This window comes from Erythranthe guttata, chromosome 9 (genome assembly GCF_056151865.1).
Source record: "Erythranthe guttata isolate IM_541 chromosome 9, IM_541, whole genome shotgun sequence".
Lineage (NCBI taxonomy): Eukaryota > Viridiplantae > Streptophyta > Magnoliopsida > Lamiales > Phrymaceae > Erythranthe > Erythranthe guttata.
The window spans coordinates 7,447,445-7,591,623 of NC_142541.1; the positions used below are offsets into that span (position 1 = coordinate 7,447,445).

A 144,179-nucleotide genomic window follows, 5' to 3' on the forward strand; every position below is an offset into this window, starting at 1 on the left:
TTCTTGTAAAGTCTCTCTTATATGTTATGTTCTGTTGATTCTCATCATACTCATGGATCATATGTTTTTCACTAAGTCATTCGGACTTATTCGTTTCTCCTTTCTGATATTAATGCGCAGGTAAAAGAAAGACTTAGACCTAAATTTTCATACCAAGTGTTAAAGCTCGTGTATGCCTCTGACTAGTCTTGTCGAGGGGTACCTCTAATGATGTTCCGTATAGGAATCTTTTGAGCTAGAATTTGTAATAGAGTAAGTAGTGTCGAAGTCGACTTGTAATAGAACCTCCTTTTGTAAACACGGTGGTATATATATTGGGGTATTAATGTTTTGATCATCGAAATTTTGAGGAGCATATTTGGGGTCATTGAATGTACTGCATGTTGAGTGGTGTTCCGCCACGAGGTGCCTACTACTCGGGGCGGGGCGCTACAAAATTAATCATTTTCATTGGATGATTGTTTTCAACTTTTAATTTTAATTGCACACATGGACAATTCGTGCATTTTAATTGGTTGATTACATATTTATATTTAATTTATTACATCTTATTCGCATATCTAATATTATGTTTTCTCAATAAATATTTTAATTTTTAATCTATTTTTAATAGTTATTTTGCATATCGTTATTTTATGGAAAATATTTACCAACCTATTAACTATATATTAATATAGATAAATTAAAATAGTATTTAATAATTTGTACATGGTAATGAAATCATCTATTATGATAACCGTAAGATCAATTTGGAAATGATTGATTTGATTGAATATAAGTATGATAGGTAATTGTAAATATGGAGGTAAATATGCAATTATAAGGGTAATTAGAAATTTCATAAAATTTGAACGATCACTTAATGTCTCTCTTTCCAGGTGAGGAGAAGGTGTACCTGAGCTCAGATAGTATGTATCGGGACGAGCAAACAACGGAGGATAATGCAAAAATCTATTCGACTGAATTTCTCAACACAAAAATATGCTCGGGGGTTCCTTCTCATGTATTGAAAAACCAAGGTCGGTGCACCCGTTATGCTAATAAGAAACATCGATCAAGCAGAGGATTGTGCAACAAGACCAGACTTCAAATTATTATAATCAGCATTCACGTTCTGCATTGTAAACTTATTTCCGATAAAAATATCGGTGACATTTTGTTCATTCCTCGGATGACTTTAATACCATCTAACTCCGGACTGTCAATTAGAAGACAGTTTCCGTTGATTGTTTCTTTTGCAATGACGATCAATAAAAGCGAAGGCCAAACTCTTTCTCATGTTGGTAATTGTATCTTCCTCGGCTTGTCTTCAACCATGGTCAACTATATGTTGCACTGTCCAGAGTTAAAAGCAGAGGTGGCATTAAGATATTACTCAAGTGGGATTCGGGCGAACTCACCGATGTTACTAGAAATGTCGTCTACAAGGAAGTATTTCATCGAATTTCAAGGTTGAAAATATTTTCATATTTATGAGTTCTTCATGTAACATGTCTTGGTTTTATTTTTTTTAACACCTTACTCTTAAGCAGGTCTATCTTTTCAATATGTTTTCCCAAGTGCGATTTTATTTTCAGTCATATCCCTAGGATGCTCAGTGCAAATCTTATTATCCTTAAGATTTATATTTGTCAATTACTAACATTTAATATTATTCTTATATTGTAACTATGAAGAACATGATACTTATAACATATTTTTAATATTGTTGGTCGATGACGTTTTTTACTTAAATTAATGAGCGTAATAATTGATATTTGCGTAAATTTGTTTTACAAACATGTATTTCCAGTTGAAAATATGTCGCCCCGTGCATCGCACGGGTGAATACTAGTTAGGGTAAATTTGGTATATATAAAAGGGTTTTCCTTATCTGCAAATAAGTTTGAATGAGCTGTAATTATTTAAAGGGGCTATTTGACAAACACCCTCATTCAATTTTGAATTCATAATAAATCCATTTTATTAATTGATATTTGACATAAGTCCATTTAATTCAAATTACCTGAAATGCCCATATCACTCTCTCTCTACAAAATAACTCCTCACAAATCTAACGTTATTTCAGTTTTTTTTTTCTTCTTTTTTTTTTCCTTAGAAAATATATTTTTAATTTCAATTTTAAAATAAATATTACTTTTATTTTATTTCAGTTTTATTATTTATTTTTTTGCTTTTATTTTAGTTCAGTTTTATTATTTAGTTTTTTTATTTCTTCCACCAAGTTTAAAAAATATGGCTTTTAATGCCAATTTTTTCTTTTTCTTTTTTTCAATTTCTTATAATTTTTTCCACCAGGGTTACGAAAATTAAAATCCACTATATACTCATCGGAAGCTACTACAAAGTTATCGAAAATCACTGTAAAATTAACGTAATCCACTTTAATATAAACATAATCCACAACAAGCTTATCGAAATCCACTAAAACATATGTAACCCACTACTAGCACAACTCAAAATATAACAAACAAAAAAAAAGTAAATTCAATATTCGAAAACCCACTATTTGAAACGTAAACCACTACTATGTTCAGGAAAAAATGCAAGACAAGTACACCACCACCAACAAGGCCGACGAGGGTCACTAAATCAATCTGAACAAGAAAAAAATTAATTAGAAAATAAAAACCAATTTCCAAAAGCAAACCTTGGGGTCACACCATCGTTGGTGGGAACAAAATCAGGGAAATCTTTCATAAACAAATTCTTTCTAACCTACTAATATTGCATAAATCTGTTGAAACGAAAAATGGATGAGGGAACAACAGTGAAAACCACTGTATAAACAACTATAGAAATATGAAAACCACTATGTATAAACTGTTGTATAAACATGAAAACTACTCTGTGTAAACAGCATAAACATGAAAACCACTCTATATAAACAACTGTATAAACACGAAAACCACTCTGTATACTTATCGAAAGTTAGTATAAATTATTGAAAAATACCACTATATATACCAGTGTTCTAAAAATCGGCCGAGGCGGCCGATTAATCGGTCGCCGAGGCGGAGGCGGTCCAAAACCTTTACGATTTTAGTGTAAAGGTTTGAAAAATCGGTTTTTTGCCTGTGAGGCGGTTTGAGGCGGTCAAACCTTTAAGGCGGGTCAAACTTCGGTGGCAAAAATCGGTCAAAAATCGTTTTTTTTTTTTTTTTTTTTTTTTTTTTTTTTTTTTTTTATAAATCAAAATAAAAGTTGGGATTTTAATAAAAAAAATGAGTTTATGCTTTATTTTGTTTATGTTAATTATTATTGTTAAAGAACTAATGATGTATGCCAAGAATGTATGTAAATTCAAAAAAAATTACCTTTTTATTTATATTTTATAAGGATATTTATGTATTATGATCTTATTATTATTAAACTTTTATTATGTTATTAGAATATATACATGATCGAGATATAACTGTGTTTAAATATTTTTTATCTATGTTTTGAGTATTTATAAATAATATCTACAAATATATTATATTAAATTTTAAAAACCGATTTATTTCCGATTTATCACCGATTAATCACCGCCGCACCGATTAATCGTGAGTCGGTGCCTGACCGACTCGGACCCGATTACCGATTTTTACAACCTTGATATATACTTATCGAAATCCACTATAAATTTATCAAAATCCACTATGAAATTAACGAAGTCCACTATACAACACAACAGAAGAACAATAACAAACATTTAAGATTTATGTTTTACTTTTTCAAAACTAATCTCAAGTCCAACGAAAAGTTGTCGATGTATCCACAGTACACAAGTAGCCTGGGCCTTTTGAAGAAAAATAATATATTTAAAAATTGAAAGACATAATTTTAAGTTTGCTATGAATATTTCCAATTAACAAATACATGCAATATACCGTAATATATTAAACCCACCAGTAGTTTATATTTATTATTTTATTTTATTTAGAAAATTAAGAACTTTGACCGGAATATAAAAATACGACAATGGAAAATAGGAACAGACAATTAACATAAGCTATGAAAGTCACGAAATTGCCGTTTCTTTGATTTGTAGGAACAAAGACAAATCGATTAAATTATATAACAAGATATACATATAACAATTAATTTTAAGCTCTAAGATGAATCAACTTCAAAATTATGCTCTGATACCAATTGAAAGATACTCGAAGAAAACAAATTATTCAATTAAAAGTTAAAAGGCTAAAAAAAACAATTAAAAGAAATGAATAAGAAATAATCAAAATTCTCCCTTTTTTCATATTACCCTTGCACCGCGTCGATCCACTGCAAAAATCGCCGCTTCTTCCTCCGCCGACAGGGAAGATGGAGATCACCGCCGGAGAGGATAAAAGGAGCCACAGGGCCGACGTGGTGGATGACGAGGAGGCAGACGAAGGGGGTCCATCAGAGCCGTGAAGATGGGGGGAGGCGGTGGAGTGGGAGGTCTCATCCTCGGCAAAGAAATCGAGAATTGGGGAAAGAGATCGACGATGTAGAGGAAGAAAGGGCAGGGCGGCTACCTGTTGAAAGATGAGAGAGGGGAGAAAGGCGGAGAAAAAAAGATTGACGTGAGTTGTATAGGGTTAGGTGAAGGGTATAATAGTGAATTAAATTATTTAGGGTAATTAAAATATATCTTGGATTTATCTTGAAAACGAAAAAAAAAATTGGACCTCTCTTAATTGGACAGTGCATATGAGGGGCTTTTATGAAATAATCCCTTATTTAAAAGACAAAAAAATTGAATGCCCATTATTTAGTGAAGTGCCCTTGTCATGGATTTTTGGTCTTTTAACACTTGTTTTAGTAGTTACTGAATAGGTAAATGTTAAAGTCTAGAATAATAAATATTACTAGCATTTAAATAGAAACAAATATATACTACTTAGATAATGCATAATAATATAAACTAATTATAATAATAATATAAAAAGAACATTATCTTTTAAAAAAAAAATATATAACTAAAGTTCATTTTTTATTTTATTATTTTTTCAATATACTAAATACAATTTTTGATAAACAAATTAATAATTAGAAAAAAAACAAACCAAAATGAGCTCGAGCTCAAGCCTTCCAAAAAAGTTGAATTTGGCTCAAGCTCAACTCATTTACACCCCTAATTATCTGTTTAAGAACAATTCCTAACTATGATATTGGAGGCCTAAGGTGAACTTCTATATGTTAGGTTGAAACGGGGTTTCTAGCACGGGCGGTACGAGAACAACTAGTAAAAAAATTATATTTATAATATCAATATTGTATTTTAAATGTGAATAAAATATAAAAAATCATATTAAGGCTATTTCGACTCGATTTTTTTAATTTTTGAACAAGTTTGTTTGTTCCGACTTCCAAAGTTGGAATTACCATTTTTCTAAAATTTTTGTGGAATGCAATTGAAATTAATATTTTTTTTCACTTTCAAAAGAGTAAAGTTTTACAAAAATTCTACTTTTAAACCGAATTAGGGATCTAAGAATAAAATATAGAAAATGGGATTATTTTGCACTCCCATCATTTCTAAATTATATAGAACTAACTACCAAGTGGATTACACTCTAGGGGAAAACCCCCTCATTTCGAAAATATTTGACATACCCCCTCGGCCACCCTGAAGTCGCTATAATAATACCCTTTTAAAATCAGTTTTAAAACATAGCCACTCACAATCGTCTCTCTCTTCCTCTCCTAGATTCAAATTCCGCTTCCATATATCTCCAATCGGCGAAATTGCTTCTTGGAGTCATAACTCTCTCTCCGGTGGTCGGAATTTCGATTGTTTAACTACCGTTGGATTCCTCTCGTCGAGCTCTTTCTTTTGGTGGTGATTTCATTCACTTTCGAGCGTTGGATCTGTTTCTGCAATTTTTTTTTTGATTCGACGACGGTGGTCTTGTCGGAGGTCTATTTTGTGTTCCACCAGTCGAAATTTGACGGGCTACCCACCGTTGGATTCCTCTCGTCGAGATCTATAATATGATGGTACTTTCGTTTATTTTTATGTTTTCAGATTTATTTCTATATTTTTTTTGCATTTGTGGGCGCGCGGAACCGTGGGTGGTTATTAGTGGCGGCTAGAGTTTTGGTAAGAGACGAGGGGGGGTGAGGAGTCACTGTCTGTTAGATTTAAAATCTGTAGCATTTCCCAACAATAACCTCTCTCTCTATATCTCGATATCTTTGTGTTTGTTGATTTTTAAGTGTTTTGATGCTTCTTCAAATTTTGTTGATTTGCACTAAAGTAATTTTTTTTTATTTGCAATTGCAGCTTAATGAAAGTCATTGATCCTCTCCTTGAAGGTGTCAAAAATTTCGGTTGAAGTTACATATGCTTCAAGTTACAGTATTCAACAGACTGTATATATACATTACTATACATATAGTAACATGTAGTTAGTTTTTTTTTTTTTTTTTTTTTTTTTTTTTTTTTTTTTTTTTTTTTTTGAGTAATTCAAGTCATTAGAAGGGGAAGTAGGGGAGGGGAGACTCGAACCCTAGACCTTATACTCTATTGGTAAGGCTAGGTACCAACTCTCCTAATGAGGGTTGGTACATGTAGTTAGTTATATATGCATATATTTGTGTATTTTGGATTTGTATTTTATTTGTTATGTGGTGGATTATAATAAAAATATTGAAATTTGTAAATTTTTGTTGGGGTTTATGAATTTCTTTTGTATAAGCCAGTATTCGTGTTTGTATACAATTGATCGACTAAAAATATGGGGTAAAAAAACGAACATAACTACGAATTACTATAGGTACTACAGTTACATGTAGTTATTTTTAGTATACTAAACATATTGATTTGAAAAAAAAAAATTATTTTTTGAAATATATCATTTTGGCACTTTGCACCCCCAAAATAAATTAATAGCACTTTACACCCTCAAAATACAATAAATGATGCATAATGCATCCCAAATGAATTTTTAAAGCCAAAAAATGTAAATTTAATATTTTTAATGATATTTTTTAGGATGTCAAAAAATGTCAAATATTTTTTTATTCATCAATCATTTTGAAACTATAAAGATCAAAAATAAAAATACATTTCATCAACATATTTAAAAATTATATTTTTTATCAGAACAAAATATTTTACGAAAAAAAAAATCATTCAGCAATTTCATTATCAAGTTATTTGAAAATCATATTTTCTTCCATATATTCACCTAATATTTTCAAACAGTTAATAAAAGATCCATCAATCGAATAATTTAGTGATAAAAGCTTTTTTTTTTTGGTAAGCAAATGTAGGTTTTTAAAATAATCCAGTGTAATTTTTATTTTTGCGCACTTTGTCCGCTCGAAATTAGGTTGGAGGTTCAAGAAAATAATAATTTATTTTTTTTATTTTGCACCCCGAAAAGAAAAAACACCAATGAAAAATGAAATTGCCTTTATTATCCAATTCAGGGTGCATTGTGAGTGATTTATTGTGTTTTGAGGGTGCAAAGTGCTATTATTATTTTTCGAGGGTGCAAACTACCAAAATAATATATTTCAAGGGTGCAAAGTGGAATTAAGCTAAAAGTACATATAAGAGTATAGTATTTTTGATTCTCCAAGAATATGTCAAATAATGATTTGATTTTGGGTTTATCCCTAATTTATTTGGCGGCTAGGGATATGTAAAATAAACCCTATAGAAAATATTTGTTATATATATATATATATATAATCTCTTTGCAGGCTGGCTCTTGGATCTATTTCTGTAGAGAACAACCAACACTTACATACGTTTCGAACTTAGGGTTTATCTCGGCGGCCTGAGCAAATCGATTTCGGCGTGCCACCTTCCTCCCTCCGGGGCATCTTCAATTTCGTGATCGCATTAAGTAGCAATGGAAGGCTCAGAATCGGCTTCGGGAATTGAAAAGGGGTCGTACATGTTTGTGCTGGAGAATTACTCCTCCCTATGCGATGGAATTGATGTAGACGAAGATATTTACAGTGAAGAATTCGCCGCCGGCGGCTATTTATGGTTGGTGCTCTTGTTCCCCGCCGGAAGGACCGTTGCCGCCAACGAAGCCGGATTTGCATCTATGTATATATATCTGAGTAGCGAGACCGATGACCTTGTGCAATGTTTATTTTCGATCTACTTACTTGACCAGACTCATAATGGCGAAAATTACGGAACCTCGATTTTCGATCGAAATCCTCCTCAAATCTCACTCCTTAGAACCGGCCACGTGGCTGGATGTCCCTACTTCATTCCCCGAGCAACCCTTGAATCTCCTGACTATCTCAAAGACGATTGCTTGAAATTTCGTGTCACTATTGGAGTTTTGACCAAAGAAAGTGCCGATGTTTTCTTCAATGTGAATAACCAGAGATTCTCCGCGCATCACTGGGTATTAGCATCCCGTTGTCCGAAACTTCTATCGGAGATCGATATTAGTGATATGGACCCTAATATATTCAAGGCAATAATAATAATAATAATAATAAATTATTCTATTATGCTTATATATTTTATATATTTGTGTTTGTTGTTTCTTTCTCTCTTTTTAGTTATATTTCCTGATTTATTTGTTGTTTGTGTTGAAATTCGTTTCGTGCTTTAGGCCGTGCTGTGGTATGTGTATTCAGGAGGAATTCCTCAGGAAGAAGAAGAGAATAGTGATCTTGGTTCGTTCGTGCTCGAGTCGTTCATGGGGAAGATGCTCGCTGCAGCTGATCGATTTGAGTTGAAAGAACTTAAAAAGATTTGTGAATCTCACATTTCGGAAAGAATATCTGCAGAATCAATTGCATATATTTTACATTTAGCTGAACTCTGTCATGCCAAAGAATTGAAAGCAGCATGTCTCGGGTTCGGAGCTCAAAACAATGCTGCTGCTGCTGCTGCTGGTGGTATATTAGGTACATTGAGTCTCGTATTTCATATGCTTCCATATTTTTTTTTCCAGTGTTGACAATTACTCGTTGTGAAATTGTTTCAGATATCTTGGGTTCTGATGGATGTAAATACGTCAAAAAACATTGTCCGTCATTGTTTCTAGAGTTGGCCTATAATGGAAGTTACTCTAGGAATGTACATGAGGTAAGGCATAGAGACTTTAATTTTTGTTTCTCGACAAACTTGCTTGATTAATAATACGGTTCGCATGTTGTTTGCGTGCCATGCAGGAATGTGACTTTTACAAGAAAGTTTTGTCTGCTGTGAACGAGACTTTTGCTGGTATTTTAGGAGGGCCTCGGTGTGCAACTTACGAGCATAAGATAAAGGAGTTCTAAAATGAATTGCTTTTAATCTCCTCAAAGTTGGGCTGTGTGGATAATTATTATGTAGACTGTAAAATATTTTATGGAAGTTCCCTAGCTAGTTAAATTATGATGTATATAATCACCATCGCCAGCCACATTGATATTTGTTAATGTCAAGACTAATTTAGTTGGTAATTGTTGACATAAATATAAGCAGGAGAGATCTGCAACTGAAGATTCGATAATTCCTTACATTAACAAATATCAATAACATGCAATTTTGATGTGTATAAGTAAAATCATCATCCCGTCAAATCCTAACCAACCTTAGAACTCCTTTATCTTAAGCTTATCGGCCCTAAAATACCAACAAACATCTTCCACATGAACGAACAAGGCATGAATGCACCAAGATCACAGTCACCGAGCTCTTCTTCCTGAAGAATTCCCGTGTAACGTACCAGAGCATGACCTACAAAATGAAATCGAAGAGCAATTAAACTAGTTTGTGATATGTTTTATTATTTAAGTTAATTAGAATTAGTCAAATTAGATGTTAGTGGGTAGTTTTTTTATTAGTGGGCATGAATTAAATTAGTGGAATAGTGTAGTTAAGGGGTTAGTGGGATGGTAGTTAAATATTATTTATGAGTATTATAAATAGGGTAATTAGAATGTTACGTCATAAAAAGTATTATGAAGTTTATGAATCCATTATCTCCCTTTTATCTTCTCTAATTCTTCTCGTAATTCTAATTCTTGAATTCACATCTCTCGATTTCTTCTTAATTCTCGAACTATGTTTTCTCGCTCAAATTACCACGTAACAGTTTGATGAGATCAGATCCCAGTGTGACTACTGAACCTAGAAGAACTACACGGCAAAACTAGACATAAATCTGTTAGGCTGTAGAGGGTATTTGACTAACTCCAAGGTTTATTTATAAGGTTCGTCATATATTAAATAAATCAATAGACAAAAAAAACTAAAAGGTGATATCTTGAAAAACCATTTCTGATTGATCCTCAGCAGCAACGCATAGAGGTTAACTATGGACTAGCTAAATTCTGAAGAGTACACAGACTAAAACAACGAAAAACTAACGAAACAACAGAAACAAATATCGAACTAAGCAAAGGCAACACATAATTGAAAACCTTGGAGGCTCTAATTGTAATTAAATCTTCAGAGTTCATCCTAAAACCTTGGGAGGATCTAATTGTAATTTAAAAACTATATTTATCAACCCAAAAAGGATTGTATCACCCCAAACCCCAAATCGACCTCCATCCTAAAACCTGCACCGTCGGGATTTATTTATTTTTTTCTCTACCGTCGTGTATTTTGGTATATTCACTCATCTCTGTATTCTCGATTTTTGTTTTTTTTTAATGAATGTTTTTGTGCGAATTTTCAGACACAATTGAACTGTTTTTATATGAAATAAGAGACAATTGAATTGTTGATCGACGCCTGGATTTTGATGTGAACATACTGTAATTCCTGTTTTTGTAACCTAGCTGCTTTATGATGTTGTTTTTTTTTTCCTCGCAAAGATCAAAACTTTTAAGTTATTTCTATAAGTTGAATGAGTTCATATCAACATGGCTCCCTAATTTCATTTTTAAAGCTCTTACTTAAGTTTGCTTAAGCAGCTTTTGGGAAAATAAAGAAAATGATAAGGTTGGATTTTCTAAACAATAATCCAGCCTTATAACCATTTTTTTGTGTTCTTTGGCTGCCGTTTTCATATATCCATGATGGAAAAATCTTCAAAATCATATACTTGATCTTTTCACTACAACATTTTAGGACTTTTGCGACGCTTTGTATTTCCTACGGTTTCAAAACCGTTGTATAAAGTGTGTTTCTTGACTTGACGCTTTTGAAACTAATCTTGACACAAACACAGTAAAGTAAAAGTAATTCTCGACTCTTATAAAAAATGTCTCAGACGCCTATAAAAATGGTCCAAAAATAAATTATATAATATATAAATTATTAATCTCTAACGTTACTAACATCACTTTTTTCTCTCAATTTTTCATTTATAATCAGACCGATACAATCTCCCTCGAACCTTCGATTAGGGCTTTTCTCTGAAGAATAATGAACTTCTCTTCGACGCCGTACCTCCGCCGCCGCGTCCGCCATTGCCGCTAATGCCGAGCCGACATCTCCGTTGCTATTTCTTCCCTCATGATCGAACTAATCATTGTGAAGACAAATTGAAAAAGGCGAAAATCCTTCAACATTGCAGTTGTTTTGAATCACCCGTGGATTGCGTGACAGGTTAGTCTCCTCTGTTATTATTTTTCATTTATTTTAATTGATCTCATTCCATCCGCGTGGAATTCAGTATAGGAAGCTGAGAAGTGATTTTAGGTTAATTTGATTGCTTGAATTTAAGGGGTCAAGTTAGGATTTGAAACAAGAGTTTGCAGATTGTGAGAATCTATGACTAATTTGCTTAATTGCAGTTTGCTAATTTTCCATAGGTTTGAATTTTTTATTCTTCCAACTTTTTTGTTTACTAGTGTTGTTAATTTCACAGTTTGTGCACAATTACAATTTATTTTACTTACTTTTCTTATGATACCAATGATTGTGTTTTGAAGGATGCTTTGGAAGAATTTGGTTACCGAAATACTTGTGCAATTTCCCGCGAGACCAAAATGGTGAAACAAACCTATCTAGAACTCTTCAAGTTTGAGATTTGTTTAGAAAATCTATGTATCAAGCATGTAATATGATATAAAATCCCATTGATAATGTGCAAATTAATTTGGAGTTATGGCTAAAAAATGGGATAGTATATACACCATGTTGAGGACTATTTGTCTTCTGATTTAGCTTCGTTTCTCCATTTCAGGTGAGCAAAGGAAAAGTATCAGCCACTGTAAGTTCACCTGTTTACTTTACGTACTAACGTCTTTTTTGTCACTTCTCTTTTTGACGAAAAGTGTACATTATTTGCAGACACTAAACAGATTCTCGTGTATAGCATTAGCTGGTGGCAACAGAGTTTCTCTATGGTACTGCAGAAGGAGGCCTTTCGGATATCAACACGGTTTCGTTTCTCTCCCAAGAACAATAATTTTTTATTTCTGGTTATGGCTAAATATATATTTCAAGAAAGTTAACATCATGAGAAATATTTGAATGTAAAACGTAAGCACAAGCCTGTAACATAACCTTTTGACTTATTTGACATTATTTTTGGATGATAATGATTCATATTATTAGCAGTTAAGGTAATATGTGACCATTAAGTGGAAAATCAAGAGGATACAAATTTGTGCATTACTCTTCTGAGATGATGGGTTGCCAGGTATGCTTGATTATTCAGATTTTAGATTCATTTTTTCTTCATCAACTTCATTAGATTTCTCTATCTGTGTTGTTTGTTTTTTGTAGTTGCTGGATGGCAAAAATTAGGCGTTTTTTATGGCCACGAAGAGCGAAAGCAATTAAGTCAGGTCTAACACTAGCTTTTGATGTTATTATGTTCATTATATAAACTCTATTTCCTACTTGTCATTGTTACTCATTTGCACGGTTTATAAAAAATAAATTTGAATTGCTTCGCAATTTTGTTCCATTTTCCACGTGTATCTGGATGTTTTACATACAATGGTCTAATTATAGCACATAGTATATATAGTATGGTGACTTCTCCTTTTTAAGAATCCCTTTTCTGTCTCCTTTTTTGTCTTTAATTTTAATTGTAAATAATCAGTTTTCAGACATTTTGCTGAATGGCCTACTATAGTTGCTGCAAATTATAAATGGTTGGGTTGATTATACCCTTAAAAATGGTTAAACTCATTCTACATACCTTTATTATGTGCAGGGAGGACTTGCCCTTGTTCAGTTCTTGGAATGAGTTAATTTTATTCAGCCTTGCTACCTAACTTCAAAGTTTTAATGCCGACTGCTACTTTATCACTGACAACTATATCATGAACTTTACAGATTAGGGGATTAAGATCAAAGATTGGCAGCAATAAAGGGCCTGCTCTATTGTATCGAAATGTTCTGTTTCACATAGTAAAGTTATTGGATTGCTAGTGACATATATGCTTATATCCAGGTATCCGTTCTTGCTTAACTCATTCATGGTAAAAATAGCATATATTATTTCGTTGGTGTTTTTATCCATAGTACAAGCTGTAGCTTTTACGATATAATGCAAGCGCAAGTTCTTGAATTGCAGCTCACCGGTTTCTCTTATTTTGTAGGTTAGGTTAGCATCGTAATTGTGGATTAGCATTGTAATTGTGGGTTGCAACATTCTTCGCCGATATATCAGAAAAACTACAGCGCGTAAAGTGCCGGAAGCCTGACAAGTACCTAAGCCATGGAATAGATGATTGGAAAAGTGTAAATTAACTTTATGTTGTAGATATATATAATTTTAAACCAGTGGATAAATAACAAGTTTGATTATTTAGTAATATAAAGAATTTCAAACTTGATGTAATTACTGATAGGTTTTGTGAATGAAATTGGGATTATGTGTTCTTAATATATAGAATTCGTGTTTGGAATAATTACAATTCAATTTTTATATTGGATATTCTTGACAGGTTTCAGTACTAGTGAATTGGTATAAAAGCAAAATATGAAAATAAATAAATATACAAGTATACCTGACGGTTTTCAAACCGTTGAGAAAAACATTGCCGACGGTTTTTTCACATGTAAAAGTATATACGACACCTTTTTTCTTGACGGTTTCCTGACGGTCTCAAACCGTCGGGAAAACTATTCTCGACGGTTTTTTGGTCTTTCTTGACGGTTTATATCCGTCGCGTAAAGCGATAAATGTTGTAGTAAGTGAAGGAGTACCTATATATCTCGAGATGAGACTACTCGATCAGAGTGGAAACGGGTTTCATCAGATCTCACATAACAATGTTCCATGCGTTATTAACAAATAACGCCAATGAGGACAAAAGGATTCTCGAGAAATCTTCCTTTTATCGATAAAGGTCTTTGGTGGATGGATATGCTTTTGGGCCGACATCTGTATCGAACACAATCGGAGCCAAATTGCTTGCAGCAGCAGCAGATAAATATGATGTGAAGCATCTCAAAGTTATATGCGAGTCTCACTTATGTATCGAAGGAGCATTTCTCTTAGCCGATTTGCAGAGATTCTCTCACTAGCGGTGAAATATAATGCACCGGAACCAGTGGCGGATCCAGGATTTTTGCCAAGGGGGTTCCAAATTGTAGAATAAAAAAATAAAATATCACTTTATAAAAATAGTGGACCAAAAATTTATAATTTACAAATTTTAGGTGAATTTTGGAAATATTTAAAGACCAAAAAGTTGAAAAATGTTAAGATTTCAAAAAAATTCCATTATTGTGAGAGGTCGGTTTCGAACCCATGACCTATTAATAAAAAAAGACATATCTTTACCACTTCAACCAACTACCTTTTCTGTTATTTTATGTATAATATTAAAATTTAGTGAAAATAAAAGGTGTGCAACTGCACACCCTAGACCATGGCTACATCCGCCACTGACCGGAACTGAAGCATCTTTGCTTTGAGTATGCTGTTGATAACTATGATGTCGTAACCGTAAACGAGGACGGTGTCTCGCCAGTGCTGGTTTAGGATGGAGAGTCGATTTGCGATGAACGAAATTTTCCAGGGACTTGTTGGGAATGATACAAAATTTCTTTTTGGTTGGAAAATATTATTATTTATAAATTATACTGGAGGTTATATTTAATTACAACTAGGTCCTCTAACTTTGAAAAACAAACTCATTCTCTAATGATTTATTGAGCTATTAAGATACTTTTTATATAGTCCAATTTTTTAAAATCAAATTTAGACCCATCATCTTAGCCGAATTGAAAAGGCCCAGTTAGGCGAGACCCTTTAATTTTTGAACTAATTTTCAGATTATCGCCCTATATATAATTATATAACTAAATTAATACAGATTAACGGAATAATTTTTAACATGTTGTCCTTGAGTAGAGACCGAGAAAATATATTATTTATACTATGTTATTAATTTATCGGATACTAGTTTATCGAGATTATATTTTAGTGCATTCTCAATATTCCAAATTATTACAAAAGAACATTAAGTAATACATACAACACATAAAAGAGTTATTTAATATAAAATAAAGATGCATTCGAGTAGCTTAATAACCCATCATCATCATCATCATCACCGTAATACGAACAAAGGATGAATTACGTCACCGCTTAGGTAAGGTCAAATTACGAAAAAATTCTTCATGTTTGGGTAATTACAATCACCCCCTCAACTATGAATCTTCTTACATGTCCATCCTTACGGTGTTAAATTTAGTGGAATCTTCTAGATTATGCGGAATATTATCCAGTTTGTACCCGTTTTATCCCGTGGAACTCCACATTTTGAAACAAGATGGTCATAAAATGTGTTTTTTGGCTTGTAAACATCAGATTGTGATGCATCAGAAACTGCATTTTTGTACAAAACGAGTACAAACTAGAGAACATTCCACGGAATCTAAAAAAATATATTGAATTTGACACCATAAGAATGAATGTGTAAGAATATTAATAGTTGAGGGGGTGATTGTAATTACCCAAACATGAGAGGAATTTTCCCAATATAACGCGTTATATATTTTCTAAAACACCCTTAAAACAATTTATAATCATACATACTAGAAACACTTAATAAACATCCTAGGAAAGTCAAAGATAAATTCAACTGGCACAAATAAAATAAAAATTAACCAATAATCCTATATCACATGGGTGACAACATTTTGCATGCATGGGTGACCAAAACTAGTGAAGCTAGGAATACATCCATACCATCAATATATAAAACATTCTAAAATACTTTTATATCATTTTACTTTAGAAAATAGTGATGTAAGAAACAAGTATCCGAAATGCCCATCAATGTACTATAAAACAATCGCATCATCTCCATATATTGCCCACAAAATCTAAGAGCAAATTAAATAAATTATTTAATTACCATTAATATTGTTATATATATACACACATATTTGGAAAAACAACCGAATGGTTGATCAACCCCAAGAACTTAGTTGGTTTCAAAAAATGGTGAGTTTAAAAAAAATCGGCCTAAAACAATTTACCAGTTTCAGAAACTGCAGCCTCGTTATTTGTTGTTGGGTTCTGATTGGTTCAATTACTGCAGCATCTATAGCTACGAATGCCACTACTAGGTTTATAATATTTATCGTGATGGTTAATGCATACATCGCCGCGTATTTTCTAAGGCAAGCTTCCTTCGTGCGTAAGAGGCTAGGGCGATGCACTACAAACTTATGCATCTTGTTTGTCGCCTCTATAGGCGCTATTTTGGCGTCACATTTCGGCCTTACTAAATTAAATATCTACACACAAATGAAAATCGGGACACCCGTTTTTGTATTCGTTGAGATACTCAGGCCGGTATGTGATTTCGGGGTGGTGCCGTTGTTTCTGGTTTTGCCGCTCGATAAGGCCTACGAACAATATTACAAGAACGATGATGTACTATTTAAAGTTATAGCTATAGCATACATTATGTTTTTTACACTATGGCAACAACAATGGTACGTTGTCGTTGTAGAGGACGAGCATGAGGAGAATAATCGTGATCAAGTGACGGGTGTCGAATTAACAAGGCCAAGAGTATAAATGACAAATTAATTAATGTGTCTAAACTATATATTAAAACTATATTGACTACTATATATAGTTGTATAGTTTTCTAGGTTTGATTGGAATATATGTACTATATAGGTTTATGAAGTACTTCTACTAATTAAATATGTTGTATCATTTCATGTATATAAAAATTTCAATATGCTTAATTTTCATCTCTTTTAACAGTACCACTAATTCTTTATTAACTAACTAGTACTTCACCCGTGCGTTGCACGGAGTATTTATTGTAAAAATAAATATTTAATTTTAAAAAAAGTCATTAAAATAATAAGATCAATGATATGCAATATAAAGTAGTAGAAAAGTAAAAGAAAGTAACAAAATATATTCCGTATTGTGTAAGTAATGAATACCAGTACCAAAACCAATATCAATACAAATATCAATACCATTACCATTACCATAACCATCATCAATACCAATACCATTTGCATTACCATAACCATGACCATTACTATTGCAGTTATCGTAACCAATATTATTAGCATTGCCATTATCATTATCAATATCAATACCAATACATATAGCAATACCAATCATTATCATTACCATTACCATTACTAATGTTAATACTAATACTAATATGATAATAATACTATTACTATTAGTGTTAGTAATCCCAATGGTATTGCTAATTCTAATCCTGGTATTAACTCTAATCTTAATTCTAATACTAATCTCAATCATAGTTCTAATCCAAATTGTAATCCTAATGATAATGTTAGTCTTAATCTTAATACTAATTCTAATCATAATCTTAATCCTACTAATAATACGAATCATAATTCTAATCCTTATGAAAATGAAAATATGCTAATTCTAACGGTAATCTTAATACCAATTTTTATATGCTAATGCTAATTGTGACACCCCTCTCTCGATTACTCTTATTATATGTAATCTCAGCGGAAGAATTTTTAAAAAATGATTATTGTGGATAAAAGTTTACGTAATTTTTTTTTATTTTTAAATCAGAGGGAAAGAGGTAACACCATACTAAGCCCTTATCAATCAATTAACACAAATACATACTACATGAAAGACTAGGAAATAACTAGGTATGATGGACTTAATGCAAATTCGTACAGATTCGGTGCAGAAACTTTAAAAATTAATTCCTCTTAAAATAATCATGAAAATGACCTCATAATAATACCATACCATATACCATGGGAGAAATAAAACAGTTTTGAAAGATGCTTGACCATTTGGGAGAAATAAATAAAATGACACAGTCACTCAATTTAAAATCCAGAACAGGGGAGGGGGTTTTAAAAATTCGTAATAAATTCCTCACTGACCCAAAAACTAACAAATTTCACCCCAAGGCAGAAAAATAAGTTTAAAACATCTTCCAAGTAGAAGAAATGCATTTGAGTGAGTAAAACTCGAGTTGTAACAGAAAATACTAGAATGACCCTGTTTCAGTACAGTAGTGAGAAATAAATCATAACTAATTAAATACTTACCCAATTCATGCAAAAGACCCATGAGAACAGAGAGATGCAGATAATCCTAAAATTTCATGATTTTCTAAGCAGAGCGCCTATATGAAAATAATTTTCAAACATCGAGACAAAACACGAAGAGGTTACTAGCCGAAAACCGTGGATACATATAGTTAGAAAAATTCGCTTTCGTTTACAAAATACTACGGATTACCGATTTAAATATACAAAAGGGGGTAATCCTAATTACTATTACACATATTGTCTTTTAATAATTTCCACCGATCGGAGGACGCGAACGGTAGAAAATACCTAAAACCGTATCAAAAGTTTTTACAAGCATATTATACAAATAAAACCACATAACTAAGTTAAGAGCCAACACAATCCACAACCCCTCCATACGATCTCCTTCCGATTCTTAAGCTCGATTCCCAACTTCACTCCTCGGGCTCCAAATCGGGTATACCTACAAACATACAACACCGATATGAGCCTTTGAGGACTCAATGAGAATCTTAAAGTATTATCGAATACACATAACACATAGAGCATATATTTATATACATATATATATTATACATATACATGTTGGGGATCGTGCATGTATACGCAGCGGAATTTAAAATTTTTAGATCGAAATAGTTTCGATTACATGCATAAACTAATCACATAGTCAACGTACCTTAACGCTTCCGCCATACACATGGTAATTATCGATTTTATTAAAACATGTAAAACCGAAAAGAATTATAAAACATGCTTGTTCATCATATAGCAAAATCGAAACACCTAATCACATATTACTCATGCTTGTAAATTAAAATTCACACAAACCATGTTCGAATCAAATTTACGAAAGTTCCGATTTAATTACCTCTTGTAGAGTGAGATTTCAACGAATCGAAACCTAGAACCGAACACGTACAAGCTGCGAATTACCAATACTCGGGGCAGCAACTCACGGCTGGAGCAAGCTGGTCCAGCAGGTGGCGGACGGCGGCGCGTGCGCAGACACGGTGGCGGCGCGTGCGGCTTCGACGGCGGGGCAGCGACGTTCCCATCCTCCAATCAGGTTTCACCTCGTATATTTTGACCCACTCGAACTACAGCACTAGATGTAAACGAGTTAGATAAACAACAAAGAATAAACGAAGCAGCAGAGAAGGGAAAACCGGTGACAAGCGGCGGTGATCGGCGGTGGCGCGGCGGGGCAGCAGCGGCCGAGAGAGCCGAGCGGCTAGGGCTGGACGGCTAGGGTTTTGGTGTGTAAAAAATTGATCTCAAACTCTTGTTTGAGGTCTATTTATACTAGGGTTTTCAACCCTTGTGGGTTTAAGTCATTGGGCTTGACCCACTGATGTATTAAGCCCATTCCCTCGTCGGCCTCGTTTCTAACAAACGATCGTTCACAAAATTATAACAAAATTATATTTGTGACGAGCTCAAAGTCCTCGTCGATACGAGTGCCTCTTCGAAATTTCCAATTTCCAAAATTGGAAACTTCCACTTTAGTGGACCTGCTAAATCGGGAAACTTCCCAATTTAGAAAGTTCACTAAATTCCGCATGTCTCTCTTTCTCTACGTTTATTCTGATTCGCAATCCACAATTACGAATCTTGGATTCAATCATATCGACATCCAATCGTTCAAAGATTAACATATTAATCTATGCTTGTTGTTATCAAGGATCTATATTACACGAGAAGTGTGACCCTCAATGGTTCAGGTGTATGCTAGTCGTGGCCTCACAACTCTTTGTGATTCGAACAACACATTGTTCTTATACGAACTCCTCCCAAGAGTCCCGATTAGAGTAAAACTCATTTTACCTAATCCCCGATCAAATCGGTGCCCAACGAATCAAGATTGGCGTCTAGCAACTACGCATCATGATTCCCTAGATACAAGTGAAGTGCCTGCAAGAACCTTATGATATAGTTAGCGTACAGTACGATCCCTTCGCAGCACATGTCCCGATTGAACTAGAGGCATTGGTCCACCGAGACCTCTTATAAAGTTCAATGACCGTGCGAACGTTCTAGGTATTATAAATCCGTTCGTGTGTGACTTAGGGAAACACATTTCCCTAATCACCCCACTATCAACTCTGGCCAGAGATTCCTTGGATTATAAACCGTTAGAACACACAGGACATCCATGACTACTCAAGCGCTCGAATCCCCTACTACAATGCACAGACTTCACACTAGATTTCGGATTGCACGAACGTTGGCCCTTGGAGTGCTCCGCTGTGGGACTCAGGGACAGGTCACGATACAATCGTTCCTCTAGTGAAGTCACGGTGATGTCTGGGTCTTAAGGACTAATAGTGTACAACTATATCTTAGAAACCTATTACTCGATAAATGAGAACCACTTATAGATTTCTAGGGCGAGGGAGTTCAGTGAACTCATCTAGTATGAGCACCCACTCAAGTATGCCGATGTCACAACACCGATGTACACATACACTAAGTGCTAGTCTCAAAAGGGAAAGGCCGGTATCCTCATTATTGGCGTAACCCATCGACTAGGAACAAGGTTTAACAGTTACATTACATTGCTGAGTTATCTCGTGATTCTACTAGATCAACTCACAATAATAGAGTAACTCGTTAGGACTATATCTATGCTACTTGCATGGGATAAGAGATATAGAATGCCAAATGAAATGTTTTATTATTACGAACGAAAACGATTGTTTTATTACAACAAAAAGAGAAAGACCATAGCCACAAGTTGGCTTGTTGGTCACCTACTCTAACAATACATGCAACATAATTCAAAGCAATCATATACTTTCCGTTTTCGTCGGAGTTCTTCATCACATAATTGTCACACGCATAGAGTGCGATAAATTCCCACTTTTATAACCCTATGATCCCAAGACCATAGAGTGAGAATATCCCACCTTTATAACCCTATGCCATGACACGTATTGAAGATTATAGGATGAGAATCTCCCACCTTTATAACCCTATGATCCCAAGACCATAGAGTGAGATTTTGCCATCTATATCCTCAACACCATAATGCTGCATGACATTTAAAATCATCGGGAATCCCTTTGGAAGAATCAATCTAAGTTCCCGGTAAATAACCTCCTATTTTATGAATCCGTCTATCTACGTGGAATCAAACCACCCCTAGGCCCTCGGTACCGACTCGTCGTACCCCGGATATTTACCGTAATCTCGAAAGACTTTCCAACATATTTTTACCTTTTAAAAATCATGACACTAATGTACCCACACATGCACCCTTCTACTTACCCTTCTCTCATCCTCACACCCAATGATCAACACATAAACAAGCAAGAGCACATAGCAAAACACAATTAACGTTTCACAAAGTCATTTAGGCATCAAAACATAATCCATAAACAAATACAAGAAATAATCGAAATCTTAACATGCAAGGACAATCGAAAGATCGGGTTAATAATTAGAACTGTGGTAGAAGAGCCTTTGTAGTATTAACACGGGAATATAGTTAATCTCTTAGGTAGTCATTATTGAGATTTGGGCTTAATGTTGTGTTCTAGAATTAATTGCGTAGGAATACAATAATTGAATCTAGAGTATTAGGATTTTACCTATATAAGTCCAAAATAAGGGGTGTCTAACACATTTCCCCTATTTAAAATTATGATTGGGACTGAATTGGTTTTTACCCAACAATCAATCCATTTAATGGGTCGGTTAATGATTTTTAATATTATCAAAATTTGTTTGACCGATAATTATCGGTCAACCAACTATATTAATATTTCTTTTCAAAAAAATATAAAATAATTTGTGTAATTTTTTTAAGTGGCTATGGAATTTAAAAAAATATATCGAGAAGAATAAAAAAAATCATAAATCTTCAGAAAATAAGTATTTTCATGTTTGGAATTAGTTTGAATTTCATAATTATATTTTTTGTCGAATTGCTATTAACTATTTTGAACTGATAAGTAATAACAGCAAGTGGCACTAGGCAGAATGTGCATAGTTTTACACTTTTAAAAACAAATAACTAGGTGCCGAGATATATCCATCAACTAACTAATTTCGGAACCAAATATTCAGTTGTAAACCATCAACCGACCTACAAAGGTTGGGTCGGCAATGATTTTCAAATTTGAGAAAAAATGGTTTTAATCGAATCGGTTGGTTTTTTGGCCGGTATTCAACCGACCCAACCCTATTTAAATTATTTTTGAAAATCCAAAGCATGAACACGGTGCAATGTGAATGATTATTATCTTATGAGGGTGCAAAATACTATTACATTTTTCCAAGAGTGCAAAGAGCTATTAATAATATTTTTCAAGTGTGTGCCAGGTGGAGCTTACTTCACCAACTTAATTCCCGCCAAAATGCAATATTCTATGGAACTGAGTAGACACGGCTACGGGGCGGGTTGGGTCCGGGTCCGGGTCCGACTTTTAGGGGACCCGAAACCGACCCGTGGGGAGGCGGGTTCGGGTTCGGGGCGGGTCCAACCGGGTCCATTCGGATCCGGGCCAGGTCTGGGTTGGGTCCGGGTCCAAACCGGTTTTTCAATTCTTTTTTCCTTTTTTTTACAAGAAAGAAAAAAAAAATTGAATTGAAACTTGAAAAAAATTGAGATTAACTTTAAATTCAAAATTAAAAAAAAACAAAGAAGAAGAAGAATTTAAACACTAAACAATTTTAGAAAAAAAAATAAACGATTAAAACCTTGAGACATTAACTATAAACAAAATCAAAGTTGTGAAGATTGGATTATGGGTATTTATAAATGAAATAATAATTGAGCAATTTTTCAAAATTTAAAAAAAAAATCAAAATTCAATCTATCATTTAAATTAAATCGTAATTTTTTATATTTTTCAAAATTAAATATACATATGCATTTGTTATTAGTCGAGATTTTTGATATTAATAATTTATAAAATATTAGTTATACAATTATTATTATCATTTTACAATATTATTTATATTTATATATTTTTAGTTAGGATTAATATAACAAGGAATATATATAACATAAACAAAAGGTGTAAAATAATTATAATAAATAATATTAAATAGATTATTAAGTATCATATTCATTATTATTAAATAATTTAAGTTAAATATTTAACAAATATAATATAATAAAAAAATTAAAAAATAAATAAATTGAAAGGACTTGAGCTTAATCCATTTAAATCTTACGATTCGATATTAATATATGAATAAAATGTAAATTTAAAAAAAATATTAAATCATATGATCTACTATTTAATTCTTCCGATGTTTAAAAATTAAACAAATTATTAAAAAAGAAATCACATCATAATATTTTGATTATACTCGTCATATATAGTTTTATTTTTAAAGTAACAAATTAATTAGAATGAGATATAATCTATTTTTGTTAAAATAAACATCATCTATATTTTTAAATAATTATCTTATGATAAAATAATCAATAATTTTAATAAGTTCTTGTTGGGTGCTAAATACCAACACGCAAGTGCACGTATCGCAAACAAGTAGTAAAAGTGGACTCGTGAGAGTCGGATGTCGATCCCACAGGGAATACTCAAATTATATAATCCTAAGTACCAAATTCTAACAACTATGATTTTTATCCAGCCTACGCAAGTTTGTCAAATTAAATCAAATAAACAACTAAACTAATTAAGAAAGCAAATAACACGAGAAAATATCAATTAAAACGGACCTATGATTTTATCTTCCCCCTATGCAAGAATTGCTCACCCAAAACCCCTCAATTATGAAATATATGATTCATGATTATTAACCCGAGACACTAATTTACTCATAACCCGCTGTCGCGTGTATTATGAGTCTATTATTCATAAACGGTTCACTATATGTCTATGCAAACAAATTATGAATAAAGCATTAACTAACAAGTCTCGTAAATGGCTACCTAAGGTGATATCTGTATGTCTACGACACCACATGCAATTGACACACTCATCCGGTGAAAACTACTCGAAGACTCTTCTACTTACCGTCTAATTATCAAAATAGCTCTGTCGAGTCAATCCCAATAATCACAGATAAAGCACATAAATTGATCAAGTTCATGCACTAACAATCATATCAAGTAGAAGAAATAATCATAAAATCATAATTGCATAATCTCAAGAAAACGGGTTCACCATCCCCACATAGGGTTCCAACAAAATCCTAGATTAAAAACTTAGCTACTCATGTTCGTAACAAAAAACATAATAAAAATATAAAAAGACAAAGATTAAGAAAATATAGATAAAGGAAGAATTGTGATGAAGATTTGTCAATTCTCCGTCTTCGATTCTTCGTTCTCTCGCTTCTCTCGCTCCAAGGTTGTGTCCAAAAAAATCTCCGATTCGTGCTTGGTTTGGTCTTAAATAGATGCCCCAACTTGGTAGATGATTTTAGGTTTCCTTGTGTGATTAAAAGTCCAAAATTGTGTCCAGCGTGTGTTGGCGCGGCCGCGCGAAAATCAGTGCAATTCTCGCACGACCGCGCGAGAATCGTCGAACCTTCTGCCCAAATTCAGCATTTGGCACGGCCGTGCCAAAAATAGGCTAATTTTGGCACGGCCGTGCGGGCCTATTTTCAGCCAATTTCAGCATATTTTTTATTATTTCACTTTTGGCCCATTTTTTCTCCAAATTTGCAGTTGTGACCCCAAACTTTTCCAATTCTTCAATTTATACCTAAAATACAATAAATCATCTTTTTAAGCACCAATTATCGTTAATTCACACAAAAAAAGCTCAAATAAACAGATACGATAAAGTGTAAAAATATACACTTAACAGTTCTTGTCAACAATTGAGATTAATCGATTTCAATTAATTGAAATGAGTTATAATCTATTTTTTTAAATAAACATCTTATTTTATTTTTCATTCGAATTTTTCACACTATCGATTTTAATAACATAAGTGAGTTTGTATTAAGTCAACGCGTTTGTTTATATATTGAATTGATTCAATACTTTATATTTTTCAATATTTGAGATTATATTGATATGGTAATTAATAATAGATGTTTTGAAGTATTGAACTGTGATTCTATATATATTTTTTATAAGTTTCTTATATTGGTTTTATTAACAATTTAATAAAAATTATTGAATAATAATAATATGAAAATTAATAATTAATTTAATATATTTATTATTTGACACCTCGTTTTATATTATAATATTTATTTATTCTCTATGTTAATCAAATATGTTGGTTGGCCCAGTGGTAAGAATCGCCAATTCTTTCGGTTTCTCGAGTTCAAACCCCCCCCCCCCCCCCCACCCCACACCACACATGTGCAAGTTTTGGACAAAAAAAAGGGAAAATTCGGGTTGACCCGACGGGTCCTCGGGTCCCCTCGCCGGGTAGACCCGTCGGGTCTCGGGTCCAAATAATCGGGACACGAAACCGACCCATACTTGGTCGGGTCATGGTCAACAGGGCGGTATCCGGGTCGGGTCCGGGTCAAACCCGGCCCGTGGCCGTGTCTAGAACTGAGCCTCCGAATTTTGTATACAAGTTTTGAATTTCAATTTAGAAATGGGTTTTTTGCAAGAACCACCCTTGTGTAGGGGTGTAAATGAGACGAGCCGGCTCGCGAGCTTCCGAAACTTGCTCGAAAAAAGCTCGTACTCGAACTCGAAAAATCGAGCTCGAGCTCGAGCTCACGAGCCCGAGCTTTTCGACGAGTCGAGCTTGAGCTTCATTTCAGTTGTTCGACAGCTCGCGAGCAGGCTCGCGAGCTTTACCTTTTCTCTATATTTTTTATACATAGAATAATATATAATAATGAATATTATTAATAATAAATTAAAAGAATAATATTACTTTTTTAATGGAAAAAATAAATTTGATGGATGGATTTTTGGTTGTGCCGAGCTCGAGCTCGGGCTCGTTTCGTATATGAGCTCGAGCTCGAGCTCTTAGAAACACAAGGAGCTCAAGCTCGAGCTAAAACTTATAGGCTCCTCTAGCTCGAGCTCGAGCTCACGAAATAAGGCGAGCTCGGCTCGAGCTCGGCTCGTTTACACCCCTACCCTTGTGTAATCTCTAATTGTTAAAACAGTCCCCATGTTATAAATATTAGCGAGAACCCCCCTATGAAATTTAGTGAAAGCTGATAAAGTCCCTAACAGCTTATCGTGCATCCCACGCGCGGATTGTGAGACTGGGTTGTACTTTTTCACCGGCAAAGATTTAAATACCCTTTTAGAAATATAAAAAAATATAGATCCACCCCCAACATTTCTATAAGCCCAAAATAAATTTTTCCAAATTATCACTTCAGTCCCTCATATTTTATGAAAAGCCCTCTTCTTCACTACACCTGAAACCACCACCATAATATCAAACCCCAGCTCTCCTATGACCCATCACCTCCGCTACGCCGCCCCCTTACCACTTCTCCTGCCGTCTAGGACTGCCCCTTCCACTGTATCTCCGTTCACCTCACCATAACTCTCACCAGCACCCTATCATCACCCGCAAATGCCACCACAAGAAAATCAACATCCCTCTGGTGCTTCCTTCACAACACTTGAGGATCCAAATTACCCATAGATAGACACAAATCCAAACAAATCGAAGCAAAACTCGCCTCAATAATCCTCCGGCAAAGGGATTTGGAGATATTTAAATTGGTCTTTTTAATTTTTATTTTTTGCCGACTTTTCCATCAAGAGAAATCGAAATCGACCCCGTCACGACGTGATACCATTAGTGTAGTCATGCCAACGCATTGCTGAATGGAGGAAGAATTGGGGTAGGTTGGATTGGGGGATGGATGTGGTGGTGGTGCGACGGCAGATGTCAGGTAAAGAATTTGTTGGGAGGGGGGCGTGGGATTGCTTATAATTTCTTTTTAATTTATATTACTTACAATTTTTTATGTTTGTTAAATGAAATATTATTAGAGAATTACTAGGGGCAGTTTCGTCATTTCATTGAAGTCAACATCAAAATTTGATGAAAGTGGCTTTGTGCTACATCAAATATATTATAGAGGATATTTGCTAATTATTTTAACACAGTGTGTTTTATGACAATTCAAAATTACAAAGAGGGATCCATGCTATTAACTCATTTAAAAATACTATAACAATTCGAAATTACAAAGAGGGATCTATGCTATTAACTCTTTAAAAATACTTGATGAAGAAAAAGAAAATTCAAATTAAAATTAAAATATTGAAATGAAATAGACTCATTCTCTGATTTCAACCCATGCACATCTGGTTTCACACTTGGGATACATTTTCTTCATCTTTGATTTTTCTTCATAATATTTGGTAGCAGACAGAAAAAATGGTGGTTAGCGAAATATATTTCCACAGAGATGAAATCTGGTTCGAAAATGGCGCATTTCTTCTTCTTCTTCACTCAATTCCTCTCTCTACTGCTTCTTCTTTCAATCACGCCATGGAGATTCGGTGTTGGAATAGATACACTTTTTCCAGATCAAACGATTGCAGTCGGAGGATTCTTCATCGGTGGCATCAACTCCGCCGGTGTTACAGCTCTTAGACACTGGAAATTTGGTAATTATCGACATGGCAAGTGGAATTTGGATATGGCAGAGCTTCAATTACCCGACTGACACGTGGCTGCCAGGTATGAAGATGGTGAATGACGTGTTAGCTGGTTTGGACAAGTACTTGACATCATGGAGAAATCGGGATGATCCTTCCCCTGGAGATTTTGCTTTCAGGATCGAAAACGAGGGATTGTGCGACATGGTTTTGCTTCACAGGGGCACGAAGAAAAAGTTCCGAACGGGAAAATGGAACGGGATCAACTTCGATGGCCTTCTGCCGTTTCCGAATAGCTCGGGTGATAAATTTTGGCAAAGAAAATTATCTCCTTCTCCATTCTCTTTCACGTGCTAATATACAGACATTAGCCATAAGTAAAATAGGAAACATAATTTACAAGGTAGGAAACAAATAAAAGATATCAGAAAAGATATCAACAAAATATTCTTCCATATCCACCAAATCTTCTCTTCACGTCAATTCCGCCAACACTCCCCCTCAAGTTGGTGCATGAAGATCACGAATGGCCAACTTGTCGAGAAAAACCTCAAACTGCTTCTTGCTGATTGCTTTGGTGAATATTGTTAGCCGAGAAGATTTCTATAGATCCCGAGATTGTAGGGAATTTTATTTACTTTCCTTGTACAGTTGATTCTCCTTCTTAGAGTAGGAGTCTTGATTCTTTTTTTTCTTATATATGTACCTCTATTAAGGGTTAATAATATACGTACAAGAAATTCTTCTCTTTGCCGTGTTCAACATGGTACCAGAGCATGGTTGATCCAATTTTTTTTTTTCTTCTACGAATCAATTTCTTTTGTCACCATTATTGATTCTTTATACCCTTCTCGAATAACTTCGAATCTTCACACGAAATTACAATGACTGAAAAAGAAAAAACTTCAATTGCTCCAGCCCCGATTATTATCCAACAAGAAAACTCCGGCTTTCCTGTTAGTATTGTGTTAAACGAAACTAATTATCCATTATGGTCGCAGTTGATGGAGATGCGAATTGGAGCTCGCAACAAAGTTGGGTATCTAACAGGAGCAACGAAAAAACCCGCACTTGAAGATCCGAATTATGATACATGGATTACCGAAAACCACAAAGTGAAGAGTTGGCTCATCGATTCAATGAGCCCTCACCTGATGCAACGATTTATTCGTCTTGGAACAGCAAAGGAAATATGGGAGGCAGTGTCAAAGACTTTCTACGATGGATCTGACGAAACACGATTATTCGAATTAAATCAAAAATCTTTTTCGACAACTCAGAATGGGAGGCCTGTATCTACATATTACAATGAATTGGTTGCAATCTTCCAAGAAATTGATCACCGAAACACCGCCCAAGAAGAATCGGTTGAAGGGCTCTTACAAGTTCACTCGACAATGATGCGTTTGCGAGTTCATATTTTTCTAAGCGGCCTCGATTCTGAATATGATCAGATTCGAGGAGAAATTCTTCGAAAGGACCCGAAGTTGGACCTGGAAGGTGCCTACGCATGCGTGAGAAGAGAGTCACAACAACGACAAGTCATGGGAACGTCTAAACTGATCTCCGAAAATACAGCTATGATAGCTAATCGAAATCGGCGAGGGGAAAGTTTCAATTATGGCAAAGGAAAAAATGGTCAAGGTTCGGGAAAATTGAGTAACTACGCTTGCACTCATTGTGGTGAGCCCGGTCATTCAAAACAACGTTGTTATGAGCTCATTGGATACCCCGAATGGTGGGATTTTTCAAAAAAGCCGAGGAAGAATGTTACCGGCAAAGCTGCAGTGGCTATAACAGAAGAAGATCTTCAACCTCGGGAACAACTTTCATTACCTAGTGCCAATGTAACTCAACCAGGTAGTGTTGCTAAAGCTCGAATTTTTTCTGCCATTACTAAGAATAATACTTGGATTATTGATACTGGTGCATCCGAACATATGACTAGAGACCCTAGTATATTGAAAAAAATTCGCCCTTCATCCCAACAGGTCATATCTACTGCCAATGGTGGTACTTCTCCTATTACAGGAGAAGGGTCAATTGTCCTATCCAATGCCATAACACTCGATACCGTTTTAATTGTTCCTAATCTCGAATATAATTTGTTATCTGTTAGCCAAATTACCTCAGCACTAAATTGTATCGTTACTTTTTGGCCAACATTTTGTGTCTTTCAGGATATTCTGACCCGGAAGACTCTTGGTTGTGGTGTTAAACGTGGCAATCTCTACTACTTAGAATTAACGAAACTCGGCGAGCAGTGTAGCAAGGCTTCCTTGACGACGAGTGATCAAGTACAAACTGATGCGTGGTTGTGGCATAGGAGACTTGGACACCTTTCATTTGGTTATCTTAGAAAATTGAGACCTAATTTGTTTACTGGATTGAATCTTTCGAATTTTCAGTGTGATATTTGTGAAATTGCAAAAAGCCATCAAAAACCGTATTTCCCTTCTTTTAATAAAAGTTCTGAACCGTTTATGGTTATTCATTCTGATATTTGGGGGCCTGCAAAAATTCCGTCTATTTCTAAAGCTCGTTATTTTATTACATTCATTGATGAATGCACTCGAATGACTTGGATACATTTACTTCGTCAGAAAAGTGATGCTGGTGTTGCTTTTCAAGAATTTCACACCATGGTGAAAACCCAATTTCAAAGACAAATTCGAGTATGGCAATCAGATAATGCAATGGAATTCCTTGACCGTTCATTTGGTGATTTTCTTCGAAAACAAGGAATTAGACATCACACTTCTTGCACTTATACGCCTCAACAAAATGGTCTTGCAGAGCGAAAAAATAGACAAATTATGGAAGTCGTACGTGCATCTATCTTTGGAATGAACGTGCCTCGATTTTATTGGGGAGAAGCCGTTAAGTCTGCTGTTTATTTGATTAATAGGGTGCCTTCTCGAGTTATTGGTTTTCAAACTCCACACAAAAAATTACAGACCTTTTTTGACGTACCCCATCAACCGAACCTCGAACCCAGAATCTTTGGTTGCACAGTGTATGTTCATATACCCAAAGTTTTGCGCGGTAAACTTGATCCATGTGCTGCACGTTGTATATTTGTTGGTTATTCTGATTTTCAAAAGGGGTATAGGTGTTACGACCCTAAAACTCGGAAATTGCATGTCTCTCTTAATGTCTCTTTCCATGAAAATGAACCTTATTATTCTGCTGCAAATTCTAGCTCTCGTCTTCAGGGGGAGAATGTGGATAAAGACGATACCTTTGTTGATAAAAATAATGCGAATGACGCATTTATGGAGTTGGAAACCTTGGAACAAAGTATGCATAGCATTGAGCATAATGATCAGTGCTTAAGCAATGAATCTTGTGAAGATGGAGATGGTGGTGATGACCCAGAAATTGAAAATCTCAACGACGAAGAAGCCGAGATAGTTGAGTTGCCCACACCACCAATCGAAGAGTCTTCTTCCCAGAATATCTTGGATGATTATGTTGCCGAGTGTCCATCCCCAACCATTCCCAGGTATTCTCAAAGGCCTAATAAAGGAGTTCCCAGAAAACTTTATGAGCCTAATCTTAATACCAAGTTGAAATATCCTATCAATAACTATGTCTCTACTCATAGTTTTTCGGAATCTTATGCACTAACCATTAATCAATTATCCGAAGTGTCTATTCCTAGTAATGTGCAGGAGGCATTGACAGATCCAAAGTGGAAAAACGCTATGAACGAAGAGATGAAAGCTTTACAGAAGAATTCCACTTGGGAGATTGTTCCATTACCAATAGGAAAGAAGCCAATTGGTTGTAGATGGGTGTATACTGTTAAACTTAAGGCTGATGGAAGTATAGACAGGTATAAGGCGAGACTCGTCGCCAAAGGATATGCTCAAAAATATGGTATTGATTATCAAGAGACCTTTGCACCAGTAGCCAAGCTCAATACTATCCGCATTCTCATATCTGTCGCTGCAAATCGAGATTGGCCTTTGCAACAATTCGACGTAAAAAATGCTTTCTTGAATGGCGATTTGGAGGAAGAAGTTTATATGGAACTTCCACCGGGAATACGCGAAAGTTCCAAGCACGAAGGTGAAGTGTGCAAATTAAAGAGATCCCTCTATGGTCTCAAGCAGTCACCAAGGGCTTGGTTCGGGAGGTTTACTTCGGCAATGAAAAATATAGGATACGAACAAAGTAATGCAGACCATACTTTATTTGTGAAGCATAAAGAAGGTAAAGTCACTGCATTGATTGTGTACGTAGTCGATATGATTTTGACAGGTGATGATCCTGAAGAAATGAAGCAGCTCCGAGAATATTTATTCGCAGAGTTCGAAATGAAAGATTTAGGACAACTAAGGTACTTTCTTGGCATCGAGGTAGCAAGATCTAAATTTGGAATTTCCCTTTCACAGTGTAAATACGTATTGGATTTACTAAGTGAAACTGGGATGCTAGCTTGCAAACCTGCTGAAACTCCAATCGAAGTGAATCATGGGCTTGGGATTTTTCCGAATCAAGTTCCTACAGATATAGGTCGGTATCAAAGGCTTGTGGGTAGACTCATTTATCTAACCCATACCAGACCTGATATAGCATATGCCGTAAGTATTGTGAGCCAATTTATGCATGCACCAAGCAAAGAGCATATGGAAGCGGTCTATAGAATTTTGAGATATCTTAAAGGTACTCCCGGCAAGGGTTTATTGTACTCGAAGAATGATGCTTTAAATGTTGAAGGTTATACTGATGCAGATTGGGCGGGAGATCAAACAACGAGGAGGTCTACATCTGGCTATCTAACCTTTGTGGAGGGAAATCTCGTTACTTGGAGAAGTAAAAAGCAGAAAGTTGTAGCACGATCTAGTGCAGAAGCGGAGTTTCGAGGAATGGCTCAAGGATTATGTGAATTGTTATGGATCAAGAGCGTCGTGAAGGATTTAGGGGTAGAATATAAAGTACCTATGAAGTTGTATTGTGATAACAAGGCAGCAATTAAAATTGCACATAATCCTGTTCAGCATGATCGAACTAAGCATGTGGAAGTAGATCGTCGTTTTATCAAAGAAAAACTTGATCAAAGGGTCATATGTTTTCCGTTTGTCAAATCTGCTAGTCAACTAGCTGATGTCCTCACCAAGGCAGTATCGGGAAAAGAATTTCAAAACGTGATAAACAAGTTGGGCATGATAAACATCTATGCACCAACTTGAGGGGGAGTGTTAGCCGAGAAGATTTCTATAGATCCCGAGATTGTAGGGAATTTTATTTACTTTCCTTGTACAGTTGATTCTCCTTCTTAGAGTAGGAGTCTTGATTCTTTTTTTTCTTATATATGTACCTCTATTAAGGGTTAATAATATACGTACAAGAAATTCTTCTCTTTGCCGTGTTCAACAAATATATCTGCTAACTGTTCACCGGTCCGAACATAGTGGGTAGAGATAATACCTTCCTGAATAGCATCACGAACAAGGTGACAATCCACCTCTATATGTTTAGTGCGCTCATGAAACAACGGGTTAGCTGCAATATGCATGGCAGCCTGATTATCACAATAAACACGAATTCGATGGCGATGAGAAATACCCAATGACAACAATAAACCCTTCAACCATTTGAGTTCGCAAGTGAGAGTCGCTAGAGCTCGATACTCAGCCTCAGCAGAAGACCTGGAAACTGTATGTTGTTTCTTCGTCTTCAATGAAATTGGTGAAGACCCAAGAAGCACAAAATACCCGGTAATAGACCGACGAGTAAGCGGACAACTTGCCCAATCCGAATCACAATAGCCATGTAACTGAATATCAATGTTACCACGCAAGAAAATCCCACGCCCGGGACAACCTTTTACATAATGTACCACTCGTAAAGCTGCTTCCCAATGTCTTATTCGTGGTGATTGCATGAACTGAGCCAATGTATGAACTGAGTAACACAATTCAGGTCGAGTAATTGTCAAGTAAATCAATCGTCCAACGAGACGGCGATACTGTTCCGGGTTGTCTAACAACACACTATTGTCGAGAGCAAGACCATGGTTTTGTTCCAGTGGAATCATTGCTGGCTTAGATCCCAACTTCCCTGTTTCGGCAATTATGTCCAATGCATATTTACGTTGGGACAAAAATATTCCTTCCATCCCTCGTGCAACTTCAATCCCTAAGAAATATTTTAATTTTCCAAGATCCTTCATATGAAAGCATTCATTGAGATATGCCTTAAAATTTTTCAACATTTCTGAATTATTCCCTGATATAATCAAATCGTCGACATATACAAGAACAACCAAAATAGCACCATATTTTCTAAAAATGAACAGAGAATAATCAGAATATGACTGCTTCAATCCATAATTTTTTAATGCAGTAGAGAGTTTAGCAAACCAATTTCGTGGAGCTTGCCGCAATCCATACAAAGACTTCCGCAATCGACACACCCTGTCAGAAGAGGAGCTAGAAAAACCAGGAGGTGGCCGCATATACACTTCTTCGTCAAGGTCCCCATGTAAAAATGCATTACGAACATCCATTTGATGTAACTCCCACTTTTGTTTGGCGGCCACAGCTAGAAGAACCCTCACCGTAGCCATTTTAGCAACCGGAGCAAATGTCTCATTGTAGTCGATTCCTGCTTTTTGGTTATTGCCCAGTACTACCAAACGCGCCTTATGTCTTTCGATGGATCCATCAGAATTATACTTTGTTTTGTAAACCCATTTGCAACCAATGGGTTTCTTTCCCGAAGGCAAGTTCTCCATAGTCCACGTGCCATTCTTTTCAAGTGCCTCTATCTCTTCTTGCATAGCTTTACGCCATTTATCATGTCTGACAGCCTCTGAAAAATGGGTGGGCTCTGTCTCGGCTGTAATAGCTGCCAAAAAACGACGATGTGGTGCAGAAAACTTATCACATGTTAAATAATTAGCTATGGGATAAGGAGTACCTGAGGACATCTGAATAGCAGGTTGCGATGTGACGGGATCAGGGCAGCGAACAGTGTGACACACGTAATCTTGTAAATGACTCTGGGGACGTCGAGCACGTTGAGGACGTTCTTCTGTCACGGATGGAACAACAAGTTCAGTTTCAACGTCTTCAACTGAATTCCCAACACTCCCCCTGTCGTCGCAATCAGGCGACTCAACGTCTAAAGTCTGCAACTCTTCATCGACAACAAGGTCATCAATTACAACATCGGAACTTGGAGCCCCAATAATGGTTGTGGAAGAGCTACAAAATGGAAATTCCTCCTCACTGAAAACAACGTCACGAGATAGAAAAAGTTCATGTTTCTCCAAATCATACAATTTCCATCCCTTTTTTCCATACGGATATCCCATAAACACACATTTACGACTTCTAGAGGCAAACTTATCGTTTTCTTTGGCACGGGCAAAACACAAACACCCAAAAATGCGAATATTGGCATAAGATGGAGGAGTATTAAACAATACCTCATAAGGAGTTTTTCCCCTTAAAACAGATGAGGGTGTCCGATTAATCAAATACGTAACCCAGCAGCTAACACACACTCACCCCAAAACTTAATAGGAAGATGGGCCTGAAACCGCAAAGCACGTGCCACATTCAAAATATGCCGGTGTTTCCTTTCCACTCTACCATTTTGTTGAGGAGTACCAACACACGACGTCTGAATCTCAATTCCTTTATCCACGAGAAAACGAGTAAGAGAAGTAAATTCAGTCCCATTATCACTCCTTATAATTTTTACTTCTTTACCAAACTGTCTACTCGTCAATGCACAAAAATTTCTCAAAATATTATTTACTTCAGACTTCTCAATAAGCAAGTAAATCCACACAGATCTAGTAAAGTCATCCACAATAGTCAAAAAATAAATTGCACCACAAGAAGATGGGACACGATATGGTCCCCATAAATCACAGTGGATCAAATAAAAAGGCTCTTTCGCATTATGAGTACTTTGTTCAAAAACATCTCTAGTCTGTTTCGCACGAAAACAAGTTTCACAGACTTTATTTTTTGAATCAATAACAACTGAACTAAAATTTGGTAAAGCTGCCACAATACTATAAGATGGATGCCCCATACGACGATGCCACAACTCTACGCTACTCTTGCTCTCAACCTTGTGCGCGCGCGCTGGTGTCACACCTCGAAAAATATATATCCCGTCACATTGCTCACCCACACCAATCAGTGTCCTCGATACACGGTCCTGTATTATACATAGCTTATCAGTAAGTGTGACGATAAAATTTTTATTTTTCGAAAGTAATTTTCCAAGAGACAATAAATTGCAATTCAATTGTGGAACAAATAACACATGTGATAATTTCAATTTATCTCCCATAACCACTGTTCCCTCTTTCGTTGCCATAGTTTCAGCTCCATTTGGTAGACCCACCGAACATGGGTTTACTTTGCAAATATCAGCAAACGAATCAACACATACTGTCATATGGTGCGAGGCTCCGGAATCAAGTATCCACTGATGGTCAGAGGTCTTACCAGAGAGTTTTTCTGTGGGGTTGTTCTTCTGGGCTTTCAACATCGTCACAAGAGTTGCCCATTGATCATCGGTCAGTCCCGTAAGCCCAAGACGGTCAGAATCTGTCACTGTTGACGTTGTGCCACGTCCATTCACACCTTGCGCAGCATTTGCACGGATCGAAGCACGTCCACGTCCCATACCTCGTCCAACCCCACGTCCATTTCCGCGGCCGCCCCCACGTGGCCTGTCGCCCCACCAATCCGGATATCCGATAATCTGAAAACAGCCGTTTGTATCATGTCCCACTCTTCCCCAGTGTTTGCAATTCTCATTTTTGTCTTTATTGTCACGACCTTTTGTTTGAACAGCAAAAGCCATAGCGTCACTTCTTTCGTCTCTTCCCCGAGCGATCTCACGGTGTCTTTCTTCAGTAACAATCATTGAATAAACTCGATTTAACCCGGGCAGCGGTTCCATATTTAGGATTGTTGATCTCACTGTACCAAACATGGAGTCTTCTAATCCCATCAAAAATTGATGAATTTGCTCGTCTTCTCGTCTCTTAATCATTTGTTCTGTAATTTTGCACTTGCAGCCAACACAAGTGCAAGTCATAATTGGCTCGTAATCATTCAATTCATCCCACAACATCTTTAGACGACCAAAGTAAGTCGCAATCGGTTGTCCACGTTGCTTGCATCCAGCCAACTCTGCTTTTAATTGTTGAATACGAGGTCCATTGGCAATTGCAAATCGTCCCAAAGCTCTTTCACGTTCTCCCTGTACGTAATGCTCGAACGTAAGGTGGGTTCAATAGTATTGAATATCCATGCCACCAACATGGAATTTACCATCCACCAATCGTCAATTTCGGTAGAATTGGCGGCTGGTTGTGAAATTGTCCCGTCGATAAATCCGAGTTTCCTTTTAGCCCGCAACGCCACTTTCATGGCTTTGGCCCATTCTTCGTAATTAGTTCCCTTCAATTGTACATGAGTCACCAAGGCTCCAGGATTGTCAGCCGAGGTTAACGTATATGGCGTCACCATGTCTGTCTTGTTCTTGCCACTATCACCTCCGGTCATGGAGATATTTGACTTACTGTTTGTTTTTCTTCTCCCCGCTTTGCTTCTTTTTTTTTTTTTTTTTTTTTTTTTTTTTTTTTTTTTTAGAATTTTGCTGGCTCTGGTGCCATGATAAATTTTGGCAAAGAAAATTATCTCCTTCTCCATTCTCTTTCACGTGCTAATATACAGACATTAGCCATAAGTAAAATAGGAAACATAATTTACAAGGTAGGAAACAAATAAAAGATATCAGAAAAGATATCAACAAAATATTCTTCCATATCCACCAAATCTTCTCTTCACGTCAATTCCGCCAACACGGGATTACCCATAATGGCTTTCAAGGAAGACAGGTTGATATCTGTACTAGCATACGCCGACTGCTCAATTAACTACAGATTAACACTGGAGTCATCCGGTGTAATCAAGCGCTATACTCTGAATGCAAGAACGGACAAGTGGGATTCTATACGTGTAAATCCACGAGATTCGTGCGATGAATACGGTACGTGTGGTCCTAATGCTATCTGCAAATTCGAGAAACCGGTAATATGCGAGTGTTTCAAGGGGTTCGCACCGAAATTTCTAAAAGATTGGGACAATCAAGATTGGTCGGGTGGATGCACAAGAATTAGGGAACTGAATTGCGAGGGCGGAGACGGGTTTCTCGAGGTTGAACGGGCGAAATATCCTCATATGTTGGATTATTGGTTGAATAGTAGCATGAGCCTTAGTGAATGTCGAGCTCGGTGCTTACTAAACTGTAACTGCACTGCGTATGCTAATCCAATCATAACTAATGAAGGGTATGGATGCTTGATGTGGTTTGGGGATCTCATTGATATAAGAGAAAATCTTGCTGCATATATTAGGCAAATCGTCTACATTAGGTTACCAGCTTCGGAAATAGGTAAGTATTGATATTCTCTTTCTATCTACGAGTATTCACAAGTCTTGATTATTATTTAGTTTGTGTGTTCGTTTTGTAGAGGCTAGCACGAATTTGGAGGAGAAGGAGAAGAAAATCTCTGCAAAGATAATAGTAATATCAATTGTGGCTGGAGTTCTTGTCTCGGGTTTTGTCAATGGAGGTATACTTTTGATGGCAAGACGAAAAAGACGAGGTAACAAAACTTTCGTACTTTTGCCGGACAAAAAATAGTCTTGAATTCATGTTATAAACATGCATTTGGTGTCAAGCATGAGACATTATTTTTTTGTTTCTCCCCATTGCAACAGCAAAAAAGAACGACGACAATGATCTAGAATTGCCTATATTCAAGTTGGCAGCTATTGTGGCTGCAACGAACAACTTCTCCATAGAAAATATAATTGGAGAAGGAGGATTTGGTCCAGTTTACAAGGTAAGGTCGTACATCGGAAAAGCTAATTATATTAAAATAAAAAAAAATAAAAAAATTGGTATTCCGACGCTTACTACTACCACCGTGCATAAACAGGGTAATTTGTCGGGAGAAGAAGAAATAGCAGTTAAAAGGTTGTCAAGATCTTCAAGTCAGGGTCTCGAAGAGTTCAAAAACGAAGTTACATCGATTGCCAAACTTCAGCATAGAAATCTTGTCAGACTTTTGGGATGTTGCATTGAAGGAGAGGAAAGAGTGCTAATCTACGAATACCTACCGAATAAAAGTCTTGACTATTTTGTATTCGGTACATGCTAAGATACTCTCGTTTAGTTTTTTATTGTTCATAAATCAAACCTGAAAGATTTTTAAATCTCACAAGGTATTCAATCACGTGCAGATCAAAATCGTAGGAAAATTTTGACATGGCCTAAGCGCTTTGACATTATCATGGGAATCGCAAGAGGACTGCTTTACCTCCACCAGGATTCAAGATTAAAGATCATCCATAGGGATCTCAAAACGAGCAATATTTTACTAGATGGAAATCTAAATCCAAAAATTGCAGACTTCGGCCTAGCAAGAGCTTTTGTAGAAGACCAATCGATTGTTAGAACAAAACGAGTTGTTGGTACATAGTAAGAGCTCTTTTATCCCAACAAAAACATATGATTATTATTATTTTGAAAAAAAAACGACCCTTGTGACTGAAGCATTCATGCAGTGGTTATATGGCTCCAGAATACGAAATCGATGGGAAATTCTCGGTGAAGTCTGATGTATTCAGCTTAGGAGTTGTATTGTTAGAGATAGTGAGTGGGAAAAAGAATAGAGGTTTCAACAACCATGACAACTGTCATACTCTTTTGGGACACGTAATACTTTTTTCCGAGCTACAAATACTAAAAAACGTAATTCTATTTTAGAGACAAATTAAGTAGCTTGATGTGTATTCATCTTGACAGGCATGGTTGCTATGGAAAGACGACAAGACTCTGGAGCTGATGGATGAATGTTTAAACGAAACATTCGTCGAATCTGAACTGAAAAGATGCGTACAAGTCGGGCTATTGTGCGTTCAGAAATTTGCAGATGATAGGCCGGTTATGTCGTCTGTGCTTTTCATGTTGGGAACCGATGGAGCTATTCTGCCAGAACCGAAAGAGCCTGCGTTTTTTTACGAGAGGAGTTGGAACCCTATTACTAGTGTTTCATCGCCAAGTATGAAATCGGATAATAACACAATGACTATTACCGATTTGGAGGCGAGATAAGGAAGTTTCAGACATACAATGTGTGGTTGAGTGATACCACTCCCATTCTTGATTATGAGAGGTTCCTGGTTCAATCCCATTGTGTGCAAGTATGTTTCTTGTAAGGACATTTGTTAACACAATTTAAACAAAAAAATGTATATTACAGAATAGAAATATAGAAAGCATAAAATGAAGTTAGAGTAGGGGTGGAAATCGGAATGGAATTTCTGAATTCCGCCAGTTCCGATTCGAAAATATCCGAATTTGGAACTCTATTTTTCATTCCGATTTCTGAAGTTCCGACTTTTCCGAATTTATTTGGAATGGGATCGGAATTGTATATAAAATTAATGGAAAGTTGGATTTCCAATCCAATTTTAGTTCCGAATATCTCGATTATTTATCGAAATATATAATATAATTTTATGATATATTTTATAATTCCATAATAGAACTTATGTTATACTTTTTACGAAAAATATATCTACCGAAGGGCAATCAGAAACTCTGTTGCATTTTTTCTTATGATAAATTTTGTCTTTCAATTTCTTGTTCCTACATCTGGTTATTATTGCATTCTGTCGAATTCTCCATTCTTGCATTTTCCTGCAAAATTTCGAAAAAGATAGAAAAATATTATGAAATTTTTCATCATATCCGAATTTGGAACAAGAGATTATAAACAAATGTAATTTCCGAAATCCGCCGATTCCGATGCATACCGAAACTCATAATAAACTTTTGCATTCCGGTTTTTTTAAGGAAAATTGGAACCCATTTTTTACTTTAAAAAAAATAGATTTTTTTCGAAAAAGCCATTAACGATCATTCCGTCCGATTTCCACCGCTAATTTCGAGAAACTGAAGCCACTCATTCACGAATGTGCCAAGTGGCATTTAACAGATATAATTACTATATAACACAATATATTGTTTGGGGTATTTATATCTATTTACTTATTATTGTATTTAACTTATATTACTTTTTTTGGTCAAGGGACCTATAGCTATAATCATCAAATAAATTGAACTCGTACCTATATAAGTCGGGGCATGAGGGGTCTAGGTAATTTCGCCTTTTAAAAATTGATATTTGTCATAAATCCAATCCATCCAAAATACCTTATATGCCCCAAATAATTATTCCAATAAATAAAAAAAATATGCTGATAAATGCAAACCCCCCTAATTAATAGCACATAAAATCCTCCCAAAAATTATGCCTCCAAATCATGCTCTAAATCCGCTCGAAAATTACCGTTTACCCACCGTTTACACCAAAGCCCATCCAACAATGGATGAATTGTTCTAGGAAGAAGAAAATCGAAGACAGAGCCTGACATGATGAAAACCACTCTGCATGAATAGTTATATAAATATGAAAACCACTATGTATAAATAGCTATATAAAACATGAAAACCACTCTCTATAACAGCTATATGAACATGAAAACCACTATGTACAACAGCTATATAAACATGAAAGCTACTCTGTATATAAAGCTATGTAAACATGAAAACCACTCTGTATAACAGCTAATGTAAACATAAAAACCACTCTGTATAACAGCTATGTAACCATGAAAACTACTCTATATCATTACAAAGTCACTTTCTTGCTCCATAAACAACAACATAACTTTCAAGTAAAAGTAAAAACAAGTATGAAAAAACCCATAATTATAATTCTACAAAGAATTGTATATCTCTTCAAGATTTTTTCTTTTTTTTTTTTTTTTTTTTTTTGCGGTGGTTGATCTTGTAGACGCATAAAATTAATTAATTGGTTAATTAAATTAGCCAATTAAATTGTGTCTAAATTCAATTAAATATTGTCTTGCAAGACAAGTCATGAAGATAAATATCAATTAATTATTGGTCAATAGGATTGTTTCTTCTCTTTTAAGTTACAAAAGATAAATATCAATTTAATAGAGGCCAATCAAATCTCGCCACGTCATCAAGAAGACTTTGTGTAGGACTCTTATTCTACCACTATAAATAGGGACCCTCTCTACACAATTGAAAACACAACTCAAGAAGAAGAAAAACCGTAGGAGAAAGTTATCTCTACAATATTCAAGTCGTCTTCATCAAATTCAAGTCGTTCTTCATAAAATTCAAGGCCTCCAAGATCTTCATCAAATTGAGGGCGTTCTTCAACAAATCAAGATCGAAGGAAGATCAAATTGAGGGCGTTCTTCAACAAATCAAGATCTAAGGAAGATTGAAGGGCCAAACCCATTAAGAACTCCAAGATCTTCAAGTTAAAGCTCGTCAAAGTTCAGCGTTCGATCCGAGATTCAAGTCGCAAGACCCTCGGAAAACGTTATTCAAGTTCAAAATCAAATCCGCAGAAGATCAAGTCAACCCCGACTCCGAAATTCAAAGTCAACATATATTGTTCTTGAGAGAAGAATTAGAGGATTAAATTAGAGTTTGTAATCCGCTATATTTATTTTTAATTCAATCAAATTATCTTTGTGCAAGTTTTTCTTGTTTGTTTAAATCGCAGATAAGAATTTGTTGCTACAAATTTTGGCACGCCCAGTGGGACATCTCTACCTCTCATGTCTTCTCTCTCTCGAAGATCCTCGAAGTGTTGCACTGACTGCTCTACGTTTGCAATGAAGACATCCACTTCAGATTCATCAAGTGTGGGCGTAGTTACAAGGAGTATGGCTAAGAAGCCGCAAGCATCCTCCGATACTAGCTCGACCCCCCAAACCATTGAGAAAGGCTTACCACCTTTTGTCAACACAAGTGCAGACGTGGAAGGTTCGAAACGAGAGATTTCACAGCCAACGCCTCGTTCAACATCAAGCTAGTCAGAGGTGGCATCCTTCATGACAACAAACGCTACAACCATAGAAGAGCAAATTGCATGTTTAACAAAGGCCATTGAGGGGCTCACAAAGCATGTTCAACAACGAGATTCTCAAATTGCCAAGTTGATCAACAAGATGGACAAAATCGATGCTAGTCTAGCTGTGGATAATCAGATAGAGGCTCAAGACGAAGTCGAGACATCCACAAAGCAACAACCAGTTGAAAACGAGAAGGCTCCAGCTCAAGAACTTCAAGTTTCTCCCGAATGGCTGATTCATGTAGCTCAAGTGATGATGGTGATCAGTGGAACTATCAAAAGACAAGTTGGAAGGAAGCTCGAAGTCACCATCAACCTATGTCAAGCCATACACGCAAAGGATTGATGATCTAAACATGCCAATGGGATATATACCTCCAAAGTTTCAACAATTTGACGGCAAAGGCAATCCCAAGCAAAACGTGGCACACTTTGTTGAGACTTGCAATGATGCCGGGACGTACGGAGATCACCTCGTCAAGAAATTCGTCCGATCGCTCAAAGAAAACACGTATGATTGGTACATTGGTTTGGGGGCAAACTCGATAGTTGGAAGCACTTAGAAGAAGAATTTCTCAACCGCTTTTACAACACTCGAAGTGTTGGGGATGCGCATGTATACGCAGCGGAATTTAAATTTTTTAGATCGAACTAGTTTCGATTACATGCATAAACTAATCACATAGTCAACGTACCTTAACGCTTCCGCCATACACATGGTAATTATCGATTTTTATCAAAACATGTAAAACCGAAAAATATAAAACATGCTTGTTCACACAATTTCATAAATCATGATAACAATTAATTCACAACATCAACATGCTCGCAAGTAAATCATAAATCCAAATTTATAATATATTACGAGAGATTTCGGTTTACCTCTTGAAGCGTGGGATTTCGACGAATCAAAATCTAGAACCGAACAAGTACAAGCTGCGAATTACCAATCCTCGGGGCAGCAACTCACGGCTGGATCAAGCTGGTCCAGCAGATGGCAGACGGCGGCGCGTGGCAGACACAGTGGCGGCGCGTGCGACTCACGCGAAAGGCGTGTGCTGCGTTACGGCGGCGCGTGCGACTTCGGCGGCGGGGCAGCGGTCTTCCTCTCCTCCAATCAGGTTTCACCTCGTATATTTTGACCCACTCGAACTACAGCACTAGATGTAAACGAGTTAGATAAACAACAAAGAATAAACGAAGGAGAAGAGAGGAGAAAACCGGCGACAAGCGGCGGCGCGGCGGGGCAGCGGCGGCCGAGAGAGCTGGGCGGCTAGGGCTGGACGGCTAGGGCTTTTAGTGTAAAAAATCTGATCTCAAACTCTCTTTTGAGGTCTATTTATACTAGGGTTCTCAACCCTAGTAGGCTTAATGGATCAGTGGGTCAGGGCTTAAGTCATTGGGCCTGACCCACTGATCCATTAAGCCCATCGCCTTGTCGTCCTTGTTTCTCACAAACGATCGTTTCACAAAAATATAACAAAATTATATTTGTGACGAGCTCAAAGTCCTCGTCGATACGAGTGTCTCTACGAAATTTCCAATTTCCAAAAGTGGAAACTTCTAATTCAGTGGACCTGCTAAATCGGGAAACTTCCCAATTTAGAAAGTTCACTAAATTCCGCATGTCTCTTTCTCTACGTTCATTCCAATTCGTAATCCACAATTACGAATCTTGGATTCAATCATATTGACATCCAATCGTTCAAAGATTAACATATTAATCTATGCTTGTTGTTTATCAAGGATCTATATTACACGAGAAGTGTGACCCTCAATGGTTCAGGTGTATGCTAGCCGTGGGCTCACAACTCTTTGTGATTCGAACAACACATTGTTCTTATATGAACTCCTCCCAAGAGTCCCGATTAAATTAAAACTCATTTTACTTAATCGCCGATCAAATCGGTGCCCAACGAATCAAGATTGGCGCCTAGCAACTACGAATCATGATTCCCTAGATACAAGTGAAGTGCCTGCAAGAACCTTATGATATAGTTAGCGTACAGTACGATCCCTTTGCAACACATGTCCCGATTGAACTAGAGGCATTGGTTCACCGAGACCTCTTATAAAGTTCAATGACCGTGCGAACGTTCTAGGTATTATAAATCCGTTCGTGTGTGACTTAGGAAACACATTTCCCTAATCACCTCACTATCAACTATGGCCGGAGATTCCTTAGATTATAAACCGTTAGAAAACACAGGACATCCATGACTACTCACACTAGATTTCGGATTGCACGAACGTTGGCCCTTGGAGTGGTCCACTGTGGGACTCAGGGACAGGTCATGATACAATCGGTCCTCTAGTGAAGTCACGGTGATGTCTGGGTCTTAAGGACTAATGGTGTACAACTATATCTCAGAAACCTATTACTTGATGAATGAGAACCACTTATAGATTTCTAGGGCGAGGGAGTTCAGTGAACTCATCTAGTATGAGCACCCACTCAAGTATGCCGATGTCACAACACCGATGACTGATGAGACGCAGTACACATACACTAAGTGCTAGTCTCAAAAGGGAAAGGCCGGTATCCTCATTATTGGTGTAACCCATCGACTAGGAACAAGGTTTAACAGTTACATTACATTGCTGAGTTATCTCATGATTCTACTAGATCAACTCACAGTAATAGAGTAACTCGTTAGGACTATATCTATGCTACTTGCATGGGATAAGAGATATAGAATGCCAAATGAAATATTTTATTATTACGAACGAAAAACGATTGTTTTATTACAAGAAAAAAGAGAAAGACCACAGCCACAAGTTGGCTTGTTGGTCACCTACTCTAACAATCTCCCACTTGACCTAAAGCCAACTACTCATAAATCTAAGTCCCATCGACTCTCGATGTTTCTCGTGGACTGATCCTAATAATGGCTTGGTGAAGGGATCTGCAATATTGTCCTCCGAGATGACTCTGTCTAGCTTGACTTCACCTCTCTCTTTGATCTCTCGGATCACATGGTATTTTCTCAACACGTGCCTCGACTTCTGATGAGCTCTTGGTTCCTTAGCTTGCGCTACGGCCCCGTTGTTATCGCAGTACAACTGTACTGGATCGCTAGCGTTCGGAAATACACCCAACTCTTGGATGAATTTCCTAATCCATGACCCTTCCTTTGAAGCATCTGATGCTGCAATATATTCAGCCTCGGTGGTGGAATCAGCCGTCGTGCCTTGTTTGGAACTCTTCCAACACACGGCACCCCCGTTGACTTTAAATATATACCCCGAGTTTGACTTCGAGTCATCCACGTCCGATTGAAAACTAGAATCCGTGAAGCCTTCTAATTTCAACTCGGTATCCCCATAGAACAAAAACAAATCTCGAGTTCTTCGCAAGTACTTGAGAATGTCCTTCACAGCCTTCCAATGGGCTGGGCTGGGGTCGGACTGATATCTGCTTGTGACGCTCACAGCATACGCAATATCAGGTCGTGTACATAGCATGCCATACATTATGCTTCCTATAGCGGATGCATAAGGTTTCATTTTCATCTCCTCGATTCCCTTTTGCGTTTGAGGACGCATGGATTTCGAGAGACGAACCCCATGGGACATTGGCAAGCACTCCTTGACACGAGTTTAAAAGGTCTATATGTCCAAATCAATTTAAATACTCCTTGACACGAGTTTAAAAGGTCTACAAGTCCAAATCAAGTGAAATACTCCTTGACACGAGTTTAAAAGGTCTACAAGTCCAAATCAAGTGAAGCACTCCTTAACACGAGTTTAAAATATCTACATGTCCAAATCAAATGAAGCACTCCTTGACACGAGTTCAAAAGGCCTGCATGTCCAAATCAAATCAAGGCTCCTTGACACGAGCAAAAAATATCTACATATTCAAATCAAGTCAAGGCTCCTTGACACCAGCATAAACTATATACATATCCAAATCAAGTCAAGGCTCCCCGATACGAGCATAAACTATCTACATATTCAAATCAATTCAGGGCTCCTTGATATGAGCATAAACTGTCTACATATTAAAGTCAAGTCAAGGCTCCTTGATAGGAGCATAAACTATCTATATATTAAAATCAAGTCAAGGCTCCTTGATATGAGCATAAACTATCTATATATCCAAATCAAATCAAGGCTCCTTGACACGAGCATAAACTATCTACATATTCAAATCAATTCAAGGCTCATTGGCACGAGCATAAACTATCTACATATCCAAATCAAGTCAAGGCTCCTCGATACGAGCATAAACTATCTATATATTCAAATCAATTCAAGGCTCCTTGATACGAGCATAAACTGTCTACACATTGAAGCCAAGTCAATGCTCCTTGATAGGAGCATAAACTATCTATATATTCAAATCAATTCAAGGCTCCTTGATACGAGCATAAACTGTCTACACATTAAAGTCAAATCAAGTCTCCTCGATATATATGAGCATAAACTGTCTACATATTCAATTCAAGTCAAGGCTCCTTGATAAGAACATAAACTATCTACATATCCAAATCAAATCAAGGCTCCTTGATAAGAGAATAAACTATCTATACATCCCAATCAAATCAAGGCTCCTTGATACGAGCATAAACTATCTATACATCCAAGTCAAATCAAGGCTCCTTGATATGAGCATAAACTATCTATACATATTCAAATCAAGTCAAGGCTCCTTGATCCGAGCATAAACTATCTACAGATCCAAATCAAGTCAAGGCTCCTTGATACGAGCGTAAACTATCCACAAATTCAAGTCAAATGCTCTTTCAACACGAGCTTAAGCTGCGTATATTTCTCCTTGTCCACAGGAGTATAAATTGTGCACGACATCCCTCAAAAGGATATATTTTGAACTATGTTATGACTTGATCCCTTTATAGGGTACGTAGGCAACTTAGAATTTCTCTAGGTTCAGTCATGATTTCAAAGATGTATGTACTTTGCTAGATCAAGTTGCAATTGAAGTTAAGCAATTATCGAGACTCATTCACTCCAAGATGCATTGTCCGTGAACAAGTCTCGAGGGGGCATTTGAAGACGCATAAAATTAATTAATTGGTTAATTAAATTAGACAATTAAATTGTGTCTAAATTCAATTATGTCTTGTCTTGCAAGACAAGTCATGGAGATAAATATCAATTAATTATTGGCCAATAGGATTGTTTCTTCTCTTTCAAGTTACAAGAGATAAATATCAATTTAATAAAGGCCAATCAAAGCGCGCCACGTCATCAACAAAACTTTGTGTTGGACTCCTATTCTACCTTAATAAATAGGGACCCTCCCTACACAATTGAAAACACAACTCAAGAAGAAGAAAAACCGTAGGAGAAAATTCTCTCTACAATATTCAAGTGATCTTCATCATATTCAAGTCGTTCTTCATAAAATTCAAGGCCTCCAAGATCTTCATCAAATTGATGGCGTTTTTCAACAAATCAAGATCGAAGGAAGATCAAATTGAGGGCGTTCTTCAACAAATCAAGATCGAAGGAAGATTGAAGGGCCAAACTCATCAAGAAATCTAAGATCTTCAAGTCAAAGCTCGTGAAAGTTCAGCGTTCGATCCGAGATTCAAGTCGCAAGACCCTCGAAATTCAAATCCGGAGAAGATCAAGTCAACGACCCGACTCCAAAATTCAAAGTCAACATATATTGTTCTTGAGAGAAGAATTAGAGGATTAAATTAGAGTTTGTAACCCGCTATATTTATTTTTAATTCAATCAAATTATCTTTGTGCAAGTTTTTCTTGTTTGTTTAAATCGCAGATAAGAATTTGTTGCTACAGATCTATGGAAGGAACGATGGGTGCTCTGCGTACTAGCTGGAGCTTGTCTCCGAGAATGGTGCATGCTTTTACTGCTTCTTCTTTCTTCTTCGCTGCTGATTATGTGTTTGGGTATTGAATTCTACAGTAACACGCCTTCTGATAATATTTAAAAAAAATCGAGAGAGAGAGAGAGAGAGAGAATATTATATTATTGCATATAATTTCGATATGTCTAGTGGGTTGCCCGGGATTCGAACCCGGAACTAGTCGGATGGAGTAGATAATTTCTTTGTTATATTACTTAAAATAAAGAAAAACTCCTCCCCAAGCCGTGCTTGCATTTTTCATTGCACACGGCTTTCCCTATGTATACATCAGTTCCTTTCTTAGAAAGACTTTCAAAAGTTGAATACTCAATTGATTTAACTCTTATTACATACTACATTAACATTTCAGAATAGTGGAAATCCCCATTTAGGTTTTTTGATCTCTTCATCCAGTTCATTTAGAAAAAAATTCTATTTCCAAGATCTCATAATTTGGATTTATGATTAGCCAGATCATTGATAGAAATAATATCCAAATACCAAATCCGACTTCTATATACTCCCCACAAAGTAGAAGAAGCTTGGGAGAGAGAGAGAGAGAGAGAGAAGAGAGAGAGATATATTTTGGGAAAAGATATTATATATCTTTTAATAACAAAAATAAAAACAAGTGGATTGATTAGTTAGGTGTATAATTGTGATAATTAAGTGTTTTTAATTAATAAAAGTTGTTTTGAATTTATCGTAAATATGAAAAATAAAATTGGGTCTATTGTAATGATCCTTGTGTAATGGAGGGTTTTTGTCAATGTTTCCCAAAAATTAAATTTCAAGATCTCATTATATAAAAAGTTGGATTATCGATAATAATTATGTACATTTATTTCTGTCTTTTGTACGTAGAAACATGTTTTAAGGAATTTATATCCTAGTTTTCTGGTTAAATCGTGTGTGTATGTGATAACATAATTTGGTTGTTTTGTCAATATTAAGACTAAAACTGTTGGTTGTTAAAATTTAGGTAAATTATAACCACCTTCCTGAGGTCAAGTTTATTTATGAAAAAACCCCTTATGTTTTAAGAAATAACATTCAGTTCAATCCCCCTGCAGTTTGTAAATTTCTTACTCCACCCCTCCTACAAAAGGGTGTTAATGTAAGAAATCTACAATTTGCAAATGGGTGAATGTAATTATGAAAAAATGAGGGGTTTTTTCATAAATAGATATTATCTAGGGGTGGTTGTAATTTATCCTAAATTTTATTGGGAATATGTCACATTTCGTCAACTAAAGAAATATGCTAATTGAATTTTTGAGAAATCCCACTCATTAACAACCGCATTCTATGTTTAGGTGGTGTTTGTAAAATCTTATTTAAAATCAGAAGTTAGTAATTGTGAGTTAAGTTGATATTAAGTGATTGGTTTTAAAAGTTGGGGGAGTTTTCAAAAAAACTGAAAATGAAATTAAATATAAAAGGCAGGCCTATAAATACTTTAGAAGTTATTGCTTATTTTAAGAGAAGAAAAAAAAAAAAACATTAGTTTTGTAAGAAACCTAAAAACTGATTATGATAAAAAGAAAGCTTATAATCTATTTTTATAAGTTTTTGCAAACAGTTCCTTAGTGTTCAAGGACTTGTTTGGAAGTCTTTACATAGTTGAATTATGGATTCGTAAAATATTATATTGGGGTTTTTGTGCATAAGTCCCCAACCAAACATCTTTATTATTTTAGGTTTATGGCTTATATCTCTTCTACCAATAAGCCCATCCCTTTAATATTTATTATAAATAAATGAAACATTCATGTATATGCCCATATTACCCTCAACCATTTATACCCGATTCTTAATCGTAACCCCAATTTAATCAATTTTGTCCACAAAAATCCAATTTTGACCATAAAGATCCAATTTTGACTTTTTTTGGAGCATACTTTAATATGCTCAAATTTCATCCTTAACTTAATTTAATCTCAATTTGACCCCAAATTTCACAAATTATTCAATTTTGACCCAAATTTTTGTTGTCAATTTTTTTTTTTGCCGCCGGATTCGGCGTTGACTTTTCAATTTTTTTTTCTTTTCTTCCGGATTTTTTCGCCGGTTTCCGGCGGTCTCCGACGTTGACTCTTTTGAGTGTTTTTGTAATTTTTTTTTTTTTTTTTTTTTTTTACGTCCGCCGCTAAACGTTGACCGTAATTGTGCTGTTACTGACAGTAACTTAACGTAATTATACTGTCAATGACAGTTAATTAACGTAATTGTACTGCCGTTGACAATACATTTATGTAATTGTGCTGCCGTTGACAGTAAATTAATGTAATATTATTATTTTTTATTTTTTGTGTTTTTTTTTTTTATTTTGTTTGATTTGTTGACAAGTCAACGTAATTATATTACTGTCGTTGACAGTAAAATAACTGTAAACACAATAATATTACAGTTAACACCATCAATATTAATTTTTTTTTTGGTTTTTTGTTTTGTTTGAGTTATTCACGGAGTAACGTAATAATATTACTGTATATTATTATAATATTACTGTAAACAAAATAATATTACTGTGGTTGACGGTTATATTACTGTTGTTATAGTAATATTGTTGTCAACCACATCAATATTATTATTTTGTTTGGATTTTTTGTTGGTTTGAGTTATTCACGGAGTAACGTAATAATATTACTGTCTATTATTGTAATATTACTGTGGTTGACGGTAATATTACTCTTGTTATTGTAATATTACTGTCACTCACAGTAATATTAATTCTTTTGGTTTTTTATTATGTTTACATTTGTTGAACGGTCAACATAGTAATATTACTCTATTAGACAATAATAATGAGTTTTGTTGTGTTAATATTACTGTGCTAGAGATTAATTAGCAATATTACTGTGTTAAACTATAGTTTAGTTAATTTTACTGTGTTAAACAGTAATATAGTTAATATTACTGTCAATCACAGCAATATTGTTGTTTAAACGAAAAAAATAATTGAAAAGTCAAAACCGGAGACCGGCGGGAAAAACAAAATTTGAAAAAAAACGTTTTGGGTCAAAATTGAATAATTTATGAAATTTGAGGTCAAACTGAGGTTAAATTAAGTTAATGATGAAATTTGAGCATATTAAAGTATGAGAGGTTATTTTAGTCCTTTACAAAAATCTGGACCATGTGTGGACTTATTGGTAAATAAGTTTTTTGTCTGAATCTCTTTATGAATAAATACCATTAATGTGCTTATTTGTAATGACCCCATAATATTTGTGCACAGTTTTGTTGATGTCATTTGCTTTTGCAAAAGAGATGGTTAAGGAATGGATCAAACTGCAAAAAGTAACCATAAGTAAACTAGCTAAAAAAACCCTTACTATTTTGAAATAGCACATTCGACCCTCTTGTTTGTCACAGCTAAAATTCATAAATGTTAGTAGTTTTTATATCGGAATACACACATATCCAATAGGGCATATTACAAATAAGCCCATCAGTGGGAACTTATTCATAAAGAGATCCAGACAATATTCTCCTTTACCAATAAGTCCACACATGGTCCAGATTTATGTAAAGGACTAAAATAACCCCTCTTACTTTAATATGCTCCAATTTCATCCTTAACTTACTTTAACTTCAATTTGACCCCAACTTTCACAAATTATTCAATTTTGACCCAAAACTTTTTTTTTTTCACAAATTTTTTTTTTTTCAAAAACTTTTTTTTCCCGCCGGATTCCGGCGTTGACTTTAATTTTTTTTTTTTTTTTTCTTCCGGATTTTTTTTCCGGATTCCGGCGTTGACTTTTTAATTTTTTTTTTTTTTTTTTTTTTTTTTTTTTTTTTTTTTTTTTTTCTTCCGGATTTTTTTTCCGGATTCCGGCGGTCAACGCCGGTCTCCGGCGTTGACTTTTTAATTTTTTTTTTTTTCTGTAACTTTTTTTTCCGTTTAAACAGCAATATTGCTGTGAATGACAGTAATATTAACTATATTACTGTTAAACACAGTAAAATTAACTAAACTATAGTTTAACACATTGATATTGCTATATTAATCTCTAGCACATTAATATTAACACAACAAAATTCATTATTATTGTATAATAAAGTAATATTACTATGTTGTCCGTTCAACAAATGTAAACAAAATAAAAAAAACCAAAAGAATTAATATTACTGTGAGTGACAGTAATATTACTATAGCAACAGTAATATTACAATAGTAGACAGTAATATTATTACGTTACTTCGTGAATAACTCGAACAAAACAAACACCCCAAAAAAATAATAATATTGATGTTGTTGACAGTAATATTGTTGTGTTTACAGTTATTTTACTGTCAACGACAGTAATATAATTACGTTGACTTGTCAACAAATCAAAAAAAAATAAAAAAAAATAATAATAAATAAAAAAATATAATATTGCATTAATTTACTGTCAACGGCAGCACAATTACATAAATGTAATGTCAACGGCAGTACAATTACGTTAATTAACTATCATTGACAGTATAATTACGCTAAATTACTGTCAGTGACAGCACAATTACGGTCAACGTGTAGCGGCGGGCGTGGAAAAACAAAACAAACCAAACAAAAAAAAAAAAAACTTAAAAAAACACTAAAGAAAGAGACCGCCGGAAACCGGCGAAAAAATCCGGAAGAAAAGAAAAGAAAAAAAAAAGGAAAAAGAAAAAAAAAAAAAAAAAAAAAAAAGTCAACGCCGGAATCCGGAAAAAAAATCCGGAAGAAAAAAAAAAAAAAAAAAAAAAAAAAAAAAAAAAAAGTTTAAAAAGTCAACGCCGGAGACCGGCGGTCAACGCCGGAATCCGGCGGCAAAAAAAAGTTTTTGAAAAAAAAAATTTTTTTGAAAAAAGAAAAACTTTTGGGTCAAAATTTAATAATTTGTGAAATTTGGGGTCAAATTGAGATTAAATTAAGTTAAGGATGAAATTGGAGCATATTAAATTATACTCCAAAAAAAAGTCAAAATTGAATTTTTGTGGTCAAAATTGAACTTTTATGGACAAAATTGATTAATTTGGATTACAATTAAGAATTGGGTATAAATGATTGAGGGTAATATTGGGATATACATGAATGTTTCCTTTAGTTATAATAAATATTAAAGGGATGGGCTTATTGGTGAAAGAGATATGTCCCCTATACCTAGAATAATAAACATGCTTGGTTGGGGACTTTTGCATAAAAATCCCTATCCAATATTGTAAACTGGAATGAGATTTCCAAATTACTGGAAAAATTAAGATTTTGGAATAATTTTCTTTATTTCAATTACAAAAATACCAAATTTTCATTTTTTTTTTGCATTGAAATTCTAATATACATGGCTAATCCGAAGTGAAATTTCAATTATATAATTAATTAAAAAAATACAAATAAAATTTCAATTCTATATATAATATAAATATCAGTTTTTTTTTTCTTTTTTTTTACCAATCGATTGTTCTAGTGTGTACTTAGTACTTACCAATTCATTATCAAATACTTTTGGGCATTTTTACCATAATAATGTCACACTGCACTTTATTATTGAAAACATAAGATAAATAGGAGTATATTTGTTTAATTTTTTTTATTTTTTAATTTAAAGAGATAATGTAATCATTTCTTAGCATGTAAACTGATTAATATTAATTAACATTAATTATAATTTTGGGCATGTAAAATTATATTTTAGAAGTGTTCATTAACTTGTAGGGGGTGTAGAATTTTCGGTTTCAGCCGTTTTGTTCCGAAATTTCCGGATTTTGGAACATAATCTTACATTCCGAACTAGACAATCCCGTTTATGATTTTTCCATTTTTTTTGGATTGGAATTGGCCATAGACGAGACTTATATTTCCAATTCGGTTTTAAACTCTAAAATTCCTATACACTTATAATATCAATATTAGTACTTCATCCGTGCAACGCACGGATGTCAGTTTTGAATTGAGAAAAAATAATGATATGGAAACGACTATCTCTTTATAACGACACGAATTCAAGTAAAACAAAATGGAAGGAAATAATTTAGTAGGGATAATTCGCTATACCTCCCTATTTCAAACTTACATGGCTTAGAGTCCAATCTGTTAGATTAGTATACCTATATGCCCTTTGACCAAATTTTTTAATTAAATGAATTAAAATTATAAGTATATGGACGTAAACACCCTTCAACAGTAAAATTATTTAATTATGGAAGCCTTTAATTACCTAAATATCGTTGAATAAATCTCATATATCACGTTGTAAGATTTGGAAGGGAGTTATGAGATGTGGTTTGAAAAAAAAAATCATCCTGGAGGAGAGTTTATCGGACGTGGTTGAATCAAAGAACTCATTCGTCATTATGAGATCTTAGACTTGGATGGGTTTAGTTTTGTGAAATCAATTTTAATTTAGATTTCGAAATTGAAATTATGTTTGCTATTATGTTTAGCAAAATCTCTTGTTTAGATTTCGAGTTTGAAATTCGAATTCAGACTTTTGATTCAGTTTGTCAGGCATTAAATTAAATTTTGTGATTTTTTTAGGGTTGATGATGCAAGATTGAAAGAGAAGATGACCAAAGACAATGTGATTGAGCTCGATTCACATTTTTTTTGTGCAAACCAGAACGAGTACAAAATGGCTCGCTCTGTCATGACCGTACAAATTTATTTTTTATTTTATTATTTATTAATAGTTAGTTATTACTTAATTTATTATTATAGAATTTATGGATTTATTATTATAGAATTTATGGATTTATCTTTATATATAAAAGAAAGGTTTTCCCCGAAACCCTAAATCCATTTTTGTAAAATATTTGTTGAGCTAAGGGTATTTTTGTCCTTTTTATTTTGGAAAATATATTTATGTTTTGTTTTTCTCTCTAGCCGTTTTCCACATTTTCCCACTTTCTGTAAATCGTGGGAGAAGAAAAAACTGCCCACTTCACTTCAATTTTGTACGCATAAACTACACGATCAACTTTTTCTTTAATTTATTATTTTTCCTTTTATTCATTCTACACGATCCTTTTATCAGTTCTTATCTCTCGCCTGAAATTATCAAAAGATTAGAAATATTGTCTTTGTTATTTCATTTAGAAGAAATCTTCGCTCTATTGCAGTTTTGGCACAATTTTCGTAGCCCTTTGTTTGTGGTTTTTTTCTTCATCGGTGTGTTGTGGTTTGGGTTCAGATGAAGATGAAAGCTTTCAAAGAACTTGAAGAATCAAAAGGAGGTAAGTTTGTAATCTCCAGATTTTTTTGTAATCAATTGTCTGATTTTGTGGGTTTTTCTGCACAAGGCAAAATTTGTGAAATTTTTGGGTAGAATTACAGGGGGAAGTGTTGTCGGCAGATACTTCCATTGGCAAAATCGCCGTCGCTTTACAATTTTATTTTGGAAATTTGTATCTGATCCCTGAAAATCAATAAATTAAATTAAACGGTAGCAATATATATTTTTCCAGTTGTTGCTTTCTATGATACGGTCTCATTTTTTAGTAGTCTCTGTTTTCATGCTTCTTACCTCGATAAGATTTCAATTGCTATTTCATTGATTCATTTTCCATGCAATTAATGTGCAGATTAGGGAGGATTGTTCTTTATATACCAAATTTGGACAGCTATCAAGGTGCTAATTGCTCTATTTTGTTTATTGCAATGGCAGACTAATGTTCATATATATATATATATATATATATATATATATATATATATATATATATATATATATATATATATGTTTTCACTTTGTTCATTGTGCACATTTTTTCCGTATCTATTTCTTCCACGTTCTAATAATCTTGGTGTATTTATTAATTCAAAGATTAATCAGGAATTGACGATTTGTGTTGGCGTAACCCTCTTTTGAAGCAATTTTCGAGTTTTCCGATAAAAAATAACTTCCCACGTAATCCTCCACTTCCCATGTAATCCTCATTCGTCCACCTCCCATGTATTTCTTCTTTAATGAAATCGATTAAACTCAAATATAAATTACCAAGTAGCTAAAGTACAAAAAAGGAAAAGAAAAATTAAAACCTAGAGATTCAACTTATATCTCAAATATCAATCCTCATGTTTTTCTTTACACCATCTGTAATTTCCTACTGCAGATGCTTTATCGATTGCACAACAACAGAATTGCAGGTGCCCAAGATCGCCATGAACCTTTTTTGGATCGCAAAAATTCTGCTTGCAAACTTTCCAAAATCGATATTATTGACGAATAGGTATTCTTTCTGGGTTCCCTTTTTGACTTATTCTGTGATTTACGATTGATTCTACAGATTCATGTACAAATTAATCTCAAGTTATTTTATACAATTAAAGAACTTTTGGATTTGAAATAGCTAACGTTCTTTTGAATTATTTTAATACCTTTCTATTTGTGATCAAGCTACATTTATCTTATCGCTGTAATTTTGTTCGTCTTCTGAGAGTGCTTTCAGGATTACTAAGAGTCCATTTTTTTCTTACAGAGAAGCGATACAAGTTGCAGGGATTCGAATGTCATCGATATAAGATATTTGCAGCATTTGTTTGGAAATTATCTGAGCCCTTGATTTCAACTGGGTTTTAAAGACTTGCGAGAGGTGAAATACATTGAAAATCCTGTAGTGGTAGAATTCATGGCCGTCGCCGGTGGAAAAATTAAGGTATTGCAGAATAAATCTTCCATTTCATAAACAAGGAAAAGTATTCTATAAAGTTTAACTTTATGGTGCTCATTAGTTGTCTTTTTTCATCAACTTATACATCATAAGTTTAATATTAAATCAATTCACAAATATGAAAGTTAATATGTTTCTCTTTTTTTGTTTCCTTTATTCGATTTTCCTAATGCCTGTCGATAATTTTTTGTTTCTTCATTACGCAAGTCCGCACTTTTTTGTATTTGTTAATTTCTTAATGTGATGGATTTTGTTTGCAGATATTGAAGAATTTTTTACCAGCATTGTGATCCAGCCTTCAGGTATGTTTGCCTAAAAAATGTAGCTTTATTTTCATAAATTCTCTCGCATTAAAATTGATTCAATTTGGATTTTGATTTATGATTTTTAAATTAATCACGTCGATTATGTGATTGCATTATCTTATTCAGTCAATTCATGTGTAAATGTTTCTCTAATAGTGAGTGGTTTTTTAGCAAGAAAACCATTATCAATTTAGTGGGTAGTCTTTTTCGAAAGCCTTATCATATTCTACTACTTAAGTGGTTTCGTTTCTAACACACAATCATTTATTTTCATTTATCATGGCTCCAAATCTTACAAATATTAGTTATATTGTCCCTGAGCGAATCGATTGAGCATCATGGGTATGCCGTTTGTTTCAGTGGTTTAAACGAAGTCTACATCATCTCTTTGGTCTTAATAGATGAAAAGGTTGTTCGTAATTGTTGGGGATTTCATTAATATCAAGAAGTACTAAATATTTATTGAATCTTTTAGTAAATGAGCTCAATGATTCAACGTTGAAGTTATGCTTCATCTATATTTTCTACCCCTTCTTTTTATGCCGATTTTTATGAGGAAAATTCATTTATTGTATATTTCCAATGCACATGTTCTCAATATTATAACATCTGTTTTATGAAAATCACTTTATATACTTGACATTTATTTTACTATTTTCTTTAGGATTTTATTTCATGTTATAATGATGCGACTCCTTGAAGTAAATCGTTGAAAAAGGTAGTTGGAGATTTTGATACCTACGATTTGTCAGATAATGGAGTCCAAACCCAATTATTGAAGATGATGAAACTTTGAGAAGAAATGTATGGACGTGCATGATATACAAATATATAGTATAATTTGTTTTATGACTGCGAGTATGATAATTTTATTACGTATAAAGAAATTGGTAGTTTTCGAAATTATGTATTTTGTGATTGTAAGTTTGTAACACATTTTGTAACAAGTCTTTCATATATCTTTGTATATTGGTCTATGGATGCCCTCACCTAATTAGATAATAATTTTTCATTAACTATTTTAAGACAAGGATTTATACATTTAAATGAGCAATGTCTTCAATTTAACATTTTTTAGATAAACAACTTAAGATTTTTTTTTTTTTTTACTCAAGACATTGGATATGTCCGACATAAACTTATTTTTTAGTGAAGTATGTGTTTATAATATCTTTTTTTTTTTTTTTTTTTTGAGAAGATGTGTATATAATATCTTAGTTGTTCATAGCACTTAGATTTAAAATGACACATAAAATATTTTTACAGCAATATTTTTCTACATATTCTGAACGAATGGCCTATTTTTATGATTTTTATTTTAAGTTTATAATGATACTTCTGATTGATTAATGATTGAAATTATAATTTTCTTCTCTATGATTTTAAAAGACCAATAAAAATATTTTTTAGACTTTATTATTTACATAAATAAATGATTGGTGTGTCCAAGTTTCTCTATTGGAGGAATGATTTAAGAGAAATTGATTTTAAATTAAAACAATGAATTTGTCAATTATCTTAGTTAGTTTTTTATGATTTGATTTTTTTGATGAACCATTCAATTGCACATACTTCCACTATTTATAAATTTTTACTTAACTAATTTAAGACAAATTCTTAGATATTTAAATTATTTTTTTTAAGAACAATTTAAGAGAAATTATTTTTTGAACTTAAAACATTGAATATGTTCGACAAAAACTTATTTTTAGTGAAGTATATGCTATTGAATATCATAGATGTGTTACGGGATAATTACATTTTTGGTCCCCCAAGTTTGCCCGCTTTTCCGTTTTGGTCCCCCATTTACCCCAGTCAACAAAATACACTCTCGTTTTATCAAAATTTAACACATTTGGTCCTGCCGTTTGGTTGACCGTCTGACTTAACAGTCAACCGTCATGTGCCACGCACGTGACTTCAAATTAGGGCTTAATTTGCGTTTTTTCCCCCAAAATCACCATTTCTCTATCTCTATCTCTCTCTCTCTCTCTCTCCACGCTCTCTCTCTCTCAATCTCAAATTAGGGCGTTCTGGTAATTAATCGCATGCTGAGGGGCGGAATTGTTCCGACAGTTCCGACTTTCACGACGGTGATTCACGTGCTTTGTAAAGAATCTAAATTTTCGGAGGCGCTCGATTGTAAAAAGTTGATGGAGAATCATGGCTGTAAGCCTGATGTAGTTGCTTACAATGTGCTATTGACTGGCTTATGTCGGAGTGGTGATATTGCTCGTGCTTTTGCGTTGTACGAGGAGATGAAATTAAGGAGTGTTTGTCCGAATATCACCACTTTTTACGTTCTTGTTAGTGCCGTTTTGTCTGAAAATGATTGTGTTAATGGTGAGGGAATTTTGAAGGATTTGGAGGAGAGAGGATTAGTTAGTGGAGATTCGGTTTCTCGAGATTGGAATATAAGATTGGCTGAGGTTGTAGTGAATATAGACCGCTTAAGGCACAAATCGAAGATCGGTGGAATCAGAAGATAAAATATTCTTTCTTTATTTTCTTGATTACTGAAAGATCAGGAATCGTGGGGTTTTGACCACTTAACGGGGTCTAATGCTGAAATCAAGGTATTTTTTTTTTTTGCTTTTATTGGTTAGTGATGAATTTTCTTGATTTTGTCTATTTTCCTAAGTACATTTTGTTGTTTAAATTTTCTGTATTTATCATATTTCTTATAATTTTGTTATCTGCACATGCAGGCTGAATCAAAAGATTCGACTTATGGGCGTTCGAGTTAAATCAAAAAGTTGCTTATGCAACTATTGCCAGGTAGAATATCCTCTTCTTTAGCTTCTTTTTAGTTATATAATTCCTCAAAAAGAACAGTGCAGTAAAAATGTGCAAGAAACACGATCAAGAATTTGTTTACTCAAAATGTAACTCTGAGAAATCAGGTTTTAAAAATCGAGTCTTTGCAAAGTATGAAAGAATCACCCTTTTTCCCACATCTTGTTTTCGCCACTTTAAGACATGAAATTCTCCAGTCTTCGATTGGTATAATTGTTTTGAGATATGATACCTTAAAAGTTTGACTACATGTTTTCGACTGGTTTGTGACAGATGATGTATTTCAGATACAGCGACAGGCTGGTTGAATTTCATCGCGGACAGACGAATGAAAGCCAAAGGATATACAATCGTATCCGTGAGTTATGTTCTCGTTTTGTTTAAAACGCAGTGCAGTGAGTTCACGCTGTTCGATTTTTGGGAAGTTTGATGAAGTCTGAAATGGAGGAACTACTAATCCAAGCAAAGTTTGTAGTGTCACATTTTCCATTATTGGCGCAAAGTGTTATTTTTTATTCATTTCTTATGCAACTGTAATTATCAAATGTATTATTGGGTTTGGCTTCAATTCAATGTGATTTGTGTTGATTAATTTAAATACATATTTTGTTCAATTAAACTAGTTTATTAATCAAATCGAATTCAAATGAGAACCACTTGCTAATCATTTTTCCAAATGAGATATTTTGATTCAATTAATATAGTAATATCAACATACATGTAACTAAGTATACTTCATTTGGAATTAAAACGGTGATTTTGGGGGAAAAAACGCAAATTAAGCCCTAATTTGAAGTCACGTGCGTGGCACATGACGGTTGACTGTTAAGTCAGACGGTCAACCAAACGGCAGGACCAAATGTGTTAAATTTTGATAAAACGAGAGTGTATTTTGTTGACTGGGGTAAATGGGGGACCAAAACGGAAAAGCGGGCAAACTTGGGGGACCAAAAATGTAATTATCCCATGTGTTACATTTCCAAAATCATTTTAAATTTGAAGAATAATTTTTAATTGTTCGGCCCGTGCGTAGCACGGGGCTAAGTACTAGTTAAAATAAATCCTTAGTGGGGTAGGAAACCCTAAATTTGAGAATTAGTTGTATATATATAGAGAGAGAAAACGGTGGTTTTAAAAGGTGAGAGAAAGATAGAAAGCAATAGTAGATGAAGAACGAGAAAGAGGAAGAACCGAAAAAAAAGGAACAATAAGAAAAACAATTATTCGTAAGTCTAATTATGTTTTGCTATTGCATCACCATGGAATTCGTGGCAGGGCAGGGTGTGTGCGCAGGGGCGGTACTACTAAGGGGCAGGGGGAGTTGACCCCCCAAGATATTTCTTTTCTTTTAGCTATTTTGACATAATATTTATTGAATATTACTTTTGGCCCTCCAACAATTTTGTAAATATGTGTTTTCACTCTTAAGTTTTCTGTTTATTCTCCATAATTTTATATAAATTATAGATATATATATCATATTTAATATAAAAATATAAAATAAAATGGTTAAAAGTTGTACTATTTTAAATAAAATTTATGAATATTTACTTATCGATATTTGATTTTGTATATCAATGTCTCTAAAAAATAATACGAAACAGTGCCATGAATCCCATTAAGTGCAATATATTATTAGAATAATTTAGATTTTTTTGTCATGCTTGAAATAGGATAAAATTATATATATATATATATATATATATATATATATATATATATATATATATATATATATATATATATATATATATATATATATATATATATATATATATATATATATGTGTGTGTGTGTGTGTGTGTGTGTGTGTGTGTGTGTGTGTTATTTTAATGTATAAACCTATTTTTTCAATGTCTTGTGAACCTAAATTTTTTTTCAGGCTTTCCCTACTTTCTAATCCTGGCTCCGCCCCTGTATGTGCGTGTGTGTTGTATCTGTGCATGCGTGTATGTTGTATCTGTGTGTGCGTGTGTGGTGTATCTGTGTGCGAGAGTTAAGTGTTTGTTGTGTTTATGTTTGGGTGCTATACATATACACATATGCTAAGTACTATATATGAATATATAATTGTGTTAGTGTGGGTGGAGTTGAGTGTTGGTGCATGAGTTCCATTTATTGCATGTGTTATGGATGTTGATGGGAGTATATGTGTAGTATATGGGTGTATGTAATAGTACAATGGTGTATGGATTGCAATGGGTAGGATATACATATACTGGCAGAGAGCTATTCTAATTCGATGAATTGTATAATAAAATTTTAAAATTTTATTTTAATTGCTTAGGTTTAATTTATGAGAATGGCTGAACGACGTAATGCCTTTACGTTGATTGGTCTGACAAATTCCAGGTAGGGGTTTTGATTTTAAAGTTTTTAATATTTGTGAATGTACATAAGTGGTGATTTACGATGTTTGTTTACTCGCACCAATCGATCTTTTATGAAAGTCTTTACTTCAAAATGTTGGTTTTGGGATGTGTTTTGATAAAGTGAAACAGTTCGAACTGGTTGTGGACGTGTACGTGGTGAAATTAAATTAAGTTGGGTTTGACTAGCTCCGCGGTGGAAGACCGAAAACCTGCGCAGGAGGTAACTTTTCCTTCGGGGTAGCACCCCGTAAAGAAGGCAGAGTCCATGTTGATCGGACTACAACGGGATTGGCTGTGTGCGGTTACGGGCAGAGCTCATGATAGATCGAGCTATAACGGGATCGCTGTGTGCGGTCACGGGCATAGTTCATAAGGAACTATAACGGGACCGGCATTGTGCGGTAACGGTCAGGGTTCATAAGGGACTATTACGTACATAACATGATTTGGTTTAAACTGTGAGTTTTGAAAAGAAAAATGGCTTTGACTTGCTCATTAAATATTTTTCGGAAACAGTTTTCTATAAAGTATTTCGTGTTTGATCATGCACTGTGAGTTGCATAACCATTCACTTTATTAAATCTTTGAAATCATTATTTCTACGGAGCTTTCGCTCACCCCCTACTACTTTTTAGGTGATAAGTTGGATCGAACAAAATGATTTAATCGAGAATATATTTTGTAGCGGATTGCTTACTTGAATTCTAAGAGTTTTATGTTTATGTTTATTATCATGCTCGGATGTTGAGAACCCATTTGTGCGATGTTGGCTTGAAGCTGAGTATGTTTTGTTTTCTTTAGATTTTATTAATTTAGTTGTATATGAAATTTGGAATCTTGAGATGTAACTTTATGTTGGGTATGCATTATTGGATTGATCTTAACATTTGTTTGATGGTGAATTAGCTGTTCAATGATTATGATATTTTACGTGCTTATTAATTATCTTATTAGCTTCAGTTTCATATTGAGTTTACTGAAATTGGATTTGAATTGAGTAAGTTATCAATTTTTCTTTTAGAGGCTGAAGAGTTTTACGCGAGTTTGGTATTATATTTTAAAATCTCACTTCTACTTATCGGTTCGAAGCAATTAAATTTTATTTCAAACTAGACTCTTAAAAATTGATTACAACAAAGTTTTATTCCTTTTGGATAAGAATCAATTTTATTATGAATTTTTTAAAGTTCCTTCCGCTGCATATATGTTTTGCTGCCAGCACCGTACTATTTCATTTATTACTCTAAATCTATTAACATTCTTTTAAAACTGTTTTACAAGCATATTCTGTGGGCAGTTTATAGTCTTGTGTTACAGTATTTTTCCGACAATTAGTTTGAGAGAAATAAAATTTTGAAGTTAGAATAGTGAAATTGTCTGATTTCCTTAAGTTGTGTGTCTTTTTCTTAAACTTATTTATTATTAGGGTTAATAGCATTTCGCCACCTGAACTTTGCCCGATTTTGCACTTTGCCACCTTAACTAAAAAAAGTTGCAAGTGCCCACCCAAACTCAGTTTTTTGACGCACATAACCACCTAAGGGGAATATTCCGGCGAATATTCTCATTTTTCAATGCACGCGCGATGCACATGCGAAAGTACAAGGGTTTTTCGTCTTTTCACCTCAAAATATCATAAGAGGGTGAAATTGAAAGTACCAGGACTCAATTTAACTTAATTTGAAACTTTAACAAATTTGAAATTAATTGAAGCTTTGTGCCCCGTGAACAAAAGGGCCGCTGCCGTTGGAGAATTCCGGCGGGGCCGGGGGGCGGCTACCGTTGCAGAACGCCCTATGTATCAAAAAGGAAAAACCCAACCAGAAATTAAAAAAGGGGGAAAAACGAGTTCAAACAAAATATGGAAGGTACAACAAACCTTGGAAGTCATGGACTGAAGCTCCGGCGGGTATTCATCTTCGTTACTCGAAACGGAGGAAGAATCGGCGGTGGTGTGGCCCTCCGACGAGTCTTCGCCGGCGGCGATTTCCTGATTGTGATCTCTGAATCGGAATCTCGACGTGGAAGTTGAGGTCGAGTCCATGGGGAATCGACGGTTTGATGGAGAGTTGTTGCGATTGGAAGTTGAAGAAAATGTAATTTCGAGGTTTTGATAAGCACTGGGTTGTCGTTTTCTGCCGCCATTGTTGTTTGGAAAAAAGCTTGGGTTTGTTCGTTTGAAAAAAATATTCAGCTGCAGGCCCGAATAAAATAAATAGTGGGCACAAAGCTTCAATTAATTTCAAATTTGTTAAAGTTTCAAATTAAGTTCAATTGAGTCCCTGGTACTTTCAATTTCACCCTCTTATGATATTTTGAGGTAAAAAGACGAAAAAACCCTTGTACTTTCCCATGTGCATCGCGCGTGCGTTGAAAAATGAGAATAATTGCCGGAATATTCCCCTTAGGTGGTTATGTGCGTCAAAAAACTGAGTTTGGGTGGGCACTTGCAACTTTTTTTAGTTAAGGTGGCAAAGTGCAAAAACGGGCAAAGTCCAGGTGGCGAAATGCTATTAACCCTTATTATTAATCATGTCTCCAAATTTCAGTGCGTGACACACTCGTTTTCCGCCGCTAAATCCATTCCTTCTTTCATCGCCAGAGCATGTCTGTATCTAGAGGCTCAAGGGCATCGACTAAAGCCGATTATCTTGAGACGAAAATTGTGTTTGTTGTTGGCTAATTTTTTTTACACTTTGTTGTTATATATATATTTTTTTTTTCTGGTGGTACTATTTACACTTTGCTTTTTATTCTTGCAGCTTACGTATGTAATGTGTTTTTTGCTCGAATATATTCGTACACTTTTGGTGTTTTTATTTATTAGTTTAAGTTTTTTTTTTTTTTCATACTTGATGTTACTATTAATCTATGTTCCGTAAATATCAAACCAACAAAACATCATTTTATAATGCCCATATCGAACAACAAACATCAATTTGTTTTTCATTTTTTATGTCATTTGCATTTTTTTCGATGTTGTTGATTTTTTTCTTTGCGTTTTACTGTTTCTAGGAGACAATATCTTTTTCATTATGATGTTATACATTTGTATTGAGTTGTTGTCATAGTATAAATAGTATGATCTTTTGATTGTTATATTTACAGTTTGCATATGCAATGTGGTTGTTGCTCGAATATATTTGTGTATGTTGATGTTATATATGATGTAAGTTTTTTGGTATAACTACACTTTTGATGCTATATATTTGTTTTTGCTGTTAATATTGTATTATTTGAACTTTGCCTTTTTTTTTTTTGCAGTTTGCATATAAATTACAATAGCAAACTGCAACTTGTAACAGCAAAAATAAATAGCAAAATAAATATAATACGGAACCACCTACCATATGTCACAAATATTATTTTACAAATGTCTTTTCACAACAACACAATATGGAACTAATGATAATTTGTCCAAACATCAATACTTTAAGTTTTTTTTTCTTCGAACAATATAAAATATTTTTAAGGGCAAATGGCAAAAAGGCCCATCACATGGGACTTAAATGCATTTTGGTCCACAAAAAAAACAGTCTCTCAATTAAGCCCATCCCCATGTCTTTAGTCTAAAATACCCTCAATAATATAATTCTTATCAATTCCACCCATTATACTCTAACTTCCTTAATATTACACATTGACCCCGAATTTAAACAAATATATCACATTAACCCCCAAAACTTTTTTTTTCAGAAAATAATTTTTTTTCTGAAATGTTTTTTTTTTCCGGCCAGATTCCGGCGTTGACCGCCGGAGACTGCCGATCTCCGGCGTTGACTTTTTTTTTTTTTTTTTTTATTTTTTTTTTTGAAACTTTTTTTTTCCTGAATTTTTTTTTCGGCCGGTCAACCACCGTTGACCGCCGGTCTCCGGCGTTGACTTTTTTTTTTTTTGTTTTTTGAATTATTTTTCTTAGAAAAAAAAATATTTTAATTAATATTGCTGTTTTGGCTACTAAATTACTGTCTCAGACAGTAATATTATGAATATTATTTTTCCGAACAGTAATATTATTAATATTATTGTCTAAGACAGTTAAATTACTGTTGGAGACAGTAATTTAACATCCAAGTCAGTAATATTAATTAAATTTTTTTTTAAGGAAAAAAAAAGTCAATTAACAGTTAAATTACTGTCTCCGACAGTTAAATAACTGCCGGAGACAGTAATTTAGCAACGAATACAGTAATATTAATTAAAAATATTTTTTTTAAGAATAAAAAAGTCAATTAACAGTTAAATTACTGTCTCCGACAGTTAAATAACTACTGGAGACAGTAATTTAGCAACGAATACAGTAATATTAATTAAAATATTTTTGAAGAAAAAAAAAAAACAAAAGAGTCAGTTAATAGTTAAATTACTGTGTCCGACTGTTAAATAACTGCCGGAGACAGTAATTTAGCAGCCATGACAATAATATTAATTAAAATACTTTTTTAAGAAAAAAAAAAGTTTCCAAAAAAAAAAAAAAAAAAAAAAAAAGAAAAGTCAACGCCGGAGACCCGGCGGTCAACAGCAGTTGACCTGCCGGAAAAAAATTTCAGGAAAAAAAAAGTTAAAAAAAAAAAAGTCAACGCCGGTCAACGGCGGCGACCGGCGGTCTCCGGTGGTGGCGGGTCAAAATTGGGGTCAAAATTGAAATTATGGTTAAAATTGGTTAATTGATGAAATTGGGCTAAATTGGGGTGTAAATCATGAAATTGGAGTTAAATTGGGTTTCAATGAATTGACGGTAATTTTGGTATATATAAAAGGATTTTCCTTATTTGCAAATAAGTTTGAATGGGTAGGATTTATTTGAAAGACAAAAAAGTTGGATGTCCCTCTTTTAATTAAGTGCCCTTGTCATGGACATATTTGCCATTACCCCTATTTTTAAAAGATAAAATATGAAATAAAAGATGACATAACAAACCAACAAACCATTTTTCTCTAGGAATAATCAATACATTAAATACAAAATATTGTAAGATACAAATCAGTAGATACAAGCAGTGTTGCAATATAGTGTTGCAATAACTGATTCTGGCTGGGTGATGTCATAACGGAAATAGTCTCGACGTCCTACTGAATTCACAACTTCCAAACGTCCTCGAGAATCTTCTAGAAACTTGATCGTGTGAATATAAGTTTTGGAAAAGAACCAAAAAATATGTGAAACCTTCCATAGTTATTCCTAATTAAGAAAAAAAACTAATATTTATTTGTAATAACGAGCTGTAGATTAAAAATTGCAGAAATGCCAATGTCAATTAAGAAAATGGAAAATGAAAACTGCAATCAAAGAAATTGTAAGGGATAACCAACAAATTTCAAGTTGCAGACAACAACATAAAAAATATAAACTGCTGCAACAACAACAACAACAACAACTACAACAAAAAACAACAACAACAACAACTACAACAAAAAACAACAACAACAACAACAACAACAACAACAACAACAACAACAACAACAACAACAAAATAGTGGCAACAACAACCAAATAAAAGTATGCAAATAACCATATCCAAATGCGATTGTCAACAACAAACTGCAAAATGCAAACGATCCACAATAACAACAAGTAATTTTCAACAAGTATTTTGTTATGATAGATGAAACCATTTGTTACAACACCAAACTGCAAATATAACAGTAAAGTACAACTTATACTATGATAACAACAAAGTTGAAATGAAATATAATATAAAAGCAAAAAACGCATCATACAAGCAAAATCCAAAATAAACAGCAAGTGCAAATAATAATATGCTAACAATTAAATATAAATTAGTAACAAGAAAGTGCAAAATATACTATGCCAAAACAATATATAGAAGGTTTGCAGAATTGATATGCCACCAAAGTGTAATGAAATATACAAAATACAATATACAATACAACAGCAAGTGCAAAATACACAATAAACATCAAAGTGCAAAATACACATAAAAATAACAAAATAAAAAACAAACAAAAAAAATTCTTTGCACAAAACAAAGTTATTACCTGGGGTCGTAGGCTCCAAATATCTGTCTTTCACTTTATTTATAAAAAAACTCATTGTATTTTGTCAATGAATCGCGATTTAAGAAAAAAATACAAAAAAAATGCAATATATAGCAAATTACCTGTACGTTTTCGATTTTTCACCATCTTTTCGATTTCCAGACCTAGATGCTCTCCATCGATCTCAACAATAAGGGGATATGATTACAGAGTTTGGGTTGAACGAAAGGGGAGAGAGTTTTTGCATGTTTCAATTTGACGAGATTCAGAGAGTTTTCCCTTCGGTGGCGATTTGCAGATTTACAACTTTTCCGTCGATGTGAGAATTAGGGCTATAGTGTGCGTTGAAAGAAACGAGAGGTGAGTTTATGCAGTTTCTCCCTTGTGTGGCGGTTTGCAAATATACATCCCTCTCTGTCGATTTGAGAATTAGGGCTATAGGGTGCATTGAAAGAAACAAGAAGTAAGGTTTTGCAGTTTCAATCTCACGATTTGAGATTTTTTTGGCCTCTTTTTTAGCTAAAAAACTGATTTGGTGGATCATTATATTTAAAAGGGAATTTTGTATTTTGCTGCAAACGGCAAATCAGCCAAAAATATTAGTAGGGGGGTTTAGAAAATTAGGACTTATGACTTTGACTAGGACCTATATAATCTTAGAGTGGAGGGTTTATAAAAAAATACATATAAAAAAAAACATAAACATTATCTCTTAATTCAGAGTTGTAACATATAAAATTCAGTTAAATATTCCAATGAAGAAAACGCGAAGCGCGAAAACACGATATTAAGATTAAGTGAAATCATTTAGAACATATGATATAACTCAATTTCGTGGACTGCAATCTACTACACCATATCAATCTTATGCTAAATAACTAACTTAACAACAACCACGGTAGCAGAAAAGTAACACACTATAAATACTCAAATACCCTGTAACTTTATTACGAACGGCGTTCAATTAGTGATGCACATTACTCAAACAACAATACAACTTATAAATATTGCAAAAGAGATAAGATGTATATGCCATATTGATACCAATGTTGATACCAATACCGATACCAATACAGATACCAATACCGATAACAATATTGATACTTATGTCGATACTAATACTGATACTAATATCGATACTCATACTAATACTAATATCAATACTAATATTGATACTAATACTGATATTGATACTAATACTAATACTAATACTAATACTAATACAAATAGTAATACTAATAGTAATACTAATACAAATACGAATACTAATACTAATACTAATACTAATACTAATACTAATACTAATACTAATACTAATACTAATACTAATACTAATACTAATACTAATACTAATACTAATACTAATACTAATACTAATACTAATACTAATACTAATACTAATACTAATACTAATACTAATACTAATACTAATACTAATACTAATACTAATACTAATACTAATACTAATACTAATACTAATACTAATACTAATACTAATACTAATATTAATACTAATACTAATACTAATACTAATCCTAATACTAATCCTAATCCTAATCCTAATACTAATACTAATACTAATACTAATACTAATACTAATACTAATACTAATACTAATACTAATACTAATACTAATACTAATACTAATACGAATACTAATACGAATACTAATACTAATACTAATACTAATACTAATACTAATACTAATACTAATACTAATACTTATACTAATACTAATACTAATACTAATACTAATACTAAGGGTTCGTTGGGTGACCGCTACAAGGTTATACTGAGTAAATAGTAGGGGCTAATAACATGTCCGGTTGGTAAGATTCATACGTTTTCAAACCTCGCTACTAAAATCAATGCCCGCTATTAAATGCTAATATTTTATTAAATTAGTAGCACCCCTCCCCCCGAGATTAATTCTATAGGGGGTGACTAAAAAGGAAAAAAAATACAATTTTATCCTTAAAATCATATTTTATTATTGTAAACTATGTGGTTTTATAGAGAATTCATATATAATAACTGATTTTAACAAATTTAATAAAAAATCTAATCTAAGAAACCGAACATGCTACTAACTAAATAAATTAATTAGTCAGTTAATACAATCTCATGTAATGCAATCTAATTGAATATAGGTAACCGAACGAGCCCTAATACTAATACTAATACTAATACTAATACTAATACTAATACTAATACTAATACTAATACTAATACTAATACTAATACTAGTACTAATACTAGTACTAATACTAGTACTAATACTAATACTAATACTAATACTAATACTAATACTAATACTAATACTAATACTAATACTAATACTAATACTAATACTAATACTAATACTAATACTGATACTGATACTAATACTGATACTGATACTAATACTGATACTGATACTGATACTAATACTAATACTAATACTAACTAATATGTTAATATTGTGAGTCTTAATGCTAATTTACATGTACTAATGCTAATACTAATTTTTATGTTAATGCTAATCCGGATATACTAATGTTAATTATGATTGTAATCCTAATATTATCCAAATCCTTATCCTATTCCTAATTCTATTCATAACACTAATTATGATTCTAATCCTAATCATAATCCTAATCCTAATCCTATTCCTAACACTAATCATAATTCTAATCCAAACCCTAATATTTTTAATACTAATAATGGTAATGGTAATGCTAATGTTAATTCTAATTATAGTTTTAATCTTAATTCTAATCATCATCCTAATCCCAATGCTAATTATAATCCTAATACTAATACATGTCAATAATTGTAGTCATAATCATAATCTTAATTGTAATTCTAATACTAATATTAATCATCAGCCTAATATTAATTCTAATACTATATAAATCTGAATCCTGATCTTTGTTTTAATACTAATACTAATTGAAAGAATATTAATTATAATCCTAATTATAATTCTAATACTAATCACAATCCTAATTCTCATTTTGTATCAATGCTTTTGGCAATGATCGATTATTTTGTATCAAAACAATTATATTCAATCTCACAACCTTTATATCAACTTTCTTATTTGTGGTAGCTGAAGCATCAAAAAACATATGTTAAATATATTAGAAATTAATATTTAATTATATTATCAAACTAACATTAAAATTTATTTAAAATATTATAAGGGTACAAGCAAACGTTAAAACGTAAAAAGAACAATAATCGTTGTTAATAGGATAAATTACGAAAATCCTCCTGAACTTTGGCTAAATTACGGAAAACACCCCCATTTATCGATAATTACCAAAACTCCCCTGATGTTTGTTTCTATCTTACACAACCCCCTTAAGGTGTGATTTTTTATGGAATCTTTTTTATTCCATGTAATATCCCAAAGCAATGTGGATTCTATCCTTGTAGACGTGACATTTCTTTTATCCTACTTTTTAAATACAAAAATTACCCTTAGGGGAGGTAAATGTAATATTAAAAAGTTGTGAAGGTGTTATTTAAGAAGAATAAATGAAGATTCAGTGTAAAGTCCCCCTCAGGGTAATTTTTGTCTTTAAAAAGTACCATAAAGAAATGTCGCAGGTGCAGGGTAGAATCAACATTTTTCGGGGAATATTCCAAGTAATAAAAAAATTCCGTGAAAAGTCATACAGTAAGGGGGTTGATGTAAGACGAAAACAAACATTAGGGGAATTTTGGTAATGACAATTATGTGGGGGTGTATTTCTTAAATTAGCCTAAGTTCGGGGGGTTTTCGTAATTTATCCCTGTTAATATACAACTTATATTGATTTACACGTATGGCCATACGTTAGAAACTAACATAAAGGCTCATGCTAATGAAAGTAGATAAAATTTCAAGTAAACAAAAGTCACTATAAAATGCTTATATAAATAATAAATGGAAAATAAAAACTAATTGATTTTTTGTGTAAATCAATCGAATATATTGCGATTTAAAAAAATAGAGATATAGAATCGATATAGATTCTTATAAACATTATAAAATACATAATTTTATTTTACAAATATTTTAAAAATGTAAATTAACGAAATAAGTGTATCTTATTATTAGTGATCAGGAAATATAAAACTTATGAATATTTCACTAATATAGATACAAAACTAGTAAGTTAGACATAAGAACTCATGTATTCCAATATCAAAATATTGTGAGATATATACAGTATTAAAATATTTAATAATCAATTATTTAAGCTACAATACCCTACATTAATATTTTTATTTTCCTATGATTTAAAATTTTAATTTAAAAAATTAGTGAGAATATGTATATCTAATTTTTTTTCCATGATAGGATGTCTATATCTTTACCCACACTATCAGAGATTGTAGTAAATCTCGTATAGGTTCAATATGGTACCAGTATCGTACCAAATGAAATGATAACCACTAATTTGATATTTGTTACATAATTTTTTATTGGTATACTATGATACTGGAGATTTGATAATTTTTTTCCATCCATAACAACAATAGTGCATCCAACTTTCTCAATTTCGTAAGACACACACATAATTATGCAATTAAATCTTATACAATTGTACTCTTTTATATAATATATAAATACCTTATTGAGTTTGTAACTAAAAATGGATCGTAGAAACTACTGATTTGACGATTGATATTGTATTTGTTAATGTAAACTATTTAAAGTAACAAAACCTCGAGTGAAGTTATTAAATGGGCTATCAAAACCTATAACCACCATTTTCATACTAAAATAGTAATTTTAATTACAATAGGGTTATGAAATAAGGGTTGTATTTTGATATTTCCTCTTTCGGAATGTGAAAATACTTCATGCGGAATAAAATATCAATCTGAGTTATGAATTTAACCACCTCAGTGTCCATTTAGAAAATGACATGTGTCAATTACATATATTAATCAATTTAATTATTTTAATTAACAACTATTTAATACATGTGGTTGGAGCATGTTAAATATCACATAAATATTTGCAAAGTCATTTTGATATTTTTGAGTTGGAGTTGCTCTAGATATGTACTTCATTATATTTATCGAAGTTATAGAAAAATACGTATTAGTAGAATACGATATTTAGTATATAGGATCATTATACATTTTAAACAAAACAATTGATATTCTTATTTTTGGTATTAAATAAAGTGATTAAACGAATTTACCAAAAATTTAGAATAGTATTGTTACATTTTGAAATATATAAAGTAAATATTTGTTTTATCAATTGATTAAACTTTACTTATGTTCTACAATTTATTAGTATAACCATGAGAAAGTTTTGTATTTTAATTAGTATATAATTAAAAAAATTAAATCAATCATAAAATTTATTGTCACTGGATTCGGTGAAGAAAAAAAAGAAGTCACAATAACATAAAATTCATGTAGCATAATTTTCAATATAGTAAATAATTGGGATAATATTAATGCACACATGGCAGGAAAAAAAATAGTGCCAATTTCCACAACATAGTAAATTCGAACATGTATCTTTCTTTTATTTTTTATGTTTTGAAGAAAAAGGAACGATATTATTAGGCATATGATGCCAAGTCTGACGGAAGGAAGAACCCTTCATTACAAGAAGAAATAGAAATCTTAGCTATGGCATTTGTTAGGCAATTGCCGGATCACTTCACAGATTCAATTGAAATAAAGCTAAAAAAAGACGCAAGAAATAAACATTTGTCAATAAGAACTCCGAAAGGAGCGAGAGAAGAGATCCCTCTATGAAGTGTCTCAATGATTTGAAGGAAATATACTTCCACTATAATCGAATTCCAGCCCGCCGCCTTAGCTCTCCTAATTGCATATAACGCCGCACACGCATCCCCCTCTACTGGTTTAGGCCGTCCAGCTAGACGTTCAACGCCCCACCACATGCAACTTCCATGCCAATCCCGGACCACCACTACTATAGTAAAGGAATCCAATCCCACCGGAAAGGCTGCATCAAAGTTTATCTTGAATGTGCCCAAAGGAGGAGGTTTCGAGACCCTCGTATGGTGCGTTGATCTGGGTACAATCGTAATGATATTTGCTTCGTGATTGAGTGAGAGAAGCAAAAAACTCCGTACAATATCCTTCTGCTCTATTATCTTCTCGTCATGTATTTGATTATTTCTATTATTCCATGCAAGCCAACATACCACAACGGCCAGTTTCAGAACCTCCGACAGAAAAGCTGCATAATGTGCCCTAGCAAGCTCCGGAATTTTGTGCACATACCATATGGATTAGACAAAAAGGATGACTTGACCAGATATTACCCATATCTCGGCAAGCATGGGTGATATGCAAGATGTTTTCCTCAACCTGGCATCGCGGGCAAAGTGGAGAGTTCGTGATTTTCCTCCGGAATAGTTTAACATTCATGGGAAAAATGTTCAAGCATGCTTGCCGAATAAAAATACGTATCTTTGGTGGGATATCCAGGCCCCATAGTTTCTTCCAATTGAGGTTGGTTGAACCGCTGGCCGACGAACCATTTCTTCCATTTTTTACATTTCAAAGTTCTGTATTCTCCAAGATGTAGCGATAGCCAGACTTAACGGTAAATCTACCATGCGAAGTGTAATGCTAAACCAACTTATCCGGTGCGTGACAGCTTCCAACCGAGATAGACAAAATTCTGTGGATGTCAACGGGCAAAAACACCTCGTTGATGGTCGTGAGGTTCCATTTGTGGGAAACAGGCTCAATTAAGTCTGCCACTTTATTGGGGAAAGGATCATGAATTGGACTCTGGTAATAATGCGTCGGCACTCATCATCTAAAAGCCAATTGTCATCCCATATTGACGTGCTCTTTACATTACCAATGTGCATTCTTGTGTTTGCTTTAAGAAATGGTCGAGCAAGTAGGATGCTCCGTCATGTTGCTGATGGACGATGACCCAGAGTTGGCGTCAAGAAATCCCCATTCGAGAAATATTTAGCTCTAAGAATTTTTGTAAGTAACAAGTCTGAGCACGTGGAAATTCTCCAAGCTTGCTTCACTAGTAGAGCCAAGTTGAAGCTTTTCATTTCTCGAAATCCGATCCCTCCCACATCTTTAGGGCGACTTAGCTTCTTCCATGATACCCACGCCATGCGTCTGGCCATTCCATTGCCCCACCAATATCTCTGGATTGACGATTCGATCTCACTTAGCAAGCCGGTGGGCAGCATAGAGCAACTCATAATATCTACACGCAAGTGCACGTATCGTACAAGTAATAAAGTAGATTTTTAAGTCCAAGTATCGATCCCACATAGAATATCTAATTATCTAATCCTAGACGCTAAATTCTACCAATTGTTATCAAGCCCACACTACATAGTCGAAAGATAAACAGTTATACTAAATTAACTAAAGCAAATTAAAAAGACATAAGAAAGAAACAAATAAAAACGAAGATTTCATGAAATTAAACGAGCCTAGGATTTTATCTTCCCCCTATGTGATTATCGATCCCCCAATTCCCTCAATTATGCAAGTAAATAATTCGGATTACTAACCAGAGATGCTAATTTAATCATAACCCGCTTCCGCGTGTATTACGATTCTATTATTCAAGATTAAATTACTGTGTTCATACGCAATTCAATCAAGAACAAAGCATTAAGAACAAATCTCAATAATGGCTACCTATGAGGTTAACTATATTCCTATGATAACACAACAAAGGCTCTTCTACCACAGTTCTAATTGTTAAACCGATCTTCCGATTCATGCATTCAACAATAACAATAAAGCACATAGAGTGATCAATGCACTAAATAAATCAAGCAAAAGAAATAATTTAAATTAATACTTGCATAAAATAATGGAACTGGGTTCACAAATCCCACACAGAGTTTGTATGAGAGAGATATGCTCGAAATGGTGGACACTGCCAAAGCTGTGGCGAGATTCTTTCTTTCAGTTTGATTTATTTCCTTATTTGCAACTTTTTCCTTTCTTTTTGATCTTTTTTTCCTTCTTGGACACATAATTCTCGTTTTTCACCTATAAAACACAAAATCAATCAATTAAAGCACAAATATTGTGACACCCCTCTCTCGATTACTCGTATTATATGTAATCTCAGCGGAAGACTTTTAAAAATGATTTTTTTGTGGATATAAATTTACGTAATTTTTTTTTTCTTTTTAAACTAAATCCTTATCAAATAATTGACACAAATGCATGCTACATGCAAGACTAGAAATTAACTAGGCATGATGGACTTAATGCAAATGCGGACAGATTCAATGCATAAGCTTTAAAAACTAATTCCTCTTAAACTACTCATGAATATGACCCCAAAATAATACCACACCATCCAACACGGGTCTAGATCACTCAATTAAAACAGTTTTGAAAGATGCATGGCCATTTAGGAGAAATAAAAAAAATGGCACAGTCACTCAGTTTTAAAATCCAGAACAGGGGAGGGAGATTTGAAAATTCATAATAAATTACTCACTGACCCAAAAGCTACCAAATTTTACCCCAAGGCAGAAAAATGGGTTTAAAACATTTTCCAAGTGGAAACAAGGAATTTGAGTGAGTAAAACTCCAGTTATATCAGAAAACACCCGAATGACCCTGTTTCAATGCAGTAGTGAGAAATAAATCATAAATAAATAAATACCTACCCAAATCATGCACAAGACCTATCAATATGATGAGAACAGAGAGATGCAAAGAATCCTAAAATTGCATGATTTTCTAAGCAGAGCACCTATATGAAAATAAGTTTATAACATGGAGACCAAACACGAAGAAATTACTAGCCGAAAGCATGCATGCATATGAATAGTGAAAATTTGCTTTCGCTTACAAAGGCTACGGATTACCGATTAATTATCCAAAATAGGGTAATCCTAATTACTATTACACATATCGTCTTTTAATAATTCCCACCGATCGGAGGAAGCGAACGGTAGAAAATGCCTAAAACCGTATCAAAAGTATTTACAAGCATATTATACAAATAAAACCACATGACTAGATTAAGAGCCAACACAATCGACAACCCCTCCATACAATCTCCTTCCGATTCTCGAGCTCGATTTCTAACTTCACTCCTCGGGCCCTAAATCGGGTATACCTACAAACATACAAAACCTATATGTGTAACAGCCCGCATTTTCATAAGCATTTATATATGATTATATTGAACATATAGTAAATACGAATGTACGTGCATTTCATGAATCGAGTAGCAATTTATACGCTCTCTATGTGTTTATGTGATTTAGATACATTATAGTATTTTTAGAAGTAGGCATTATTATTAATTGAGTAGTTGATTCTAATTATGTGATTTAATGAATTATGTGCTTTAGTCCATGGATTTTAATGATGTGCTTTAGTTGATAATTAATCTATTAGGATAATATGAGATTTAATAAGTTGTGACATGATAACTAATTTCTATTTGGCCTCATATTGAATTTATGTGAATTATATGGGTTAATGCTAATAATTAATAGTTATGTGACCGTATGTTTTGTGTGTGTGAATTATTCCCTAAGTGTATTAATTACTAAAGACTCCCCTCTTCTCTTCTATATTGCTAAGGAGCCCCCAAGGTATTTTTCTCCCAAATTGCTAATAAAACCCCAATGTCTTTTATATTGCAAATAAGGGCCTCATCTCCTCTATAAATAAACCCCTCCTCTTCACATTTTCTTCACACCAAAACATCAGCCAAAAGGCCCTCTCCTCTCCCTCTCCTCTCCCTCTCCATCGAGCAAAAACAGCCCCAAAGAAGAATTCTCTTCTTCAATTCTATCACCCCATCAAAGCCCCTCTCTTCAATTGCTCTCCAAGAGAAACTCCCTCCTCTTCAATTCTGCTAAAAATCTTCAAGAATCAGCCCCTTCACATCCTTCAAACTCAGCCCCAAAGCCATCCAAGAACATCCAAGCCAAACCCGCCGAAAATCCACCGAGCCTTTGGTTTTCTTACTCCTTCATCTTCGATTTCTTGCTCTTGGGTAAGGACCTTGGTCTTTACTGAAATAATAACCTAATTAATATAAATTATATGTGTTTTAATGAATTTTATGTTTGAGGTTTTAATTTTGAGCTTTAGAAGATAAAGTTCTTGATGAACACTACTTGAATTTCAGTTTCGTAGCTTCTAATTTATATTGCATGTTGATATAAATTATGCATAAATCGGATTTGTAATGAGTGAGTTATGAATCGTTTTCCGAATCTGCACAGTTTCGGAGTCATCCACGAATTATGTGTTAAATAGCGTTTTATACTAATCTTATTTAGTTGATTCAACTTGAGTATGATTATAAACTTATGAAACTGAATTTCCACAAAATTTGGTAGTGTTTAAGTAAAGGTATGAATTAATTGGTATTTTTAAAGTTAGTGGATCTGTTCTGAATTTCTGCTTATGTTACTGCACTAAATTGATTATATCTCGTACATAGATAAGTTTCTTCATAAACTGTTTTAACCCTATAAACTAGACTTAGATATGAACATTTGTTCAAAATTTCATCAGGTTTGGATCTGCGGTTTAGGAGATATGAATTTCTGAAGTTATAGTGCCTAAACTGCCAGATCTGTTTTGATCAAAGATGTAGATATAAATCACTAATGAATTTTCAGGTTCTCAGCCTCGGAGTTTACTGCATGTTTCACAGATGCCCTGTTTTCATAAAATCACGAAATTTCATGGGTAACTAGATCTTTCTGTCTTATTTAAACTGATATATTTTAATCATCAATCGGATTTGAGATGATTAAGATATGAATTATTTACTAAACCTGCACAGTTTGTGAGTCAGCTGAGGATTTGCTTTTAAAATCGATGTTTTCCTATTTTTATTTCCTTGATTCCACTTGGAATATATTTATAACTTATAAAACCAGTTTTCTGAAAAGTCCTACATTGTTTTAACAAAAGGGTGATTTATTGGGTATTTTCAAAGTGGTTGGTTCTGTTTCTGAAAGTGTGACCACACTCCTGCACTCTTTTACTCATTTCTCTTAGTCTACTAGTTATTTTGGAAAACTGTTTTAAAGGAGTCTTTTCGACTCATACAGGAGTATTGTGTCAAAGTTTCAGGATTTTTGAAGTTATGGTCTAAGAGAAATGTATTTTCAAAGTTAAGGTGTCAAAACTGCCCGATTTTCCTAAAAACGAATTTCTTTGAATTAAAGGTGTCCTTTGTGAGCATGATTTAAACTCTTGAGACATGATTTAATATGGTAATGAATAAGATTATGATGTTACATCTAGAGAACCATTATTAGAGTACTTATAAGTAAGATACAAAGACTAGTATATATTTAGAACTATAAGTTATTCTTGAAACTTTCTATGTCCTAGTACTTCTACTAGATTTGATTTTCTATAGTCCTTTGAATAGGTATTAGGTGAAATATTGAAATTCATGATGATTATTTGAATAATGTGTTTTACTCTTATGAGGTATAAGTATGTATATATAAAAGTATATGTATATGTATATCGATAGTTTAGACCTATGATGTTATAGGCGTACTCCCTTCGGGTTGAGGAAACTTATAGCCCATAGTTATAAATTAGAGTATATACGTATATGTATAAATATATATATACGTATAAGTACCTATGTGTATATACGTGTAAAAGTATATGTGTTTTTATTACTAATGTTTGATCTATATGTGCTTACTATTGTTCCGGAATTTGCTTCCGAATTTTATGATTTGATTATCAAGTTATGTGATTTAACTCCTTCGCATTATGTGAATGATGTACTTGAAATTCTACTGTTTATTTGAATGGTGCATTAAGATCTTCAAATTACGTGCATTCCTCGAGTCATTAAATGGTTGCATGGTCTAGTATAGAAGAGTCAAAACGGTAACGTTGCTCCGATGAATAGACACGGGATACGGTGGGCCGGTATCCCAAAACAACAAGTTACTATAGACTGCAGGGTGGGTAGCTCTCACCAAAGACCGGGCTCAGTATAAAAATGTCTATTGTCGATGCTTACGTTAGGGTTTTGATAGGGATCCTGTCATACGCATCTACGCATAAAAAATGATTTTGGAAGAAAAATGATTTTCTTTTAAAAGAAATTCCGTTTTGTTTAAAAAGGGGAACTTCGTTCAAAGAGACTTTATGCCTAAATTGGATTCCCAAGTAAATTATGAAATTTACATGAATTATTCCCAGAATGATTTTCGAAACAAAACCATACTTTTGTTATAATGCTCTCGATTTCAAGAAAAATATGTTATGTGCTTATATGTGTAATTATATGCTTGAATATGTGTGACGTGTTTGTAGAGATAACATAATTAGTTGGAAAGGACATAGACGAATACTTTAGGACTCCCATAGGTCGTGAGTGACACGTTGAGAGAGGCGTGAGTTCGTCAGACTAAGACTAACGTCCTTACTGAGCCAGTGTTTGGGCTCATGCTTTTATGCAAATTATCTTTTCAGGTTCTCCAAGCTATGTAGGAGGCCGGCGGAGAGGAGTTCGAGGAATCACGAGCTTTGGTGCCTAGATCATTTCACTCGTATTTTCTACGCAACGTTTTATCAAAAAACTAATCACATAGTATAATTTTATTTTGTACTCTGATTGGAACCCGGTCTATTAAACGGGGGTATCTTAAATAAAGTTTATTTCCTTCCGCTGTCTTACGAGTGTTTTCTAAACCCCGGTAATGTTTTATGTGGATTATTCCGCCACCTCGAGATTATTTTCAAAATCCCGTTCATGTTATGGTACACTCTCTATGAAAAATCTTATTTTCCGATTGTGGGTTAGATTTGAAGTAAAGGGAAATGGTTACAAAATTTTAAAGTGGTTTTTCTCAAAGTTCAAATTTGTTCCAAAAGTTTTTAATAAAGTCCGTATTTCAAAAATTTCTTTTAAATCATTGAGGGTGCTACAATATGAGTCTTTGAGGACTCAATGAAAATCTTGAAGTATTATCGAATACACATAGCACATAGAGCATACATATATCTATATATATACATACATATATCTTATACATGAACATGCAACATAAAGTAAAACAATCATATGCTTCCCTTTTTCGTCGGCGTTCTTCATTCACATAATTGCCACACGCATAGAGTGAGATAATTCCCACTTTTATAACCCTATGATCCCAAGACCATATAGTGAGAATATCCCACCTTTATAACCCTATGCCATGACACGTATTGAAGATTATAGAAGGAATTTCCCACCTTTATAACCCTATGATCCCAAGACCATAGAGTGAGATCTTCCCACCGATATCCTCAACACCATAATGCAACATGCATGACATGAAAAATTGTCGGGAATCCCTCGGAAGAGCCAATCTAAGTTACCGGTAAATAACCTCACATATATATCGAATCATGTCTATCTACGTGGGATCAAACCACCCCTAGGCCCTACGGTACCGACTCGCCGTACCCGGGCAATTTACCATAACCTCGAAAGACTTTCCAACATAGTTTTATCTTTTAAAATTTCATGACACTAATGCACCCACCCATGCACCCTTCTACTTACCCTTCTCTCATCCTCACACCCAATGATTCACATAAGCAAGCAAGAGCACATAGAAAATACACATAAAGTTTCACCAAAATCATTTAGCCATAAAAAAACATAAAGTAACCAAAATCTTAACATGCAAAGACAATCTAACATCAAAGTTCACTAAATCTAGCATTTTTACAAGAATAAAATTCAAGACTTCCATCCTTACATTTATTCAAGTAAATACACTAGATCTTCACATGCAAGAGTATTTTAAATCAAGTTAGCACAAATCCTTAGTTCTTAAATCATTTTACATACAAAACACTAGATCTTAACATGCAAGACTTTAGATCAACCCTCAATCACTAGATCTTAACATGCAAGACCTTATATCAACAATCAATCACCAAATCTTACATGCAAGGCCTTAAAACAACAATCAACACAAGATCAACACATGCAAGATATCAAGTAAACCAAATAAGCAATTTTAAGCATTTTACCTCAAAAATTCGAAAGTTCCTTAGCTAAGTCAAAATTCAATTTCTTTTCACAAATCAACAATCAAACAGTAGATTAACACATGCAAGGCACTAATTAAGCCAAATAAGCAATTTAAGCATTTTTTTCTCCTAAAATCCGAAAGTTTCATGGCTAGGCCAAAAATTCATTTTCTTTCCACAAAACAACAATCAAACACTAAATTAACACATGCAAGGCACTAATTAAGCCAAATAAGCAATTTTAAACATTTCCCCCAAATTTTCGAAAAAGTATAAAACTTCAAGAACAAAGTTATCTTTTCAAAACACTAACATGCAATCATCATCTAAACCATATAATCACATAATATGCAAGAATCAACAAATAAATCACATAAAAACACATAAAAACCGAAAATACTAGTGGTGTTGTAGGTTTGAGCAAGAATTCAAGAATTCTCACCTCTACTCTTTAGGGGAAGGATTTGTTAGCTCTTTTCTCTCTAATACAAGAAAGATTAAGAGTTAGATTAGGCATTAAGAAAATAAGAATAAAACAAAAGAACTTGGAGGAAGAAGAGCTTTGCTCTTTCGGAAAAGAAGAAGAAAGAAGAGGGAGGAGAAGCTTACTCCTAAGCTTGGCCGAAAATTCTTCTTTTGTTGAAATAGAAGGAGACTTTGAACTTAAGGATTGTAAGAGTGGAGTTTGAGAATGTATTTTGATCTTGGGAATGGGAGGTATTTATAGAGTTTTTGGAGAGTTCAAAGCCAATGGAGAAGAAAGGGAAATACATCTTTTTGTGGGGGGGATTTTGGAATTTCCGAAAGTTGAGGTGGTGGTGGTTCTTGGGTGGTTCAAGCTTGAGAAAATGGTGGCTATGGTGGTGGGGGTGAGGCTGCCGAAATGGAGGAGGAAGGGAGAAGAAGAAAGACCTTTGGTCTTACTTAAAGGAGTGAAAAGCATGCCTAGTCTATAGAGTAGGGAACTAGGCTTGAGTATTTCTTTCTATGCTCAAAGTACAACCACACTGATGCATGTTTTTCTACTAATTAATATGCAAGTTTTAAAAATCATGTGTGTGTGTGTGTGATGTCCGAAAATTCAAGAAAATGTGGGGAGGATTTTCTAATTTTCGACATTAATTAAAAATCCTAAAATGCATGATGAAATGTTCATTTAAATTCATATGCAAAAATAAAATACTAATTCATGAAAATAATTTATTTCGACATACTATTTCGAAATATTTCCTAAGCACATAATTCACATAATCACATAATTCACATAATCACATAATTTCACATAATCACATAATTCACATAATCACATAATTTCACATAATCACATAATTACCTAATTCATGTAAATACTAATCATGCAATAATTATTCTAATTTCACAAATATGCACATAAAGGTGGTAAAATAAAATAATAATATTTTACCGAAAATGTGGGGTGTTACATTTATAATTAAATCTAAACAAAATATCAACGTAAGTAAACGTATTGAGTGTAAAATCTACACTCAACACACCCCCAAACTTGAACTTATGCTTGTCCTCTAGCAATATCTATCAACTTGCAAAGCCACGAAATAAATAAATGCATCACACTATATACATTAATATGGTCAACTTCACGTTTTCAGGACTTGCAATTGTTATGACACTTCTCGAAATTTCACAAGCTTAAAATTCAAAGAAAGCTAATTGCTTACCATTGCCAAGAACCAAAAATCATGACACACAAAAGGGAAGTCTCCTTGTTTTACTATAATTCTTTAATTTGTCATTAATTGTTTTTTAATTTATTATGGAAGCCTATTAATATGAAATAGTCCAACAAGTCTTCGACTTGTGCAAGACGTATCAAGAAGATTTATTTCTTTGGTGTTTTTATTAATATTATATTAATTTATAATAAGTGTGGTGATAAGGGAAGTAACGTTTTTATAAGACAATGAGATATTTTATTATACATATCATGAGAAGCCCTTTACTAATGTAATTATTTTCTTTCACGTGACTCAGGTTTCTCATAACATGCAATATATAAGAAGCTTTCGGCATTATTATTCATACGCCTTTTTGATTGAGAGAAGAGTTCAGAGAAAATATTTTTTTCTCTCGTTTTTATTGCTCTATCGTGATACGTGATTTTCATAGAAAATATATATCAGCTTCAAGGCTTTGTCGTGAAGACACCAAGATTAAAGGATTGTCACAAGTTTGTTTCTGCTATACAAAAAGAAGATCGGTTCTTCGGGAGAGGGCTGAAACAAATATCGGGAGGAGATTGATCCGCCGACTGAAGGGATTCAACGTTGAAGGGAGTTCAACCGAGCGGAGAGGAGGCTGGCATAATCGGAGCCACTAGGTTTGAGTATTGCACTAGTACGGCGTCAAGATAAAGAGGGAGTCTTTAATTTATTGTTTAAGCCCTAATATTGTGCTTGTAAAACTAAAATAGTAAATATTCGTTTTTGTAGATCCTTGTGAATGTAAGGTACAATCGTATCCGAACCACATTAAACTTGTGTCTCGTTTATTTTTGTTTTTACACAATGTTTTACGAATTGTTGCAACACTTCACGCAACAGTAACGAAAAACTGAATATGACACAAATAATTAATATTTGCACGAAATAAAATCTAACACACCCAATCATGATGGTGGTACGGTTTCTTGTCGGTGTGATTTCCGCAGCGTGTTCCCTGTGGTTTATGATGACGAACAAGCACGATGACGGTGGTGGTGGATTTGCCGCCAACAAGAAGAACATTCACCATTACCGTGCCTCCTTCTACGGAGTTGCCACCGCCGTACTCTTTTACACAGTCGGCGCATGCTTGAAGAACACTCCACTGTTGCGCATGCGGGGCTCATGTTGCGCGTGCGGGGCGACTGGAGTCGGGCCCTTTACTGCAACTTTCACCATTACACTTTCACCATTACGGTTACCATGGAGCTCAAAATCTCCAAAAGCGCAGATGTTGGTCTCTGTTTTACTTTTTCTGTCTGATGGAGATATCCAGATCGACGTTTGACTACAACATCTTGCAGTTGTTCCTCCGGCTCCCGATACAAAGTACTGCTACGTGCCTTTACAATGAAAAGGGCCAATGTGTTATTGGGTAGGCGATTGGGTTTTTTACTGTGGTTTCGTTTATGGGGTTGATTCGAAGAGGAATTGAAGAAGAAGAAGCTGGTAGATGAATTTAGGAGAACAGGATGATGAATGGCGTGGCTGATCATCAGGACGAAGATGTGCTTCCCCAGCTTATTCATGCCGAAGTCGACCCTCATCATGTTCCGCTGCCACCGGAGTTGGAAAATAATGAATGATCGGAGTTTGCATATAATATCAGGGTATATATATTATAGGGATAATTGGATGGAACTCCCTTATTTGGAACTTATATTGATAGAGGTCCATTTTGTTAGTTGATTATAGCTATAGGTCCCTTAACCAATAAATGTAATGTAAACTAAATTAAATTATTAATTTAATGACATAAATACCCTCAATTAATATTTATATTGAGATAGTTAGTTATGGAAAATACAAACCCGAAAACCCAAAACTCACTCTATCTCTCTTCTATCTCACGCCTCTCTTCTATCGCTCATCACCCTCTCTCTCCTTATTTATTTTTTATTTTTTATTTTTTACATATATCTCTATCTCTCACCTATCTCAATATTAATATATAATGGAATTATATTTTTATTTGCATTTTCTAATTAATTTTATAATTAATTTTATAATTAATTTTGCCTTTTATTTTTACTATTTGCATATAAATCACATTCGCAAAATGTAAACTATAACAACAGAATGAAGACTAAAGCACCTTGACAATTTTGTTGCAAAGGTATATAGCAGTACAAAAGTTCAATATATATTTTTTTTAGCAAATTGAAAGCCTACTCACAAAATAACTTCAAAATCTGGTACATATTAGAAAATAGTTCATATCAAAATCCAAAGAAAATATAATGCAACAAATTAAAAAGAAAGTTCAGCAAAACATAAGTAAATGCCGTAAAAAAAATTCTAATTAAACTGAATGGTGTTCTCATCGTTGAAGATTTGATGAATAAAAGTTTTTCGGAGTTCAATAATCCCGTTTTCTGCAATTTTTCTCACTAATGGCAGTTGCATGCCGAAGACATATAAGACGAATATCCCACAATCAATCGAATATGGTTTCCGTTAAGGCAATGTCGAAACATAATCTGGTTTTGTGCTTCCGCGCAAATAGATTCGTCTTGATTCATGTTTTTTAAGAGGCCCATGATTCATCTACTTTCCTCTTCCTCTTTCTCAAATCAACTATTCAATTAAAAAAATATTGCATAACCATGTCAGGACCTATAATCCATGTACATCAATTGCACATAAAACATGCAAGGTGCATTTCATAACATCAAATGCAAATTGTAATTTGAAACAATAAAACGCAATATCAAAATGACAAGATGACTAAGAATATGCCAAAGTGCAAATGAAATATACAATAGCAAAAATCACACTATATACGCAAAATGCTGAATAAACAACGAAGTGAAAAAATACACTACGGTAGAAACAACAAATTCCAAACAAAAAGCGATAAAATCGAACATATGTGGCAATCAACACCAGAAAATAATTTGAAAAGAAAAATCGAAAAACACTGTATCACAAAACAATGAAATGAAAACATAAAATAATTTAACACAAATGAGCAAACTTCAAACAAACGATCAATGACTTTAACAGGAAAAGGACAAATTCAACAAAATACTCCATTTGGCCGAAGAGCACAACAAGCAACAAAAAAATGTTGCAATCGAGATAAGAAAAAAAGATGTAACAAAATCGCAAAACAACCAGCAAAATGTCGTAACTCAAAAAGTAAATTCAAACAAAGAATAATGTCACATAAAGAACAAAATTGAAAAAAAAAAAGAATTTCGTAGAAAAAAAAAAGAAAGAAAAAGATATCTGGGATTGAAACCTCTAAATCTGCATCTTTCACTTATGTTATAAAAAAACCCATTGCGTTCCATGAATGAATCGCCACCAAAAGCATTTAAAATTGGCAATAGCAAATTACCTGTACGTTTTCGATTTGCACTACTCTCTCGGATGTGTTTTTTTTTTGTTGGTGGTTTACAAAAGTTATAAAGATTCGATCGTTCTCAAGAGTAACGATAGGGTTACAGAGATTGCATAGAAGAAAATGGTTGGGGGGGGGGGGGGGGGGAGGAAGTTTTGGTGCTACGGGAGATTTGTTAAGGGAAATTACAGATTGAAGAATGCAATTTGGGGGAGAATTTGCGATTGAGGTTTTGAGGCACATTTTTTGCTAAAACCAATTTGGTAGAGGATTTTTGGAATATATGGATTTAAGAATGCAATTTTCCTATTTTTGCTAAAAAGGGAAAATCAACCATAAAAAAATAGTAGGGGTTATACTAATATTGGACTTATAACTTGGATTTTAACCTATATAATCTAGTAATGGAGGGCCTATAAAAAGTTACCCCTATATAATGGAGAGTTGAAGTAGGATGAGCTGGAAGAGCAGAGTGGATCACTGGCTCACAAGCTTGATGACCTTGAGATACCTGCGATCATAGAACACGTAAACTAAGCCGGGGGTTGATCCGACAGAAACCGTTCTGACGCTCAAGTCAGACGTGCGGATAGTGGAAATAGTCCAGAGACTACATGTTATAGTATTACTCAGATAATAGGACATACCTTAAGGAATGAGTTCAAACCTTTATTTATACCTTAGTTGAGATTGTCAGGCCCAAACGAAAGGTGATTGGGCCTCGGTGGTAGTGGTCTTCAGTATTGGGTTCGTGGCCCAGCAGGTAAAGAAATTGTAGGCCCATTGGGTTGGCCCAATTATGCATATCATTAAGCCCTCACTCTCGAGTCGATGTGGGGGCCATGTTGAAATGGGTGTCAGATCGTGTCGAGAGTAAAAATTGTAGAAGTCGCTCGTTGGCTTATGGCCTAATGGTGTGCAAAAATGCGTTGGAGCGTGTGTCGGAGGGGCGTGAAGGCGCGTTGGCACGTATTGCGACCGAGTTGTCGCGATGTAAGTTACTTGAGTCGTCGGTTTTGTCCCGCGACGATGTAACCGCCATGATCGAGTTATCTCCTCGTGGGTGTTGTCTCGTCGCAGGGTAATAGAGTTGATCGAGTTATCTCCTCGTGGGAGTTGTCTCGCGATAATTTAGTAGCACGGAGAGTGTATTCTCCTCGTGGGAGTTGTTATTTATTGACATTGTCAATGTTTTGACGTGTTGCTTGTATGTGTTTACATATAGCCTTGTGCGTGATGTACTTGAGGAGGGGATCAGACTCTCAAGAATTGTTTTTTTATGGGGATCATGCCGCTTGTTAGATCTCGTGGGTCGTAAGTATGTTTGGACCGTGGCCACGTTTTAATGAATGACCCGACGAAAATAAGTAGATAAATTTGAGTAATCAAGCTAGCCAGGCTATATAGATTCCCATAATATCTCTAAGTGTTTCTAGGGTTGTAATCGTGCTAACATGAGCTTGGGATTATGTAGTGATTTCCAGGTGAGTTTTCTCCTCGTGGGAGTTGTCTCGCAGAGAAGTTGTAGGAGCGTTAGATGACGCACGACTGGGGAGCGTGCGGATTCAGGTCGCTCTGAGCGAGTTGTCTCCTCGTTTTAGTTGTCTCGCAGCGAGTCTTATTACCGAGCGAGGTGTCTCACTGCGGGTTCGTAGAACCGAGGGAGTTGGCTCCTTGTGGGAGTTGCCTCGCAACGGGTTGTACGATAGAGCGAGTTGTCTCCTCGTGGGAGTTGTCTCGCTGTGGGTTGTAGGACCGAACGAGATGTCTCCTCGTGGGAGTTGTCTCGCTGCTGGTTCGTAGAACAGATGGAGTTGGCACCTTGTGGGATTTGCCTCGCAACGAGTTTGTAGGACCGAGCTGTTAGAGTAGGTGACTAACAAGCCAACATGTGGCTGTGGTCTTTCGTATTTATTATTGTAATAAACGAACCTTTATTCGTATTAATGATAAAACACCTTGGCATTCTATATCTTTGTCCCTTTGTCACAAGCATAGATATAGTCCTTACAGTTATTACAAGTACTAGTAATTGATCGTTAGGATCGTGAGATATTTACTCAAGTATTGTAACTGTTAAACGTGTTCCTAGTCGAAGGGTTACGCCACTAATGAGGATATCGGCCTTTCCCATTAAGACTAGCACTTAGTGTATGTGTACTGCATCTCATCAGTAAACGGTATTGTGATATCGGCATGCATAAGTGGGTGCTCGTAAGTTGACGAGTTCACTGAACTCCCTCATCCTAGAAATCTCTAAGTGGTTCCCAATAATCGAGTAGAGATATCTATGGTATAGTTGTACACCATTAGTCCTTATGACCTAGACATCACCGTGACTTCACTAGAGGACCAGCTGTATCGTGACCTGTCCCTGAGTTCCACCGAGGACCATCCCAAGGGCCAGTGTTCGTGCAGTCCGAAATCTAGTGGGAGGTCTGTGCATTGTAGTCGGGGATTCGATCGCTAGAATAGTCTTGGATGTCCTGTGTGTTCTGAAAGTTTGTAATCATTCTAAGTCTCTGGCCAGAGCTGACTAAGTGATGATTAGAGAATTCGATTCTCTAAGTCATGCACGTGACGATTACAACACTTGGAACGATCGCACCGTCATCGAACATATAAAGAGGTCTCGATGAACCAATGCCTCTAGTTCGATCGGGACATATGTATCGAAGGGACCGTACTGTACGTTAACTATATCTGAAGGTTCTTGCAGGCACTTCATTTGTATCTAGGGAATCATGACGCGTAGTTGCTAGACGCCAATCTTGATTCGTTGGGTGATTAAGGTGAAACGAGCTTCATCTTAATCGTAACTCTAAGGGACGAGTTTTGACCACAAAGGGTTGTGGACCCACGGCTAGCTTACACCTGAACCATCGAGGGTCACACTGCTCGTGCACATGAGATCTTTGAATAAACGGTCAGAGATAAAATAGTTTATCTTTGCATAATTGGAAGTCAATACGATTGAGTCCAACATTCGTAATTTGGAATTATGAATGAGAATAAGAAAAGGAAAAGAATAGGCGAACGTGTTAGTGAACTTTCTAAATCGGGAAGTTTCCAAATTTAGAAAGTGCACTGAACTAGGGTTTCCACTTTTGGAAAGTTGGAAAATGAAAGATGGCACTCGTAATGACGAGGATATTATAATGATTCCGAAAATGTAATTGTTGCAATTTTCCGGTCATTGAATTAAGAGAGACGAGCAAGTAAAAGTACTAACGGACTTAAGCTGTTGGGCCCGGTCCAACTTAAGCCCGCTAGGGTTTTATGCAAGACATATAAATACTTGATTTATAGGTCTTGCACAAACACACAACACAAACCCTAACCCTAGCCGTCCACCTCTCTCTCTCGGCCTCTCTTTCCGCGGCCACCACCGCCGTCCTCCCCGCCGTTTCGCCGGAATCGGCCGTCCATCGGCCGATTGGTTTGGTAGCTTCTTTCCTTCTCTTTTTCTTCCGTTTTTCTAACTATTACGTGTCTAGTGCCACGTGTTTAGTAGATCGAAGTATACGAGGTGAAATCCGAGAGGAGGAAGATCGAAGATCGAGGAATCGAAGAGCAGCGCACGAGCCGAAGCCGCACGCTGCCCCACGCGCCGCCCCGGAAGACCGCGCGTGTACCTCACGCGCCGCCGTGGCCGATTCGCCGTTGCTGCCGCTACACCGCTGCTGCCCCGATTGTACAGATTGGTTTCCGTAGCAATCTCGACTTGCTAAACGCTCCTACCTCACGCTTCAAGAGGTAAATACACGAAACCCTAGTTTTGATTCGTTTACGTTTAAACTATGAATTCATGTTTGCTATCGTATGATTTTATGTGATTATGTGTAATCGTTTTAATCTTTGCAAGCATGTTAATTGGTTTAGACGCGAGCATGTTAATTGATTTAAATTCGGTTAAATTATTTAGCATTTGTGGTGTTTTTAATTTCGCTGGAAGCGCAAAGGTACGCAATTAATTGATTTTAATTTGTCGGGCATGTACTTGTGTGCTTTAAAGTCGTTTAAATCACATTAAATTTTTGTTTTCCGCTGCGTATGCGTGCCCGAAACCCAACACGAGCGAGTTTTCTCCTCGTGGGACTTGTCCCGCTGTGGGTTGTAGAAACGAGCGAGTTGTCTCCTCGTGGGAGTTGCATCGCAACAGGTTTGTAGGACCGAGCGAGTTTGCTCCTCGTGGGATTTGTCTCGCAACGGTTTCGTAGTTCCGAGCGAGTTGACTCCTCGTGGGAGTTGTCTCGATACGGGTTTGTAGGACCGAGCGAGTTTGCTCCTCGTGGGAGTTGTCTCGCAACGGGTTCGTAGTTCCGAGCGAGTTGACTCCTTGTGGGAGTTGTCCGACTGCGGGTTGTAGTATCGAGCGAGTTGTCCCCTCGTGGGAGTTATCTCGCAAGCCCCCCACTCTCGAGTCGGTGTGTGAGTCAATTCAAAAAGATACCGGATCGTGTCGAGGGTAGACTGGTGTTGTAGTGTTCGTTAATCGTTGGCGTGGGGTGCGTGTTGGTCGAAAACCTACACGCAAGTGCACGTATCGTACAAGTAATATAGTGGACTAAAAGTCCGGATATCGAACCCACAGGGAATATTTAATTATCTAATCCTAGACGCTAAATTCTACCAATTATTATCAAGCCCACCCTACATAGTCGAGTTTTGAGAGAATTTACTAAAATAAATTAAAAAGCAAATTAAAACGACAAAGCAAGAAAGCAAATTAAACACGAAGATTTATCAGAGTAAACGAGCCTAGGATTTTATTCTTCCCCCTATGTGATTATTACTCCCCCAATTCCTTCAATTATGCAAGCAATTAACCCGGATTATTAACCTGAGATGCTAAAATAATCATAACCCGCTTCCGCGTGTATTACGATTCTAATACTCTAGATTCAATTACTATATTCCTATGCAATTAATTCTAGAACACAACATTAAGCACAAATCTCAATAATGGCTACCTAAGAGATTAACTATATTCCTATGTTAATACCACAAAGGCTCTTCTACCACAGTTCTAATTATTAACCCGATCTTCCGATTCATGCGATTAACATTAACATAAAAGTGCATAAAGTGGCCAGTTTCATGAACTTAATAAAACAAGAAGAAGAAATAATCCGGAATTAAAACTTGCATAAAATCATAGAATTGGGTTCATAAATCCCACATAGGGTTTCAAATAAAATCCTAGAAATAAGAAAATTAGCTACTCATGATTAAAGGAAAAAAAAACGCAAATAAAATAAATCATAGACGATAAATCTATGCTTGAAGTCTTCGAATTCTTCGTCTTCGTTATTGCTTTGTTGCTCTTGAAATTGTCTAAAAAAGATCCCCAATTGTGTGCTTGGCTTGGTCTTATATAGGGTGAAGAACTTGGGGAAGAAGGCAGTTTCCTTGTACAATTAAAATCCCTTTACTGCGCAACTTCGGATTCTCGGACGGGGGTCCCACGATTTGCACTAAAACTGGGACGGGGGTCTCAGCATTAAATCTTCAGAATTTTGATTTTTTCACTTTTGGCCCATATTTTCTCCAAAATTGCAGTTTTGACCCCATACTTTTCCAATTCTTCAATTTGTACCTAAAATACAATAAATTAACTTTTTAAGCACCAATTATCGTTAAAACACACCAAAAGCCCAAATAAAAAGGTACGATAAAGTGTAAAAATATACACTTAACACACCCCCAAACTTGAACTTTTGCTTGTCCTTAAGCAAAATCTACCAATAAGCAAATAACTCAACTATAACATCTCATCACATAGATCAATGATCAACTTCACGTTTTCAGAACTTGTAATTATAATGACAATTATTTGGCATTCGCAAGCTCAAAATTCAACAACACTTAGTCACTCACCATTACCAAAAACCACAATTCATACAATTGCTTCAAGCATCCAATATTTGCAAATTAAAGATAGAAATAATTTAAACTTACATGCATATGCTTGACTCCAAATACTCACCACATTATTCTACTCTACTAATATCGAACATTAAGCTATTGGGATCATTGGGGCTTTGTGGCTTTCAATTGTTAGGCTCTTTGGTTCGAGGTAGGAAATATGGGTTTATGTGGCTATTTTTCTTGAATTTAGGTGATTACGCCAAAATTTGAAAGATAGGCGCTTGAAACAATGAATTCACCTTTAAGGACTTTAATAAACTCGATTCTTAAGAGTTAAAAAGTCTCCACTTTTGCTCTTAAGACAATGGATCGAGCTTTCAAAACAATTCAACAACTAGTCCTTATTTCTCCCTTCTAGTCTCTTCTTCTTCTCTTTTTCTCTTCTTTTTTTTTTTTAATTTTTTTTAATTTTTTTTTTATATAAATAGAAGCATATATATTTGTCTTTTCTTTTTTTTTTCTTTTTGTTTTTTTTTTCTTTTTTTTTTCTTTTTTTTTTCTTTTTTTTTTTCGAAGAAGAAGGACCTTATCAAATTTTTCGACCGAACTCCAAGGGATAATTTTTTCAAGAATCTCCACCTATTCTACCTTACATATTGGCTAAAAGAAAGAACACCTTTTCTCCGAGGCTCAAAACAAGGTTCTAAGGATAATTTCGATAAAAAGGTCGGCTTGAAAGGCTCAAACGGTTCAAAGAAGGCCCAAATCGTATCCCAAATCACTCACTACTCAATACTTCGTATCATAAATTTCCTAAGGTGAGTCTTAAAACCGAACATAGCATGATCTAGCACAAATTAATTCCAAATTTAAAATACAAAACATTCAACAAAAGCAATGCACAAAATGTGATTCCTAGCAATAATTCGCTTCTAAGTCCCGTTGAATCGAAAGCTAAACAAACATCAAATCCTTATCACATAAAACAAGCAATTTCATCATCAAACATTGATCATCTCTCATCATCATAAATCATAGATGCATTCGACTCAAGCAAATATTTTTTTTTTTTTTTTTTTTTTTTTATTCCGGAAAAACGAGAAAGACAATAAAAACGAATAAAACCTAATGCATGCAAACTAAAACAAATAAGCACAAAAATAACATGTTTTTCACCCCCAAACTTAAAATTTTCGTTGCCCTCAACGAAATTAGCACAAAGTTTTAAGGATAGAAAACACCTGATTTATTCAGAGTCGGTGTGATCGGGGTGCTCCTCTCTCGCTCTCTCACGCTCGTCCTCATCGAAAGCTCGGGTACGGGCTCAAGAATGGGTGCCGGTAAAAATTAGACGAGAATCGACCCCCAAACTTGGGTGGAGCAATTTGTCGAACACCTTGTGGGCGTGCCTTGAAAGACGAGATTTTGAAGAAGTTGGTTCGATTCTCTAGCCTCCCTGTCAATACCAACACAAATTAATAATTGGAGAGTGAGTGAGTGAATTATGTGTGTGAAATTTAAGAATTTTTTCGAAGAGAAGTGCAAAAATTCGAAAATTGTGTGTGGGAGGTTGAGAGGATGAAAGAGAAGGGTTTAGGAAATAATGGGGGAGAAAATCTAATTTTTAGAATTTAGAAACGCCCAGTATGTGTTTCGGACGGCCGTCCCACATTTAAGCCTAATTCTCGGACGGCCGTCCGAGTATTCTGCCCCAACACTGCTCACGGGACGGCCGTCCCATTTTATGCCCATTTCTCGGACGGCCGTCCGAGAAGTATCGGTCCCTCACTGGTTTGGGGACGGCCGTCCGGGTTTTGTACCCGTTTTTCGGACGGCCGTCCGAGGATTGCTGCCCCGGTACTGTTTTTGGGACGGCCGTCCCGGTTTTGTGCCTTTTTTTCGGACGGCCGTCTCCAATCCAGTGCTGCCAAGTTTTTTTTTTTTTTTTTTTTTTTTTTTTTTTTTTTTTTTTTTTTTTTTTTTTTACGGACGGCCGACTCGACCCTCGATCACGTTTTCGACCCTGAAAAATTCAAATAATAAATTAGAATGCATGCTTATGATATTAAAAAAGAAAAGAAAAATTAAATAAAAATACGAAAAACAATAAAGCTCGGGTTGCCTCCCGAGAAGCGCTAAGTTTAAAGTCTTCAGCCGGACGTTGCTTCTTTATTTTCAAGCAAAAGTGACCGAAGTCACTTGGCAATCTTCACTCGCTTCCAAATACGGTTTGAGCCGGCTCCGCTTCACGTTGAACGTACGATTTGAATCGCGCTCCTTTATTTTGACCACCTCGTGAGGAAGAATTTCTTGGACAATAAACGGCCGCGACCACTTTGATTTGCGCTTCCTTGGGAATAACCAAAGACGGGATTTGCACAATAACACCAATTGTCCTTTGTGCAATTCCTTTTTGATTTTCTCCTTACGACCACAATAGCTTGACTCATCCTTCTCTCGTGACTTGCTCGAGCCTTTGGTTGGCAACATCTTCCTTGCATTCTCATCGTCGTTAAGACCTCGACTCGCATGACTTTCTCTCGGAGGATTTAAAAGTGAGTCCATGAAATAAACTTGCTCCGTCCGATTCCCGTTTCCGCCATCATCTCCTGCACTCAAAGATGCTTTCCCATTGTCCAAGATCGAAACATCAAACTTTTCATTATTTGTAAAATCCATAAGCTCAATAGCAAAACAATCATTATTTTCACATGGATTTTTATTAGCACTAAAAACATTGAATTTGATTGTTTGATCATGCACAGTCATTGTAAGATCACCACTAGCACAATCAATGAGAGTTTTCGACGTGGCTAAAAACGGTCTCCCTACGATGAGAGGTATCTCCCTATCCTCATCTATATCAAGTATAACGAAATCAACAGGGAAGATAAATTTATTAACTTTCACTAGCACATTCTCTAAAATACCTTTTGGGTAAACTAAAGATCTATCGGCTAATTGAAGAGTTATAGCCGTCGGTTCAATTTCTCCTAACCCAAGATTTTTAAAAGTAGAGTACGGCATAAGATTAATGCTAGCGCCTAAATCAATGAGCGATCTAAAATTTTTACCTCCTATAGTACAAGGAATAGTAAACTTACCTGGATCGCCGAGTTTTTGTGGAAGAGGCCGAGTAAGAATTGCACTAATTTGCTCCGTGAGTAGGATCATCTCGTTCCCTTTCAATTTCTTACTTTTCTTCACGAGGTCCTTGAGGAACTTCACCCACTTTGGCATCTTTTGAAGTGCTTCAATGAAAGGAATATTTATGCGAATTTCCTTCAACTTGTCCAAAAATCTTTGATATTCAACATCGAGCTTCTTCTTTACAAATTTTTGAGGATAAGGAATTGGAGGGACTTGTGAAGGCACCGTCGATGGGTTGGTCGTCATGAGATGATTCTTTTTCCTCATTCTTTTTCGGCTTCTCGATTACCGTGCTTCTCTTCTCTTTTCGTGGGGCTTCCTCCAATTGCTTACCGTTCTTCAAGGTGACTGCTTGGCATGTCTCGACCTCGATCTTTTTTGTTAGCAATCTTTGTGGATATGGGATTGGCTCGACCCATTCGGCTACAGTGACTTGCGGCTTGATTTGAATTTCTTCCCTTTTTTCGCTCTTGACATCGATAGCTTGGCACGTCTCGAACTTTTGATTTCGAGGATCTTCCGTATTCGATGACAATGCTCCCGGCGGGCGGTTCTATTGCTTCAAAGCTAATTGAGCGAGTTGATTCTCCAAATTTCGCAACGAGGCTTGGGTAGCGGTCATGAATTGGGCCAATATCTCATCCGTGTTTGATTTTAGGGCCGGTGGATTGTTGCCTTGATAGCTTTGTTGAGGAGGGGCTTGATTTTGGAATTGACCTTGAGGTCTTTGATATCCTTGGCCTTGTTGATTTCCTCCATATTGCCCTTGTGATCTCCACCCTTGATTTTGAAATTGGCGAGGCGCGTTGTTGACGTAGTTCAGCGACTCCACATCTTGTTGGCATTGGAGTGTGTAATGATTTCCCCCGCAAATTTCACAACATGGAGACTCGACGGCTTGGACTTGTTGTGGTGGATTTGCTTTGATGTGCTGCAAAAGGAGTTGATTTTGTTGAGCAATTTGGGTCACTTGAGCTTGAAGGGCCGTAATTGCATCTAACTCCAACACTCCGGGAACTTTCTTGGCTCCACTAACCGTCCTCTCGCTTGACTTGGCAAACCGATTTTGTGCAATTTGATCCAACATGACGAAAGCATCCGGTATCGATTGACTCATAAAATTTCCCCCGGTTGATGCATCTAAGACCGTTCTTGCATTCTCGTTAATCCCTTGGTAGAAGATGTGGATTTGCCGCCATTGTTCGACTCCATGTGTTGGACACTGCCGCAAAAGAGTTTTAAATCTCTCCCATGCTTCGTATAATTGCTCGCCTTGCTCTTGGACGAAATTATGAATTTCTCGTCGGATTCTCTCGTCTTTCTCGGGTGAGCTGTAAACTTTCATGAAGAGGTTGAGGAGTTGAGACCACGACGAGATAGAGTGGGGGGCTTGGGACATCAACCACTGGCGAGCTCTTCCTTGTAAAGAATGCTTGAAGAGAATTAATTGTAGCGCCTCTTGGGAAACGCCGTTTTGACGGTGGGAGTTACAGGTATCTAGAAAATTGACAATGTGAAGATGGGGATCTTCACCTGCCAATCCACTAAATAACCCGTTATTTTGGAGCATCGTCAAGAGGCCTTGCTTGATCTCAAAATTGTGCGCCTCAATGGGTGGATATTGGATGCTCGAGCGGAATCCGTCATGAGTCGGGATTATGTAGTCTTGAAGTGCCCGTGGCCTAACTGCTGGCTGTACAGGAAGTTGAGGGGGTGGGTCTTGGACTTGGTTTCCGTTGGCCCCGAGTAAATTACCCGCTGCGCGTATGCGTTCTTCGTCCTCCATTGTATTGGTTGCGTGTTGACGTCTCCTAGCGGCTCGAAAAGTGCGTTCGATTTCGGGATCAAACGGTTCTCTGGCAAGATCGAGTCTCCTAGGCATACACCGTACCTAAAACAAAAATAAAATAAAACAAAAATTAAATGGGTGAATCGTGAAAATTGTTCAAATCTAGAGCTAGAATAAAATAAATAATTAAAATATTCCCCGGCAACGGCGCCAAAAACTTGTTGGTCGAAAACCTACACGCAAGTGCACGTATCGTACAAGTAATATAGTGGACTAAAAGTCCGGATATCGAACCCACAGGGAATATTTAATTATCTAATCCTAGACGCTAAATTCTACCAATTATTATCAAGCCCACCCTACATAGTCGAGTTTTGAGAGAATTTACTAAAATAAATTAAAAAGCAAATTAAAACGACAAAGCAAGAAAGAAAATTAAACACGAAGATTTATCAGAGTAAACGAGCCTAGGATTTTATTCTTCCCCCTATGTGATTATTACTCCCCCAATTCCTTCAATTATGCAAGCAATTAACCCGGATTATTAACCTGAGATGCTAAAATAATCATAACCCGCTTCCGCGTGTATTACGATTCTAATACTCTAGATTCAATTACTATATTCCTATGCAATTAATTCTAGAACACAACATTAAGCACAAATCTCAATAATGGCTACCTAAGAGATTAACTATATTCCTATGTTAATACCACAAAGGCTCTTCTACCACAGTTCTAATTATTAACCCGATCTTCCGATTCATGCGATTAACAATAACATAAAAGTGCATAAAGTGGCCAGTTTCATGAACTTAATAAAACAAGAAGAAGAAATAATCCGGAATTAAAACTTGCATAAAATCATAGAATTGGGTTCATAAATCCCACATAGGGTTTCAAATAAAATCCTAGAAATAAGAAAATTAGCTACTCATGATTAAAGGAAAAAAAACGCAAATAAAATAAATCATAGACGATAAATCTATGCTTGAAGTCTTCGAATTCTTCGTCTTCGTTATTGCTTTGTTGCTCTTGAAATTGTCTAAAAAAGATCCCCAATTGTGTGCTTGGCTTGGTCTTATATAGGGTGAAGAACTTGGGGAAGAAGACAGTTTCCTTGTACAATTAAAATCCCTTTATTGCGCAACTTCGGATTCTCGGACGGGGGTCCCACGATTTGCACTAAAACAAGGACGGGGGTCTCAGCATTAAATCTTCAGAATTTTGATTTTTTCACTTTTGGCCCATATTTTCTCCAAAATTGCAGTTTTGACCCCATACTTTTCCAATTCTTCAATTTGTACCTAAAATACAATAAATTAACTTTTTAAGCACCAATTATCGTTAAAACACACCAAAAGCCCAAATAAAAAGGTACGATAAAGTGTAAAAATATACACTTAACAGTGCGCGATTTGGTGAAGCGCGTTAAAATTTTTGCGCTGTTTGGTGAAACGCGTCAAAATCTACGCGCGATTTGGCGGAGAATAGTGAGAGTTGCGCGCGCTTCGAGGATAGAAGACGGCGCGCATGGAAGAACGTGCGTGCTTGGGGTCATGGGCGCATTGGAACGCGCGGTGGCAGCCTTGGGAATGCGTGCGCATTTAATGCTAGGAGAGAGAGTGTGAAGAGCTGTGAAAAACTTTATGGGGAGGCGCACGCCCAATTAATGCAGGAGAGAGAGAGTGTGCTGTGCACGCGCTCCTCTAATTTTTTTTTAGGTGTTTGATGTCCACCCCTTGGGGATGTTCTATTTTTTGAGTAGGGAGACCATATGCGGCTCTTGAGATGTGATGTGAACCCCCTTGGGGTTGAAAGGTAAAGGTGATGTCCAACCATTGGGATGAGATGCCCAACCTTAGGGTGGGATAGCCCCAACTTAGGATGAGGCGATCACGAACCATTGGGATGAGATGCCCTACCTTGGTGTGGGATAGCCGCCCAACTTAGAATGAAGCGATCGCGAACCCTTGTTCATTGAATACACAACAACCTCTGCAGGTTCTGTCTCCACCCGCTCCTTAAGAGCAATCAACTTTCGATCGTCCGCCGAGGCTCGCACAATCTCCTCCCAAATTGACGAAGATGGGTTCGATATTTTAGGCTCAAGTAATTTTTCATTCCCACATTCAATCTGATCACGAGGAGAGAGCGCATCCGCCGCATGATTCTCCTGTCCTGGTTTATAGATAATTTCATAATCGAAGCCCAAGAGCTTCGCAATCCACTTATGTTGTTCGGGCATTGTGATTCGTTGTTCCAGCAAATAGCGAAGGTAACACGAGAACAAGGGTCGTCGTCATTGCTGTTTTTAGTTCAGCGAAAGCTTTGTCTGCGGCTTCATCCCAAGCAAACCATCCCTTCTTCAGCAACTTTGTAAGCGGGCGGGCAATTGAGCCATAATTGCGTACGAACTTACGATAATAGCCCGTTAACCCGAGAAATCCTCTTAGAGCATGCACTATTTGTGGCGTGGGCCAATCAACCATGGCATGAATTTAACTCTCATCCACTCTCACTGGCTCGCCAAAAATCCAGTGGGCAAGGTATTCAACTTGCTTACGCCCAAAACAACACTTACTCGGCTTGACGAAATTTTTTTGCTTCCTCAGTATTTGGAGGGTCAGCCGAAGGTGCTTCAAATGATACCCCCACGTCATGCTATAAACCAAAATATCGTAATAAAAAAAAAAACAGAATAAATCGATGTAACTATGGTCTGAAGATTTCGTTAATCACCGCTTGAACGGTTGACGGTGCATTGCATAAGCCAAAAGGCATAACCAGGTACTCATAATGTCACTTGTGAGCTCTAAAAGCCGTTTTATGCACATCATCAGGATGTACTCGGATTTGATGGTACCCCGCTCGCAAATCTAATTTGCTAAAAACTCTGCTCCGTGCCACTTGTCAACCGTCAGAATCAGAAACCTGTCTTTGATTGTGACGTCGTTCAAACTCCGATAATCGGTGCAAAACGGCCACATGCCATCCTTCTTTCTCACTAGAAGCACCGGCGAAGAAAAAGGGCTCGTACTTTGCCGAATTAAACCGGATTGTAGCAACTCATCGACCTGTTTCTCAATTTCATTTTTTTGGAAGTGGGCATAACGATAGGGAGCAACATTTACCACCTTACTCTCGTCGTTGAGACAAATTTTGTGATCAAATCCAGGCGAGGGTGGTAATTTTTTTGGTTCTGCCATCACATCACCAAATTCGTTCGCAATCGCTTCAATTCATTGTCTTTGCCTGAATCTATTTCGTTTGATTATCGTTCTGCCGCTTCACTTGCAAGCAAAAATAAATCGCCACCTGCCACCAAGTCACTCAAGATACCGTTCGCGTCAGAATGCTCGATTTTCTTTTTCGTGCGCCCACGAATTGTGAACTCCCAGCCATTCACACAAAATTTCATAATCTTACCTTGTAATCTATCTGAACCAACCCCAATTGTTCAAGCCATGGTACACCCAAAATCACATCTAAACAGGAAATTGGAAGGGCGAACAATGTAGGAGTAAAGTCGTAACTTTGCAATCTCATCGTTACGCCCTCGTATTTTTCCTTGCATTCCAATCTGTCCCCGTTAGCCATTCGTACATTGAATGTCTCAAGCAGAGTAGCTATTAATTTCAGCCGCCACACCAAGTCTGGATTAATGAAATTAAAGCTTGCCCCGCTATCTATCATCACCTCGATACGCTAACCACCAAGCTCTTCGGTTAATCGCATAGTGTGATTTCCCGCTACACCTTATAGGGAATTAAGAGCGATCTTTGGTTCTGATTCATCGTCGAAATACTCTTATTTTTCCTTCCATTTGCTGGCCTATTCGTTCACTTCAATAAGTAAAGCATGTGCATTCGTGCATTTATGTCCCGGTGAGTATTTTTCATCACAATAGTAACATAGGTTTTGTTCGCGCCGTCTTTGCATCTCATCCCACGATTTTCGACGCATTTCCCCGCCTATGATTTTATTTCCTGCACTATTGCCTTAGAAGTAATGCGACTTGCACCTCCCCATCGTCGACTTGACTGAATTTCCTCATCTTTTATTTTTACTAACTCGACCGCCGATTGTAAATTTAAAGGTTTGAATAGCCTTACCTCTCCTCCTATTTCTTCCCTCAGCCCTGCCATAAAATTCCCCATCAAAGCTTCTTCGGGCCATTCATGTAAATAATTCATTAATTTTTCAAACTCTCCGAGGAATTCGCTAAATGCCTCTTTTTGTCTCAATTTGCAAATCGATTCGTTTGGATCCTCGTAATCTCCATGGCCAAACCTTAACAAAATTCCTTTCTCAAATTATTTCCAAGAAATTCAACGATCACGATTTACGCGCTCAAACCATTGCCATTGCTGGTTTGTAACTCCCTCCAAATTATACGGGGCTAACATAATTTTCTTATGCCCATGGATGTCATTGGCGACAAAAAATTTTTTGCACGGTCGAGCTACGTCCGTGGTTCTTCGCTAGAGAATCGTGGAAAATCCTTTCGAAAAGAATGGGTCTTTTGATTTCATTTTCGTACCCAGATGCGCGGCTCTTAGCCGACGCGTTTGAAGCACGACTGCTTCGGTATCACCGTCGGACGAACCGTCCGATGATGGTGGTGATTCTGCGTTTCGTCTTCCCCAAGGGTTTCTACGATCATGACCCCAATCCAACAACTTCTGCATAGACGCTTGGATTTCCTTAACGGAATTTTCTAATCTCTCAAACCGTTATCGGTTCGTAGCCATCTCGTAAGCGGAGCGTTGATATAATCGCAACCTCTCTCTCGATACCAATTGATACGATCACAAGGTATCCAAAATCTTACAAACATAAGAACTACTTCTCAGAATATTTATTTTCTAAGAAAAAAGTCTGAAAATAGAATACAAACTGCTATATAGTTCCTCAAACTAGATAAGAAAATAAAACTACCCTACCAAATTTGATACTTTGAACCCACTAAATACTACCCTTATTTAAGAGTATAAAAGTAAAACGATGATTTTTTTTACAAATACGAGGTTGATGAAGAAGGTGCGCTTCGAAGGATTTTTGCTCTGATGGAGCTTCAAGATTTGAATATGGATTTTTACTGATATTTTACTATTTGACAAAATATATAAGACAAATAAATATTTGTATCCCCTTGTTATTTTTTCTGGAGTCAACAATTATGATTCAGGTATATTGTTGGAGCATTTTTTCTAGGAATGAGACGATTGATTCGTATCAATGATTGTTGCAACCACTTCTTGAAGCGATGAAAGGTAAAGTTCCTAGCTATGTTGTCATAGATCATGATTCATCTATTGTAGGTGCAATTCATTCAAAGTGTCCTAGAACAAAGTATCCATTGCGAGTTTGGCATTTTGGAATAAATGTTCGACACAATATCAAAGAGCTGGAATTTTGTTTTCCGAGTTTTTGAGATTGATTGATGAGATCATGGTCGATTGATGAGTTTTAGGTACATCCGTTTACTTGATTGTTTTTATTACCAAATTTCTTGTTTCACATTTCATGCAATTATGTATGCAAATTTATAAGGTAATTTTGTATATATGTACATTTTAATGTCTGATAAATCCATGTTGAGTTTCATGATAGATTTCGGATGTAGGTGATGTCTGGCTATATATTTGTTGAAGCAGCTTGTCGGAGGTGTTAGAAAAATATATTTTACGAAGAAAGATGGTTATAATTGGTTGAACAAGGTACGATGAGAAACAATACAAGGAGGTGATATCAACACATTAATAGCCTTATTTTAGAGTACGAAAGTAAAAACGATGATTTTTTTAACAAATACGTGTCGGATGAAGAAGGTGTGCTTTGGAGGATTTTGTTGTGTGATGGAGATTCAAGAGCTGAATATGGACTTTTTGGGGATGTTTTGCTATTTGACAGCACATACAAGACGAATAAATATTTTTATCGTCTTGTTATTTTTTCTGGAGTCAACAATCATGGTTCGACATTTAGGTTTTGAGCATGTTTCTTGAGGAATGACACAATCGATTTGTATGAATGGTTGTTGCAGGCATCATCTTGAAGAGATGAACGTCTAAATTCCAAGACCTTTCATGACATGTTAAGTTTCATCTATGCTAGCTGCTAGTTTCCTAATCAAAGCATCGTTTGTGAGTTTGGTATCTTGGAGGAAATATTCCACAAAATATCAAAGTACTTCAAGAGCTGAAAGCATCATTTTTTGTTGTGATGGAGCTTCAAGAGCTGAATATGGACTCTTCCGCGATGTTTTACTATTTAACAACACATATAAGACAAATAAATATTTGTATCCCCTTGTTAGTTATTTTGGAGTCAAGAATCCTGGTTTGACATATTGTTTTGGAGCATCTTTCTTGCGAGATGAAACAATTGATTCGTATCAAGATGCGATGAACAGCAAAGTGCTTAGGTCTGTTTTGGCAGATCAAGATTCATGGTAGCTTCTATTCTTTCAAAGTTTCCTAGAACAAAGCATCGATTGTGCAGTAGGCATCATGAAAGAAATGTTCAACATATTATAAAAGTGTTGGGATTTTGTTAAGATTTTGTGAGATAGTTTGAAGAAATTATTCTCGGTTGATGAGTTTGAGGTACATAAATTTACTTGATTCTTTTGGTTATCAATTTTTTGTTTCACATTTCTTGCAATTATTTATGCAAATTTATGAGGTAATTTTGTATACAGGTGATACGCATAAGACCTACGTATGATGAATAACCGCAAGTGTACAATATCGCATTTTATAGAATAGTGAAATCCTAGATTTCGATGCACAGTGAATTAAGTTACTAAGTTTACCAAGTATCGTAATTAGACTATCCTAAACTTTACCTAGACAATGGAAAGGATGGGGAATGAAATGAAGCTAAAAAAAAAAACAAAAAGATCCGTCAGGACAAACGAGAAATTCTGACATGTGATGGCTTTTAGGGTAAAATCCATCAATGTACTATCGATAAAGATCTGAAAATCTAAATCTAATGTCAATTATGTATTCGGTAACCTAGACAATAAACTACCCTAACCCCGTCTTCAGTTTAGTTAGAGTCTATCTACAGGTCTGACGTCTCTGTTCGGAACCTGATATTAAGAGAGTATTTAGGTCAAGTCCTTAATGGCTACCCGAGGTGCATCACGTCTCCGTTTCCACAACCCGAGGTATGTTTTCCTAAAATCAAACGAGAAATCCTCTCTCGATTTCATTCCCATTTACAATCAATTCAACTGTTGGTCAAACAATCGAAAGCATTTAATACAAGAAAACATAAACATAATCAAAGAACGACAAATAGATCAAAGATCTGAAAATTAAAATCAATATATACAAGGTTTCTTTTCGATAAAAGAAATTGCTCAGTTCATTTCAAACATAGGATCAAAATGAAGAACATGAGAAATCATAAATTAAACGTAAAGAAAAAGTTTATGAAAAACCGGAGTCGAAATCCTTGTCAAAGCTTCGTGCGAAGAACTGGCGAAAACTGAAGAACTGTTGAAGAAGATCTTACGAAAGAAAATGGACCTTATATTTATAGTTAGAAAACATAGAAAAATATATGGTCTCGATTTATGTGCCCAAATCGCGATCTGACCTTCTTGGGTCGCTATCTGACAACCTCATAAACTGCGCACCACCTTTCCAGATCGCGATACTGGAATGTTGGATTGCGATATGGGTCTTGATAAACGTTATGTGAGACCCCCAGATTGGGATACTGGAAGTCTGGATGGCGATTTGGGTCTTGCCACCCCTTTTCATCCCGAATTTGACAAATATTCATTATAAAATAATTGTAGCCCTTGCAGTTGGCTTTCTAACCCCAATTGAATTAGAGTAATCGAAGGTCGAATGAGGGAGTTATGCTTGAAATACCGAACACTGCCACAACTCGTGAGAATGCTCTTTTGCACGTGTTTGGTTTGATTCTCGGCTTCACTTCCAAAACCGTTTCGAATCGGCAAAAATAGTTTTTATTTTTTTTTACTTAAAACTGAAATAAAACAATAACTACATAATATATACAAACTAGTAATTCACCCGTACGATGCACGTGATCAATATTTTTTTTTTAAATATTTTGGATAAAATAACACGAACTAAAACTTTGAACAGTTGACATACATGTAAATAATACCCAAAAAAATGTTTTATTGAATCAATATATACATTTGTTTGTGATTTACCTTCATATTCGCCGAAAATCTTTTGTATATGCACACAACATTGCTTGTAAAGTTAATTATATCGCTCGATTCTGAGTTGAAAAATATCTTATCTCAAATCCACTCTTAACTTTGGACATTGCGGCGTACAATTTCCTATGCCACCCTAATATTAACACTAATATTACACTAGAACTACTAATACTAATACTAAAACCAACATTGATGATACTAATACCAATACTAATATTAATACTAAACCAACACTAATAATACTAATATTAATACTAATCCTAATATTAATAGGATAATTAATACTAATAGTCTAAGGGCTCGTTCAGTTACCGCTATAAGGTTCTACTGACTAAATAGTAGGGGCTAATAGCATGTCCGGTTGGTAAGATTCACACTTTTTCAAACCCGCTACTAAAATCAATGCCCGCTATTAAATGCTACTATTTCTTTAAATTAGTAGCACCCCTCCCCCTGAGATTAATTTAATAGGGGGTGACTAAAAAGGAAAAAGACAATTTTATCCTTAAAATCATATTTTATTATTTTAAACTTTTTGGTTTTATAGACAATTCATATATAATAACCGATTTTAACCAATTTAATAGAAAATCTAATCTAAGAAACCGAACATGCTACTAACTAAATAATTAATTAGTCAGTAGGGAGTTAATCCAATCTCATGTAATCCAATCTAATCCAATATAGGTAACCGAACGAGCCATAATAATAATATTAATATCAACACTACTATTAACCAATCATCATTAGGAGAGTTGGTACCTAGCATTTATCAATAGGGTAAAGGTCTAGGGTTCGAGTCCCCCCCCCCCCCCCCCCCTACTTCCCCTTGTAATGAACTTGAATTTACTACAAAAAAAATCAATACTACTATTAATAATAATACGCCAATTCTAATACGAATATTTAATGTTTAAACTAATATGCCAATACTAATACGAACACTAATACTAATATTAAGACTAATGCTAATGTTAATGCTAATACGCCAAGACAAATTTAAATTCGAATATTAATAATAATACTAATAATGATAATAATAGTGATAATAGTACTGGAATTGATATTGATACTGCTACTGATATTAATATTGATACTAATATTAATACACATACTGATATACATACACATATTGATACTGATACCGATACCGATACCGATACCGATACCGATACTAATGTTGGGGATCGTGCATGTATACGCAGCGGAATTTAAAAATTTTATATCGAACTAGTTTCGATTACATGCATAAACTAATCACATAGTCAACGTACCTTAACGCTTCCGCCATACATATGGTAATTATCGATTTAATTGAAAAATACATAAAACCGAAAATCACGAAACATGCTTATACTTCATTTCACAAAATCGAAACATGTAATCACGTATTACTCATGCTCGCAAATTAATAATCATACAAACATGTTCGAATCGAATTACGAAAGTTCCGATTTAATTACCTCTTGTAGCGTGCGATTTCGACGAATCGAAATCCTAGAACGAGTCACGTACAAGCTGCTAATTACCAATCCACGAGGCTGCAATTCACGGCTAGAACAAGCTGATCCAGCAAGCAACGAGCGGCGACGAACGGAAGCAACAGCGGCGGCGCGTGGCAGCGGCAGCGACGGCGCGTGAGCGGCGGTGCGGCGCGTGCGGCGGTGCGTGGATTCGTCGGGGCAGCAGCTCCTCTCCAATTAGGTTTCACCTCGTATTTTCGACCCACTCGAACTGCAGCACTAGATGTAAACGAGTTAGATAACAACACGAATAAAACGAAGGAAAAAGAGGAGAAAACCGGCGGTGTTTCCGGCGGTGGTCGGCGGTGGCGCGTCGGGGAAGCAACGGCCGAAGGGGGCTGAGCGGCTAGGGTTTTTGTGCTAGAAAATCTGATCTCAAACTCTTGTTTGAGGTCTATTTATACCTAGGGTTTTCAACCCTAGTGAGCTTAAGTCATTGGGCTTGACCCACTGATGCATTAAGCCCATCCCCTTGTCGGCCTCGTTTCTAATAAACGATCGTCCACAAAATTATAACAAAATTATATTTGTGACCAGCTCAAAGTCCTCGTCGATACGAGTGCCTCTTCGAAATTTCCAATTTCCAAAATTGGAAACTTCCACTTCAGTGGACTTGCTAAATCGGGAAACTTCCCAATTTAGAAAGTTCACTAAATTCCGCATGTCTCTCTTTTTCTACGTTTATTCCAATTCGCAATTCACAATTACGAATCTTGGATTCAATCATATCGACATCCAATCGTTCAAAGATTAACACATTAATCTATGCTTGTTGTTATCAAGGATCTATATTACACGAGAAGTGTGACCCTCAATGGTTCAGGTGTATGCTAGCCGTGGGCTCACAACTCTTTGTGATTCGAACAACACATTGTTCTTATACGAACTCCTCCCAAGAGTCCCGATTAGAGTAAAACTCATTTTATCTAATCCCGATCAAATCGGTGCCCAACGAATCAAGATTGGCGTCTAGCAACTACGCATCATGATTCCCTAGATACAAATGAAGTGCCTGCAAGAACCTTTTGATATAGTTAGCGTACAGTACGATCCCTTCATAGCACATGTCCCGATTGAACTAGAGGCATTGGTTCACCGAGACCTCTTATAAAGTTCAATAACCGTGCGAACGTTCTAGGTATTATAAATCCGTTCGTGTGCGACTTAGGGAAACACATTTCCCTAATCACCCCACTATCAACTCTGGCCAGAGATTCCATGGATTATAAACCGTCAGAACACACAGGACATCCATGACTACTCAAGCGCTCGAATCCCCTACTACAATACACATACTTCACACTAGATTTCGGATTGCACGAACGTTGGCCCTTGGTGTGGTCCGCGGTGGGACTCAGGGACAGGTCACGATACAATCGGTCCTCTAGTGAAGTCACGGTGATGTCTGGGTCTTAAGGACTAATGGTGTACAACTATATCTTAGAAACCTATTACTCGATGAATGAGAACCACTTATAGATTTCTAGGGCGAGGGAGTTCAGTGAACTCATCCAGTATGAGCACCCACTCAAGTATGCCGATGTCACAACACCGAGGACTGATGAGACGCAGTACACATACACTAAGTGCTAGTCTCAAAAGGGAAAGGCTGGTATCCTCATTATTGGAGTAACCCATCGACTAGGAACAAGGTTTAACAGTTACATTACATTGCTGAGTTATCTCACGATTCTACTAGATCAACTCACAGTAATAGAGTAACTCGTTAGGACTATATCTATGTTGCTTGCATGGGATAACAGATATAGAATGCCAAATAAGATATTTTATTATTACGAACGAAAAACGATTGTTTTATTACAAAGAAAAGAGAAAGACCACAGCCACAAGTTGGCTTGCCGGTCACCTACTCTAACAATCTCCCACTTGACCTAAAGCCAACTACTCATAAATCTAAGTCCCATCGACTCTCGATGTTTCTCGTGGACTGATCCTGACAATGGCTTGGTGAAGGGATCTGCAATATTGTCCTCCGAGGTGACTCTGTCTAGCTTGACTTCACCTCTCTCTATGATCTCTCGGATCACATGGTATTTTCTCAACACGTGCTTCGACTTCTGATGAGCTCTTGGTTCCTTAGCTTGCGCTACGGCTCCGTTGTTATCGCAGTACAGCCGTACTGGATCGCTAGCGTTCGGAAATACACCCAACTCTTGGATGAATTTCCTAATCCATGACCCTTCCTTTGAAGCATCTGATGCTGCAATATATTCAGCCTCGGTGGTGGAATCAGCCGTCGTGCCTTGTTTGGAACTCTTCCAACACACGACACCCCCGTTGACTTTGAATATATACCCCGAGTTTGACTTTGAGTCATCCACGTCCGATTGAAAACTAGAATCCGTGAAGCCTTCTAATTTCAACTCGGTATCCCCATAGACCAAAAACAAATCTCGAGTTCTTCGCAAGTACTTGAGAATGTCCTTCACAGCCTTCTAATGGGCTGGGCCGGGGTCGGACTGATATCTGCTTGTGACGCTCACAGCATACGCATTATCAGGTCGTGTACACAGCATGCCATACATTATGCTTCCTATAGCGGATGCATAAGGTGTCCTTTTCATCTCCTCGATTTCCATTTGCGTTTGAGGACGCATGGATTTCGAGAGACGAACCCCATGGGACATTGGCAAGAATCCCTTCTTGGATTCTTCCATGCTAAACCGTTTAAGAACGGTGTCTATGTACATGGATTGGGACAAGCCAAGCAATCTCCTCGATCTATCTCTATAGATCCGTATTCCTAATACGTAGGATGCTTCTCCCAAATCCTTCATCAAGAAACGTGTGGATAACCATACTTTAGTCGACTGCAACATCCCTACATCATTCCCAATGAGTAGTATGTCATCAACATAAAGTACAAGAAAAGTCACTGCACTCCCACTAACCTTCTTGTAGACACAAGGTTCCTCCGGGTTTTTCACAAATTCAAACTCTTTGATAGTTGTGTCGAACCTTTTGTTCCAACTACGGGATGCTTGTTTCAATCCATAAATGGATCGCTGGAGTTTGCAAACCTTTTTCTCATCTCCAGAAGATATGAAGCCTTCCGGCTGCGCCATGTAAATTTCTTCCTCAATGTCCCCATTAAGGAAAGCGGTCTTCACATCCATTTGCCATATCTCGTAGTCATACCACGCAGAGATGGCCAGCAAAATCCTAATGGACTTAAGCATAGCAACTGGAGAGAAGGTTTCCTCATAGTCAACTCCTTGCTTTTGAGTATAACCCTTCGCTACCAATCTAGCCTTGTAGGTCGATACCTTTCCATCTACTCCAATTTTCCTCTTATAGATCCACTTGCAGCCTATGAGAACAATTCCCTCGGGTGGATCTACCAAGGTCCATACCTTGTTGGAGTACATAGAGTCCATTTCGGATTTCATGGCATTTAGCCAATGTCCCTTGTCTGTATCCGATACAGCTTCGTTGAAAGTTCTAGGATCACATCCTTGGTCAACTTCATCAACGAGGAATAACCTATCGGGCGCTCTCCGAACTCTTTCAGATCTACGCAGCGACGGTTCAGGAGGTATGTTAGTGGTTTGTTGAATTGGTTCATTATCTGATTGTTGTGCTTGAACTTCAGATTGTGGTTCTCGAACTTCTTCGAGATCAACTACACTGCCCTTTCTATCCGATAGAAATTCCTTCTCAAGGAACACGGCATTTCTCGAGACGAACACCTTTGCCTCGGAAACATAGTAGAATTTGTATCCCATGGAATCCTCGGGATACCCCACAAAATAGCATAAGTCGGATTTTCTATCCAACTTATCTCCCACTAGCCGCTTCACGTAAGCGGGACAACCCCATATCCTAATATGTTTAAACGTGGGTTTCTTGGAGTGCCAAAGTTCATAAGGTGTGGAGTTAACTGCTTTGGTATTAACCCTATTCAGCAAATACACGGCAGTTAGGAGTGCATGACCCCACAGGTATGCCGGTAGCTCGGTGAACCCCATCATAGATCGAACCATGTCTAACAGTGTTCGATTCCGACGTTCGGAAACTCCATTAAGTTGAGGAGTTCCAGGAGGAGTCCATTGAGACAGAATCCCATTCTCTTTAAGATAGTCTATAAACTCAGTACTTAAGTATTCGCCACCACGATCGGATCGTAGTTTATTAATACGTCTACCGAGTTGGTTTTCTACTTGGTGTCTAAAATCTTTGAACTTTTCAAAAGTTTCAGACTTATACTTCATTAAGTACACGAAACCATACCTAGAATAATCATCGGTAAAGGTAACGAAGTAGTTAAAACCACCCCTAACACTAACGCTTAGTGGACCACACACGTCTGAATGGATCAAATCCAAAAGACCCTCGGCTCGTTTCATCTTCCCTTTGAAGGGAGTCTTGGTCATTTTTCCTTTAAGGCAGGATACACAAGTTTGTAGTGATTTCACGTCCTCCAAGGAGAACATTCCTTCACTAACAAACTTGTTCATCCTTCTCAAGGAAATGTGACCTAGTCGAGCGTGCCAAAGTTGTGCGGGGTTAAGACTTATATCTTTTTGTTTTGCTGATATAACGTTAATAGGTATTTCACTTGGATTCAGTTCATATAAGTTGTTTATAAGTTGTCCCTTACAAATCATATTTTGTTCCTTTTGTATAATGCAAATCGAATTTCCAAAAACAAAAGTAAAACCTTCATTATCCAAAACAAGAATAGAAATAAGGTTTCGAATAAGTGACGGAACAAATAAACAATTGTTCAAAACAATGGAAAAACTAGAATTCAAAACAGAAAGATAAATTGTCCCAATGGCTTCAGCAGCAACCCTTGCTCCGTTGCCCATTCTTAGGTAGGTCTCACCCACATTAAGCTTCCTACTTCTTGTCATGAGCTGCAAATCATTACAAAGATGTGAGCCACAACCAGTATCCAATACCCAAGCAGAAGATTTAACGGACAAGTTAACTTCAACTAAATACGTACCCTTTTCAGAACGTTTCTGATCAAGGTAAGCCTTGCAGTTGCGTCGCCAATGGCCCTTCTTTCCACAATGATGGCAAGCGTCATCAACTTGCTTGGTGACCTTGTCATTCTTCACTCCGCTCGACTCGCCCTTCTCAAGTTTCTTGCTCGGGCCGAAACTCCTTTCTTTCCTTTTCTTCTGCAAAGAACCTTTCTTCGCAGAAGGAGCAACTAGGAGAACAGATTTCTCCTTCTTGATCGTGGACTCATAGCTGACCAACATGTTCAACAACTCATCCAATGGTGGATCGAGCTTGTTCATGTTGAAGTTCACTATGAACGATTCATAAGAACTAGGAAGGGACAGTAGGATCAAATCCACCGAGAGCTCGGCCGGGAGGGTGACATCAAGGCTCACCAGCTTCTCGAGGAGAGTGATCATCTTGAGACCGTGCTCGTGGACCGAAGCCCCTTCACGCAGCCTCATGGTGATCAACTCCTTGGTAGCTGAGTACCTCGATGCCCTAGTATTCTCACTGTACATGCTTTCAAGATGATGCTTGATATCATAAGCATGCACGTGAGACTCATACTTCCTCGCGAGCTCTGGCACCATGGATGCTAGCATGTAGCACCTCGCATGGAGGTCGTCTTTCTTCCATGCCTCGAAAGTGGCAGTCTCGTCAGCAGTAGCAGTCGCAAGAAGAGCAGCGGGGGGACGTTCATTGAGCACATAGAGACGCTCCTCGACTTGGAGCACAAGTTTCAGATTGCGAAGCCAATCCAAATAGTTTGGACCGGTGAGTTTGTTTTGGTCGAGGATTGAGGAAAGGGGATGTTTGGACATTGTTGCTGAGAAAATTTTAAGAAGACAATAATTAGAGTTTAGTTCGTAATAATCGTTACAATTAAAATTTTGGACTTTTATGTTTTAATTGTTCTCCCACTAATTTTATCGAATTCCACCACCCTCTAGCAGACAATCGAGAAAACATATTTTTCTTTAATGGGCTTTAGGTCCAATAGCGCTAATGTAACCCGTAGTTAATCTATCCCGATTACATAAGCCTAAAGGTAGAGTACTATCAATCACATCACTATGTGACCCTAAAGATCGATTTACCTCACACTTGATAATGACCTAAGTTAATCTAGCGAATATCAAAATCTTCGTGTGTCAAGTCTAGCCTACCAATATGAGATGTCATAGATCCAACTATATCAAACTAATGCAATCCCTAGTTAATCTAGCCGACCACATTAATCCAACATAATTTTATCTATGACCGTATCTCCATCTAATGTCAATTAAATTACAGCTTATCCCACAATAGCACTCCCCGCTAACACGGCTTACTGCACTATTATGAGAGGCTACACATAATTTAATTGTTGGTAGAAGGAAAGAAAAATTCAACAATTTAGTTTTTCTTTATAGGTTGATAATTATTCTTGATTAAGAATGAGGGATTTTATTTATTAAATCTTATTAGCTCATCGGAAGTTTTAGGTTATGATCATTTGTGATTCCTACAACTATGTTCTCTAGGTATGTGGAAACACATATTGATCCTAAGAGAGACATACGATCATCATCGTACTTAATCACAATTATTCATCTCATGAATTAATTAATTAATACGATTAATTGCAAATATAATTAACGGACTCCCTTCATTCATAAATCATTCAAATAAGAATGAAGCCCATTAATTATTTGCCATCTAATTTGTGTTCCATTAATTAAACTAATTTAACGATTAAATTAAATAATTAATCCAACACTATTCTTTGAATTCAAATTAAATTAATGGATCAATTATCTAATTTGGGTTTAATTGATAAATAATTTCAAAAATTAAAAATCAATTAATTTTTAATATTAATTTCAGAAAATCAAATTAAATTTTTTTTTTTTTTGTTGTGCTGACCGGACCGGTCGGACCGGTCCGACCGGACCGGTTCGGTCAGCTGAAAAACAGCAGCAAAATCGAATTTTTTCAAAATTAAAAATTTTAATATTTTCTGAAATATTCAAAATATTTAATTAATATTAAAACACCCAATTAGATAACACCAATAATTCAACAATTCAACAAATCGAAGCATGCTTTCGAAAACGATAAACACGTTGACAAATAAACGATTAACCCGTGGCTCTGATACCACTGTTGGGGATCGTGCATGTATACGCAGCGGAATTTAAAAATTTTATATCGAACTAGTTTCGATTACATGCATAAACTAATCACATAGTCAACGTACCTTAACGCTTCCGCCATACATATGGTAATTATCGATTTAATTGAAAAATACATAAAACCGAAAATCACGAAACATGCTTATACTTCATTTCACAAAATCGAAACATGTAATCACGTATTACTCATGCTCGCAAATAAATAATCATACAAACATGTTCGAATCGAATTACGAAAGTTCCGATTTAATTACCTCTTGTAGCGTGCGATTTCGACGAATCGAAATCCTAGAACGAGTCACGTACAAGCTGCTAATTACCAATCCACGAGGCTGCAATTCACGGCTGGAACAAGCTGATCCAGCAAGCAACGAGCGGCGACGAACGGAAGCAACAGCGGCGGCGCGTGGCAGCGGCAGCGACGGCGCGTGAGCGGCGGTGCGGCGCGTGCGGCGGTGCGTGGATTCGTCGGGGCAGCAGCTCCTCTCCAATTAGGTTTCACCTCGTATTTTCGACCCACTCGAACTACAGCACTAGATGTAAACGAGTTAGATAACAACACGAATAAAACGAAGGAAAAAGAGGAGAAAATCGGCGGTGTTTCCGGCGGTGGTCGGCGGTGGCGCGTCGGGGAAGCAACGGCCGAAGGGGGCTGAGCGGCTAGGGTTTTTGTGCTAGAAAATCTGATCTCAAACTCTTGTTTGAGGTCTATTTATACCTAGGGTTTTCAACCCTAGTGAGCTTAAGTCATTGGGCTTGACCCACTGATGCATTAAGCCCATCCCCTTGTCGGCCTCGTTTCTAATAAACGATCTTCCACAAAATTATATTTGTGACGAGCTCAAAGTCCTCGTCGATACGAGTGCCTCTTCGAAATTTCCAATTTCCAAAATTGGAAACTTCCACTTCAGTGGACTTGCTAAATCGGGAAACTTCCCAATTTAGAAAGTTCACTAAATTCCGCATGTCTCTCTTTTTCTACGTTTATTCCAATTCGCAATTCACAATTACGAATCTTGGATTCAATCATATCGACATCCAATCGTTCAAAGATTAACACATTAATCTATGCTTGTTGTTATCAAGGATCTATATTACACGAGAAGTGTGACCCTCAATGGTTCAGGTGTATGCTAGCCGTGGGCTCACAACTCTTTGTGATTCGAACAACACATTGTTCTTATACGAACTCCTCCCAAGAGTCCCGATTAGAGTAAAACTCATTTTATCTAATCCCGATCAAATCGGTGCCCAACGAATCAAGATTGGCGTCTAGCAACTACGCATCATGATTCCCTAGATACAAATGAAGTGCCTGCAAGAACCTTATGATATAGTTAGCGTACAGTACGATCCCTTCATAGCACATGTCCCGATTGAACTAGAGGCATTGGTTCACCGAGACCTCTTATAAAGTTCAATAACCGTGCGAACGTTCTAGGTATTATAAATCCGTTCGTGTGCGACTTAGGGAAACACATTTCCCTAATCACCCCACTATCAACTCTGGCCAGAGATTCCATGGATTATAAACCGTCAGAACACACAGGACATCCATGACTACTCAAGCGCTCGAATCCCCTACTACAATACACAGACTTCACACTAGATTTCGGATTGCACGAACGTTGGCCCTTGGTGTGGTCCGCGGTGGGACTCAGGGACAGGTCACGATGCAATCGGTCCTCTAGTGAAGTCACGGTGATGTCTGGGTCTTAAGGACTAATGGTGTACAACTATATCTTAGAAACCTATTACTCGATGAATGAGAACCACTTATAGATTTCTAGGGCGAGGGAGTTCAGTGAACTCATCCAGTATGAGCACCCACTCAAGTATGCCGATGTCACAACACCGAGGACTGATGAGACGCAGTACACATACACTAAGTGCTAGTCTCAAAAGGGAAAGGCCGGTATCCTCATTATTGGCGTAACCCATCGACTAGGAACAAGGTTTAACAGTTACATTACATTGCTGAGTTATCTCACGATTCTACTAGATCAACTCACAGTAATAGAGTAACTCGTTAGGACTATATCTATGCTGCTTGCATGGGATAACAGATATAGAATGCCAAATAAGATATTTTATTATTACGAACGAAAAACGATTGTTTTATTACAAAGAAAAGAGAAAGACCACAGCCACAAGTTGGCTTGCCGGTCACCTACTCTAACAACTAATACTCATACAAATACTATTATTAATACCAATACTAATAATGATAATAATAATGATAATAATACTGATACTGATATTGATACTACTATTGATATTAATATTGATACTAATATTAATACACATACTGATACACATACACATGCACATATTGATACTAATACCGATACCGATGTTGATACTAATACTCATACTAATACTATTATTAATACTATTATTAATACTAATACCAATACTAATACCAATACTAATACCAATATTAATATTCATACCAATACTTATGCATATACCGATACCGATATTGATACTGATACAGATACTGATATTGATATTCATATTGATATTCATACTCATACTCATACTGATATTGATACTAATACTAATATTGATATTCATACTCATACTCATACTGATATTAATACTAATACTAATACTGATATTGATACTAATACTAATATCATACTAATACTAATGCTAATACTAATACTAATACTAATACAAATACTAATACTAATACTAATACTATTACTAATACTAATACTTATATTAATACTAATACTAATATTAATACTAATACTAATACTAATAATACTAATATTAATATTAATCCTAATATTAATACGATGATTATTACTAATAGTCTAATACTAATATTAATATCAACACTACTATTAGTAATAATACGCCAATTCTAATAAGAATTTTAATGTTTAAACTAATACACCAATACTAATACGAACACTAATACTAATACCAATATTAATACTTATACTAATACTAATACTAATACTAATACTAATACTAACATTAATACTAATACTAATACTAATACTAATACTAATACTAATACTAATACTTATACTAATACTAATACGAATACTAATACTAATATTAAGACTAATGCTAATGCTAATGCTAATGTTAATGCTAATACGCCAAGATTAATATGACTTCGAATATTAATAATAATGCTAATAATGATAATAATAATAATAACAATAATATTATTGGTATTGATATTGATACTGATAATGATACTGCTACGGATATTAATTTTGATACTAATATTAATTAATACACATACTGATGATACACATACACAAATTGATACTGATATTGATATTGATACTAATACTATTATTAATACTAATAACAATACTAATACAATTATTAATATTCATACCAACATTCATACCAATATTCATACATATATTAATACATATATTGATACTAAGACTGATACTGATACTGATACTGATATTGATCTTGTTATTGATAATGATACTAATACTGATAGTGATACTGATACTAATACTGATATTGATACTAATATTGATACTAATACTAATACTAATACTAATACTTATACTAATATTAATATTGATATTAATACTAATACTAATACTAATACTAATACTTATACTAATACTAATATCAATACTAATATTGATACCAATACTGATATTAATATTAATACTAATACTAATATTGATGCTGATATAATACTAATATTGATGCTGATAGTGATACTAATATTGATGCTCATACTAATACTAATAGTAATACTAATATTAATACTAATACTAATACTAATACTAATACTAAAACTTATACTAATACTAATACTAATACCAATACTAATACTAATACTAATACTAATACTAATACTAATACTAATACTAATACTAATACTAATACTAATACTAATACTAATACTAATACTAATACTAATACTAATACTAATACTAATACTGATACTAGTACTAATAGTAATACTAATACTAATACTAATACTAATACTAATACTAAAACTTATACTAATACTAATTCTAATACTAATAGTAATGTTTATATTAATACTGATACTAATATATACTAATACTAATACTCATACTGATATTGATATTGATATTGATAATGATATCTATACCATTAATGTTACTCATACTGATATTATACTGTTACTTATACTGATACTAATACAAATACTAATACTCATACTGATATTGATATTGATATTGGTAGTGATATTGATACCATTAATGTTACTCATATTGATATTATACTGATACTTATACTGATACTGATACTTATAGGGATACTGATAATGCTATTATACCCATACTTATGTTGGGAATCGAAAACGTGTACGCAGCGGAAAACAAAAAATTTATGCGAATTAAACGAATTTAAAACACATAAACACATGCCTGATAATTGAAAACAATTAATTGCGTACCTTTGCGCTTCCAGCGAAATTAAAAACAACATACATGCTTAATTACTTTAATTGAAATTAAATCAATTAGCATGCTCGCGTTTAAATCAAATAATCATGCTCACAACAATAAAACAAATTTCATGTAGACACATAAAATCATACAAGCTTCTTATTAAAACGAACATTCATGTATTAATTTAAACGAAACCGAATCAAATCACAATGGTTCGAAACATTACCTTTTGAAGCGTGAGTTAGGCGCAATGAGCAAAGCTAGATTGCCGCGGAAACCAATCCGTGCAATCCGGGGCAACAATGGCGAAACGGCAGCACCGACTAGGCGAGCTACGGCGGCGCGTGTGGCTCACGCGCTGACTTTGGGCGGCACGTGGAACTAATACTAATACTAATACTAATACTAATACTAATACTAATACTAATACAAATACGAATACTAATACTAATACTAATACTAATACTAATACTAATACTAATACTAATACTAATACTAATACTAATACTAATACTAATACTAATACTAATACTAATACTAATACTAATACTAATACTAATACTAATACTAATACTAATACTAATACTAATACTAATACTAATACTAATACTAATACTAATACTAATACTAATACTAATACTAATACTAATACTAATACTAATACTAATACTAATACTAATACTAATACTAATACTAATACTAATACTAATACTAATACTAATACTAATACTAATACTGATACTAATACTAATACTGATATTGATACTGATATTGATAGTGATACTGATACTACTACTGATACTGATACTGATACTATTACTGATACTGATACCGATACTGATATTGATACTGATACTAATACTAATACTCATACGTAAGTAATGTTGACATAATTATAAATTAAACGTTTAAATTAAGTAATTTTGCCGCTTATATAATGAAATTAGTGATTATTTGTTTACTATTTGTTGAATAAAATTATTATTAGTTGAAACAAATTAAAAGAAGATACATAAAACATGTGTCAAATGTAGGTACTACCAAGGTTCTAAATATCGGTTATCAGGTCCGAGGCGGTTAGGGACTGCCACATGATAAATTGATGCGGCGGTGATTAATCGGAGATATATCGGGAATAAATCGATTTTTAAATTTAGTGTAATATATTTTCAAATACGTAAAACGTATAAAAAAAATTGAACTTGATTCTCTCCTCATCGTTTATATATTCTAATCACATAACAAAAGTTTAACAATTTCAACTTGATTCACTCCTCATCATTCTAAGTGTTCTTTATGCCATGTTCTTCTTACGCGGTCAGTCAATTTGGGTTTGATTGAAAGAGATAATGGGTTGAAATTGAAAAAAAAAAAATTTAAAAAAATAAACTCCCTATTTTCCTTGTAATAAAAAATAAAAATAAAAAATAGGAAAAAATATTTTTTCGATATATCGTTCGAAGTTTAACCTGATATATCGGTTTGACCCGCCACAGACCGCTACAGACCGCCTCGGACCGCCCTACCGTGAAAAAAACTATTTTCAAAACCGCCACACATATATCGTAAAGGTTTATGCCCGCCACCGATGTGGCGGCCGATATATCGGCCGCCACAAACAATATTTAGAACATTGGGTGCTATATTACTACTTGTCAAAAATATAGTTTCCATTTAAATTTTATATAGAATCATATCAATTAATATCCATTATTAATTTCTTTTTGTCTCTAATTATTATTCTCAGTATATGATAAACAATAAAAATAAGTTTACGATATATATACTTAAACATAAATTAAATAGCAAAAGTAAATTGCTAAAGGAAAAGAAAAAAGAAGATTGACACATAATAAAAAGTAAATAGCAAATTATGAATCAAAAATCTGGAAATATAGCTATCAATATATAATGGGTATCGAGAAAATATGTGGGTATCATCTATATGTAACATTTATATTGACCATTTAATATAGCAGATTATATATATATTGTAGTTTTAAACAAATATTGTAGTTTTAATTGTAATGTACTAATTTAAGATGATAAATAATCAAATATAATTAAATAAAAAAAAATTATTCAATTTTTATGCAAATATCGATTTTTTTTAAATAATTAAAACGAAATGAATATATTTTTTCAAATCATTCCAAATACACAAAAATTTCATAAATTATTCGAATGTATATTGAAATTACAAAACTATTAACATAACTATTTAATTAAAAATTTAAATAAAAATAATACTAATAAAAGAATCAAAATATTACATTTTTCGCAAAATTAAATTATAAATAAGATAATAGCTTTCGGATTTATAGAATATAAAATTTTGAAATAATATATATATATATATATGTATATATATATATATATATATATATATATATATATATATATATATATATATATATATATATATATATATATGTCAACAACCAACCACACCGGCTTGTTTAGCCAAGGTTAGAACTAGTTGGAAAAAGCAATCGTATACGAAAACGATATTTGCCATTGCTGCTTCTGCCTCTGCTTGTGAGCATTTTGGGGGGCTAACGCTAATGAAATTATCTTTTTTTCTGAACCTGGTGGGTCAGCTATGGATCGGAGCGAATGCAGTTGCAGTGGAAGTTTGAATTGCTAATGCCTCTCCTTCGGTGGAGTGATTGAATACCTCTTGCGCTTATTGCTTATTGATTAGAGTTAGTGATGAAAAAAAAGGTATGTGCGAAAGGCTTATTTCCCAAAGCAGAAAGCAATCTTTCAAATTGCCGTCCTTTCGTAACTTTCTGACTTTCTATCCTTCTTTTTGATAGGACAGGTAACCATTAGCATTGAGGTCAAGGACCACACCACCGCTATCATACATACGACATTACACGAAGCGAGAGTGCATGGTCAACACACAACTAAAGCACCAACGTTCCGCTTGCAGCCACAACCTAACTTGCACGAGATTCAACAACCGAAGCTACTGGTAGTCCCGAGGGGGCGGCATCCTCCTATAATAAATAGTTAGCAGTACTGAACGAGCGAGTCATCGGTCCGGGGAAAGCGTAGGCACTTGACCGATAGGTTGCGGGTATAAGGCTTTCTGACTGGAGAAAGGAATGTATAGTCCAAACGAATAAAGAGAGAGATCGCCATCGATATTTAAAGCCCACGCTCAAACCTATAATCCTTTTGCTATCGTCCTCAGTCCGGTGCTATTCTCAGAGACAGGTACGGAAGATTCTCAGGTACGGAAGAAAGGAGTTATCGAAGCAGGACAAAATCACTAGTAACTCAAAACCAACGCATTGAGCTCTCCGTCACCCGTGCCAGTCTCGATATATATATATATATATATATATATATATATATATATATATATATATATATATATATATATATATATATATATATGGGGTAAATATTTAAATGAGTGTAGAAATGTAAATATGTAAGAACTTAAATACGTACCAAAATCAAAATGTCAACTAATCAATTGAGGAATACACGTCATCAATTGAACTTCAACTAAGCAATTTGGAGATATGACATAGACATTTGCCACATTTCTTTCATAGATGGCATAGATCCATTTTTATATTATATATAGATGGTAAATACTGTTTTAGTTACAATATAATAAAAGTAAACAAATAAATATGATCCAAACTTATTGAAATAAAATTATAGAAACTAATATGAACATACAAATTAATAATAATGTATGTACATATGAACAAAATAGATAAAAATAAGCATTATTAATGGACACAAAAATTAATATTGTTACAAAAATATGTAAACGCTAAATAATCTATTACATGCTCAATCAAATTCATTAATCTCAATTTCTTTTTCATCGAAACCAAGCTTACAATCATCTCATGTATAATCAAAAGATGGAAATGCACAACTATTTTTTTCTATATCCACCCTTAAAATATGCATGGATCATATTTATGTGTGCTATACAATGTCGCAGGGCTTCTCTCTTGCTAATGTCGCCGCGTATAACACAAACGATGATATCCATGGATTTGCAAAAACAAAAAAAAAAAAAAAAAAACAAAACAAACATAAGTTAGATTCTTATATGTACACATACATAGTAAATGAATAACATCATAAATATTCAACGACAAATAAATGCTTCAAGCGAACACATCGATAAATACTAATTGCATTATAAAAAAAAAAGAGTTTTAGATGAGTACCTTAGTTTAGCATGATTATAATAAAATATGTAGATGAATAGAGAGATGAATGAGTTGGGGTTGAGATTGGGGGTATTTATACTTAATTTTCACACACTAAATAAGTAAATAAAACGATTTTAAGGAAATCATATATTGTTTATATTAGTTAATGTATATATAAATGCATATATACTACAACATGTATACACATATATATTTCACCATGATTGGACATAATTAAAATAAATGTAAATTTATTTTATAAAACAAAATAGACATGATTGACAACAAATCCGGTGATTGATTTTATTAGATGCAAATTCAAATAACTTATTAATAATTAATGATTCAAAGTCAAACTTTACATAAATTAAAATTAATTATGGTGATATTATTTTCATAAGTAATCAATATATAATATATATGATATTGATGATATATATGTATATATAAATGATTTAGATACGAAATGCATATCCGAATTTTAATAAAAATCAAAATATATGAAATATACACACTATTTTTTTTTATCTTTTTTCCTTTTTCTTATTATAGTAATAAAAATACAAATTTCATAATATATTAAAGAACAAATTAATTAAATTAAAAATTTTAAACATCCAAGTCCATAAATATACTATATTTGCAAAAGGAAATAAAATAAATCCAAATTAATATGATTGATATAATCTATATCAATCAATGATATAGTTTATATATAATTATTTTCATGTATATTGATAAACTAAATTATTAATATATTAATTTTAATTATTAATTAATATATTTATTAAAATTAGAAACAATTATATATATATATATATATATATATATATATATATATATATATATATATATATATATATGTGTGTGTGTGTGTGTGTTTGTGTGTGTGTGTGTGTGTGTATATATATATATAACTAATTTATTGAATTATATTAATAAAATATATATTTTATTACATTGCATTTGATTACGATTATTTTATTATATTTTATCAAAATTTTATCTCCTTAATATTATTTTAAATATTATTTTCGAATTTTATCATATTTGTATCCACTAAATATTATTTTAAATATTATTTTAAATATTATTTTGAATATTATTCTAAATATTATTTTTGATTTTTATTAGACTTTTATCTCCTAAATATTATTTGTTTTTTTATCAAATTTTTATCTCCTAAATATGAATATAAATAATATTTTTTAATTTTATCAAATTTATATCTCGTAAATATAATTTTAAATATAAGTTTCAACTTTCAGCAGATTTTTATCTCCTAAATATTATTTTCGAATTTTATCAAATTTATATCTCCTAAATAATATTTTAAATATTTTTTTCGAGTTTTATCATGTTTTTATTAGTTTTTTATCTCCTAAATATTGTTTTCGTTTTTTATTAGATTTTGTCTCCTAAATATTATTTTCGATTTTTTATCAAAATTTTATCTCCTAAATATTATTTTAAATAATATTTTTCATTTTAATCATATTTTATCTCCTAAATATTATTCTAATTAATATTTTCGTACGTTATCAACTTTTATCTCATTAACATTATTTTAAATATTATTTTCGATTCTTATATATAAAAGAAAGAAACGCTAGGGCAACCCTAAGAAACCCTAATGTCATATTTGTAATTAATTTTTTTTCTTCAGTTTTTATCAAAATTTTATCTCCTTAATGTTATTTTCGAATTTTATCATATTTGTATCCGCTAAATATTATTTTAAATATTATTAGCGATTTACATCAAATTTTTTATCTCCTAATATTATTTATAATAATCTGATTTTCGATTTTTACAGATAAGGGTAAATAAATCTGATTTTCATCCCTAGCGGATTTTGTGACATCGTTTTACTGAATGTCTGCAACATTTGAATTTTATTTCTTCCCTATCTAAGGCTTCTTCTTTTGGTAACCCGACTTTAGATTTTTTTTCTTATTTTCTTCTTCATCCTATTGACTGCGTGGTAATTAGTTTACATCTTTTTCCATCATGGCTTATAGGTAATTTCATTTTGTTAAATTATTTATTTCATTAATTTATACCAAAGATTTCAAATTTTACGTATAACAATTATTTCATTTTATATGTTATTGGACATGTTATTTAAAGGGAGGATTTGAGAGAATTAACCAAAAATGTGCGGAGCCGCTATTGGAAGTCGACCTTCAGACTTATTGTTTGTATGCGATATTTTATTTATTGTTTATATTTATTTTTGTTTCTTAATTTTCCAGTTGTTAATTCTAGTGGAAAAACATGACTAAAACGAGACAGTGGAGAAGGGCTTAGTTCCTATGCAAGATGTATAGATGGCCTTTTACTAAGTTATTAAATCTAATTACTTTTAAGCTCAACAACATGAAAGACATAGTTGATGATTTTTTTCCTGGTTCAAATTTTCAATCTACTGGTATTAGCTGATTCAATTCATTTGGAAAATTATTCAACAGTAAAGTTATTTGCTTTTTTTTTTGTGTGTGTAGTATACATAGTAATGTTCCACTGATGAATTATTAATGAATGATTATAATAAAATTTTGATCATACAATACATCAAACATTTTTTTATATTCTTGCAACATCAAAAACAATGCAATTTGTTGTCCCATGCATAGCACGGGTACAATTACTAGTTTAATTTAAAAGTAAAAAAATATTACGCAACACACGTACAGATTGTCTGTGTAAATTATATTTGAAAGAAAATTCCCAAAATAAATGGCCAATTTTAAATTTCCAATATGATAATAAACCTCTAAAAATTCATAGCATAACGTATACTACTCGAAAAGTAATGAAATTTGAACAGAATAGTTTGAAGTGTATATGAAAAATGTTTTCCAAAGATAATTGACAAACACAAATTTAAAACTAAAAAGCACAGAGCAGCGAAGAAACTTTAAAATTTTCAAATAAGTAGTCTACTCGTTCAAAATTTGTAAAACTATACAATAAATAATATTCATAAGTCTAAATTCAAATCCAAGTGGAATGCATAAAATAGGAGCTTAAGTCTAAAAATACAACATAAGCACCTCTAGCAACTTGTAAGTCATGCCTACGTAAGCTGTCGGAGACCGAAATGCTCTCCATCTTGAATATAATCGGATTTTTTCTTGATCTTCTTTACTATCTCCTAAAAAATCTTCCTTAAAAATAAGTTCAAAGGTAGATTAAATCACAAAATAATATATCCATTAAAAATCGAGAATCAAATATCATTTGCCATTAGAATACATAGAAATGAATATGAATCCTCGAGACAAAGTACCTTGTTTGTTTATTCTCTTACAATAAAAAGAATGAGTATGTGATATTCTCATGAAAGATCAACTACATATACACATACAATATAAACATACAGGTCAAACAACTTAAGCTAGCTGGTCTATAGACAGATAGGGGAGTCCAGCCTAACCTTCAGCCCTCATAGCGAGTTCTCTTAAAAAAAAAACCTTACGCTAGTTGAAAAAAAACAGCCTTCAGATAGTTGAAAAAACTTTAATTCAGAAAATATTGATAATTTAAATTAATTAAATGAAATTATCATCAAAGATATATATACTGTGGAAGTTCTTATTTAATTCAGAAAACACTAATGAATTAATTTAATAATTTATATTTGCAATAATACGTGGAGAAACGATAAAAAAAAAGGTCTCATGTCAAAATATAGTGGTTACAGACTACAAATAAGAAATCCACGGTACTACTACAACAATGTGTGGTTGACATGTACATAAAATTAGAGACTACAAATATAGATTATTGCCGGCACCAATAAACTTGTTAGTGCAAATATCTACACGCCGCAAGTGCACGTATCGAACAAGTAATATAGTGGACAATTAAGTCCAGATATTGATCCCACAAGAAATATTCAACTATCTAGTTCTAAGCGCTAGATTCTACCAACTATGTTCAAGCTCACCCTACACAGTCAAAAGTTGAATTGATTTATATTAAATTCAACTATATTATCTAATACAACATAAATAGCAAGAAAAAACGCAAGAAAATAAGTAAACACGAAGATTAATCAAGTTAAACAAGCCTATAATTTTATCTCCCCCCTATGTGATTATCGATCCACCAATTGTTTCAATTATGCAAACAATTAATTAAGATTACTAACTTGAGATACTAAAATAATCATAACCAACTTCCGCGTGTATTATGGTTCTATTGTCCAGGACTAAATTATTGTATTCCTACACAATTCAATCAAGAACAAAGCATTACGCACAAATCTCAATAATGGCTACCTAAGAGGTTAACTATATTCCTATGATAACACAACAAAGGATCTTCTACCACAATTCTAATTGCTAAACCGATCTTTCGATTTTTGTATTCAACAGTAACAATACTGTTAGAGTATGTGACCAATAAGCCAACTAAGTGTTGTGTTTTCTCACGCTACTCGTAAATAATCTATTTCAAATTAATGGTAAAATACCTTTTGGCATTCTATATATGTACTCCCATGCAAGCGCATAGATATAGTCCTAACGAGTTACTCTATTGCTGTGAGTTGATCTAGTAGAATCGTGAGATAACTCAGCAATGTAATGTAACTGTTAAACCTTGTTCCTAGTCGATGGGTTACGCCAATAATGAGGATACCGGCCTTTCCCTTTTGAGACTAGCACTTAGTATATGTGTACTGCGTCTCATCAGTCATCAGTGTTGTGACATCGGCATACTTGAGTGGGTGCTCATATTAGATGAGTTCACTGAACTCCCTCGCCTAGAAATCTATAAGTGGTTCCCATTCATCGAGTAATGAGTTTCTATGATATAGTTGTGCACCATTAGTCCTTAAGACCCAGACATCACCGTGACTTCACTAGAGGACCGACTGTATCGTGACCAGTCCCTGAGTCCCACCGCGGACCGCTCCAAGGGCCAACGTTCGTGCAGTCCGAAATCTAGTGTAAAGTCTGTGCATTGTAGTAGGGGATTCGAGCGCTTGAGTAGTCATGGATGTCCTGTGTGTTCTGTCGGTTTGTAATTCATGGAATCTCCGGCCGGAGTTGATAGTGGGGTGATTAGGGAAATGTGTTTCTCTAAGTCACACACGAACGGATTATAACACCTAGAACGTTCGCACGATTATTGAACTTAATAAGAGGTCTCGGTGGACCAATACCTCTAGTTCAATCGGGACATTTGCTGCGAAGGGATCGTACTGTACGTTAACTATATCACAAGGTTCTTGCAGGCACTTCATTTGTATCTAGGGAATCATGATGCGTAGTTTCTAGACGCCAATCTTGATTCGTTGGGCATCGATTTGATCGGCGATTGAGTAAAATGAGTTTTACCCTAATCGGGACTCTTGGGAGGAGTTCGTATAAGAACAATGTGTTGTTCGAATCACATAGAGTTGTGAGCCCACGGGTAGCTTACACCTGAACCATTGAGGGTCACACTTCTCGTGTAACATAGATCCTTGAAAAACAACAAGCATAGGTTAATGTGTTAATATTTGCGTAGTTGAATGTCAATATGATTGAATCTAAGATTCGTAATTGTGGATTACGAGTTGGAATAAACGGAGAGAAAGAGATATGCGGAAATTTAGTGAACTTTCTAAATTGGGAAGTTTCCCAATTTAGCAGGTACACTAAATTAGAAGTTTCCAATTTTGGAAATTGGAAATTTCAAACAGGCACTCGTATCGACGAGGACTTTATGCTCATCACAAATATAATTTTGTTATAATTTTGTGGACGATCGTTTGTAAGAAACGAGGCCGACGAAGGGGTGGGCTTAATGGATCAGTGGGTCAAGCCCAATGACTTAAGCCCATGAGGGTTATGAACCCTAGTATAAATACAACTCATAAGATGAGTTGAGATCAGATTTTACAGCCCCAAACCCTAGCCGCATGAAGCACGGCCGTCCTCCGCCTCACGGCTGCAGCCCCGCCGCTGTACCGCCGCACTGCCGTCGCGCCGCCGTTCTGCCGCCGCCGCCGCCGGTTTCTTCTCTTTTCTTCCTCGTTTTTATTCGCGTTGTTTTCTAACTCTTCTGTATCTAGTGGTGCAGTTAGAGTGTGTGTAGTTGTATGAGGTGAAACCTAATTGGAGAGGAAGAATGCAACTCCACCACCGCCAGCCTCGCACGCGCCGTCGCCGTTGCCACGCGCCGCCGCCGCTGCACCTCATGTGCCGCCGTCGAGATCAGATCGGACCAGCTGCTGTTCGGTCGGTTCTTCGCAGCCTTGGAGTTGTTTAATAGCAGCTTCTACGTGTCTTAGTTTATAGATTTCGATTCGTCGAAATCTCACGCTTCAAGAGGTAAAATCGAAAACCCCTGCGAATTAATTCATAATTGGATTATGTGAACGAATTTGTGAGCATGACAATTATGTGAAGAATGTATGTTTTCGATTTCATGATGTCGTATGCAAGCATGCTCATCTTTGTCTTTCGTTTTATTTAATTTCGATTAAAATATGAAATATTACCATGTGTATGGCGGAAGCGTTAAGGTACGTTCAATTAATTGATTTATGCATGTGATCGAACATTGAGTTCGATTAAATTTTTGCTTTCCGCTGCGTATACATGCATCGATCCCCAACAAATACAACACATAACGTGATCAAGTTCATGCACTTAATAAAATAAGTAGAAGAAATACTTTGAAATTACTACTTGCATAAAATTATAGATTTGAGTTCACAACTCCCATATAGGGTTCGAATAATCCTAGTACCTAAAAACTTAGCTACTCGTAATACTTATGATAAACAAAATAGAATTTATAAAAGAAATAAGAAAAACTATGCTTGAGTCTTCGATCTTCGTTATTCACATTTTGCGGTGTAAAATTATGTGCTTATGGTGTAGACTTGTTGTTTTTATAGGTTTTTCTTGAAAAATAAGTAGTGAAAATCTAATAGGATTAAATTTCTGTCACTTTGCCCCCACCAGGATCGGTTCTCCAATTTTGACCATGTTAGAGTTCGAAAGTTGGAAAGTTGCATGAAGTAAGAATTATATCCCCTGGACATAGCTTTCCAATGCTGCTTGTATCAGGTGATTTGGAGTTTGTATGAAATATATATGTTTGACATTGTGGACACTGCCAAAGCAGTTGCAAGATTCTTTTTTTCAATTTGATTTTATTTCCTTAATTACAAGATTTTCCTTTCTTCTTGATCATCCTTCATGGACACCTAATTTTCGATTTGTACCTATAAAACTTAAATTATATCAAAACAAAAGATTCATGTAAAGTAAACGTATTGAGTAGAAATTCTACACTCAACACACGCCCAAACTTGAACTTTTTTTGTCCTCAAGCGAAGACTAATGACTTGAAAAAAAAAAATCCAATAAATGCTTCTCTTCACATAGAATAATGGTCAACTTCATATTTTCAGAACTTGCAACTGCCATAATCATTCTAAAAAAAATACCAGCTCGCAACGCAAATACCATTAATTACACCATTGCCATTAACAAAAAATCATATTATCGCTTCAAGGATCCAATATTTGTAATAAAAAAAATATTGAATATTTATACTTACATAATAATATTCCAAAGACTCACCGAATTTCTCTACTCCGTTAATATTGAATAATTGAGTTATCGGGATCATTGGGACTTTTTGACTTTCAATTGTTGGGCTCTTTGGTGCAAGGTAGGAAATATGACTATAAGTGGGTATTCTTCTCCGTTTGATCTTGTCATTATTGAATAAAGAGTTGCACTAAGCAAGATGCTTAGATTCGTTTCTTAAATCAAGGTGTTTTTGCCGAGATTTGAGGATTTGGTTTTTTGGAATAGCTTATTCACCTCTAAGAACTTATTACCCTACTCGATTTTCAAGAGTTCAAAAGTCTCCACTTTTGCTCTTGAGGTATGGTTCGAGTTTTTATTTGAATGTATGATGAGGTCCTTCTAGTTCTCTTCTTCTTTCTTTCTTTCTTTTTTTTTTTTTTTTTTTTTTTTTTTTAGAAGAAGAAAAACGTAACTGATTTTCCAACCAAACTACAAGTGATGATTTACCAAGAAATCACTTTACTTTGGATAAAAGAAAGAACACCGTTTCTCTAAGGCACAATCAAGGTTCTAATGATAAATATGTGAAAGGTAGGCTTGAAAGACTCAAACGGTTCAAAGAAGTCCCAAATCAGATCCCAAATCACTCAACGACTCAACAAATTCGTTAGGGAGTTCAAAAACCGAACATCATATGATATAGCATAAATAATCCCCACGTTTAAAACACAAAATTTCAACAAAAACAACACCTAATCCATGATTATCAACAATGACTCACGCCTAAATTACTTTGAATCGAAAGCTCACCAAAATTCAAGTATAGTTATAACAAAGCAAGTAATTGGGATAATTACAGTTTTGGTCCCCCAAGTTTGCACGTTTTTCACTTTTGGTCCCCCATTTACCGTCGTCAATAAAATACACACTAATGTTGTCACATTTTAACACATTTAGTCCTTCCGCCCGTTTGACCGTTAAGTAATAATGGTCAACGGTTAAATTTGGCTGTATTCTTTCAAAATATTATAAAAACCTCTAAAATTTTATCCAACCATAATTTAACCCCAATTTCATCAATTTACCAATTTTAACCACTGACCCCGATTTTTCCCAATTCGGTAATCCGACGTTGACTTTCTTTTTAACTTGGCTGACTCTTTTTTCGGTTGAACTTTTTTTTTTTCTTGATTTTTATTTTATTTTTATTAAATTGTTGAGTAATGGAAAAATATAATTTAAAAAATTCAAAGTTGATAATCGGCGAGAAATTAATATCATAAAAAAATTCAAAATAAAGAAAAAAGGAAAAGGTCAACGCATCTCCATAATGAAAAATTTTCAGTACAAAAAAAAAGATAAAAATTAACGACCGATGTTAGCCCATAAAACCGTTGTACTAGAGTGGTTATCTCATTCTAAATTACTCTGCACATGCCTAATTCATCTTCGTCATATTTTTTTGGGAAGAAATTTGGGATGCATTGGCGGTTCCACGAAGAAAAAATTGAAGGGAAGAAATTATGGATTTTAATTTTTTTTTTAAATTGTATTTAGGCCCTAGAATTTTAGATAAAAATTTTGTTAGAAGTTTGTAATTTTAATATTACGATACTAGATATTAATATAGTATTATTATTGTGTTATACAGTGATTGTGTTGGTCGGAAAAAAGTCACAGGAAAAAGTTCGAAAAAAATCAAGAAAAATAAAAAAGTCAAGATTGTTAACCGCGAATACAATGTCGGTGAACGGCGTAAAAAATAATATTAAAAAAAGTCAATGCCGCGTAAAAAAGTAAAAAAAAAAAAAATCAACGGCGGTAACGGTCAACGGTAATAGTGGTAAAAATCGGGGTTGTTTGTCAAAAGTGATTAAATGATGATATTGGGGTTAAATTAGGGTTGAATACAATTTTAGGGGTTTTTAGAATATTTTAGAACAATGCAGGGGTCCGAGTGCAATTTTCTCTATGAAACATCCCAAATTCAGCCCTAATTGAACAGTTGACCGGTACTTCTTGACGGTCAAACACACGGAGGGACTAAATGTGTTAAAATGTGACAACATTAGTGTGTATTTTGTTGTAGGCGGTAAATGGGGAACCAAAAGTGAAAAACGTGCGAACTTGGGGGACCAAAACTGTATTTATCCCCTAGTAATTTCATCATCAAACATTGGCCATCTTTCATAAACACAATTTATTATGCGATTAAAGCAATAAGCATACTAAAACAACTAAAAAGGAAAAAAATTCCTAAAGCATGCAATCAAAAACAAATAAAGCACATGAAAGTTGCCCCCTCCCAACCAAACGTAAAATTTGCATTGTGCTCAATGTAATTAGAACGAAGTTTACGGATAGAATACACCTTCATTTAATTGTTCGAAACGTCCTCACCTGGGTTGCATTCCTCCATCTCTTCCTCTTTCGAGCAAATTTAGCTATTCTTTTTATCTCGAAAATATATAAAAAGCTTGTTGCAACTTCTTTAGACGGATGTCTGGTCTTTTAGTGTCCGTTTTTGACCTGAAAATTCAAACATGATAAAATTATTATATTGCAAGTTTATACATATTTTAAGAAAATTAAAAACAACTAAAAATACAAGAAAAAATGGTAAATGCTCGGGTTGCCTCACGAGAAGCACTAAGGTTGTGAATCAAAATTATGCATGAGTTGTACAAAAAATATCTTTCTTTTACATATAAGATTACAGTTCACCAGGAATTTTTTTTTTCAATATTTTATTCATGCAAATATTTTAAATTATGAACCCAAAAAATATTATAGTCTTACATTAGAGATTTATTAATTGACAAAATTACCCCTAGGTTTAGGTTTAGGTTTTATTTCAAAATATTTTTCTTTTAGATACAAGTACTTTGCCCCATGCGTTGCACGGTGAATATTGAAACAAAATATAGGTAAATTAATAATAATAATAATAATAATAATAATAATAATAATAATAATAATAATAATAATAATAATAATAATAATAATAATAATAATAATAATATAAACAAAATTAATATAGGTCATGTCCAAAACCAATAATACAATGTATACTATAATGCATGTTCATTCATTTATTTTTAAACTTTGATCGTCTTGAATAACTTGAGGCTTTGAGTCCGAGTAGCCCAATCATCTAACAAATTGTAGTATCCACAACATCTCCAACTATCTTTTTCATTGATTTACTTTAAGGAGCCCCATCATAACATGAATAAAATCCAAAAAACAAATTAAAGAAATTTGAATTATATTACAATGATTTTCACACAACACATATTATACTAGCAAGTTCATGAATATACAATAAATTGAAATTTGCATATTAAAATCGACATCAAATGGGAAAAATATAAGAGAATTAACATAATTTCAAAGTAGAATGCACATTTAAAACAAAAATAAATAAATGGCTAATACTTCTCGATTTTGACCGAATCCCCAATTAAGAATAACCTTCTCATTCACCAAGAACATCTATAGAGCGTAGACTTCGTTTGAACCACTGCAACGAGAAACAAACCATATAACCATGATGCTAGCAATAAATTTTTATCACTAAAGGACAATGTAACATCCAGTATTTTTATTTATTACAATTCCAATTTCGGGGCCTCAATATATATTTAATTAAGTTTGGGTACTAATTTATATATCTGAGAAAGGAAATAATAAAAGTGATAGATGAAGGTTCTAAATGCAAATGGGTAAACATAGCCAATTCTCATACTTTAAATATACGCATTTCTTAATCCCAAAATATTATTCTCGTCTCCTCTCTCTCTCTCTCTCTCTCTCTCTCTCTCTCTCTCTCTCTCTCTCGGTTACTGGCTGAAATTCCAGAGAAATTAATTGGAGAAAATTCGACTCTCTCTCTCAGTTCCTGGCTGAAATTCATGAGAAATTAATTGGAGAAAATTCGAATTCAAGAAGGGGTTTGAACAAGTGAGGTATATGAAACAAATTTGAGGTTGGAATTGCAAATCCCCAATTCAATTATCGACAAAATTAGGGCTGTTCAAATGTGACCGAGGGGTTATAACGATCAAGTCACATCGTTGGAAAGCTAGGGAAGTCAGCTTTCTAGTGGTGGTGGCCTCCAGCGGTGGTTGCATCAGATGGTCGCCGAAATCGGGCGAAGAAGACGACTAGCTGTCCAGAAATCGAATTTCAGCCTTTGGCTCTTCAAAGAATTAATTGAACGGAGGCCTTACAAGGTGAATATCGACGACCAGGAACCACGGTTAGAAACCTTGAGAAGTTAGCCTTCCATAGGTGCTTGTTCTCGGTGGTATTTATCGGCGGTGGTCGCCGGAATTTGGCGAGAATCCCAGCTGCTCACCGGAACTTTAGGAAAAGAAAACCTGCTGTCGCACCTGCTTTCGGAGCAGAATTTGGAGGGTTTGGAGTGCGAATTCGGGAATCATTCCTAGACGAAAATCGTAGAGGAGCGTAAGAATTATAAGTACCGAGCGTACTAAAGCTCTCATTCAAGACTTGAGCATGACTCGAGAGTAAGGTGTTTTTATAGCACTTGCATTGGACTACAGGTGTGAATCTCTATTTCTTCACTATTATTTATTGGAAAAATAAAATGCACACTGAGAATAAGATATTTTAATTCTTCTTGATCACTTAAATGTGATATATGTTACTTTTATTCTTGAATTGTTGAAAATAATGATTTATTCGGAATCCTCTTGATGGTTCGTATCTTCTTCCTCGTACTATTCAAATCAGTTCTCATCTTGATTTGAGACTTATTCCAATAATTTATCATCCAGATTCTTTGGCTACTCAATCGAGTTCCTTTATTGATCCTTGATTTATTCAATGAGTTTCATTCTGATTCTTTATCAATTTTGAGTCATTTTACATCTTGACTTGTATACTAGTTGCAACAACTTCTATTATGATTCATCGAATCATTTGATTTGTTTCTACAGTGGTTCAATGAATGTAAATCGTTCTTTTCCCAACTCTTGGACCATTTAGGATTATTGTGTTTATCCATTAAATGATTCGTTTCGTACATACTGTAAATTAATGGAACTTTCATATAATGACCTCTCATTGATCCTTTGAAACCACTTCATCAATTTTAACCGTAACTATTGTTGATTGAGATCCATCTTCATCAATTTTTATACAATCTTGAATTGTGGTCACTCTCTTATTGAAACCATTAATCGTACATTTCTTGACTTGTGATTTTGTGACCACAAATTATTGTCACTTGTTATTGAAATTCCATTGGGATTATCGTGATCAGTCACTTATTGGAATCCCAAAACTATTGAACTATGATATTGATTCTTTCCAAAGTGGAATTCATTATTGGGATTCTAACTGTAAATTGAGACAGTCGGAAGCATATCCGATATCTATATCTGACTGATTCCTTTGGGGATGCCCTAAGGATAATTGACCAGTTGGGCCCGGGGCTGTTCGAAAGTGGGTGCTCGTAAGTTGACGAGTTCACTAAACTCGCTCACCCTAAAAATCTCTAAGTGGTTCTCAATAATCGAGTAGAGATATCTATGGTATAGTTGTACACCATTACTCCTAATGACCTACACATCACCGTGACTTCACTAGAGGACCAGCTGTATAGTGACCTATCCGTGAGTTCCACCGGGGACCGCCCCAAGGGCCTGTGTTCGTGGAGTCCGAAATCTAGTTGGAGTTCTGTGCATTGTAGTCGGGGATTCGATCGCTAGAATAGTCTTGGATGTCATGTGTGTTCTCATAGTTTGTAATATTTAAGTCTCTAGCCAGAGATGACTAAGTGATGATTAGGGAATTTTATTCTCTAAGTCATGCACGTACTGATTACAACACTTAAAACGATCGCACAGTTATTCAACTACTAAGGAGGTCTCGATGAACCAATGCCTCTAGTTCAATCGGGACATATGAATCGAAGGGATCGTACTGTACGTTAACTATATGAAAGGGTTCTTGCAAGTACTTCATCTGTATCTAGGGAATCATGACGCGTAGTTGCTAGACGACAATCTTATTGGTTGGGTGGTTAAGTTGAAATAAGCTTCACCTTAATCATAACTCTAGGGACAAGTTTAAACCACAAAGGGTTGTGGACCCACGACTAGCTTACACCTGAACCTGTTGGGGAACGTGCATGTATACGCAGCGGAATTTAAAATTTTTAGATCGAACTAGTTTCGATTACATGCATAAACTAATCACATAGTCAACGTACCTTAACGCTTCCGCCATACACATGGTAATTATCGATTTTATTAAAACATGTAAAACCGAAAAGAATTATAAAACATGCTTGTTCATCATATTACAAAATCGAAACACGTAATCACATATTACATATGCTCGTAAATTAAAAATCATACAAACATGTTCGAATCGAATTACGAAAGTTCCGATTTAATTACCTCTTGTAGCGTGAGATTTCGACGAATCGAAATCCAAACTCAAACACGTACAAGCTGCTTAATACCACTCCTAGGAGCTGCTGGAACACCACCAAACGGCAGCTGGTCCGAAGGTGAGGCGACGGCGGCGCGCGGCCGTCAGCGGCGGCGGCGCGTGGGCGGTGCAACGGCGCGTGCGGCGGTGCAGCGGCGGTGTGGCGATTCCGTCGGGGCAGCAGCTCCTCTCCAATTAGGTTTCACCTCGAATAAACGGATCTCCCCCTACTGTAGCACTAGATACAAAGGGGTTAGATAGCAAGGGAATACGATAGAGAAAGGAGAGGGAAAAACCGGCGTATTCCGGCGGCGGACGGCGGCCTGTGCGGCGGGGCAGCGGCGGCCGAGAGGCTGGACGGCTAGGGCTGGACAGCTAGGGTTTTGGGGTGTAAAAATCTGACTTCAAACTCTCTTTTGAGGTCAATTTATACTAGGTTTCTCAACCCTAGTAGGCTTAAGTCATTGGGCCTGACCCACTGATGCATCAAGCCCATTCCCTCGTCGGCCTCGTTTCTAACAAACGATCGTTCACAAAATGATAACAAAATTATATTTGTGACGAGCTCAAAGTCCTCGTCGATACGAGTGCCTCTTCGAAATTTCCAATTTCCAAAATAGGAAACTTCCACTTCAGTGGACCTGCTAAATCGGGAAACTTTCCAATTTAGAAAGTTCACTAATTTCCGCATGTCTCTTTATAACACCCCACGTTTTCGAAACACGATAATTTCTAACTATAAATCTCTAGTCACGTAAATACTAAATTTTTGCTAATAATAGGGCATACGTAAATTATTATGTGCCGAATTATTAGATATCGAATTTTATACGTGACCTTATGTGCCTATGTGTTTACGGGTAAATTATACATGCATGCTAGGACTTAGCATAATTATCATAATACATAATATATATGTATGTATATGTGCCGTATATGTGTGTGTTTTAGGGTAGGATTAATTAATAATTATAAAATAAATACATGATTATCCTAAGCCTAGCCTAACCCCTATTAAAACCAATCCTACACTCCATCTCAAGCATGACTATTTAGAAGGCCAAGAGTCCCTTCTCTCCCCCTCATTTCGGCTGCACCAAGCCCCTCTCTTTCTTCCTTGTTCTTTCCTCCTTTAAACCACCGAAACCACCATTGATAGCAGCTCCACCAAGCTCGAACCACCCCCAAATCAGCAAGATATTTCTCAAGCCAACAATGAGAATTCCCTATCTCACCCTTGCCCTTGAATACTCCAAGAACACTATAAATACATGGTGCCCCTTCACTAGTGAAAACACTTCTCACCTTGAAATTTATACTGTGTCCTTCCATATCAAAGTAGCTTGGTTTAATCTCAATGCTTGAAGAGGTAAGAGCTGCCATTCGAAGTCTCAAACTCATCTTTCTTTTTCTTTCATTTTCTTCCTCTAACTTTCGGTTTTCTTTGAAGGTTCCCTAGAACCTTCCCCTTTTCAGCTAGCTTTCATTACTTTCTATTTTTGAGGTAAGGAATCGAAATCCTTGCTGCAAATGGAGGTATCAAAGTATCAAGAACAAAAATTTCGAAATTAATTAAAAAACACCCCTAATTGTTGTTTTATGTTTTTCCTTGCACTTAATGGTTCCTTTTTGTTAATTCTCATAATTTATGTTATTGCATGTATGATCAGAGGTCTTAAATGGTAGATTTGAGTTAATAGCTTTCAAGAAATTTCAGTTATTTCGGAAATGGCGAAGAAAATTAAATTTGGGAAAGTTTTGTGGTTGCACGTGTAAATCTGCATATTTTTGGGCCACATCTGTAATTTGTGGGAAGTCAGATTCATATGAGTTTTCAAAACTGGTTTTTTAGCATTTATTGAACAGAAATTCCAGATTTAGGAAAGTTTTGTAAGAAAATGAAATTTTCGAACTCCTAGTGGTCTTGCATGTAGGGATCTAAAGGTTTTGGGGTGAAAAATTGAATTTTCGAAGTTGTTGCATCAATCAAGTTTCTAGTCTCATTCTTCTGCATATATTGAACAAAGATTTCGGATTTTTGGGGGTTGTTTATGAAGAAATGGATTTTGAAATTTTAGTATGGGTGCATGTGTAGTCCGAAAGATTTTTGGGGCAAATTTGCAATTTTTGAGAAATAAAATTTTAGTGGTTTTCCAAATCTGTTTTTCAGCACTTAGTGAAAGACAATTTCAGTTTCTAAGAAGTTTTGTAAGAAGAAGGATTTTTGGGAATTTCTAAGGGTCATGCATGTATAGATCTAGAAAGTCTAGGGTGAAAAATGTAATTTTCGAAAAATCTGCATAAAATAACTTCTAACAGGATTTTTCTGCATTTAATGAAACTTCAGATAAATTAAGTGTTGATTTCATGAAGATCTGAATTAGGAACTTTTGGCTTAATTGCATGTGTGAGTGTTGAAACTTTTGGGGTCAAAACTGTAATTTCCAGAAATTTTGGGGCATTGTACTGAATACCCGAAATTTTTAGGCTGATATGTTTTATTGATCCTAAATGTGTTAGTAAAGAAATTTTGGTTATATGTGGGTAAACATTCATGAATGCATAGTTCGATGTGTGATGATGGTTAATTGATTGTGTGTTATGTGGTTGTTTGTCACTTGATTGATATTTGTGATGTCTTGTGGTGTTTTAAATTTCTTATGGGTTATTGTGAAATATTGATACTTTTATGTGCCCGACCGAAATTTTAAATACTTCGACCGTGCCATTTTTGTAATTAAATAAAATGAATTGGGGAGATTAATGAATTACTTAGAAAGGATGAGAAAGGATACGGGGGGCCGGTATTCCAACCATAGATACTACAGTTGGGTGGTTTGATTCCACCGAAAACGGGCTCAGAATAATCTTCTTATTTTCTAAGTAAAGAAGTTAATTTCTCATCGGATCCGATAAACTGAAAAAGCTTTCTTACGTACACGAATTTTGAATGCTAGAAGTATGCATCATATTTAATTCACTTCATTTGTGTGGTTATATATATAATATATGTAGTACGACTATATTTTTAAGTCTCGGTATCTTTCGAGATCCTTACTAAGCTTTGTTAGATCATATAGATATTCTCCGTTTGCAGGTATTAGTACTACTCACTCCACCGGATTGGACTAGTCGACGGTTCGAGAAGCCGACTCCGGGTTTTTGGCTCGTATGGAGGATCTACTTATAATGCTTGTAGTGTTGTCTTTTGTGTACATTGTCCTTAGGACAATTACTATTTCCGTAGTAGCTCATGTGTATTATTATCTGTGGTAAAAGAGGCTAACTCCTCCGATTATGGGCCCCTTTTTGCTAAACTATGGTCCATTTATGTAGAATGAACATGTTGTTTTGATTATGGACTCTAAACCCTTTTATTACTATGTTTTATCAAGGTGACAACACTTATAGTATGTATATTAGGGATAAATCGAGTAGTTTAGATAAATGTTCCTCCATCCCACTAAATCATTCGCCGAAAATTCTTCCGAAGTCAACCCCGTTTTTAAGCCTTAGGTCATGTGATATATATATATCGGTTCACTAACCCTTGGAGTCTACCCATATATCTCAACTCTTATATAACACCTTTGAAGCTTCCGTGCATGGCAAACCCTCTCGGTTTGCTATATGATTTCTAGGGGGTGTCACAGACATGGTATCAGAGAAAAATTTGTAGAAACTTTGTACGAGCACCGAACCGGGATTCGGAACCCTCGAAGCGTGAAGACTCGGTCTGTCCGGTAATTATGTGCTTACTTGTGTTTTATATTTCTCTATTGATCTAAAATTTTTGCAACACACACTAAGACATGACAGGAAGACAATCACGGAACACCGCCACCAGAAATAATCTCCCAGACACCGCTAACGTTATTCTCGGTCTCTCCAACCTTATTCGCGAGCAAGCGCAAAATCATCACGATCAAATTCATCAACAACTCCTTCAAAGCCGACAAACCCCACCTACACCTCCACCAAATCCCCAAAGTCTATACGAGCGTTTTCTTCGCATGAAACCCTCTGAGTTCCACGGTGATCCCGACCCGGTCATAGCTGAAGAGTGGATCAAATCCTTGGAAGTAATCTTTGATTACATGCAAATGGATGACCGTGAACGAGTACACTGTGCCCTCTTTTTACTTCGGAACGAAGCCCGGAACTGGTGGGAGGGAGCTAAGGAAGGTATTGAACTCGAGAACTTGTCATGGGAGTCATTCAAAGTCCAATTCTTCGAGAAATACTTTTCCAAGGACGTTCGGGCCAACAAACTCAAGGAATTCTTGGAACTCCGCCAAGGGGATCTCACCATGACCGAATACGTTCGGTTGTTCGAACGAGGATGCTTGTACGCCCCATTCATCGCCAAGGACGTTGAGGAAAAGAAAAATCACTTCACGAGGGGTTTACAACCCGAAATTCGAAGGGACATCCGCATGTCCGACGCCACTACCTTTCGCCAAATGGTGGACAAGGCACTGACGGCTGCTCAAGACGAAAATGAAATTCAGCAAGGAAAGCGACCCCAACCACCCACACCGCGACCATGGAAGAAGGCCAACTTTGGAAATCACAAATTCAAAGGAAAGAAGATCCAAAGTCCAAACCCTAAGCCAGTAGCACCGACGACCAAGCCAACTTGCTCGAACTGCGGAAAGGCTCACTTCGGGATCTGCGTAAAGGATACCGAGTTGTGTTTTCGATGCAAAAAGCACGGCCATAAGGCGAGAGACTGCCCCAACGCTCAAACTCGATTCCCCGGCCGCGCGTTTGCCATGACCCAAGAACAAGTGCGCCAAGATCCGACGATGATCGCAGGTACCGTTCTTATTCTTGGAGAACCCGTGTATGCTTTGATTGATTCTGGCTCTACACATTCCTTTATTTCCACCAACGTGTGTGTACGTCTTGGTCTAATACCAACTCCAGTAAGCCACGGATATCGCATCTCGATGCCCTCGGGCGGAGAAATGATCACTGACAAAATAGTGAAGGACTGCCCTATTCAAATTCAATCCCAACCCATGAGGTTCGATCTCATCATCTTGGCAATCGAGAACTTTGACCTCATAATGGGAATGGATTGGTTAACCAAGTTCAAAGCCCAAATCAACTGTGCCTTAAAGACCGTAAGCTTTTCTCTCCCAAATCACACCCTCTTAGAGTTTCGAAGCGACACCGAGACTCTAATCCCCATAATATCCGCAATCAAAGCCACCAAACTCCTCAACAAGGGACATATCGGCTATCTCGTCGACCTTCTAGAGTCTAGCTCAAAACCTCAACCGGTGATGTCTGAACTTTCCGTTGTTCAGGAATTTCCCGACGTCTTTCCCGATGACCTACCCGGGCTACCGCCCGATCGAGAAATTGAGTTCGAAATTCATCTTATTCCGGGAACAGAACCAATCTCAAAGGCTCCGTACCGTATGGCTCTTGTGGAACTCAAAGAATTGAAGAACCAAGTTCAAGAATTACTCGATAAGGGTTACATCCGCCCCAGTCACTCCCCATGGGGAGCCCCGGTACTATTCGTTAAGAAGAAGGACGGATCTTTCCGCCTTTTCATCGACTATCGAGAGCTAAATAAGGTGACCATAAAGAATAAATATCCCCTACCCCGCATCGACGATCTCTTTGACCAACTCCAAGGGTCATCCGTCTTCTCCAAAATCGACCTCCGGTCAGGTTACCACCAGCTGAAAGTCAAAGAAGCTGATATTCCTAAGACTGCGTTCCGAACTCGGTACGGCCATTACGAATTCGTAGTAATGCCGTTTGGATTAACCAACGCCCCAGCCGCTTTTATGGATCTTATGAACCGAGTTTTTCATCAGTACCTCGACAAGTTTGTCATCGTCTTTAGCGATGATATTCTTATATATTCCAAAACCCAAGAAGAACA

General features: G+C 35.2%; 4 protein-coding genes and 5 long non-coding RNA genes across 21 annotated transcripts; 8 read left to right on the forward strand and 1 right to left on the reverse strand.

Annotated features, from left to right (window-relative positions):
• The first annotated feature begins 7,695 nt into the window (after positions 1-7,695).
• LOC105951072 (BTB/POZ and MATH domain-containing protein 5-like) lies at positions 7,696-8,909 on the forward strand. Its single transcript, XM_012974466.2, has 2 exons — positions 7,696-8,417; positions 8,559-8,909. Exons 1-2 carry the CDS (start codon positions 7,833-7,835, stop codon positions 8,907-8,909), a joined length of 936 nt encoding a protein of 311 aa, XP_012829920.2. The 5' UTR covers positions 7,696-7,832.
• Positions 8,910-10,997: 2,088 nt separating this feature from the next.
• On the forward strand, positions 10,998-13,755 carry LOC105973459 (uncharacterized). 13 transcript variants are annotated; one of them, XR_016033396.1, is made up of 9 exons: positions 10,998-11,057; positions 11,261-11,494; positions 11,821-11,880; positions 12,075-12,101; positions 12,182-12,533; positions 12,620-12,681; positions 13,056-13,088; positions 13,178-13,295; positions 13,444-13,755. XR_016033396.1 is itself a non-coding variant. In XM_088822821.1 (8 exons), the coding sequence occupies exons 1-5, from the start codon at positions 11,365-11,367 to the stop codon at positions 12,453-12,455; spliced, it is 312 nt and encodes a 103-aa protein (XP_088678947.1). In that variant the 5' UTR covers positions 11,183-11,364; the 3' UTR covers positions 12,456-12,533; positions 12,620-12,681; positions 13,056-13,295; positions 13,444-13,755. The 13 variants fall into 13 exon arrangements, 2 of the variants coding, with proteins under 2 accessions (XP_088678947.1, XP_088678946.1); XR_016033400.1 differs by lacking the exon at positions 10,998-11,057 and having other exon boundaries at positions 11,183-11,494; positions 12,182-12,373; positions 12,452-12,533; XR_016033398.1 differs by lacking the exon at positions 11,821-11,880 and having other exon boundaries at positions 10,998-11,064.
• A 23,999-nt stretch (positions 13,756-37,754) lies between these two features.
• Positions 37,755-38,682, forward strand: LOC148767975 (G-type lectin S-receptor-like serine/threonine-protein kinase At4g27290). The gene is made up of 2 exons (XM_088822822.1): positions 37,755-38,339; positions 38,419-38,682. Exons 1-2 carry the CDS (start codon positions 37,763-37,765, stop codon positions 38,589-38,591), a joined length of 750 nt encoding a protein of 249 aa, XP_088678948.1. The 5' UTR covers positions 37,755-37,762; the 3' UTR covers positions 38,592-38,682.
• LOC105966730 (G-type lectin S-receptor-like serine/threonine-protein kinase SD1-1) lies at positions 38,647-40,399 on the forward strand (the record flags this gene model as incomplete). Its single annotated transcript, XM_088822720.1, has 5 exons — positions 38,647-38,793; positions 38,890-39,100; positions 39,194-39,431; positions 39,518-39,668; positions 39,759-40,399. Coding segments are annotated over 5 exons (1,056 nt in total), but the record flags the coding sequence as incomplete, so codon positions are not given.
• Positions 40,400-55,586: 15,187 nt separating this feature from the next.
• LOC148767976 (uncharacterized) lies at positions 55,587-56,353 on the forward strand. The gene is made up of 3 exons (XR_016033586.1): positions 55,587-55,958; positions 56,025-56,167; positions 56,307-56,353. It is a non-coding gene; the product is annotated as an uncharacterized LOC148767976 (long non-coding RNA).
• Positions 56,354-56,548: 195 nt separating this feature from the next.
• Positions 56,549-58,707, forward strand: LOC148767977 (uncharacterized). The gene is made up of 4 exons (XR_016033402.1): positions 56,549-56,954; positions 57,204-57,380; positions 57,656-57,697; positions 58,365-58,707. It is a non-coding gene; the product is annotated as an uncharacterized LOC148767977 (long non-coding RNA).
• A 1,023-nt stretch (positions 58,708-59,730) lies between these two features.
• On the forward strand, positions 59,731-61,068 carry LOC148767978 (uncharacterized). The gene is made up of 3 exons (XR_016033587.1): positions 59,731-60,276; positions 60,409-60,478; positions 60,770-61,068. It is a non-coding gene; the product is annotated as an uncharacterized LOC148767978 (long non-coding RNA).
• A 3,216-nt stretch (positions 61,069-64,284) lies between these two features.
• Positions 64,285-65,148, reverse strand: LOC148767979 (uncharacterized). Its single transcript, XR_016033588.1, has 2 exons — positions 64,749-65,148; positions 64,285-64,663 (listed from the first exon to the last, which is right to left on the reverse strand). It is a non-coding gene; the product is annotated as an uncharacterized LOC148767979 (long non-coding RNA).
• A 12,772-nt stretch (positions 65,149-77,920) lies between these two features.
• On the forward strand, positions 77,921-81,529 carry LOC148767980 (uncharacterized). Its single transcript, XR_016033403.1, has 2 exons — positions 77,921-78,857; positions 81,326-81,529. It is a non-coding gene; the product is annotated as an uncharacterized LOC148767980 (long non-coding RNA).
• The last annotated feature ends 62,650 nt before the right edge of the window (positions 81,530-144,179 follow it).

Excerpts from the sequence above, each read along its gene's own strand:
- LOC105951072 (XM_012974466.2), top strand. The coding sequence starts at position 7,833 with ATGGAAGGCTCAGAATCGGCTTCGGGAATTGAAAAGGGGTCGTACATG. Across the intron at positions 8,418-8,558 it reads TGGACCCTAATATATTCAAG|GCCGTGCTGTGGTATGTGTA; the intron begins GCAATAATAATA and ends TTCGTGCTTTAG.
- LOC105973459 (XM_088822820.1), top strand. The coding sequence starts at position 11,365 with ATGCCGAGCCGACATCTCCGTTGCTATTTCTTCCCTCATGATCGAACT. Across the intron at positions 11,495-11,820 it reads ACCCGTGGATTGCGTGACAG|GATGCTTTGGAAGAATTTGG; the intron begins GTTAGTCTCCTC and ends TGTGTTTTGAAG. Across the intron at positions 12,102-12,181 it reads AAGGAAAAGTATCAGCCACT|ACACTAAACAGATTCTCGTG; the intron begins GTAAGTTCACCT and ends CATTATTTGCAG.
- LOC148767975 (XM_088822822.1), top strand. The coding sequence starts at position 37,763 with ATGGCTTTCAAGGAAGACAGGTTGATATCTGTACTAGCATACGCCGAC. Across the intron at positions 38,340-38,418 it reads GTTACCAGCTTCGGAAATAG|AGGCTAGCACGAATTTGGAG; the intron begins GTAAGTATTGAT and ends TTCGTTTTGTAG.